Source organism: Microcebus murinus, chromosome 15, assembly GCF_040939455.1.
Source record: "Microcebus murinus isolate Inina chromosome 15, M.murinus_Inina_mat1.0, whole genome shotgun sequence".
In the NCBI taxonomy this organism is placed as follows: domain Eukaryota; kingdom Metazoa; phylum Chordata; class Mammalia; order Primates; family Cheirogaleidae; genus Microcebus; species Microcebus murinus.
In genome coordinates, this window is record NC_134118.1 from 64,726,141 (window position 1) to 64,850,000 (window position 123,860).

At 47.7% G+C, this 123,860-nt stretch overlaps 2 protein-coding genes across 14 annotated transcripts in view; one reads left to right on the top strand and one right to left on the bottom strand.

Annotated features, from left to right (window-relative positions):
- Nucleotides 1-3,617: 3,617 nt before the first annotated feature.
- DCTD (dCMP deaminase) lies at nt 3,618-65,783 on the top strand. Of its 5 annotated transcripts, XM_076010699.1 has the most exons (8): nt 3,627-3,710; nt 4,053-4,101; nt 5,905-6,019; nt 6,423-6,558; nt 25,366-25,482; nt 26,810-26,906; nt 42,996-43,111; nt 48,168-48,594. In XM_076010699.1, the coding sequence occupies exons 3-8, from the start codon at nt 5,912-5,914 to the stop codon at nt 48,188-48,190; spliced, it is 597 nt and encodes a 198-aa protein (XP_075866814.1). In that variant the 5' UTR covers nt 3,627-3,710; nt 4,053-4,101; nt 5,905-5,911; the 3' UTR covers nt 48,191-48,594. The 5 variants fall into 5 exon arrangements, with proteins under 5 accessions (XP_075866813.1, XP_020135861.1, XP_012599169.1 ...); XM_076010698.1 differs by lacking the exon at nt 4,053-4,101 and having other exon boundaries at nt 3,618-3,710; XM_076010700.1 differs by lacking the exons at nt 42,996-43,111; nt 48,168-48,594 and adding an exon at nt 28,540-30,703.
- A 27,364-nt stretch (nt 65,784-93,147) lies between these two features.
- Nucleotides 93,148-123,860, bottom strand: part of TENM3 (teneurin transmembrane protein 3) — a 2,406,934-nt gene continuing 2,376,221 nt past the window's right edge. For all 9 annotated transcript variants that reach the window (XM_076010707.1, XM_076010706.1, XM_076010703.1 and 6 more), the window contains 6 exons: nt 113,379-113,554; nt 111,840-112,075; nt 103,792-104,088; nt 99,148-100,759; nt 96,271-96,401; nt 93,148-93,994 (listed from right to left, as the gene is read on the bottom strand). In XM_076010707.1, coding sequence (XP_075866822.1) covers nt 93,239-93,994; nt 96,271-96,401; nt 99,148-100,759; nt 103,792-104,088; nt 111,840-112,075; nt 113,379-113,554 — 3,208 coding nt within the window. In that variant the 3' untranslated portion in view covers nt 93,148-93,238. The remainder of the gene's footprint in view (nt 93,995-96,270; nt 96,402-99,147; nt 100,760-103,791; nt 104,089-111,839; nt 112,076-113,378; nt 113,555-123,860) is intronic.

Here is a 123,860-nt window from a genome sequence, read left to right on the forward strand (position 1 = left end):
CCATCATATCTCAAAAAAGCAGACAGCCCTCCCAGCTGCCTTTGGTTCTGGTGCTATAGAGGATCATTTTCAGGCCAAGACCAAATCCTAAGACTGAGATCCACAGCTCTTAAAAATGATTCTGTTCACCCTTGGTGCCCTGACCCACCCACCCTGACGTCTCACTTATCAGATGTCTCTCCAAGGACGCAGATTAAGAAGTGCAACTAGCGTTTACAGACCAAGACTTATTTTTATGGGTTGGATGTGCCAAACATTTTGGTATAAAGCAATTATTTTCTACTAATTCATTTATTTAGTCAATAAATATTTACCGATATACAATAGCAAAGCACCCAGGTCTGTGCTTATGCCAAGTTAACATTTCCTTATTGACCTCATTATAATTTTGAAGATGTGCAATGATGAAGATAATTGGCAGCCTCAATGCATAACAAAAATCTTATTCAGGAATCCTGATTTTTTTTCCGATAGGAATATCCTGGCACGTCAATTTGTAGTCTGTATGCCTTTCATTGGACACAAACAACTGACCTCCTGCTCTAACATGCATATAAAAATGTGTATACAGGTTGAAGATCCCTTAACCAAGATGCTTACCAACCAGAAGTGCTCTGGATTTCATATATATATATATTTATTTTGGAACAGTTGTATATACATGATGAGACTTCTTGGGGATGGGACCTAAGTCTAAACATGAAACTCATTTATGTTAAATATATACCTTATACACATAGCCTGAAAATAATTTTATATAAGTTCTTAATAGTTTTGTGCACCTATCACATGAGGTCAGGTGTGGAATTTCCCACTCTTGGCATCACATCAGTGTTCAAAAAATTTCAGATTTTGGAGCATTTTGATTTCAGATTTTTGGATTAGGGATGCTCAACATATACTGTATTAACAAGACCACACATTTAATTTTTTTTCTAGAATTTTTGTTGACATTTTGTGGTTTAACAGATATTGCAGTCATCCCTCGCTAAAGGTTTAAACCATTCTCCCTAGTTTGGACTGCGGCACGGAAACATACACAATTATGCCTTTCAAAAATAGTAAAAGTGGTACTTTGCCTCTAAGTGCAGTTGTTGAGTTATTAAAAGAAGTTTTTGGTTGTGGCAACCACCAAATTAAGAGTAAAGATATTCCAACAGGCAACTTACATTCACTTGTTCACTGGGCCAGCAATGAGGTTCATTTATTCTGCATTTATTTGGAGTAGGGGAGTACAGTGAGGGCAAGAACTGGTTTATCTTGTTCATTATGGTATTGGCAGCACTTAGCACATAGTAGAGTATTAAAAATGATTGAATGAATGAAAGAATGTTGTTGGTTTTACAGAGACTCCAAGAACGTAAGTTTCTTCTGAAGGTCACTTGGCTGGTAAGAAGTGGAACCAGGGTTCTAGTGTGACTCCAAGGCCTGTGTCCTTTCTCTTATGACAAACTCGATATACACATTGGCTACTTTCCAGACTCCCAGTTACCAGTCCCCTCCTTACCTTGGCAGGCAGACGTGGCAGGAGAAGTGGCAAGTGGCATCTTGGTAGGGCAGACATCCACAGATGCCATCAACACCCCTTCTGAGGGAGGCCCAGAAGAATCTTACCAGGACTTCTGTCTTTTCAATCTGGAACCCCCCTTCAACAACCGGAAATATATTCTAGGTTATGCTCTAGGTGAGACACACATGACCCTGAAGTCCTATAAATAGAAGGGCCAAGCCAAAGCCCTTGACAAGAGTCCTTACAAATGTGCTGACTGTGTTGAACCCATGCAAGTGCCCTCTCCTTGCTCAAGGAAATACAACCTAGGGATGGCTGAAAACATAACGCACCTCTGTATCTGTGGTAGGTGGAGAAAGATCCTCGATTATAACCCAAAATACAAGGTATTAACAAGAGATTTAACACCTACAGTCACACTTGGAGTTACAAAGTGTTAATGAGCAGGATATACTGAGGAATGTAATTTTTTTTCCCCATGGGCTGCCTGCTCTCACAGTTGGTACAGAATATTTGAAACCTCCAGTTGTGAAACCATGAATCAGGAGGGTTTCCTGTATTATGAATGAAGTCACCTTTAAGACGAGGGGACTTTCGGTGAAATGCAGGAACATTCAGGGTAATGTGTTTGCAGCAAGCAGGAGCTTGAATTTATTGCAGAGGGGAGTGTGTGAGTTGACCAAAATGGAGAATGATGAGAAGTAACTAAATTATGTATGACAGTCTTTACTGAAGCAGAGGAAGGAAAAAAGCTTAATGATGCTGTGGCTGAAGGACCAGCAGCCACTGGTGATGTATTGGTCATAGGTTGGTAGGAAGAGAAATGGATCTACGAAGACCCAAAGACTATAGATGAGTGTGACAAAGACCAAGCAGTGGATTTGGGAGGGGGAGGGAAATCCGGGGCTCAGGATATAATACATTTTTTAGTGGCAACGAGACAGCCAAGTAAATCCGACTTGACATTAAAAATCATCATCTTAATCTATGTGGCTCTTTCAAGCCTGAGTCTTATCAGGGCAAAAAAAAAAAAAAATCTATAGTTAACGATGAAGTATTTTTCTCTTTTGCTTTCCCGGCATCCACCAAGAGCAGTACATAATTTAATTATTGAATCTACAAGCTGGACCAAGAGATGAAGAATGATGTGTCTGCTGTAGTGAGAAATTAGATAGAACCAACTGTTTATTCTCATCATTCTTCCTCCGTTAGGCTAAATTAATATAGTTAACAAGCTTTTGTTTGGATTAGCAGTTCAGATCTGAGATGTGCGGATAAGAACTCATGATTACGACGGTGGCTATTATTTACGGAGTGCTGACAGTACCCTCCAGCCCCATGTGGAAACAGAATGAGGTTCTTTTGTCATTCTCTGTGCTGGAACCAACATGAGGGGGCCAGACGTCGGAATAGGGTAATGAAGTCCAAGAAAATCTGATTTAGTTTCTTGGGACACGGGACCTCAGAAATGTCACCGATGGTCCTTCCTACTGCTCTGTGCCCTGTTTTTCTGATCGTCTAGCCGATTATGTGCACAATCTCTGTGGACAAACGTTAGCAGGGGCATTCCAAAAGGGGTGCGCGTGCGCTGATAAGGATTGGGGAGGGTTGGCAGGCTTTAGCCAGCACCTCGGGCCCTTCCACACATTTTGGGTCGGAAACTTTCAGCCAGGCAGGAGAAGCGCACATGCAAAGGCAGCTTCTTGGCATCCGAGCCCCGAGGCACAGCGCCCCCGCAGAAGCCCCAAACCGACCCCTCCAGCGTGACCCTGAAGCCGCCAGCGGCCGCCAGCCCTGCCAGGACGCTGCTGCCACACGGCGGGCTCATTCCAGAGACCAGGCCACGTCTCGCTTCCCGCCCCTTTCGCGGAACTGGTTTCTCCGGGTCGTCTTGCAGCCACACACGGCAGCAATTTGTAGCAATAGAGCAAACAGCACCACACAGACGGCCGGGCTCGGACGGCCACGCCGGCCAGTCGCCGGGGCTGCGCGAGGCTGGGGCCCAGGCCCTCACAGTCGCCGGGCTGCGCGCGGGCCCGTGACCCGGCCGGGACGCGCACCGCGCCCGCCTCGCCCTCGCGCCCGCCCGCCGCGGCCCCCTTCCGGCCCCGCCTCCTCCCCGACTTCCTTCCCGCGGCGCGGCGGCGGGAGCGGCGGGGACGGCGGGACGGCACCGGCCTGCAGGCCCGGACGCGTGCGGGTACAACCCGGAGCGCGGGGAGCGGGGCGCCCGGCTCGCGCGTCGGGGCCCGGAGCGAAACCGGCCACGCAGGGCTGGGGCGGGCGCGGGCCCCTCGCGGCCACGCCGGGGCGGACTTCACGCGCGCCGCGGCCTCCGCGAGCCGGGCCCTCGGGGTGGCTGAGGGAGGCGGGGTCGGGAGTCGGGAGATCTCAGGCCCCTCCTGCGTCCGCGTGCGGGTGGGGTGCGGGGTGTAGGCCCGCGGTCAGAGTTGAGGGATTGCGAGGAGCGCGGGCTCCGTCCGGGCCTGTATCCTCCTGGAATGGTTCTGTCCGAGCCCCAGTTCCCTGTCTGTCTCTGCAGCTGGGTTTCAGTCCTCGCCGGGCTCCCGTGGGCGTCAGACCACGCTTAGGTAAAGCGCCCAGTGGACGAATGTGCTCCTTCCCCCTCCTGCCCGTCCCCTACCCCATGCCCCCTCCCTCGCCCTGCTCTTTAGTAGTTGCTTATCTAGCACCTTGCAGGGACCATGGATGCTGACTGTTAAGCCTATGGGAAACTAGCTTCTGTCTCTTCCCATTAAGAGGGTTACAGGTTTCTCAGAATTTGGGCGACAACCACGGTTCCCAGTACCTACCCCTTCACTGCATGCTAGCCTTCCTGAAGCAGAAGTTTTGGGAATTTCTCACTTTCCTATTTTTTTTTTTTTTTTGAGACAGAGTCTCGCTTTTGTTGTCCAGGCTGGAGTGAGTTTCCAGGCGTCAGCCTAGCTCACAGCAACCTCAAACCCCTGGGATCAAGTGATCCTCCTGCCTCAGCCTCCCAAGTAGCTGGGACTACAGGCATGCGCCACCATGCCCGGCTAATTTTTCTATATATATATCAGTTGGCCAATTAATTTCTTTCTATTTATGGTAGAGACAGGGTCTCCCTCTTGCTCGGGCTGGTCTTGAACTCCTGACCTTGAGCAATCTGCCGGCCTCAGCCTCCCAGAGTGCTAGGATTACAGGCGTGAGCCACAGCTCCCCGCCTCTCACCTTCCTTTAGACTGGATGTTCAGCCTTTCTCAGGATTTCTGAGTGATGTCTATCCAGTTCTTGTGTTGGCCTCCTTCCTTCCCTGGTTTTATTCCTTTTGAAAGGATCTCCCTACCTGAAGTTCTAGGGTCCCCTCATGTGGAAAGCTTGCCTTAGTAGTAGCAGCCCTTGGCACTTTTCCTAGTTTTTCCCCATTTAATTCAGTATACAAGAGTTGATAATTTCTGTCCCATCTGGGGAAATGAAGGGGAAAGAGAAGGAACAAATTATCTGGTTAATGTCAGAGTTGGGATGGCTTCAGCTGCTTGCTTTCTTTAGAATCCAACTGGCATGGATAATAAATAATCTTCTGTGATTTAGGACAAGGTCCCTAAGTTTTCTGGGTCTGTAAGATGGGGTGTTATTGTCTGCCTTAGCTAGGGGTGAGGCTCGAATGAGATGATGTGTATGAACTTAAAGTGTCAGCCGGGCGAGGTCTAGCATCCTAGCACTCTGGGAGGCCGAGGTGGGCAGATCGTTTGAGCTCAGGAGTTTGAGACCAGCCTGAGCAAGAGCGAGACCCCGTCTCTACCATAAATAGAAATAAATTAATTGGCCAACTAAAAATATATAGAAAAAATTAGCTGGGTATGGTGGCGCATGCCTGTAGTCCCAGCTACTCGGGAGACTGACGCAGGAGGATCACTTGAGCCCAGGAGTTGGAGGTTGCTGTGAGCTAGGCTGACGACTCTGTCTACAAAAAAAAAAGAAAAAAAAAAACCCAAAACTTAAAGTGTCTATTAGAATCTATTAGAGGTTCAATAAATGTCTCTTTTCCCCTTCTTCCCTCCTTTGCTGACTCTGTATTGTGAGAGCGAGGTAAAGGACAGACCGATTTGTAGGCCAGGTATGTAGAGTTACTTGAAAAACATCCTATACAAAAGCAGTAAATAGATGAAATATTTGGGAACGTGAAGCTATGGGTGCCAAATCGAAACCTCTTAAAGTTTCGTAAACTTCTTAATACTTTTCTTAAGACCAGAGACTGTCTAGGGTCCATGTTTTATGATTTCTGTTTATAAATGTAGCCGAGTTGTCTCCGTGTAGAGTTCCCAAGTTTCGGCATGGTTGGGTCGAACTGGAAAGCAGATTTACCAATATGCTTTTCTCAACTGCTGTTTCGTCGGGTTTTTTTCTTCCAGACCCAACATGAGTGAAGCTTCCTGCAAAAAACGGGATGACTATTTGGAGTGGCCTGAGTATTTCATGGCAGTGGCCTTCTTATCAGCACAGAGAAGCAAAGATCCAAATTCCCAGGTAAATGAATTTCACAGGAGAATGTTTGGATACTCACATATAATGAGATGCACACGAATGAGCAAATTACAGAAAGGGGAGACTCAACCTGTCAACTTGAAAATGCAGAGTAAATCTGCAGCCTTTTGTGCTGCATCCCTCCACCCTTCCATTCTCCTGTGAGACAGTAAATCGTCTCGAGTTTTGTTAACTGCGTCTTATGCCCCTGTGGGGCTGAAGGTACACTTTCTTTGGCTTGTGGGAGCTGCCACAGAAAACAGGCAAGCAGTCAGAGAGCTCTCGGCACCTGCAGCAGTTGTGTGTCTGTTTTGAGCCCTGTAGTCCCTCTGGTTTCATTCACTACCTCCCCAGTGGCAGAGCATCCACTTGCAGTCAGCAGGCCTTTGGAAATGTTTCCCTCTAGGTCGGAGCCTGCATCGTGAATGCAGAAAACAAGATTGTTGGGATCGGGTACAATGGAATGCCAAATGGGTGCAGCGATGACCTGTTGCCGTGGAGGAGGACAGCGGAGAATAAGCTGGATACCAAATACCCGTACGGTAGGGCATGTTTCCTGTTCCCTTCTGCTTGGTGACATAGCCTGCATCGGGCTTAATTAAGGAAGTTGGTCAGAAGACATCCTCTCTGTTTTTCAGTCATCCACAGGCAGAAAGAAAACATGTCCTATTGAACTACCCCAATTTCCTGTCCACTTAAGTTCCAAAGAGAGCCGGGCATGGATGCATGGCAGTGGTCACACAGCCTGGCGCTGAGATCCAGGGCTCTGTTGCCTGTGGTGGGCCTGGCGGGCTTCACTGGCAGCCTGCCGGCCTGTGTGACACCAGAGCATTGATGATGGCCAAGGGACGTGCGTGGTGGCTCTGCAGGTTGTTTCTTCACTACTTGGAAGCAGGATCAACTAAGCAAGTGCAGGTCAGGGCTTTGCTCTAGTGAGAAGCAGGCTTCATTCAGCCCCTGGGCCAGATGAGGGTATCTCACTCCAGCTCCTCTCCGGGAGGCGGAATCAAACTGCAAGTAGAGCTGGACGTCAAGAGAGGGATGAGGCAGGTGCTTCCTCCAGTTTCAGGGACTCTGTAGTCCCACAGTGGGCTGTGGCCAGGCCAGAAGTGTGGCATCAAAAACCTTTGGCTTCGCCATCTCTGGATTTCCTGTTGAAATTAGGAAAGGGTGCTTCCTAGAACGTGTTGCCTGTCTGGGCCCCAGGGAGATTGCCTGGGAGGGACAAGCCACAGCCTCACTCTTCCTTCCTTTCTGTGGAGAATACGCAGCTCATGCCACAGAAGGGGCAAAATGGGCTGCACATACTTGGTTGCTGATTTTTCTTAATGTTAGGCCCTGTATTTTATGTCTAAAAATGAATAGACTGGCTCTGCTGGAAGTAAAGTAAATTAAGGCCATTCAAATGAAAAAGATTGTGCCTTCAGGAAGCCAAGTTCAAGCCATGGTGTAAGACCTTTCTTCTTTGTTGACTGTTTCCTAGCACGTTTTCCTCTGGGTTTTTCTCATGAAGAATTCCAAGTCTACCTTTAGTCTCATTTATATATTTTCACTAATGTTCCTGGACCTTAATCATGTTAAATAAGCTCCATAAATTTCTTTTTAAACGGCTGAGGGGCAGTTCCTCCCCGTTTGAGAGAGTAAGGACAAGGGAGCCTGGGGGAGGGGAGGGACTGGGAAGGGTGGGGAGGCCTGCCCGCTCTCAGGGTCCCCAGGCTGTGGAGGATAGCCGGGTGATTAAGCGGATCGAACAGTCAATTGTCAGTCTAACTTCACCCCTTGCAGGAGTGGGAGAGAGGATCAGAGCTGGGGGAGCCTGTCTCTCAGCCCAGCTGTACAGCTGGTGGTAGTGAGCGACATGAGGTATGTGCCGACATATCCAAGGAACTTTCTGTCATCTCGATTTTGATTCTATAAGCTTTCGATGGTGTGAAAGAAAGGAGATGATTAGTTGTGTTTAGGTCCACACAAGGATAATTTTTCACAGTGCAGTTCAATGTCCATATAAAAATGGTGAAAGTGCGAGTGGGTATGTTGGAGATCTGAATTGAAATGTGATTGCCACAGTCAGTATTTCACCAAGTTACAGCGGTGGAATATATTGGTCTTGGTATTGCACTCCGATATGGAGGCATTGTTAGATGTTAGTCTGTCGTTCTCAGGCTGGTTGCAGAAGACACCAGTGGTTGGACCAGTGTAGAGGGGTCCTCGGTGGTCACTGAGTGACTCTCCTAGCCGGACCTGGGCCTTCTTCAGTCACCGGGAGCCCCAGGCAGATTTGTTTCAGTGAACTAGAAGCCAGAGCTTTGCAGTACATGCGCAACACCCCCCAGCGGCCCCTACCCGGCCTTCTCAGTGCCCCGTAACTTTTCAGGTAGCTGGTTGGTTTGTTATGAGACGCTGCCTTTTGTTCAAGTTGGGGAAAATACCTTTCAGAGCCCCTTTCCAGAAGGAATTAAGGAAAAAAAAAAAACCCTACACGAGCATTTGTCCAACTTCCCTGATTGTTTTTTATTGAACAGTTGCTGAGTTTCTGGGCACTGGGTGACCGTCTGAATTATTTTTTATGATACTTCCAGGTTTGCAAAGCTCCCTGCCCTTATCAATTATTCATTTTATACGTAGCCATGTTAGAATGTAGACAGTTTCCTTTCACGAGAGTACGCTTGTAATTTGATGTACCATAAAAGTTGTAGAAGGTACTAAATGGTTTTTAAAAGGCATTTAGTATTACTGCCACCATAATACTAGTAACGATGGGCTTTAAGTCTAAATAACGATGACTGCGTGTAAACGTACACTCATTCTGGTCTTTTCAGGGCTTTACAGGCTACAGAGAAGTGAATGTTTGGATTGCATGGAATGTAATAGAAATGTTTGGTGATAACTGACTAAAATGCAGAGTCTTTTTTTCTTTTTTGCTTCTGTATTAAGATTTCAGAAATTAATTTTAAAAAATAGAGTGATACTATCTGGAGTTGAGTAGTTTTAACTGTTTCTTTTCTCATCTACATCAGTGGTGACTGAGCTGCTATATCAGGGACGATAGATTCGTAGGTTATGCATTAATCCCTGTAAAGGAGCTTTAGAGATGAGCTAGAGTTCTAGGCTAATGATTTTTAACTCTTTTGAATATATGATACTTTCTTTTAAAAGTCAAAAAAAACTTTCTAGGACCCCTATATAATGCTAAACTCTTAGTATCTTTTGAGTAAGAAACTCCATGATGACAAAACTAACTTCATATCAGTAATACTTCACATTCATCTGAACTTTACTAATCAAAGAGCATATATGTATGTTTGGGAAAAGTTTATATATGTGCTAGACGTGATATTTATCCAACTTCAGACATGCTCAGACACCTTGGAATTCTTCAGTAGCCTCAGGGTTCTATGCTGGTAGGATCTGAGCCTACCCCTTTAAGTGACTTCTGTAATGCCACACATGCAGGGTGATAGCTCCTAATTCCAAGGTCAGTGCTCTTTGTGCTACCCGACTCTGTGTCTCTCCTGTGGGGCGCAGGAGTTCAGCTCTTCTGAAGTGTTGATCGTCTTCTCATTTTGCAGTTGACCAGACTAAGGCTCAAGTTGACCAGACTAAATCACTCAGATGGAGTGACTCAGAAAGCAGGAGCTTGGGGAGTGGTGGCTGTGCCGAATATTAGTCAGAAAGCCACGTGCACATGACTGACTTTAACACTTCTTCCAAGGGGACTGCAGCAGGCTGAATGTTTTTGTCCTCCCAAAATTCATCTGTTGGAACCCTATTCCCAGTGTGATGGCATTTGGAGCTAGGGCCTGTGGGGGGTAATTGAGCCCTGAGGGTGGAGCCCTTATGGATGAGATTAGTGCCCCTGTACAAGGGACCCCCTGCCAGAGCTCCCGATCTCTTCCCACTGTGAGAGGATGCAAGGAGAAGATGGCAGTCTGCAGCCCTGAAGAGGGTGCTCCCCAGAACCTGGCCATGTGGGCACCCTGATGTCCCAAGCTCCAGAGCTGTGAGAGAGAAATTTCTGTTGTTGACAAGCCACCCAGTCTGTGGGACTTAGTTCTAGCAGTCCCAACTGACTAAGACAGGGAGCTTGAGAACTGTGTAAATTTGAATTTACCAATAACGTACAACTTAATTCTCCTTTATTAATTCTGGAAGTTGGAAGTCATTAGTCTTGATTGACACTTTGTGGGGAGGAGGGAACAGACTGCTTGTAAGGTAATGGGAAGACAGAGCTTTTTCTGGGCCGTGTCTCTAGAGAGAGATTTTTAAAGGGTGTTTTTGTTCTTCCAGCTTTGGGATCAAAACTTCATGAAACTATTTGATTATAATGTAGTAATAATATGGAAAATGAAAATTCCCTCTGCTAAAGAAACTGCTTTTTATTTCATCCTTTTCCTGAAAAATCCAAAAGATAGGATGACGTCAGTAACATTAAGTGGCAGGAAAAAGGCAATGTTATTATACCGAGAACCTTTTCAGATGAATGACAATTAAAAAACCAGGAAGCGGCAGATTTACCTAATTTACTATATTAAAAAACTTTGGAAGATTTTTATTTTTATGAGGGCGTGAGTTGCTACACCGGTGATGAAGTATTCAGTTGACATTTTTAGTTCCTTTCTCTTTGTGAAATTCATTACAGTGAAGCACATTTAATCAAAATACCAATTTTATAAAATGGAGGTAAAATACTCTTGGTAATTCAGATATCACTCTTTCCTTGGGTTTTTGTAACCAATTTTGATGATATAGTTTACAGACTAGAGAGTTGGAGAATTAACGTCTTCCCATGGTTACATCTGAGGGTAGTTTTAGTAAAGCCTGCTTCACTCACCGAGCTGCCCCGCGTGGCCTGCCAGCTCCCGTGGCAAGGGGCTTTCTGTGTGAGTGGCTCTGTGCTCGGCCCCCTCCTCCCATCCAGATGCATCAGGGAACCACATTTCTTTGCCTCCTGCATCACGGAAGGGACCACAGAGTCTTGACTCCCCAGGAATGCCCCATGCGTTGGGCAGAAATGGAGACATGGGGCTCTTACCAGAGTCAGTTCCTATTTCTACAGGAGTACCCTAAAAAGGGATATAATATTGAGGAGGAAAATGCCGAACACCCTGAAATGTATTAAGGCAAGAGAGTTTAGCACGGCAGCTTTAAACCCCATTGCCAGCATGGGGCAGTGCTTCTTTAAATTCTCTATTTAAATTTCATCTTTATTTTTCAGACTTAGCATATTGTTAAGCATGCATAGATGTCATTTTTGTGATTACTTAGCCATTTACCTTACCCCCTTGAACACTGACATTTTCCTGACTGCCATGCATGTGATGTATTTCTTTGGCATCCAAAAGGTTAGTCTTGAGAAACTAATTTATCAAGAAGTTAGGAGGCTGATCCTTCTTAAGCTTTGACTTCCTCACAACTTGTAAGAGCTTCTTAGTAATTAAGATCAAATTTGTTCTTTCAGCCAGTTGAAATTGAATGCTTTCTGGTTTTGTTAGGCAGCCCCATGGATTTGATGACTTGCTGTTTCTTTTCCTGCAGAATTTAATTTCACTTATAGCTACCTGCTATTCTTCCCCTGCCTGGCCATCTAGTAGTTGTGGCCTGACAGCAGGTTTAATTAGGGACTTTTGGACAAAACAACTCATATAGTCAATGGAAAACCTTTGAGCAATTGTACAGAAAAGAAATTAAGTAGATTATTTTTATGAATTGAGGGCAAACTCAGGTTTGAATGTGTGGTGTTTTAGATAAACAGAGGAACACAACAGTGTATGTATAAGTCTTTTCCTGCCCCCTAAAATTAACCAGCTTGATATAAGAATATTTTACTTTAAGGCATAATTGTGTATAAACAGTCTTCAGAAAAGAATATATCATGATTTTCTTGTTAATTTATTTGATTTTTATGTGTGTATTTTTATAGATGTAGGGCTAATTATTTTTAAAGCACTAGAAATTACTATTTCAATCTGAATATCTACAAGGGATGTATAGTAACAAAATAACCCCCCAAGAGCAGATGCAGGAAAGGTAACATGCTCATCTATGAGGATCAGACTTACGAAAAACACACATACATCTGCTTTTTATAAAAAGTGATTTTCAAGTTAGTTCACCTCATAGAAGTTTGAAATAAAAACTGAATTTAAGGTGGTGATTCTGCAGTTGGTGATCAGAAGTCTGCTGAAGGTTATCTTTGTACTGTAATGTCTTAAAGGGTTTGTTGAAAAATGAACAGCCTCCATAGAATTTCAGGGTGGAATTCAACCTACGTTAGAAAACAGTTGTGTTAAGTATTTGAGCACATTAATGATCTGAATGCAAATGGACTTTCCTAATGATAAATATAACTTTAATTCTTTGTTTGGTAAGCTCAGTGTGGTTACAGTGAGCACCTGAAAATGATGACTGTCATCGTCTTTATTCTGGTGATCTGCTTTAAGTCAGTTGTGCTGCTTTTTACCATTTTCTCTGAAATTGGTCTGAATCACTACGGTTTTATTTTATTTTGATTTTTTTTCCATCAAGAATTTCCCTCTCATAAACATTATTAGTACTGCTATATTAAAATCGAATATGTATATTGTTTGTTCCCAGAAATATTCGGCAAAACCTGGTTCTTAAGAGATTTTCACAAATGTTTATATTGCTTTTTACTCTTGCTTTCTGAGGACTTCATTGTTTGGATGAGGATGTGCATGTCTGTAGCTTGCATTATTAGCTAAGCAAAGCCCCACAATGCTTAAAACAACAGTGACCACATTACGGGCAGCGTCTGGGTTCCAGGTCTGGTGTGGGGCAGGTAGATACCCAGCGATTGTGGGGCTGGGAGATATGTCACTTTGCATTTATTTCTCAGTGTTTTTATGAAATAAATGATCACTGCGGACTCCTTCAGTTCTTGAATACTGAGTAAAAATATACATAATATAGCTCTGATCGGATTAGATTAGTGTCTATTTCTCTGTGTACGGAGTTCTGAAAGCATCTCCATCAAAGCTACAGAGCCATAAAAGCCGTTGGAGGCAGTGATAGGAGAATGTGTATACGTACATATTGGCAAATTAATAGATAGAAACAGGCTTCGTTCCTTCCCTCCCTTTCAGTGATTAAATCTGCCGCACGTTTAAGCTGAATAGAAACCAGATAGAGACAGTGTGTATAAATGGGAGAGGGTGGTTGAAAACTGTAGGTTATCCCATGAACATGGAGATTAAAAGACAGTGGATGAAAACAGTTGGGATAACAGCAATAAAGAAAAAGATCCTGTGTCCAGGTAAAAGAGACTATATGAATGCATCAGGCACACAAAACTCTTTGGAGGCGAGGTTATTTTAAGACAAATAGAAACAAAGGGCTTTAGAAACCCTTTCTCGAACCAGTCAACGTGACAGTATTTATTGAAACGTAGACACGTGCCTGGTACTGGGAGACCCTGTGATAAACACGGGACGTTGGGAGCTGAATGTGAGCGAATGTGCTCCCTTCTCTGCTGCTGCTTCAGAAGGGCTGGTGCCAGCCAGTTAGCGGAGGTGTGACTTTTATCTCTGTGCTTCTTTCAAATGATAGATGCCATAGCAAATTTAAAATATTGAATATGATAACTGAGCATGAATTTTTTAATTCTGCAATTAGAAGACTTTGTTCAAAATGCCATTAATTTTGAGTTTAGGTGAATAAAGGGAAGCAGAATTCCTCTTTGTCGTTTTTCCTTCTGTGATCAAGTTATCACTTTTTTTTTTTTTTTTTTTTTTTGAGACAGAGTCTCACTTTGTTGTCCAGGCTAGAGTGAGTGCCGTGGCGTCAGCCTAGCTCACAGCAACCTCAAACTCCTGGGCTCGAGTGATCCTTCTGCCTCAGCCTCCCGAGTAGCTGGGACTACAGGCATGCGCCACCATGCCCGGCTCATTTTTTTTTTTATATATATATATCAGTTGGCCAATTAATTTCTTTCTGTTTTTATAGTAGAGACGGGGTCTCGCTCTTGCTCAGGCTGGTTTTGAACTCCTGACCTTGAGCAATCCGCCCGCCTCGGCCTCCCAAGAGCTAGGATTACAGGCGTGAGCCACAGCGCCCGGCCAAGTTATCACTTTTTTAGGAATTGAAATAAATACCAGCGAGTCATCTATTCTTTTACCAGTTTGAGTTGTCTGCTGGGAATGGGGGTGTTCTCTTGAGTAGTCTTGCTTTCTTTTTAAGAATTATAACTATTGGCTGGGCGCAGCGGCTCACGCCTGTAATCCTAGCACTTAGGGAGGCCGAGGCGGGAGGATCACTTGAGCTCAGGAGTTCGAGACCAGCCTGAGCAAGAGAGAGACCCCCGTCTCTTCTAAAAATAGAAAAATTAGCCGGGTGTGGTGGCACGTACCTATAATTCCAGCTACTCAGGAGGCTGAGGCTGGGGAATAGCTTGAGCCCAGGAGTTGGAGGTTGCAGTGAGCTATGATAATGCCACTGCATTTTAGCTGAGGTGATGGAGCAAGACCCTGTCTCAAAAAACAAACAAACAAACAAACAAACAAACAAAAAAAAAATATATATATATATAACTTTATTTTATAAAATGTAGGATTTTTTTCAGAGCACTTTCACACACAGTCATTCCGTAGATTCTTCTAGGGCATCTATTACGTGCCATGCACATGGTCTGGCCTCTGTTTTCAAGGAGTTTGCAGACTAATTGTGGAGAGGGTAGTGAAATAAGCAGATGTTATTGACTATTCCTTTGTGCCTTTTAAGCTGAGATCCAAAGGAGTAGGTGGGTGCCATCAGGTTGGGACGCGTGGGTGGTGTCGGGGTGAGAGGAGCATTCCAGGCAGGGAGGCTGCTTGGGTGAAGGCCCTCAGCTGGGAAAGTGCTTGCAGGCGACTGTCAAGGAAAGACGTCAGTTCAGGCCTGGTGGGTAAAGGGAGGAGTGGCAGGGTGAGGGCCTTGCAGGTTCAGGAGTCTGGATCTAAAAGATTGCTTTTGTTGTGCTATGGACTGAATGTTTGTGTCCTCCCAAATTTCATGCTGAAGTCCTAACCCCACGGTGATGGTATTAGGAGTGGGGCCTGGAGGTTTCTAGGCCTCATGGATGGGACCAGCACCTTCATAAAAGGGGCCGAGGGAGCTGGTCTGCCCCTTGCGCCATGTGATGAGCCCTCGCCATGCACTGGAACCGCCAGCCCCTTGATCCTGGACTTCCCAGCTTCTAGAACTGTAAGAAATAAATTCCTATTATTTAGAAGCTACCGATTTACAGTATTTTGTTAGAGCAGTCCAAAAAGACTAGGGCAGGTTGTGTGTGTGAACTGGGTTGTTCCAGGCAAGAGTGGAAACAGGGACAGCAGCCATGAGGTCTTGAGGTAGGGGGTAGAGGGGCCTCCCAGGGTGGGGGTGCTGGGGTTGGCGAGGCACAGCTGGATATAGGGTATCTTTGGGGCGCTGCATCAGGAGGGCGGGTGGCGTAGGGTGGGAGAGGGAGACTGACTCCCCGGAGCGGTGCTGGCTGCAGCAGCTAGATGGGAGTACTGAGGTGGAGGAGATTAAAGGAGAAGCAAGGTTTGGGGAAGATCGAGGAAGATTTGGACACGTGGAGTTTGAGCTGCCCGTGGGAGTTCCCAGTAAGGGTGTCAGGTGGGCACATGAGTGGGGCGAGATCCAGGCTGGGGACGTCAGTAACAGGCACGTTCGACGTTTGGACGCTGGAATGCCGTGGTCGTGGGTGGAAGGTCGAGGGAGTGAGTGCAGAGGCAGGAGGGAGAGGCCCGGCCTGACCTCTGACGCCTCCAGCGTTTAGAGGCTGGCTCGGGAGGAAGGGCCTGTGAAGAAGGCGTCCCAGCCGGCGCCTGGAGCCTCGTTTGAGGGCGGGGCGTGATCTGTGCGCCTCTGAGAGGTCTCAGGGGCTCGGCAACGTGGAGGTCGTTGCTGGCATTGCAGAGAGCGGCTTTGGGGAGCGGTGGGCTGGGAAGCCAGAGTGGGTGGAGCCAGGTGGAGGAAGAACAGACAGCGGGACGTGGGGACAGCAGCATTTCCATACGGTTTTGAGATGCGTGGCTGTGAAGGGAGCAGCAGGCTGGGGTGGTGGCTAGAATGGAGATGGGGCCAAGACAAGGTTTAGGTTGTTTGTAAGACGGGAGAATCTAGGTTTTGGTTCTTTTCCTTCTTTGTAGTAGACGTTTGCTGATGGGAATAGTCTGCGCGAGGAGCGAGAGGCGAGTCGGGAAGGGAGCGAGCGGGCGTGTGCGGGCCGGCCCCCCGCGCTGGTTAGTAGCAGGAAGGGCTGAGCGGCACTGACAGTGGACTCGGAGCCGGCCTGGCGTGGTGAATTCCCGCATTTCCGTGGAGGGTGCAGCCGGGCCGAGGCCCAGGCGAGAGAGCAGGGAGCAGCCCGGGCTGGGAGGCAGGAGGAGGCTTGCCGTGGGTGGGAGAGGGGCTGCCAGCGAGCAGCGTCCCAGGAATGTAGGGCAGTGGCAGGCTCCCGTCTTATCTGAGAATCCAGGGTTCGCTGGCTAATCCCCGTTTTCTGCATGCTGAAACAGGATCAGCGAGTTGCCTGAGGCGGGCAGTGCGGAGCTGGGATTAATTAGAGCACGCGTGTCCTGACTCCTCCTCCAGTGCTCGGTCCTGGTTCACCCTTTAAAGACTATTAACACAAGGAGGAAGCTTTTAAGCTTTATAGTGTACATTTGCATCATAATACTGTCAACTGATGATTAGTGTTCTGTGTCTATTTGGTGCTTTTTTAAATTCCTTTTAGGCTTCGCACATGTATTTCACATGAACAGTGGGAAAGGAGTGGGGCATGGCTCACCCGTGGTCGAAATGCAGCTGTTTCCCCACCCTCCTCCTCCTGACCTGATTGTGTGCCCTTAGCACATAGGCAGGCAGTGTAATTAGAGTTCTGGGGGCTTTATTATCAATAATGGAAACCCCACAGTCAGAAATCTCTTTAGCCCTGAGCACTACCATTGGGGCTAAGTGGCTCCCCTGGGTGCTCAGAGCTGCTGCCAGCAGTTTGAGCAAGAGGCCGTGAGCAAGGGGGCTGCGATGGGAGACGGGGTGAGAGAGGGAAGGAAAGGGATGTTCTGCAGGCAGGCTCAGCTGGGCCGCCTGGCACCGCATGCTCTCTGGCGGAGGCCGGACGGAGGTCAGGAAGCACCAGCATTTATCAGGTGGCCCCTCTGTGCTGTGCTCTTAACAGACCGCAGTCTTGCAGTGGTTCTGCGTGAGGCGGTTTTCTCTCCATTTCACATGTCAGGAGGCTGAGGCTTAAGAAGAGGCCTAAAGTCATCAAACTAGTGGATTTGGGGGGGCACTGTGTGGAGGTGGCTGAGTGGACATTGTAAGGAAGAAGCGTAGGGGACAGGCAGAGCTGGCAGTAGCCTCAAGAACCAGGGCTGTGTGGTTCCAGGAGTTCACGCTGATGGCCTGGGGATGGGGCATCCTGGAGCCGGTGTCCACCTGGAGCATGGCTTCTATCCTTCTTCCCAGACCTGGCTAGGATTCCTTGTTGCCATTGCTTTCTTCCAGCAGAGACCTTTTCTCTGGGCACAGGGTGGAAACAGTACAGATTCAAGACATTTTCCAGGCGTGGGGCTGGCTTTCTCCGCACACGTGACCTTCACCGTGATGTCTCTTGAGTAGGGCCGTGTGTCCCTCAGTGGCGGAAGGCCTCAGTTCCTTCATCTTCTGCATAGAAAGGCCACTAGCCGCATGTGGGGCAGGGCTGGGGCACGTGTTGTTGATTGGTTGGGGCGCACTCAGGTGAGCCAGAAGTGCCGTCACCTGCCGTCTCCGTGCAGGAGGACCCAGTTCCTGTCATTGTCGTGAGGACCAGCTAGGGTTGAGGCTGTCCGTTCTGACTACTGGTGCAAAGGCTGCGTTTGCACAGGTCTTTCTAGTTCACAGAGCTTTTCCTACTGTGTCCCTCAGTTGCCCCTCATGTGACCCTCTGAGATGGGGAGGGGAGGGTGTCTTTGTGTAGACAAATCCCAGGGTTTAAACCCCTTTGTTCTTTTTTTTTTTTATTTTTTTAATTTTTATTTTAGCGTATTATGGGGGTACAAGTGTTAAGGTTACATATATTGCCCATGCTCTCCCCCTCCTCGAGTAAGAGCTTCAAGCGTGTCCACCCCCCAAACATTGCACATGTTACTCGTTGTGGTTGCATATACTCATCCCCTCCTCCCCCCCTCCCACCCGCCAGACACCTGATAAATGTTATTCCTGTATGTCCACTTAGGTTAAACCCCTTTGTTCTGAAAAGGCATTTGTAATCCAAATACATTTTTGTACAGAAATAACGTTACCTGAAGATTCAATTCCCCTTCTACCTTCGAGCAGCGCATTTAAACCCTCGCTGTCTGAATTTTCTCAGCATTTCTTCGGTAGTCCTTTTCTAGTGCTTGTGGCTGCTCTCGGTCTGGTGGTTTCTATGCTTCTGCCTGGCTGGGACAGGACCCCCTGCTAACGGTGACCCTGGTCATTAACCAGGTTCTTCTTCACAGATCTAGAAACCACGTGTGGGAGAGATAAGGGAGATGAGTGCGTTGTTTGGGACCATGTTTGGGACCACATTCTAGCACTGTTGGCTTTAGATCTGGGGGCGGCCATAGTCGTGGCTGCTTTATAACCTCTTGGGGGTGAGGGGCTTGAATTTAGGGGCTCTTCTATTTAATCATTGACTTGAAGGAGAGGTGCTCTGGAGGCTGGCAGTGACAGATGAGGCTCTGTCAGGACATCTTTCAATAATTAAGAAACAAGTAGTTGAAATTCCATTTTAGTTCCAGAAGCCGTGAGACAGTTCCTTAAATGGATCTGTTAGGGGAGTGAGTCGCACCCCACCCCGAGGCGGAAGTTTCCGTCAGGCCTCTGCTGGCAGCGAATGCCCAGGCCCTGAGAGGTGTGCCCAGGTATAGCGACTCTGCACCTATTGGGCTCCGGAAGTAAGGTCACTTAGGCCCCATTTCAAGAAGTAGTGACAAAAAAGAGCTTTGTCATCAGAGTGGAAATGGAATATCTTGTAAATTAACATTGAGTTATTGTTAAAAAATGCACAGGTTAACCTTGAACTTGGGTACTCCATTTCATGTCAATTGTTAATTGCAGGGTGGAACCCCATAGAAAGAATAGAAGGTGATGCTTCCCACCTTTTCATCCGAGAGGCCAGGAGTCCCCGGGTCCTGACCTTTGTCTTGTCACTGAATGGACTGTCTGTGCTCTGGATGCCTTCGCCCTGGGCGGCGCAGAGGGCCGTGCCGGTCTGCTCGGGGTGGCGGCAGGGGCTCCGTGTGTGGCCTTATGACCCCGACCCCAACAAGAGCTACCGTGTGTCCCGCCTGCCTCTGCAGCTCAGCCGTGGTAGAACACCCCCCTCAGGTCTGAGGAAGTTGTTTTCTTCAAGGAAAATCCCTACCACTGAAAATGGAGATTTTTGAATAATCTGGAGAGTTTCTTTAACTGGAATAGGAACTTCCTTTCCCTGAATCTGAATTTTATCAGGCCCCATATTTCCTGTTCTGTCTTAATAGCAGATGAAGATCAGCTGAGGGTAGAGTAACACTACCACTGCTAAATTGTTTGTATAGCAGTTAGAATTTGTTTAGCATTATTCAGGGAGTTTTTTAAAAAACATATTTGAGTAACCTTAATAACACTGCTGTCGAAAATAGATACTGAATTAGTCTACTATCAAAAGAGATGAAAGTCAAATCTATAAAATGTTGAATCTCTTAAATCTAACCAAGGATGGAATATATCCTGTTAATTTGTCAAACTTCTAGAGAACCGCCTACATGAGACAGTAAGGATTAATCAAGCCCTAGTAAGAGAGAATTTGAAAAATACAGTTTTCTAATTATACAATCTCTTCTCAGTGGTCCAAGGTTAATGCAGTTCTGAATTCTGACAGTTAGTAATAGAAAAGAAAAAAAAAAAAACGCCAAAGCATATGAATTGTCTTATAATTACCTGAAACAGAGGTTCTCTGGCAATCAAGAACTTAATAAGCTTTAATCTGATATTTTCAGCATTTCGATACTTTTCCTTTTAAACTGTGTTGGGAATAATTGTAGGGTTTTGTGTCACTCTCTGTGCTTATCAAATATACTTGTAGTGTTTGAGATTTCTTTTGCTTATTGCTTAGCTGTAGATGTGTAATTTCGGTAGTTAAAAATTGTATCTTTTTTGACAGTTTAACTTATGACTATTTCCTAGCTACTATATGTCTTTGGAATACTTAGTCCTTATTCCTACTGTGAATATAAAAACTGTGCTCAAAACTAACAGCGAACTCCTTGGCTGATTTTCGCAGGTATATTTGTGGCTCTTGGTGCAATTCTTAGGCAGCACAGTAAAAATGTTAACACTAGAGAATGGTAAGTTTATTCTTTAGTTTACTGCTGTCAGACAATCTGTGGAATGTTTATTGTACAGGTTGAGAATCCCAAATCCGGAAATTTGAAATCTAAACTGTTCCAAGATCCAAAACTTTCTCGAATGCTAACGTGACATTCAGAGGAAATACTCCTTGGAGCATTTCGGATTTTGAATTTTTGGATCTGGGATGCTCAACTGTTAAGTATAATGCAAATATTTATAGATCCAAAAAAAAAAAAATCAAATCCAAAACACTTCTGGTCCCAAGGATTTTGGATAAGGGTTTCTCAGCCTGTCATGAGAAAGATGTAGAGAAGCCCCAGACCACTGGAGAGAAGACCTGGGAGAAGACGGGAGATTGGGCTAGGTGTGTAGAGATGCCAGGGTTTTACAGATAGATCTGGTATCTGAGATCTGTGAATAGATGAATTCTTAAAGTTGATGACTAGAGGAGGAAAATCGAAGACTAGGATTGAACCTTGGGGAAAGGCCCAGAAAGGCAGGAGAAAGAAAAGGACCCACAGAAAAGTAGATGGCTAACACCGAGGGTGGTGTGGTCCTGGGGGGCTTAGAGGGGAGAGTAGTCCACTGATCAAGGCCAAGACAGCAGGGGAATCTGAAAGTTGCAGCCCAACAGAGATTTTGGTTTTTGGTAATGATAAGGCCATCCAGTGGCATGTGGGGACCGCTCTTACCAGCCAACTGTGCACTCCTCTTCCCAGCTTTGTGTCACGGTGGGGCTTGAGATCGGTCAAGTGGGAATATTCTACATCACAGAAATTGGCAGATGCTTTAAAAAAAATTAGTTATAGACATTTATCAGCATTATTACAGAGGTCAGTAGGTTTCCATAGGGTAGTGATTCTCAAACTTTATGTGGTGACCCAGCATAGGTTACACCCGAAGCAGCTGTTAGGAACAGTACTTAGCCCCGCATGTGGGAGATGCATTCTAATCTCTACTCCTTCCTTCTTATCTATTTAATTAAAAAAGAAAAACAAAAAAGCTGGTATAATTCACAGAACTGGTTGCACGACTTGCAGTTTGAAGGACATTGTTTTAGAGAAAACTAGAAGATATATACATATGCATTATAATGTCAAGACAATTATTTAAAAAATTAGAATAGCAGTTGTAAACAGGATGATTTCATCTTGAAAGGGAGAAGAAAAGAGACCTGAAAGGCTGAAAGGTTGGCCTTTCCAGAATGGGGACTAAGTGCTTAAAGGAGAAGAAAGTCGGAGCAGAGAGGAGCCGGGGCCTCGGGTGGGGCCCGCGTGGGCCCCTGGCGGGCAGGCGCCTTCTGTCAGTGAGCGCTTGCTTTGGAGAAGGTCAGCTGCTCTGGACCGCCGAGGAATTAAACTGGCAGAAACTCAGATGCACTTGGTCTTTTTTAAATTGCCTTATTTATTTAGTTGGAAGTGTACTTTCTCAGAGCCAGTGTTCTCCCGAGCGCTGAAAGAGCACTCTCGAGCCTTGTCGTGAGCTTCTAAGCGCGCTGGGCCCTGAACCCCGGCACGGCCCCTGTGGCGGAGCTGCTTCTCCGTGCCTGCCCCAGAGGGGCAGGGGGCCGTGGAAGATGCCCGGCCTAGCGGTGGTCTGGCCAGCCAGGTCCTGCGTGCTCTTCGTGGCCCAGAGCGGATTGGGCAGTTAGCTGGTGACCAGCATAGAGGGCCAACCGGGTAAAACAAGTCCCCAAACTCCACCCTGACCAAAAGGGTGGGCGTGAGTTAGTCTGCCCGGTTTCCTCCTTGAGGACAGTCTAGGGCCGAGGCCTGACTGAGGAGCGTCTCTCACATGGAACAAACCCGAGGGACGTGCAGTTCGGCTCTGGCGGGGGGTGGGGGGGTGGCGGGGGGGACGGAGGGCCGGAGCTGCGGGGACTCGAGATCCTGGACCTGTGAGGCAAGTGTCAGGCTGGAAAGGTGAAGCCCCGTGTCAGCACCTGGGAGGTCCAGGCCAAGGTGGCAAGAGCTCCTCTGGGTTGGAATTTCTCCCTTTGGCCCCGGGCAAGCCGTGTTATTCAGGGAGGGTTTGGTGGGCTCAGGGGACTCCGGGGAAGAAAGTTGGAAAGCGGAGGGGAGACCCTTGAAGGTCATATTTGTATTCTAGGTGTTTTGTATGATGTGGACCACGGTCACATAGTCATTCGTTCAATTGTTCAGCAAACATTTATTTCAGCACTTGTGCGCATAGCGTGTGCGTGGCATGTGGGGATACCAGAAGAGCCCAGGGGTGGTGCTTCCTGAACTCGTGTGCATGTTAGAATCACCTGGGGAATCTCTTAAACATTCCCAGTCCTAGGCCATACCCCAGACCATCCCACTTTCTAGGCGTTGGCCGTGAATGCAGCCTGAAAGGGTGCAGGAACCAGCAAGAAAAACTAGAGTGGAGTCCACCCTAATGCTCTGAACACTTGAGTTTTGTTTTCATCATCGTCTAGTTATGAATTTGTGGGATTGTGGATTCTAGACTGTTCTTTCTAAAAATCTCATGTAGACCTGACATTTTGTTCCTATTGCCCGGTAGACCTCATCTTTTTTTTAAGGAGAAGCTTTATATTTTTCATCTTGTGATTTCTTAGGAGAAAAGAAGTCTGTTTATAATCCTATGTGTTATTTCTATAAATCACCCTTTATATACAGGATGCTGCCCAAGAGAATCTATTTCATATGGTAATTTTCACTAATGAATCCAGACCTGTAATGTTAAATTTTGCCCCAAACTGCTTCGGATGAATTAGAGGAAGATGGTTGCAGTCAATGTGACAATTCTTGGAGATGCAAAAGAGGACGCCAGAATAGGGTTTCATACCAGATTCAGAGACTCTGCAGTTCTGAATACTAACACCAACACCATCAAAAAATATTTATTAGATGGGAAAGCATATTTTTGATATTTGAATTTAGGAGGACTTCTAGTATTTTCCAGTGAATGTCACCATCAATAATTGGAAGCTGCATTTCCTCCTTTATTCATCCAATAAATATTTAACACCCCCATTATGTTCATGGCATGGCGGTAGACTCTGGGGGAGTTATAAAGAACCTAGAAGGCTGGGCTCTGCCCTCCAGGGGGAAGTAAAAGGAACAATTGCATCTAATTGTTTTTCACCCTGAGCAGCTGTAATCCCAGCTTCTGAACATCTTGGTCACCAGGGGAGAAGGGGCCAGGGAGCTTCTCCAAGGCCAGTGCCCACATGACATGGCCGGGCGCCCTTGCCCCCTTCTCTTCTCTGCCGTCTTCTGTGCCTTCACAGCGTATTAGACCTGTTCGTCTCAGGGGTGCGGCTAAGGTCCCTCCGTGGCCAGCGAGGAGTATCCTCTGACGGGCTGTGATCTGAGTAAGCACAGCTCATTTGTCTCTTTAGGTTTTCCTGCAGTGCCAGAAGAGACTGCTCATTTTTACACAGGACTAAGACCTCCTAAAACATGGTATTCGTAGACTGAAATTGAGTAGTTACTAACATTTCCTGAGAGAGCGTCTAGTCGGCGTTCTGCCTGCGAAATGGCAGACCTCGTGCAGGTCTGCACGCATGGTTGCATTTCCACCCCCAAATGGGAGGCTGGCCGAGGAAGGCAGGCCAGCGTCTTCATCCGTCTGACCCAGGGTGGGTGCTCAATAAATTTGCATCGACTAAACCAGCGTGTCCAGTCTGAAATGTACGAGAGCCATGACTTTAGGCCACTGTTTATTTAAGGCCTCAGAACTCCTGGAAGAAGGTGTTAACTGCAGAAGGTTGGAGGGTTGGAAAGCGGAGGGGAGACCCTTGAAGATCATATTTGTATTCTAGGTGTTTTGTATGATGTGGACCACGGTCACATAGTCATTCGTTCAATTGTTCAGCAAGCATTTATTTCAGCACTTGTGCGCATAGCGTGTGCGTGGCATGTGGGGATACCAGAAGAGCCCAGGGGTGGTGCTTCCTGAACTCGTGTGCATGTTAGAATCACCTGGGGAATCTCTTAAACATTCCCAGTCCTAGGCCATACCCCAGACCATCCCACTTTCTAGGCACAGGGCACAGATAATCAGTATTAATATTTTGGAAGCTGCAACAGGGTATTCCAATGTCCAGACAAGTTTGAGTCATTGCCATAGGAGTGTAGGATACAGATTTCGATAACACACCCGGAAAATTCAGTAACGATACAAGATGGCCATACGGAAACCCCACAGAGCAGAGTGAGGGGTTCAAACCCAAACCTGTGAGCACTGGAGGAGGAATGAATCCCGCCTGTGGAATTGGGGGCAGGAACATCTACCCAAGGGGCCTGGGAGATGGGTCAGCTTTGACAGGTTCGGGAGAGGGAGGCAGGTGCTCCCTTTGACTGTGAACTCAGGCAAGTCAGGAGATGACCCTGGATCATGGTTTGGGGATCGCTGGTAGAATGGGCCCATATATCAAAAATTTGACTCCTCCTCGCCATTGAGTGGATGAATGTTTTTCTTACCCAGGACAGATTGCTGGCCATCACTGGCGTTCTTTCTTGTGTGTTTGTGGGCCCAGAACGATGATGTGAAGCGGATCCCTCTGGATGGAAATGCTCAGCTGCTTCACTTCTTGATTCTCCTGCTCTTAAAATTGCTCCCTGCCCTCTTAACAGCCCCAGTGAATGTCCCTGTGTGTGCATATCAACACACAAATGAGCCATTTTATGTGGGCAATTCAACACCCCAGGGTCTTGTGGAGCGCTGAGCTATGGCTGGTGCCGGGTGGGTGAAAGCACTTGACCTCGGCCCCTCTGGCTGCTCCAGGTGCTCACGGCCGGGGCTGCTGCGCCGGCGGCGTGGCGGCTAATCGCCAGCCCGGGCAGGCCACGTGGGTCTCCTTTGGTAGTTTCAGTTCTTGCTGTTTCTAATCAATTTTTTTTTTTTATTAAGTCTGTTATATGTTATTTCAGAGAGGGGGAATGAAATGCTTTAACACGTAGTAAATTCTTCATGAGCTGCAGCCTGAGTTTTCCCTTCTTTCTCTTTTAAACCCTCAGTGTGCCACGCCGAGCTAAATGCCATCATGAACAAAAATTCGGCCGACGTGAAAGGCTGTAGTATGTATGTCGCCTTGTTCCCGTGTAACGAGTGTGCTAAGCTCATCATCCAGGCAGGTAGGAACCGGCCTTTGCATGTTTCACGTTTGCGGTGCTGCCTGCTCTTCAGTAGCTTTTCGCAGATGTGTTTGATCTTACATTGCTATTGTTTAGATCTAAATTAATTGCACTATCAACTTTGCAAGATATTTCCCGTGTTTTGTTTTTGAATGGTGCCAGGTATTTTAAGACTAATTGCATCCTCTGTGATTCTTAGCATGTTTTTAATTTACTTTGCAACTTCTTAAACTGCAAGCTGCCAAAAAACAACACAGGCATTGCATATAATTACTGTCAATTTACTGTTCTTTGACATATTGTGCATAGATTAGGGGGGAGGGAGAGAAACGAACTTCTGTCAGAAACAAGGTCAGCTGGGAGTCTGTATATGAAATTTTAATTTGTATCTAATACATGGTAGATATTTGAGGACCTAAACACATCTTTGCATATAAATGTCATACGACTCAAATGGTGTACTGCTTTAAGTTTTTCTTATATTACAGTTACCATAAATCTACACCATTGTATTCTGAATATTTCACCTTTTTCAAACTGTCACATCTAGGATTCAGCTACAGTTTATCTCCATAAAACTCTCGGCTTGAGATTTAAAGACTTAGCATGTTCAGCCAGATGTGTGGTTTAAAGGGGCTGTTTATCACGAGCCCCTGGATCTCAGAGCAGAAGAGGTCTGCTGGTACTGAACCAAAAGCCGGAGTCAGGGGAGAGTGTGGGCTCCCTCCCCGTCATTGCCGCCTCGGCCTCGGGTGTGGAGCAGAGGGTGTGGGCCTCGAGTGGGAAGAACAGTGTGTGCTCCGCACGGCCAGCCTCCCTGTCCCCTCTGAGGCCGGTGGAGCAGCCTTCAGTGCAGGGCCCTGAGACTCCTGGCTCCCAAGTTAGCTCTGCCTGGTAAGATCAGGCGAGGAAAACAGACCTGCTCTCCGTAGCTGCTCTTGGTCGCACAGGGTACTTGCCTCTTGGTTTGCAGACACCCTCCACTCCCTGTTAGCTTCTTGAGTTAAGAGAAGTTGCCTCCTGAATAAAGAGTATTTGATTACCTGTAGCAAAGAAAATTTGTTAATTGGATCAAAGCCCGACTACTTGCTTTCCTTTTGCATTTGTTAAAGATCCATAAAGACCAGAGGGGAGGTTAACTATAATCCACCCTCTCCTGTGTTAGGAAGTGGCAGATATGTATATTTCAGTGACTGGACATTGTCTGCAGGCACGCTTGGAAAAGGTCATTAATCAAAGACGATATGAGGGCTCCGTCTGCTTCTGCATGTCTTTGCAGTGTCTGTATGTGCATGTACTAAGGAGACTTCCCTTGTTACCTTTTAAGGTATTAAAGAAGTTATTTTCATGTCGGATAAATACCATGATAGTGATGAGACAAAAGCCGCGAGGCTGCTGTTTAATATGGCTGGGGTCACGTTCAGGTGAGTAGGGAGAGCTTGGGGAGGGGTGGTGTGATGTGCTGACTAAGAGACTTATTCGACCTTGTCTGATGTTTAGTTTCTCCTCTGGTGCCTGACTTCCGCACTTGGAAGTGTCTTTGGGAAGGTAGGAGCGTAGAGTCTAAAAATCATTTTAAGGGGGATATTTTTAAGAGCAATGACAGGAGTATCTGAAAACAATTTGTTTAATGATCGTACTTAGTCACTTTTCAGGGCTTAGACTAATTATTCAAGTAGCGAGAAATTTAAAAATTCACTTGTTTCATAATAGTAACACCAAACCTTTGTAAACTTTGCAAATGTAACAACTCTGGCGTAGAAAATTTAACCTGAAAGTAACCTGCCAGGTTGAATATTCTTTTTACAGCAACATATTGAGATTTGAAGTCTTTTGGATTTTTATGATTATGTTTGCTAAGCAAAGATTGTGAGGTATGTTTTACTTGCAAGTAAGTTCAACCATCTTTGATTCATGGTGGAAAATTCCTTTGGGACCAGTGCAGGTTTACAAAGCTTTATGGCATCAGTGGTGACCAATAGCGGGACTGTCACGGCAGGTGGCACGGCTGGCCCCTGTGCTAATCATTAGGGAGACAGGTTATGCAGAACCATCTCCTGGACGCCACTGTTGTCCCTTATGAAACTTTAAATCCAGCTTATTTACATACTCTCTTGTTTACTGATTCTTAAAAAAAAAAAAATATATATATATATATATATATTTAGTCCCCAAATATTTTCTTTATAATTGTTGTAGAGGTCATGAGTAAGATGTTAATGAGGGCCAGGCTCAGTGTCTCAATGCCTATAATCCCAGCACTTTGGGAGGCTCAGGCAGGAGGATTGCTTGAGCCCAGGAGTTTTGAGACCAGCCTTGGCAACATAGCAAGACCCTGTCTCTACAAAAATTTTTTTTAAATTAGCCGGTCAGCCAGGCATGATGGTGTGCACCTGTAGTCCCAGCTGCTCCAGAGGCTGAGGCAGGAGGATGGCTTTAGTCCAGAAGTTTTGAAGCTCCCATGAGCTATGATGACTCCATTGCATTCTAGCCTGGGTGACAGTAAGACCCTGTCTCTAAAAAAAACAGGAAAGAAAAAAAAGTTAATAAGTAAAAAACAAAAAATAGTTGGTTTATTTTACGTTTGCATTCTTAGAACATAATTTTAACAATTACTCCTCATTAAAGCAGGTTGTTTTTTGCTATGTATAAGAGGCAAAAGAAAATTTACTGTTTTTTACATTAGAGTAACTCTAAGTTGGCTGCAGAAATTTCCTAGAAAATGAGATAAATCTGATGGGAAACCTAGTAATCGGTATCATGTTGTGCAGCTAACTTGTTAGAAATCCTTTGACTCCCCGATAATTCGTGAAACTCAGATAGCTGAAGAACATACAAACCGCGCCGCCCCATGCATCTCTTTTTGTCTCGTCTCTTCTGCTCTGTGTCTCTCCCGGTGTGGTGCGCCATAATTGGCTTCCATAGAGATAAAATATCAAGCAAATCCCGGGACATTTATCTCTCCACATAGAAAACATAAGTTAAGCCAAAGTAAACAAATTGCTTCAACTACTCACCAGATAATACCTTTCTATATTTTTTGTTTTTTATATTTAGGAAATTCACACCAAAGTGCAGCAAGATTGTCATTGACTTTGATTCAATTAACAGCAGAGCAAGCCAGAAGCTTCAGTGAGTTACATCTCATTAAACCTCCAGAAGATTGGGATTATCCTCTTCTAAGAAGCTGCTAATGCCTTTCATCTTGAAGTTACACATAACTTTTTAATAGCCAGTGCAGCAACAGTAGACATCTAAAGAATATAAAGCCTCAAATCTTCCTTACTGTCTCCCCTGTCACATGGAATCCACATCTGTTTGAACTATTGATTTAGGGTTTAAAATAAGGGAGCCCGTCGGTGGCCTAGAGCAAGGGTGCCTGCCCCCCGTGTCCCGGCGTGCGGGACGCTGGTGGCACTGCAGAGGGGCCCCGGCTGCCTGTCATCCGCCGTATCCCGGCAGCCCCTCCTCGCTGCTGCCTGTGCTGGAAGGACACGTAAAGAATTGTTGTTGTGTTCTTAGCGGGGATGAGCAGACACACTGATCTGAACATCTGGCCCAAGTGAAGCGTGACATGTAGTGCCCTTGGAAAAAAATTAGGACTCAGTGACAGTATTAATGTCTTTGCTGCAGAGAGTCGAGAGAAGCCCCCACCTGCCCACCCTGAACACCGAGACAGTGTGGCACATCCGTAATGACAGGTGATGAGCATCACGGAGCCAGGGCCATTTCCTCCGTCCCTGCTGTCCTGCTGTACACAGGGTGGTGGCACATTAGTCCTCTGGGGATGGGGACCCCTGCTGTTTCGGCGTACTTTTGGTTTGTTGGTCACATGGAAATAGTACGTTGATCTGAATAATGAGTTGTTCCCAGAGCAGACAGCCTGTCTCCCTCGGTGCCCCCAAGACCACGCTCCACTGTGGTGGCAGCGGGGGCTGTGTGGAGGGAGGGATCCGTCACGTGGACCTTGTCGCCTTTCCTCTGAATGCCAGCACGGTTCATTTCCAAGGCAGCTCTGCAACCAAGAATAAATTAATTCCAGCCCTGTAAGTGAATTGTGGGAAATTCGCCCACCTGGAGGCGGTTCATTGTGGAGCTGTTGGTGACTGGAGCTCATGTGTGCTCCTCGTGCCCGTGTGCGCTCCTGGTTCCCCTGTGTGCTCCTGGTGCCCGTGTGTGCTCCTGGTGCCCGTGTGTGCGCTCCTGGTGCCCGTGTGTGCGCTCCTGGTGCCCGTGTGTGCGCTCCTGGTGCCCGTGTGTGCGCTCCTGGTGCCCGTGTGTGCGCTCCTGGTGCCCGTGTGTGCTCCTGGTGCCCGTGTGTGCGCTCCTGGTGCCCGTGTGTGCGCTCCTGGTGCCGTGTGTGCGCTCCTGGTGCCCGTGTGTGCGCTCCTGGTGCCCGTGTGTGTGCTCCTGGTGCCCGTGTGTGCGCTCCTGGTGCCCGTGTGTGCTCCTGGTGCCCGTGTGTGCGCTCCTGGTGCCCGTGTGTGCGCTCCTGGTGCCCGTGTGTGCTCCTGGTGCCCGTGTGTGCGCTCCTGGTGCCGTGTGTGCGCTCCTGGTGCCCGTGTGTGCGCTCCTGGTGCCCGTGTGTGCGCTCCTGGTGCCCGTGTGTGCTCCTGGTGCCCGTGTGTGCGCTCCTGGTGCCGTGTGTGCGCTCCTGGTGCCCGTGTGTGCGCTCCTGGTGCCCGTGTGTGCGCTCCTGGTGCCCGTGTGTGTGCTCCTGGTGCCCGTGTGTGCGCTCCTGGTGCCCGTGTGTGCTCCTGGTGCCCGTGTGTGCGCTCCTGGTGCCCGTGTGTGCGCTCCTGGTGCCCGTGTGTGCTCCTGGTGCCCGTGTGTGCGCTCCTGGTGCCGTGTGTGCGCTCCTGGTGCCCGTGTGTGCGCTCCTGGTGCCCGTGTGTGCGCTCCTGGTGCCCGTGTGTGCGCTCCTGGTGCCCGTGTGTGCGCTCCTGGTGCCCGTGTGTGTGCTCCTGGTGCCGTGCTGTCAGCCACGCGGATAGTGTCGCCTCAGTCGCCGTAGTCAGATTGTGTAGCCCGGCCCTTTGTCTTTAATCTTGTCTGATTGTTATTAAACACGCTCAGTACCTGTGTTGAGAAAGATTATTACCTTTTAAAGTGCTCTTATATTTTCATGATTTTTTATTTTGTCTCCAAGGTTCTGTACTCCACATTCTAGGGCATTTTGTAATTTGGCTCCTTCCTAATATTAAAATCTTATGAAAATCTACCCCACTGAAGCATGTTCATTTTTATGTTGTTATAATTATATGCTTAACTCTTGTGTCCTTTGGTGCTACAGCTGCGTGCTTGCCCCAGGGCCGAGGGGTGGTGCTTCTTCACGGGCCAGAGTGAAGACGTTAAGGAAGGCTCTTATCTCTCTCTGTGTGCCCTGCGTCTGGTGTCGGGGGGCCATCTGGTGGGTCCCGCGCCTCCTCCCTCCCGGAAGGTTTCAGTCCCGAGTTCTGTCCTCCGCCGACCTCTCATTGTGCTGTCTTCCTTCGTTCCTTTTTAGAGACAGTGTCTCGCCATGTTGCCTAGGCTGGATTCGAACTCCTGGGCTCAAGTGATCCTCCTGCCTCGGCCTCACAAGTAGCAGGGACTACAGGTGTGCGCCACCATTCTCCAAAGTCTCTCTTCTCTTCTCTCCTTGATTTCTTTCTCTTTTCTCCTCCAAACCCCTTACCCTCTGGGGTTTTCTTTCCCCAGAAGGTGTGTGGAAGAAAGAAGTCAGGAAAGAGACTTAAAGATAGAAAACAAAAGATTTTTATGTTGCTGCGAGTCATGAGTTGTGAGCCCCTTTAACAAGGAGCATGGAATTTTTTTCACATCTCATTCATAAATATGTCTAGGGGCTAATAAGCCAGTAGAACATCTAATTTTTAAAATTTTGATACTATCTTATATTTTGTCTGGTTGTTACATTGAGTTTTAGTGAAAAAAATTTTTCCCTCCTTTTTCCTCTTTGGGAGGAGGTTGACGGGGAAGTTCCATGCCAGGAGGGAAGGACAGGTCTTGACGGTCTGTGGCTGGGTGGCTTGTGGGGTGACGCCATCGCCGGCGTGGGTGAGGCTTCCACCGGCGAGTGCTGTCGCTGGCCCTGACTTCCTGGCGACTGCAGTGTAAGTAACTGTGTCTTAGTTTCTGGCATCATGGCAAGAGTAGCAGCGTTATCCTGTCCAGAGAATTCTGCAGATGCCAGTGTTCCAGTTAGTAGAGGTTTGCTTTGAACCATTGCCTTTGGGAGAAGCATTCCAGAAGGAAGGAGTTTGCGCGGCGTTTTGCCTGGCGGGCATGACTAGATAATTGTGGCGAAGGGAGACTGTATCTGAGAAAAGCGTTGCTGCCTGTCATGGCTAATAAACGACAATAAGGAAACCATCTTTCACTGAACCTTTGGTAGAAGGGCTACATTTAAAAGGCAGAATTTGTGAGTGAAATGATAGGAATTCCATTTTCTTGAGGCATTTTATGGTTTTCTTCCTGTTTTCTTTTTTAGCATTCTGTCATTAAGGACTTCTCAGGTCCAACAAGACTCAGTAACAAAAGTGATCTAATCATATTAGCCATCGTTTCCTAAATTAAAAATGAAGCAAAATAAGAGAACAAGCATAAAAACTGAGAAGAGCTCATGGATAAAAACGTAGGCTTGTATGCTCAGTGATCTAAAGTTCTTGTGGGCCAGGTATAAGTTTTCCAATATCCATGTCTACCTGAGGATTAAAAATATTTATGTTGAGGAACGGATTGTTGCAAGAAGGCAGTTTTCTTTTGGTGACACTGACAAGAAGTTTCAATATTTATGGGTCACTTTTTTGTTGTTGTTAAAGTAAAGCCACCCTAAAAATGGTAGTTTCCCCAAGTCATTAGCCAGGAGGCCTGCCTTAGGCTCAGTGGAAGGACCAGGGCTCAAGGGGACAGTGGTTTGCAAACTCACCTCTTGCCCGGCAGCTGTGTTGAGGAGCGTTGCTGCATACTAGCTGCAGGAGTGCAGCACAGTCACCTGGGCCCAGCTCACATTTAGACTGAGGGCACCCGAGAATTTTGGAGATCCCTATAACCAGCCTTTTTTTTTTTTTTTTTTTTTTTTCCAGAGCTGTTAGAGGAGTCTAAAGCCATTTCATCATAAGAGTATGTGAATCTCCAAATAGTTACTGATTGCCTACCATGTTTTGGGGTCTCTGATGGCTTCTAGGTTAGGGTTAGAATAGACACAGATAGCCAGATATTAGAAATGTTAGTTAAGGCCAGGTGTGGTGGCACATGCCAGTAATCCTAGCACTCTGGGAGGCTGAGGCGGGAGGATCGCTGGAGCCCAGGAGTTGGAGGCTGCAGTGACGTGTGATCATGCCACTGCACTCCAGCCTGGGTGACAGAATGGGGCCTCATCGAAATATTACCCCCCAAAACCTCCATACCCATTCAACACTAACTCCGTCTCGCCACCTCCCCAGCACCTGCCACCGCTGTTCTACTCTCTGCATGAATTTGAGTGCTCTAAGTATCCCAGATAAGTAGAATCATATAGAATTTTCTCCTTGTGACTGGCTCGTTCACTTGGTGTAACGTCTTTAAGGTGCATCCTTAAGGCATGTGTCAGCATCTCCTTCCCTCTGAAGGCTAAAGGCCATCCCATCATGTGCTCGTACCACATTCTGTCGCTATGCCTCCTCCGACGGACACTGGGCCACCCCCACCTTTGGCCGCCCTTGCTCCCCTGAGTGGGTGATGCTCCTCTCGAGCCCGGCCCCGCCCCCCCACCCCCCCCACCCCCGGCCAGCAGCCTCCCTCCTTTCTCCTAAGCTGGAGCTGCGCCCCTGCCTTCTTGGTGAACTCTCCCAGGCCCAGCCCTTCCTCTGCTCGGAGTGACTTTTTTTCTTTGAAATCCCGCAATGGTTATTGTCAGCAACAGTCTTTCTGGCAGTGAATCGTGCCCTGTTTTATGACGTCTCTTCCACTGTCTAGAACTGTTACTGAAACATTTCATTTAACTTTGCACACTGATGTCTTCCCGCTCTACCCAGGCTGTAAACTCCACAGCAGCGTCTGCGCTGCCTCGTGAGTCCTTGTCCCCAAGCACCTGTCCTCCTCCCATGTTGCACGGCACCTTACGCGAAGGGCTTTAGTACACATTTGTAATGTTTCTGCTTAAAAGTTATGAGCCTGATTGCACTTTAATTCAGTGAAGGAGCCGATCAGGAGCCAACTTCCTAAATTATTTTTCCCATGCTGATTTCCTTGTGAATGGCTTGAAAAAAAAAAAAGTCATATAAAAATGTAAGAGAAAGAAATCTTCCTGTTACCCCCCAGGGTTAATAGGCACATTTATCTTTGAGAGAGAAGGGAGATTACTATTTAAATATCTTATTTTTAACTTATGCATTTCAGTTAAAGCATTCTTATATATGGTTTTGAATTAGGGATTCGGCAATAATGTACGCTCTTGGCAGAACACCCAGAGATGGTGTTTCCACTGAAACCCATCTGATTAAAAGAAACCTTGACCTTTTTAGATCTTAAATCACTGTAGAATGCTGCCGTCGTTCTTTATTTTAGTTTTTGTTCATGAAAATTGTTACATTGTGGTATTGTTAAAAAATGGAAACATGCCATTTGGTCCAGGGTTCAAGTGGGCATTTTGGAGTTGCTTCCTCTGCACAGGTTGTCTGGGGGTGTGGCTTTGTGCTTTTGTATGCGGGCTTTTCCCCCTGTCCTGAATAAGGAGGCATCAGTAATACCTGCAGCTATAAATAACAGACACCTGACTCTCAGTGGCTAAAAAGCATATTTTTTCTCACATAATAATAAATACAGCAGTGAGCATTTCCTGGAGGTGGTTCAGCTGCTCAGTGATGTCTGCAAAGACTTAGGCTTTTTTCTTTATTTTCACTTGGCTGTCTTTTGCTTTATGCCTTCAAGCTTGTTTTGTCAAGCTCTAGGTGTCTCATTCATGTTAAATGCCAGAGGAGATGGGAGGTGGGGTGGGGATAAGACTTCTCCCCTCTTGCCTGTCCCTTTGATCAGGAAAGCAGAAACTCACCTAGAAGCCCCAGCAAGAGAATATTTATTCTCTTCTGTCTCTTTGGCCACAATTGAATCACATAGCCACTCCTAGCTGCAAGGGAGGCTGGCAGGGTACTTGGCATTCCAAGATCTATAGCAGAGGCTGCAAGGGAGATGGAGGTTAGTAACTGCTGTTACTAATGCTATTGGCCACAACACACCCCTTGCTTGGGAAATTATATAATAGTCTAATTATATAATTTCTATTCACTGGGTCTTCACATCGTCAGTGTTAAAGTATTTCTTGAATTGAAAAATGATACTTGCTTCATAGGAATTTTGTCATCTTTGCATTGACTTTCAAACTCTTGTGCAAAAAAATCTTAGTTTCTTAGTTGGTCAGAACTCTCAAAGAGTAATACACACACACACACTCTTCACTTGAGAGTAAGTTACATCATGGCTTTTGGCCTCTAAATACTCAGTGTTTATTTCCTAAGATGGGGATATTTTCATATGTAAGTACAGTTATTGATGTTAGTAAGTTTAACATTGTTAGAATACTTTATGCCATTCATAATCCAATTTTGTCAATTGACCAAATAATTTTCTTCATAGCATTTTCAGTACAGGGCGAAGTCTAGGGTTTAGTGCTTTTTTGTTGTTGTTCTGTCTTGTTAGCCCCTTTAATCTGGACCCATGACAGTGGCACTGCTTCTTAAGAGAGCCTCTGTCTCCTGCTTCCTTATGCTAAGATTCTGTAGAATCAGCAGTTTTCAAACATTTTTGTCTCAGCTCCCCTTATCTTCTTAAAAATTACTGAGGACCCCAAAGGAGCTTTTTTTTTTTGTGGGTTTATATGTATTGATTTTTACCACATTAGAAATTAAAACTGAGAAATTAAAAAAAAATTAATTCATTTAAAATAATAATAAACTCTTCCCATGTTAATATAAATAACATCCTTTTATGAAAAATAATTATTTTCCAGAACAAAAAATATTTGGTAAAAAGAATAGCAACTGTTTTTAATGCCTGGCTTAATAGAAAACAGCTGGATTCTCATTTCTGTGCATTTTCTGTCTGTTGATATAAGTTGTTTTGGCTCTAGTGTGTTTAGAAAATCCAGCCAAACAGATATGTAGTTGGAAAAGGGAGGTGTGTTTCGATAGCATTTTCAGAAAAATGTGGATATTTTTTGATACCACACTACAACTTGATAAGTGAAAGTTTCTTAAAGATTAGTTGCAATGTAAAATATGAAACCATATCAATGAACATTTCATATTATATTACTTTAAAATCTGTTGATCTGTCTTGCATTTTGAATTGTTTTGCCTAAGCCTAATATCATAACAAGTGCTGATCATTTAGAATCTACTGGTTTACTGAGTTACACAGTTTTTCCAAATGTTGACACATTTCATTAGACAATATCCAAAAATCACTTTTGTAAATATCACTACTGATCTCATCAGAAAAATGTTTATAAGTATTGGGAAGCTGTCAAGTTCACAGTGACAGATAACAGATTTTCCAAAATTTCAATTTTATCCTGAAAGCTTGGGTTGTGTCACTTAAACAAAGTAAGCCTATGAGTTCACTTTCCTTGATGTGATACGCTTAATTTGTTCATTTTCCAGAAAATGTCTGTCATATACCCACATCTGAGTGTCCATAGTTTGGCAGTCTTTCTTTCAAGTGAAAATGGCAGGTTGGGCACACTGGCTCACACCTGTAATCCCAGCACTTTGGGAGGCTGAGGCTCGCTTGAGTCCAAGAGTTCAAGGTTACAGTTAGCTACAATCGGGCCACTGCACTCCAGTCTGGGTGACAGAGCAAGACCCTGTCTCTGAGGAATAAAAATGGCCATCCCTGAACAAAGAGGCTAGTTTAGCTTGCAACAAAAACAATTGTGCAGTGCTTTTCCTGCAGACAACCATTGTACACTGGTATGTGGCAACAATGGTTTGCACATACTTCCTATCTCATTCCAGGGAATGTTAAAAAGATGGTCAATGGTCAAGGTTTGGTACAAGTAATACTTTTTTTCAGGCATCATTAAGAACACTCTTATGTGAAACATCTTTTTACTTTTCATTCTTTGTTGTCTCCCCTGGGCGTGTGTGTTGGCGATACCACCTCTGATTCCTGTCTGGCTTCATTCTTCCTCACTTTTACTCACCATTACTTTTTTTGCATCAATGAGAATGTCAATTGACACAGTGAAAAAGGCAGAGAAACATCTTAGTATTCTAATGGAAAGAGTTTTGTCAATGCAGACCCCTCGAAAGAGTCTGCAGGACCATGCTTTGAGATGCCAGTGGCCTTAGATGTCAGTGTGGTTCCAGCACTTTGGAAACTGTCTGTTCACTGTTGACTTTGCCTCCTTCTATTTATGCATTTCTTGGCCTGGATGACATTGCCTAATGGTAAAAGAATTGGATTTTTTTAAAGAGTTGCTCATTTCCTTTTCACCTGTAAAATGATCTCCTATAATATAGTGAATATGCAAGGTATGATTAATATCATTGCTTTAAGAGAAGAAAAAAAATAGACCAACTGCTGATATATACCAGGCTATCTTGGTTTGCTGCAGCTGAACAAATGAAACAGTTTGTTATGGTTTTACAAATTAGAATATCACAGACTCTCTCCTTATTTAAGGCCCCTGTGTTAAAATGTTAATAGGAGACGGCGAATTGAGTCAAGTCACAGCAGCATATTTCAAGAGGATGAAATGTTCCGCCACAGTCCTTCAGCAGCCCGGGCGGACTGCTGGAACTGTGGGCTCTGGGTTCTGATTAAAACTGTGTCCCCATGCCAAGAGCTTCCTGTTTCTTGCATCCTTTTTGTTGAGAGGGGACAATAGATTTTCTTTCTGTGCCCAGCCGAGGCTGATTGGCCATCTTCGTGGTGGAGCTTTTAATTATCTGCGGCAGCCCCGGCTGAGGCAATGAGCAACGGAGCAATCAACGCCTGGGCAGCACATGTTGGCACTGATTAGCTCGGCTGGTTAGAGCCGGGACTAATGAGGCCGAGGTCACGGACTCGGCCCGGCAGCCCAGGTAGCCCGGCCACCCTCCAAACGGCCACCCCGCGCCCCGTCAGCCGCCTCGCAGATGCTCGCCGCCGTCTGGAAAGGGGCCAAGGATGCTCGCGCCAGCAGCCAACTCGGGCTCTTTGTGTTTAAAACCAAACAAAATAAAAACAGGTTCTCCAATGTACCACCCCCTGTGATCCCTCTCTAGGAATATCAGACTCAATGATTTAAATTTAATTTGTTAGCCATTTGGTGGCTAATTTTTTTTTTTAGAAAAACCTAATGATTTATTAGCATTTTTATAATAAGCAACATTTAGTATCTATGCACGAGAATTCAAATGGATCAACTGTTTAATTTCTTAATAAAACGAATCAGAAACATATTACTTAGAAGGAACTCTATACTGTGAGCATGTTCTCTGCGTGTTTCGTGACCGTGGCTGCCTCTCTGCTGTTACTAGAGGAGCCGAATGGAGGGAGACGCAGGGGTTCCAGCCTCGCCCCCAGCGGCTCTGGCTTCCAGGAGGCCGGGGCTGGGAGAGCGCCCAGTGGGGTTTTCATTTAGTTCCCCAAATACCACAAACAGTAACCTCCAGGTCTGCCGCTTCTCCTCGCCTCCCCTTTGCCCCCAGGAGCGGGCCGGCCCGCACCGCGCCCAGGACACACGCGGGCGGATGCTCGCGGGCTGGAGAAAAGTGTGTGGCAACAATATACAGATAAATGAATCCAGCCCTTCGCTGCCTGCTATGGACTTCGGTCCTCACCGGCACATTTTGATTAAGCAGCCACGACTATCTTTAAAAGGGGGCAGGGCAGGGAGGAGAGGGTTCCGAAAGGCGGTCCCCACTCAGGACATCCAGAGAAAGAGGAGGCACGGGGCAGCCCCCTCCCCCCAAAAAACTGAGGGTTCTTTACCAAACAGCAACAGCACTTTGATTAGAAGCAGCGTGGCAGATTCTCACCGAGTGAAGGTAAGCGGGCACAGAAGAGGGGTAAAGTGGCGTGCGCCCTCCCAGGGTTAAACGCTGCGAGTGGGCAGGAGCGAAGTGAATGGCCAGCACACCCGCAGCGGGCCCAGGCCGAGCAGCACGCGAGGGGCCCGGGCATGCGCTCCAAGCTCGCTGGGTTTGCAGCCCTGGGCCTGGGCCTCCAAGCCGGCACGGATCACCGGGGGAAGCCCAGCGGCCCCTCCAGGGAGGAGCAGAACGCTGCCTCGGACACGCATTTTAATTGATTAAAGGATTAGTCGTTTTAGCCACTGGTGGGGTGCGAGTGAGCTTCAGAACACCAGAGGTGCTTTGGCCCAATTAGGAAGTTAGCTGCAGCCTCGGGGCGCGGGCAGCCGCGTCACCTGCTGTCTGAAGTTTTGCCAGCTTGCGTTAGTGCAGTCACTCCACTGCAGCGGGATGATGTTTCAATTTAGACTCCTGCTCCGTCAGGACGCTTAAGAGGCTCATTGTCTGGGAGTGGGCTTCCTGCCTGTTACCTCTCTCCGCCTGCCTCTCCTCTCTTGGACACGGCCGTGACATTGTTCACCGGCCAAGTGAGTTGTTAGTGTCCCTCGGCCGCGGGTTGGCAGGTTTCCACCCTCCGAGGAGCGGCAGCAAGGTTTGCAGGGAAGATCCCAGGCTCTTTCAGTGCAAGCTCGGCGCCGCGGCATTTGGAGTCCCGGAGTGCCTCCTAACGAGGGTCTGGGTGATGCCCCCTTCACTGCTGCCTGGTGTCACACGGCAGGGGCCACGCCGAAGCCCTCCGGGGAACACCAGCCTGCAACCTTCTCTGTGTGTCACGCCCCTGCAGCTGCCGCAGGGAGCAGCCCTCAGAGGCCGTCCCGTCCCAGGGCAGGGCTGGCTGTGGTCAGGGCAGCCGCCCCGCAGGCAGACCTGACGTCCTTGGCCCTGCACTGGGAGCCTGCCCTGGGGCTGGGGCATGTGCTGGGGGACAGGTCCGCTCCAGCTGCTGAGACGGAGCCGGCCCAGGAGCCAGTCCGAGATGTCACTGAGAGGAGACATTATTGGGGGGAGGGTTCGAGAAGGGAAAATGGGAAGTCTCATACTTTCCACTCAGTCGTTCTGTAAACCTCAAACTGCTCTAAAGAATAAATATCAATTTTTTAAAAAAAAATCTTAAGAAAGAACGTAGCCGGTGCTACAAGAACAATTTGAGTGAGAAGCTACTCAGAAAAATGCAAAGGGGTCAGAGAGGAAGAGCACACGCCCTGTTTGCTGACTTTTATCATTAGACACATTTTTAGAATAGACGGTGCTCGGGGGACAGACCCTCCACGTTTGTGCCCGATGGCAGTAGCAATGCCTTGGGAGATTTCTGGGAGTGATCGGTGTACAGACAGATGAACAAGGGAACAAAAAGCACCAAAATGCTTGGCGTGGTCCTTACCAATTGTTGTCTTTTTGTCTGTTGGGATCTGTTTATCCCCGGGTGTGAAACAGAGGAGATTCCAGCAAGTCTGGAATTGCTCATACATTAATTTTTTTTTTATTTCAGCATATTATGAGGGTACAAATTTTAAGGTTTCAAAAAATGCCCTTTCCTCCCCTCCCCCCACAAGTCTGAGTTTCCAGCGTGACCATCCGCAGATGATGCACATCTCACTCATTATCATACATTAATATTTAAAAGAGACGCTTGGAGTGGGGAGAATTTGAAGAAAACTTTGGGAGAGGAAAGGACAGTGCTTGGTGACATTCAGCAGAAGCGCTTGGTGGTGAAACAAGCCGAGGGAGGCAGGTAGTTTCCAGGTGGAGGGAGAAAGGGACAGACACAGGTTTTGTGGCCCGAAGCAGATGAGACGGAGCCAGGAGCCTGGGGGTGGGGGGAGGAAGCCGAGGGCAGCTCGGATCGGGGTGTCGGGAGCTGGGTGCCCAGGACAGGGGAGCTCGTGAGAAAAAGTCAGTCGTCAGCCGTTTCGGGAGGAGCTGGCTGGGCCGAGGGGGCAGACGGGCGATTAAGCACCGCTACGATGCCTGACACGTGTCCTTCGTGAACAGCCGGCCCAGCCCATGTTGCCGCAGCGCTACACGGACGGGCGGATACGCCAGATGTGGTGTGTGCAACGGAGCACTGCTCGGCCTCGAAGGGGGAGGAAATTCCAATGTGAGCTCCAACGTGGGAGAGCCCGGAGGACAATATGCTGAGTGCCATAAGCCAGCCACGGAAGGACAGACGCCGTCTGAGTCCACGCATGTGATGCCCCCAGAGTAACCAAGCTCACAGACACAGAGTAGAATGGTGGTTGCGGGGGCTGGGGGGGAGGGAGAAATGGGAGTTGCTTAATGGACATGGAGTTTGAGATTTGTGCAGTGAAAAAGTTCCAGGGATTGGCTGCGTGCCAATGCGAATATACTTAACACTGCTTAACTTAGACGTGGTTAAGATGGTGAATTTCATGTGATGTGGGGTTTTTTTGGTCACAATTGAAAAAAAAAAAAACGCAGCTGCCCTTCCCTTAGAGCAGTCACCAGGGACCACCCAATGGGTGAATCTTCTCATCAGTTTGGGTCCAGTTTGAACTGCCCCACCTGACTTTAACCCCGACCTTGCTCCATCTCTCTCTACAATCACTCACTCCCCCGTCATCCTGTCCCTGCCTTGTCATCCCGTCTCAGTCTGCTTGGGCTGCCATAACAAAATGCCATGGACTGGGTGGCTTAACAGCAGACCTTTATTTCTGCCAGTCCTGGGGGCTGGGAAGTTGGAGATCGGGGTGCCGGCGTGGTCAGGCTGTGGCGAGAGTCTCTTCCTGGTTTGCAGATGAGACGGCCGCCTTCTTGCCAAGTGCTCACGCGGCAGGCAGTGGGGGCAGGGAGCAGGCTCTCTGCTGTCTTCTTACAAGGACACTAACCCCATTGTGAGGGCCCCATCCTCATGACCTCATCTAAACCTAATTCCCGCAAAGGCCACACCTCCAAACACCATCACACTGGGGGTTAGGGCTTAAACCTGTGACTTTGTCGGGGACACAGTTCAGTCCATAGCACATCCTTTCCCCCAACTCAACAATTCAAAGAAGCACATAGTCATTCAGCTCCCTGCCTTGGAACCTCCGTTCCTCCTCCTCTGTCTGAGCGTCCTGGGCTGTCTTGGGAACCTGTCCTGTTCCAGCCAGCTCCCTCGGACCCGGGGTGCAGACACCGCCTGGGAAGGCCCCCCCAGCTCCTCTGGGCATTTTACCCAGGGCCGGGGCCAGATGGCTGTTCTCTCCGCATAAATACGTGTGCGGAACCTGGGCCCACTCCGGACCCTGGGCTCCAGAGAATCCGAGGCAGAGCAGCGTTTCTATTATCACTTAGTAATTGGAGTTTTGCAGGCTTGGGATTACTGCTAATGGAAAGCAAATGGGCTAAGAATCAAGAAATAAGCACTTGAACAGCCAGCACCACTCAGGAAAGCGAAGAGGCTATTATGGCACTTTATGTGGATAGAGATCATCATTCGTAGAGAGATGTGCACGAGTCTTCCCAGCCCATAGAAATGACGCTCGCCAGGCCTCCTGGTGGCCTTGTCCGCCGTGCCAGGGGCAGCCAGGTGGCCGCCCGGGTAGGAGGCCTCCCCCACGGCACAAGGCCGGGCTGTCCCCCTTGGCAGCAGGGAGATTTGATTTTGCCTTCGCTGCCCACTTTCTCGGTGGTGTGCAGAGCTCAGAGAAGCCCGGGAGCCCAAGGCTGCCCCACATGCCCTCCTGCGACTCCTCTGCCTTCTTGCCAACCACGGCCCAGAGAACAGGCGGTGACAGGCCTGCCGTGGGCCGCCGGGGGTGAGGAGCCCGGAACGGTGGCTCTTGACCCAAGGACAGAGCAGTGGCTGCGCAGAGTGACGTTTCCCAGGCTTTGCTGACCCCTGGTCTGCGGCTGGTCTCGCCCTCTCTCCTCCGCGTGCGGTGGCGTCAGCCACCATACATTTACATGAGGGCCTTTCCTCCACAGATCACGCCACCCGCTTCCCGGAGGCTAAAAGGCGATTGAATATGCAGAAGCTCTGCTGGAACCGCGTTGGGTTATGACATGAGGAAATGGGGAAAAAAACATCGAAGCCCAAACTCTGCCCTTCAGTCGTCCTCCTGCGAGGCCCTGCTGCGGCCGGCCAAGGACAGAGCGGCGCGACGCCGTGGCCCTGGGGCTCAGCAGGAAGGAAAATGGAGGCAGCTTCAGCTGTGTGCGGGCCGCTGCGGAGACGCAGGGAGTTGTTCTCGTGGTCCGGTCGGTCCAGGGCCTCCCAGGGCTCGGGGTTTCCCTGCCTCAATCGGGCAGGTGCTGGGACGCGTCCCGCAAGCTGGGGGACAGAAACTCCGTACCTTGGCCCCTCAGGAAGGAGTCTCCACTCACCGGTGACTCCCTCACTTAGCCACTAAATGTCACTGCGGCCCGTCCACACAGGGGACAGAATCTACACCCAGCAGAAAAAAAGGTGATGAAATGAAAGAAGTTGTGAAGTGACATTTTTTTTTTTTCCAGCAGGCCTGTCATATCTCCTGCATGGAGGAAAATTGCTTTCTGTAAATCTTGGTCCAACAGAACAAAACACCTATTTCTTTCCAGTTGGGGAGACAGCCATTCTCATCGGCATAATGAAGGTATTGTAAGCTGTGACTTTTACAAAGTCTGAGGGAAAGCAATCTGCAATCTTGACAGATATGATCTTTCCGGGATGCACCGTTCGTTTACGGCGGCGAGAGACCTCAATTAATTTATGAGGAGGACAGCAGGATGTGACCCCTTGTGCGCAGTCTAGGTGGAGCTGTCCCTGTCTGAATTTATGTTCTGGTAATTTAAAAAGATTTATATTAAGCTTTTCTTTCATTTTGAGAGTAGATTAAAATTCTAATGGAAACCATTTGTATGCATTTGTTGAATTGAATAGTATTTATGGCTGTGTAAGAAAAAATGCTGCAAAATTCTGGCGATAATAAAGTCAGTGAAGCAGGAATAAGTGTAAAAACAGGAAGGAAATACTCAATAGAAACCATACTGTATTATACAAGTATAATGAGGGAGGGAAGCCAAGCAGAACAGGGCAGGGATTAGGCCCCCGGATGGGATAGTTTTCCTTATTTAGTGTAAGGTTTTAATAGCCCTTTTATGACTTAAAACCGAATTTAAATTTCGAAACGGGCCGGATCAGTTCTCGAGGACCCCACGGCCACATGGCCCTTTCCCCACATCCCCGAACTCCCACCGGGGTCCAGGGCAAACGAGCAGGAAAGGAAAGCAAGCAGCGCCGCGGAGCAGCATGCTGACGGCAGGGAAAGAAGAGGCCAGCGGGCAGCGGGCAAAGCCAGACCTGATTCCGGAGGGGGCGCAGGTGGGCACGGGGAGCTCCGGCCCCTTCTGGACAAGACCAGGGAAGTCGCAGCGCCCGGGTCCCTCCCGTGCGCCCCCGGCACCCACGTTCATTGCTGCGGCCACCAGACTCGTGCCTGTGCCGGAGCCACCCGTCTCCTGCGGTGCAGGGTGGGTGGCGTGCGCCACAGCCCGGGCTGGGAAGGGAGGGACAGTGGCGTGATGATCTGCAGACACAGCTACCCAAGAGGACAGCATCCACGCCACAGGGACCCGAGGAGGTGCTCTCCCTGTCACCTCTGCCGTGGGAGGGCAGAGCAATGTGGCTTTCAGGCAAGATCCGCCTTGGTTGGAGCGGAGAGAGGCTTCACCAGGGCGCTCACATCCTCTCGGCGCCAGCAGCCGGGCCGCGTCCTGCATCAGGCCGCACCGAGCGCCGTGGCTAACGGCGCCGAGTGAGAGAAAATGGAAATTTCCTGAGCGCCCCTGCGCTGCTCCCGTGGTGGTGTTTCCCACCCCAGGTGTGGGCATGTGCCCTACCAGAGCGGCACGGACGCCATCAAATGCCTCACGTACGTTGCATTGCAGCAGATCGTGCAATGGCAAATGTCACGGAGGCAAAGTGGTATTGCCTGCGTGGACAGTGAGGAATAACGGAAGAAAGCACTGCGTTCCGTCAAAATTGCACCGACGCCCGACATGTGCAAGAGTCCTGGCGCTTTCTGAAGCAAATCACGGCACCACGCTGCCCAGGGCACAGGTCCCCTCTGGCCCCATGAGTTTCACCGGCCTCAGAGTCCGGTCACTTCTGCTCTAGTTCAGGTCATGTCTGTGAGGCCAGGAAATGGGTCTGTCTGGTCAACTGTGTGCCCCTGGCATCTAGCACAGTTCCTGGCACATAGTAGGTGCTCAATATGTATTTGTTGAGCTAAACAAACACGTTCTAGACCCTATGGAGGGACACAATACGAGTGAGACGAGGCCCCCGCTGTACGGGGCTGCGGCCTGCGCGGGGGGCGGAGCCTGAGGTGAGCGAGCACTTGGTGACGGGTGCAGATTAGTCTCAGTGACTAGGGACACGTTTTCACAACTTCTTCCTTTTTTTTTTTGAGACAGAGTCTCGCTTTGTTGCCCAGGCTAGAGTGAGTGCCGTGGCATCAGCCTTGCTCACAACAACCTCAAACTCCTGGGCTCAAGCAATCCTCCTGCCTCAGCCTCCCGAGTAGCTGGGACTACAGGCATGCATCACCATGCTCAGCTAATTTATATATATATATATATTAGTTGGCCAATTAATTTCTTTCTATTTATAGTAGAGATGGGGTCTCGCTCTTGCTCAGGCTGGTTTCGAACTCCTGACCTTGAGCGATCCTCCCGCCTCGGCCTCCCAGAGTGCTAGGATTACAGGTGTGAACTACCGAGCCCGGCCCACAACTTCTTTCCTATTAACCGTTCTTCACTCCTGATATTGCAGCACAACTTTATGTAACTTAATCGAATTCCTCCTATAAGCCAAGCGCTAGAAGTTTTACCTATTTTTATGATTGTTGGATTCCCAAATTAAACCTAGAAAGCAAATGACATCATTATTATTATCATCATCATCCCATTCACAGGCGAAGAAAGCGCCGTGGAGGGCTGTGATGACTTGTGGGAGGGTAGAGTGGAATCCGTATTTGATTCCAGTCCAGCTCTCATTCATTTGCTCATCTGCTCAGCAACCACTGACGGGACATCTCCTGGGCCCGGCCCGGTGCCGGGAGGGGGAGGGGTCGCAGCACCTCGCCTCTGCCCCGAAGACACTCATGAACAACTAGGGAAACCCCACACGTAAACAAAACATTGCCACCTAGAACAGCAAGCGTCATGGTGGTGGGGCGGGGTATAGGGACGTATTCTCTGCCACACTAACTCAACAGGGGACATAGCAGGTGGAGCAAGGTTTTCCAGAGGAGGGACACCTGAACCAGTTCTTGGGGAATGAATACTCCGCCAGGACAACCACAGGAATGCCACAGGTGGGAAGGGCTGCGCTCAGTCGCTTTATCACTGAGGCCTTCCTGACTCCCTTGTGTACAGAGGGGACTCACTTGCTCTCGGGCACAGCACAGCACATGGCCACGTGACGGCCATGTGTGGTTGGCAGTGGCCGCCAGCATGTCCACGCTCCAGTCCCTGGAACCCGTGACTCTGTTATCTCAAGTTGCAAAGTAGACTCCGCAGAAATGATCAAGGTAAGGATCTTGAGATTTCAGGAAGATCACTTTGGATTATCCAGGTGGCCATGACACGATCACAGGAGTCCTAGTGAGAGAGGCAGGAGGGCAGAGAGGAGAGAAGATGCCACCCACTGTTTCGAAGTCGGAGGAAGGAGCCATGAGTAGCCACTGGAAGCTGAGAGAGGCGAGGAAATGGATTTACCCCTGCAGCCTGCAGCTCTGCTGACACCTTGATTTCAGTCCCACAAGACTCACTGTGGACCTCTGTCCTCCAGAACCATAAGAGCTCAAACTTGAGATGTTTTTAGCACTAGGTTTGTGGTCATGTGTTACTGCAGGAATAGGAAACGAATGCAGCACGTATCTGCTCCTGTACGTGTCTGTTCTCTGCCCCGCTCTGCTGGAATATGAACCCATGCGGCCGGGGACTGTCCTGCTCGCTGTTGTACCCTTAGAGCCTAGAACAGAGCCTGGCAGGAATGGCGCACAATAAGTACCTGCTGAGTGAACAAAGACAGAGGGGCAGTCACAGGAAGAAGGTCTCCTGTGTGGATAAGGCCTGTGGCACGAAAAGATCTGAAATGCTGGTGAGGTGGTGCTTTGTGATCCTAGCTGGGGACATGACCGAGATGGGGGGGGGGCGGGTGCTGGAGTGTTTTATGTTTTATCCTGCAAGTGAGGAAGACCGTTGATGGGTTTTATGTAACTTAGAGGCATGATCATATTTACTTATTGCTTTTTAGGTAGTTTTAAAAAACGATTTTTCTGTTCATTATTAAAAATTGGAAATACATAGATACATAGACAAAAAACCAAAAATTACTCCATCTCATTCCCTAGAGTTAGCCACTGTTCATATTTTGGTATATGGGCATGCCCATATACCAAACAACATTGGGGTTATACTTTATATACTTTTTTGAAACTGGCTCTTTCTCCTTAATGAGAATTTCCCGATGTCATTAAATATTCTCCTAAAAACATGATATAATATTTAATAACTACAGAGTAGTCTATCATACAACCATAATTAAGTTTATTAACCACTTCCCTCTAACTGGAAAGTTCTTTTATTCCCCAATATTTTGTTATTATAAGTAATAATAATAGCCTATAGTAGGCATTCCATATTTGTTGAATGAGTGAATGAAGGAATGTTTCAGAGACTATTCTCAGATATAAATCTTTGTATGTGTGTCTGATTATTTCTTTAGAAAAAAATTATTGCAAGTGAAAGTGTTGGGTCAAAGTCTGTATGTTTTTTTTTTTTTTATGGCTCTTGATACAAATGGCCAAATTGCCTTTCAAAAAGGTTATAAAAATTATAACCTCACTGGCAATATATGGGTGCATAATTACACTGCACCAATGGTGGTATTATACTTTTCAAAGGCTGTATTTGCATTTCAGAGAAGTTTCCATGGGGATAGGCAGGTAGTAGTTAAGGGGTCTTGTGAAGTCCAGGCAGACAATGGTAGGGGCCTGAACCATAGCAGAGGAGGTGACATCAGAGAAAGATCTGGCAGCTGTGCAGGGCAGAGAATCTGTAGCATTTGAATGGCAGAAAGTTGAGAGAGATGTTGGAATGATACTCGGGTTTCTGCATTAGGTAGAGGATTGGTTAGGATTCTTTGTTACAAGTGACAGAAACCAGGCAGAACTTCATTGTAGGTCATGGGGCAGCTCCTCGAGTCAGAGCTAAGGCACAGGCTCCAGAAACACTGGGGCCCGCATCGTTTTGGGATCCGAGAGGCAGAAAGGAATGGACGGTATCTCCTCAGGACTCTACTGTCAGAGTATCTGTCTGTTCTGGAGCCGTATTGTTTAAGGTTGAGATTCCAGGGAGAAGGGGCAATCTGACCTACTTTGGGTCATGTGTCCATCCTGTGGCCAGGGCAGGGGGCACTTTGATTGACAGTCCTACCCAGAAGCAGGAGAAGTCTAAGCTGTTGCCAGCAGAAGAGCATTTAAATAAATGCCAGGCGTGCAAAATCCAAGGCTGATCCCTCCGCGTGGGGACGTGATCATGGCAGCAGGGGCTACGGAGAAGGAGTGTTTGGGACAGGTGGGGTGCTCCAGTGTGCATGCGTTTGCTGCTTCCTGTATTTAACAGTTCCTACTCATATTTCAGTCTCTCCTTCCACACAAGGATAACTACTTTCCAGGAAGAAGAGGAAATGGGAAGGTGAGAGGCAGAAATCTCCCCTTCTGACCTCGTTGGGATCCTGTGCCCCCTGGCGTCCAACACATGGCCTTCCCTGGCCCCGCTGAGACAGTGGCCAGCGACCACCAACACCGTGTGCTTCCTCTCCCGGCCAGAAAGCGGCTTCTGGGAGCAGCAGCCCGTGCAGAGAGGATGTTACCCAGTCCGGCTTAGGCTGGGTGGGAGCCACGCGATGGGTTCTCACCAGCGGCAGGTCCCAGGCCCCGGTTTTTTTTGAAGCAGCTGTCCCGGGACCCTGAACTGCCACCTGGGGAGGGCTGCATGCCAGCCAGGGGGACCCTCACTGCACTGTTATGCGAGTGGGAAATAAACCTTGAGTGTGTGCACCCCTGAATCGTGGGGGTTTATTTGTTACCACAGCTAATTAATCTCTCCGCAAACCACCTCTAGGTACTTGTTTAATAAAGGCCTGAGGAGAATTAAATGAGCCATGGGTGAAAAGGGCCCCATAGGATTCCAGAGTAACATGATTTCCAAAAACATAGGAAATAACCTTGCAATTCTACTGCTGGGTGTATACCCAAGAGGAATGAAAACATATGGCTACACAAAAAACATGCACATGAATGTTCACAGCAGCATTATAAATAATAGCCAAAAAGTGGATACCGAAATGTCCATCAACTGATGCCTGGATAAGTAAAATATGGTATAATCCTATAAAATTGTTTGGCAATAAAAGGAACACGGTACTGATATGACCATGCTACAGATGAACCTTGAAAACATTACACTAAGGGAAGGAGACCAGTTACAAAAGAACACATGCTGTATGATTCCATTTATATGAAATGTCCAAATTAGGCAAATCTATAGAGACAGAAGTAAGTGACGGTTGCCTGGTGGTGGGGGTGGGGCGTAGCAAGTGCATTGGGAGAAAATCGGGGGTTTCTGCTAATGGGCATGGAGTTTCTTTTGGGGGATGATAAAAATGTTCTGAAATTCATGGTGGTGATGGTTGCACAACTGTGAATTTACTAAAAGTATTGAATTAACTATACGCTTTAAATAGGGGAATTGTATGGCATGTAAGCTATATCTCAATAAAGAGATATACGTTGATCTCTAAAGAGATCCACGTGGGGAAGAACACCAGGGTGTGATTACGAGGAGACACAACGGCACAGGACGGATTATCCCCCACTCGTTCTAGCAACGCAGCCTCCTCCAGGTTCAAAGGAAAAGCAAAGTGACAGCTTCCAAATGAAAACAGAGATGTCGTCCCATCTCTCAACAAATAAACTCAGCATTTGCTTCACAGACAGGGTGAAGACTCTCTGGATTCCACAGGATAACAAAGCTTTACTTCCAAAGAAAGTGTGACCATGAAGGCCAAAAGCTGACCATCCCAAAAGCCCATCCCAAAAGGGTTCAGAGGCCATAGATCTTTGCTGGCGCAAGTATTAAAAATAAAACAACCAAACTGAAGGCACTTCATAAGAAATTAAAATGTAAAGAAAAACGAGCTCCTCGGTAGCAAAAGAACCGAAGAGAGCTCCGTGTTGGCTCCTGGGCATGTGTCACCAGGTCAGGGGCAGTTGGGTTGAGATGAACCCAGACACCCATCAGAGGTGCAGAAGGAAAACCCGTTTTGAAAAAGCATGAAGTGCTCTCCCGTGGGAGGTATGGTTCCGTGTGTGAAATTGTTCATTTGGATGGAAAGAGAGAAGCAAAAACCAGCCAGCAGGCCATTGAAATATTTTACCATGAATGCGTACTTGGAAGGGACAATAAGAAAATGGAATTCATAATGACTAATTGAAAATTTATCATTGTTTGCCAACGGCGATAAAAATCTGGCAAAATGTTGGCACCTTAAATTTGGGGGGACTTTCTCTTGTCCCCAGTCTACAAATCTGGGACCTCTTAATCCCACCAGTATCAAGCGACCGGGCCAGAGCCCCAGCGTAAGACAGGCTTGTTGCACAGATTTTCTGGTTTGCAGTAGGAGCGATTATTTCGATGCTTACCAAGGTCTGACTGATTATAGATAAGAAAACCTGGACGATTTCTGGCAGAAGACAGAGGCAGGCAGCAGTGATAGGGAATTTCGAGTTAGATGAAAGTCAGAAAGGGAAGGAGAAAGACTGGCTTTGATCGTAACAAGCACACAATTTTATTGGTTTTGCAGGTTTTTTTCCTCTCGAGAAGACACTTCTCGCTGCCTTCCTTGGTGCAGGATGCCTGCGTTTTATTGCGAAGGAAGGAAAGAACACAATGCTGTGGCTTTTCTATCCTCGTGCACTCGGGCAGGTCAGGTATTATTTTATAGATGAGGGGATTGGGACTTGGAGATGTTTATTAACTCTCCCAAGGCCCCCATAGCGAGTGAGTGCCGGGGCCTGACTTCCAAGTTCATTGTCTTTCCATTGCTCCCTGCGGCCTCCTGAGAAAAATGATTTCCCCTTCTTCCCCTGCCCCCTCCAAAAATGAGTTTCCCTTGTTTCCTCAAGCGGGGAAATGGTGGGAATAAAATTACTATGACTGTGCTTTAGTAGATAATTCATGCCGCTGGTCACACTGAATTATTTTGATGGACTTTCTGACTTCCAAAGACCTTTGTTTATGGCTTGTTTTCGTGTGCAAGTTGAGGGTGAAGCTGGTGTCAGTTCTCTTCGGTTCTTCCAGATGCTCAGCTGGACGGAAGCCGGGGGAGGCCGTGCAGGGGTGCGGCGTCCTTGCCGGGGTACGACGCCACGGGGTACCCGAGACCTGGGGAGAAACCCCGGGCACGGGGTCTAGTTGTCTCCAGCAGCTTTTCTAGGACTTGACTCTCAGGGTTAGCAGGAGCTAGAGAGTGGCGCACTCGGGTTTGAGGCTGGTGCATTTATTTGCTAATCATGGGAATGGTCGCTCACTTCACAGGAACCCAAACAGTGTGACCAGCAAGTCTCTCTGCCGGTGTTGGCTGTACCCAGCCTACTCACAGGCCATTTCTCTAGTGTGGGTGGTTATTTTTCTCTCCCCTGATCCCCTGCTGCCTGCTGTCACCATAAAGAAAGTGTTTGGGAGTGTGGTTTTAAAAAAAAGATTCTTAAGCTTTTTTTTTTTTTTTTTTTTTGCACAAGGGGCCCCTTTGGCCATCTATGGACCCCTTTTCAGAATAATGTTTTTAAATGCATCAAATATTTTATAATATTAGTGCAGAGGATTACAATGGAAACCAGTTATATTGATATAACAGTTATCAAAATATTTTTAAAGCTCATTTGTGATAGAGTATACATGTGCTTTTATTAATGTGTTAAATAAGATCTCGCACAGGTTTAATAACCACCATAATTTTGAAGTAGTGATAAAGGTAAATAATATTTTAAGATATTTGCAGCAACTGGTAATGGGATATGAAAATATCTGTGATTTCTACTGGGAGCAAGCCACAGGAACTGCTAATACTACTGTGGTTCAGTGCCCACATTTATAATTAAAGGAAATGCTAAGTTTCAGCTAGAGCTTAGTGAAAATAAAACTGTAATTGTTTTCCCAGCCAAGTCTAGGATCCCTCTGAATTCACAGATCTTCTGAATTCCTGCTCAGGGAAAGCCTGGCTTTCTTCTCGCACCATTTTTAAGAGAAACAACTAGTTTATTATTGTTGTTCTTGTTTTGCACGTCTTAGTTCTTTTAATCTCCCGATTACTTTGATTTCTCTTGTTCATCCTCTCTGCAGTCTCAGAGTTCCTCTCTCAATCTTTCTAACACCTCTCCTTTCCTTTTAGAAAGCCTTCCACTTCTCTCAGTGTTGCAAACTCAACAAGAAATCCAAAGAAACACTTTAAAATATCCAACAGGCAGAAAACGGGAGCAGGCAGGGACTGACGTGCATGTTACACGATCTCTCTGTAGCACGGTGCCACCAAGTCCCACCTGGGCACCGCTTGCTTGTTTGTCCTCGTGGGTTTTTCTCTCTGCACCGTCCCCCCCTCATCACACACAACAGAAGTCTGGGGTCCTCCCACCACCCAGCTGCCCCTCACCTGTGAAATCAGGCAGTCGCCCCAACATTTTTGCCTGTACGGCCCCTAAAAGAGCTGCGAAAAACTATGTATCGCTTCACACATTTTTAGGTAAACAGCTCAAATTTTTTATTTTGACTTTAAATCGTTTTAAAAGATTTATTTTCCTGCATGTTATATATTGCCTCCCTCATTTAAATACATATTTTGTTAAAAGCATTGGAGTTGCAGATTTAACTCATCCAATTTATGGGAAATGCCCTTCACGTAACCGAAATGGTGAAACCAGTCCTCTCGGAATCAACTTTTCCCAGCCGTCATCAGAGTCCCCATGATGAGCATCTTGTGTCCGCCTATGAGTCCCAGCACGGCCGGGACATGGTCTCAGACGGAGAGCGGTGGGCAGAGAGGGGTGGACGGCAGGGGGAGGGAGGGACGGTCCTGGAGCGGAGAGGGAGGAGCTGTTCCTTCCAGGAGTCTTTCCAACACTCCCCATGCTTGACCTTTGAGTGTCCTTGAGAACAATGCATTCTGGAGTTGTCTGTTTTTTTTTTTTTTTATTTCGGCATATTATGGGGGTACAGATTTTAAGGTTTCAATAAATGCCCATTTCCCCCCTCCCCCTAAAAGTCTGAGTCTCCATCATGACCATCCCCCAGATGGTGCACATCTCACTCATTATGTATGTATAAACCCGCCCCCTCCCCCCTCCCACCTGCCCAATACCCTATTACTATAGTACCTATGTGTCCACTTAGGTGCTACTCAGTTAATACCAGTTTGCTGGAGAATATATCTGGTGCTTGTTTTTCCATTCTTGGGATACTTCACTTAGTAGTATGGATTCCAGCTCTAACCAGAAAATATAAGATGTGCTATATCACCATTGTTTCTTAGAGCTGAATAGTACTCCACGGTATACATATACCACATTTTATTAATCCATTCTTGGATTGATGGGCACTTGGGCTGTTTCCACAGCCTTGCAATTATGAATTGTGCTGCTACAAACATTCGAGTGCAGGTGTCTTTTTTGTAGAGTGTCATTGGATCATTTGGGTAGATGCCCAGCAATGGGATTGCTGGATCAAATGGTAGATTCACTTGTATCGATTTAAGGTATCTCCATATTGCTTTCCACAGAGGTTGAACTAGTTTGCAGTCCCACCAGCAGTGTAGGAGTGTTCCTCTCTCTCTGCATCCACACCAGCATTTATTGTTTGGAGATTTTTTGATAAAGGCCATTCTCACTGGGGTTAAGTGATATCTCATTGTGGTTTTGATTTGCATTTCCCTGATGATTAGAGATGTTGAGCATTTTTTCATATGTTTGTTGGCCATTCTTCTGTCTTCTTTAGAAAAGTTTCTGTTCAAGTCCTTTGCCCACTTTTTAATGGGGTTATTTGATTTTTTCTTCCTGATTTTCGTGAGTTCTAAGTATATTCTAGTTATCAGTCCCTTATCGGATGCATAGGATGCAAAAATTTTCTCCCATTCTGTAGGTTGTCTGTTTACTTTCATGACTATTTCTTTGGCTGTGCAGAAGCTTTGTAGTTTGATCATGTCCCATTTATTTATTTTTGTTGCTGCTGTGATTGCCTTTGGTGACTTCTTCATAAACTCTTTGCCCAGGCCGATGTCTAGGAGAGTGTTTCCAACTTTTTCCTCTAGAGTTCTAATAGTTTCATATCTTAGGTTTAAGTCTGTTATCCAGCGTGAGTTGGTTTTTGTGAGAGGTGAAAGGTGTGGGTCCTGTTTTAGCCTTCTACAGGTGACTATCCAGTTTTCCCAGCACCATTTATTGAAAAGGGATTCTTTTCCCCAGCGTATGTTTTTGTCTGCTTTGTCAAAGATTAGATGGCTATATGAGGATGGTTTTGTATCAGGATTCTCACATCTGTTCCACTGGTCAATATTCCTATTTTTGTGCCAATACCATATTGATTTAATTACTACAGCTTTGTAGTATAGTTTGATATCTGGCATATTAATGCCTCCCATTTTGTTTTGGAGTTGTCTGTTTTTGGTGTCCTAGAGGTATTTGCATCCCAAGGCAATTCAGGGTGGATGATAGGAAAGTCTTTTGCTCAGGGACAAGACCGTTGTGCAAGAGAGTGGAGAAGCGGAGCAATCCTGCAGAATTTGAGCATGTCCTTGGGCCGGTTAGTTTTAGGAAGTTGAGAACCTAGAAATTGATTATTGGCTCTCTTAAAGCAGCCCATGCCCACTACAAAGCCTTGTGGGCTTTGGTTTCATTGAAGACCCAGGACATCAAGGAAGGAGCTTATTCCCTTGTGGATGGATCTCTTTATATCAATCCTGATCTAAGCATTTTTGTACTTCTTCCATCTCCAGGTATTTATCGAGAACTTACTCACTGTGCCGAACACTCTGCCGGCTGTCGAGGGAAATGCAACAACAGTGTCTGCCCTCTCTGCAGAGCCTGGGAGATAGGGCTGGCGGGGGCAGCAGGGGACAAACTCAGCTCAGGCTGGCGGCAGGGGTGGCCAGGGCACAGGGAGGACTTCTGGGGGAGAGATGTCCTCTCTGAGCCTGTAGGGGAGGCAGAGCAAGCCAGGAGGAGGGAAGTGGTAGTGGCGAGGGGAGGGAGGACTGGGGTACCAGGGCGGGAAGGGCTCTGCACATGCACGGAGGCCCCAGCACGGGCAGAGGCCTGAGCAAGAGACAGCAGAATGTGCCCAAACCCGTCGGTCCAGAGGCAAGAAGCCACAAGGCAGCTCAGTCAATTGCCTGCCTTGCAGAGAAACAGAAAAGTCAAGACCACACACTAAAATGAGTGACTAATCTCGAATTATGATCCTGGCATCTTAGCTGAAAGGCCAGGGCCGTTGATGCCTCTTCACGAGGGGTGCTATTTATTCTAGAATTTTCCATTTCAAGGCATTTAATCACCGTCCATTAATTAGGCTTCTGAAGACACATGAGTGCAAGGTGGAATTATCTCCAGTTCAGAGAGGGGGAAGTTAGGGCTCCGTGATACAGTCTGGCTCAGACCAGCTCCAGCCCCAAGGCGGGAGGCCGTGACTCGGTGGGTGACAGCGTCGTGGGGGTCCGCGGCCCTCTCGGTGCCGCCTGACAGAGCTGCCAGGTGCGAGTGCAGCCGCCTTCGCGGAGAAAGGCACGGGGCCTGGCCGAGGCGCTGCCATCGCTGAGCGGCCACCTGCCGTCAGCGGGACGGCCACGGCCTGGCGCCTTTGTTCTCCCACTTGCTTTTCTTTCCTGAAGTTGGCACAGCAAAGCCAGTCCCAGGAGGAGAACTCTTTCCCAAGAGGAGGTTAAGCTTTTTGGCTTTAGTTTCAAATACAACTTGCTTTACTTTTTTTTTTTTTTCCCCACTTCACAGAGGTAAGTGAAAATCCCACAGGTAGCATTAGATCTTGCCAAGAGGACCAGCCTGCTCAGGCCTTGCAGAGAAGGCGGGGGAGAGCTGGCCGAGGGGCCAGCCACAGCCAGGGAGGCCACCTGAGCCACTGGTTGAGGACACAGCACCCCCCGCCCCCAGAAGGTTGCGTGCTTGGATGGAGGGTCTCCAGCGCGCCAGCAGCGGTGGCTTCTGCCATTTTGTCTGATCAGGCTGTCAGCTGGGGCGCAGCGTGTGTCCGCTTTCATTTCTGGTTTGCTGCAGCAGCTGCCGTTTGGATGCAGGTGAGAACTAAGAGCTACCCAACTCCTGGTGGCTGTGCTAACCCGAGTGTGGCAGTCAGAGCCACGCTCTGCCAGCACTCGGTAGTCGGCATGGGGGCCTGGCGAGGAGGCCTCCTGTTAGCCAGAAAGATGCATTTCTCTCCATTAGGCTTTTGAGCTGCTGCAAAGCTGGCCAGCCTTTTCGAGACCAGCCTGGCGGAGGTGGGCCCTGCAGGCTCTCCTGCCTGTGCTTGCCCCTGGCTAATCGTCACACGGTGTGCTTGCAAACGGGTCTTCACCATTTACCCAGGACACAGGCAGGTCCTGAAATAAAACATGATGCCGAGCTCCCTTCTTCGCCATCCTCCTTGCTACTTTTCTAAGCTTTGACAACATCCCACAGCACCTAATGCAGAGTAGGTGCTCAATAAGCATTCGCTGAACCAGCTAGCAAATTAAAGTAAATAGCATTGGCATGCTGGCCTTGGACTCCACATCCCAGAGAATAAGGGCTGTGTCTTTTGAATTTGCCTTGGGGGTCCCGGCACACTGCTGCGGCGGGAACTTTCTAATATTTTTGATGATGATGATGACGATAGACGCTGGGCCTGTGCTCTCCGATCTACAGAATAATGGAATAGTGACGCTTGAGAAGTAGGAGTTGTGTATATTCATTGGGAAAGTTGAAACAGAAGATTTGAAATCAGAGCCATCCTTGGGGGGAGGCTCGGATGCTCTCCCAGAAACCTGCAGATACCGCAGCCCCTCCGCCCGGGAGGCCCCTAGAGAACACACAGGCTTCCTCCTCGCTGCCAGTTTATCCGTTTGCATCAGAAAAGTGAGAGGAAGCGCGTGTCTCAGCACAGGCATTGTGAGGGGACACGGCTCACCCTGGGACGGAGCATCTCCCGGCTCTGCGGAGGGGAGCGTGAGAGAAGCCTGCACTGCGCGGGGCCGTGGGGGCGGCCGTGGCAGGCAGGAAGGGCACAGAGGCCACAGCCCCAGACAGCGGGGTCTGCTCCAGGGCTGCCTGCCTCCATGTATGCATTCACTCATTCATTCATTCATTCACTCATCACTGAGCCTCTGCTGTTTGCTGGGCACTGTATGGAATGTATCATGCATAACACAACATACAATACATACAAGATACATGATACGGGGCACAGGGGACCCAGGCTCTCAATGAGCTTCTAATTAAGCTGAACAACAAAGAGTATAAAGCACTGGAGTAACACATTCATTCATTCTGCAGAGAGTGCTGAGCGTGTCCTACGGGCCAGATATTGACCCGAGTGGGAGCCCCTAGAGGTCAAGGCCACGTCTCACTCATCTTTGTGTCCTCAGTGAAGCCTGTGGACTGATCGTTAAGGTGGTGGTAGCTGCTTCTAACAGATAGACTGCAAGATCTCAGCGGGTTAACACCGCAGATGCTCATTTCTCTCTCACATGAAGTCCTGGCCACCCACAGGGTGTGGCAGAGGGCGTGTGCTCTGCTCCACGCAGCCGCTCAGGGCCCCAGCCGAGCACAGCCTCTGCCGTCTGCCGTGCGTGGCTTCCCGGTTGCCCTCAGTGTCAGCACGCGGCCGGCAGACGAGGGAAGCATCTAGAGCTACGTTGTTGTCCAAGGCGGTAGCCACCACTCACAGGAGGCTATTCCAATGAACCTGGAAATTAAATAAAATTAAATACTCGGTTCTTCAGTCTCATTAGCCACATCGCAAGCGTGGCCGTGGTCACCACACTGGACGGCGCAGGTGCAGAACACCACCAGATCGCAGGGGGTTCCACCGGGCAGCACCGATCCGGAGGTTTGAACGCAGGAAACTGGGGGGCGGCGGGCACAGGCCTGGAGGAGCGCACAGGGCGCGGGCCCGGGCTAATGTTCGGGGTGTGTAGGTGGAATGTGAGGGAAGGAAGAACGTGCCCAGGAAAAAGGCTTCAGTAGGGTTGAAAGGAAGAGGGAGGGCATGCCAGGCAGGGCCACAGCGCACCGGGGCCAGAGGCGGGAGGGGGCCCGCAGGGGTTAGGGTTCAGGGAGGAAACCGTGCAGCCCGAGGACACTCTGTGATGGGGACAACGGGCTGACGGGGTGGTGATGGGCCAGGTGACCTTGGAGTTTATTGGCCTTCATCGTACGGCGCACTTCCGAGACGCTTGTGTTCTGTCTCCATTATTGCTGGTGCTCTCAAAATGTCCCCAGGACCTCTGGGTTTGGGCACTGAAGATAGGACTAGGAGTCAGCGCAAACCGGTTAAGTTAGACAAATGCTTCGTGCACAACAAGGCGTCTTTCAGCAATAACGTGGACAACAGGCTACATTTTAAGGAGTGAATACGAGCTATTTTATGCAGATCCAGCTGGGAGACAGCCCAGCAGACAAAACCTGGGGGATTATTTGGTCCCTGGGGTTGGATGTGGCAGCCAGTGTTGTCGGGGGGAGCGAGGGGACCGGGGTGCACCGGGAGGATGCGGTATCGCCGGGGAGCATCCCTGGCTGTAACACAACCGCGGAGGTCGGGCTCGGTGACCGGGCGTCGTGCCATGCTTTGTTGCCTGAATTTTAAGAGCAATAAAGTAAAACTGCAGCGAATCACGAGCAGAAATGAGCAAAGGTTACAAAGGAGTTGGGAGCTGTTTCACTTGTACAGGGCGGATGTGAGAACCGTATAAAACCGGCCTATTCTCAGGTGCACGAGAACCTGCGACAAGGAGAGTGGGGCCGCGGCCACTCCACGGCGGACGCAGAGGGGAAGCCAGCCTGAATTCCTGATTGGGAGGATGATTGAACGCCGTGTCCCTGCAGATCGTCGGCATTTTAATTAATAGCCGTCTCCAGTGGAGAGGTTAGGCTGTAGGCTACCCACAGGCAGGAGCCTGCCCTGGCCGGCACGGTGCCTGGCGATAAACACGTGTGAGTCCGAGAATCACCAGACCTTCTCGTGAGATGCTCCCTATTTTCATGACCAGCCTCTCCCGCTGACCCACTGTCACCTGTCACCTGTCACCTGCCTCGGGCAGAATACCTCTCCTCCACTCCTCTGCACCTCCCACAGGGCAGCTCTGTTAGCATAACTCCGCCCCTTCCGCCTTAGGGCTGGAATTGGGAAATTTGGGGATTGTGAACAGGACACATGCAGCTCCACTCTGCGCTTCTGCGTTTTGGGAGCACCGACGCTCCCTGGTGCTCCCTGTGCTCCTCCAAGGCCGCTTCTTCCCCACCACGGGGTTGGGGGACTGCCCAGTCCTGGAGGTCAATATGAGGAAGCTCTGGTTCTTATCCCTGGGTCTTATCCAGCCTTTTCAACACAGAGGATGATATTTCAGCTCCACCGCCACCCCATTGTTTAATTGTTTATTCTCAGAAGATTCCAAACTCAGGCAAGAAAGAGGAGTGCTGTTTGGGGGGGCCTCCAAGAGCCCCCAGGCTGGTTGCAACAATAGCACAAGGAGCTCTCCACTCCTGCACGCCTAGAGTCCATTCTCAGCACCTATGGGAGCTTTATACAAAACGGAAATCAGATCGTGCTGCTTCTTGCTGAGAATCTTCCACCGGTTTCCCATCGCAAGCAACTGGAATCAGACTCAGCTCCTCTGCAGGACCCGGGACCTGGCCTCCTGCTGTCCAGCTGTGCTTGGGTCACCCTTCCCCTTGCACGTGGGGCTCCTGCTTCATGGACACCGAGCTGGGCAGGGCCTTCGGGACCCTGCCTGGAGTGTTCTTAGTTGTCATGCGTGCCTCTGCCTTCTCATCCCCTGCCCCCAGCTGGTCCCTGCCCCACGCCTCCCCACCACCCTTTGTCCTCCAGATAGTGCACATCACCGCCTGACGCTATCTGACACTGTTGTGTGCATTTGCCGGCTTCCTCATTTATCACCTGTCTCCCCTGCTAAAAAGGGAGCCTTCCATGAGCACCAGGGTCCGGCCCGTCCCCATCCCCGTTGCATCTTCTGTGCCGGCACAGAGTCGTCCCTCGATAAAAGCCTCTGCAGTGAAGGAAGGAGGGAAGTGGCCCAGAGAAGCAGCCTGAACTCTGAGCCAAGGGATACAGGACTTCGGACCTTGCTCACCACTAATGAATTGTGTGTCCTGCACTTGTCACTAACCTCTGTTTATTCATTTCCTTCGTCCCTGAGACCAGAGGTCCAGCTGGCTCCTGGCTCCTGGCCTCTGCACTGGGGGAGCCTTGGGAAGACCAGACAGAAGCCACCGGAGGGGTCTTTTGCTACTCCTCCTCTCCGCTGGTTTGCAGCTTCCCAGGAACGCACGCCGTCCTGGCCCCGGGCTCCCGACATCTTTCCTTCTGCCTGCCCCGCTCCAGCATTTAGTGTGGCAGCTGAATTATTTAACTGTGTAAGTGTTTGGGGACTGAATTTGAAGGGCAAATAAGATAACAAATGAAGCAGCACTGTTTGCATCATTTTTTTCCGCTGCCGGGGATTCTTGAGCTTTTATTTTTCTCGGGCATTTTGACTCCACCAGCATAAAGAGTAAAACAAATCGCACACACAAAGCAAACCCCCAGCCCCGCCAGCACGGCTGCGGCCGAACGGGAGCGATTTACAATGAGAAGATTGTATCCGCAGCTAATGGAGCAGGAGCAAGAAGCACTTGTCCTGGGCTGGCAGCGCCAAATGCCCCTTATCACCCTCGAAGAGCGGATTATTTTAATGTTAAACACAGTAAATTGCAAACTAGTAAAGTCACATTCAGACTCGCCTCCCCTCTGGTTGTCTGGTGACAGGCGCGTGCATTAATAAATTCCTTCTCATTGTGAGGTTTCTGTGCAGCCCGTTCTGGAGCCTTTATCTGCTTTGGTACCTTGCGTTGAACCATGCAATAAAGTCTCCTTTTTACAGTACAATACGTTTCCCCAACCCTATTCTTCTGGGGCTTTTATGACTCGAAATTGACAAAGGCCTCACTAATGGAAATGCAAATTTCCTACCTGTCAAAGGCTGAAAATGCTTTCTGAAAACACTGGTGGGGCAGAAAGTACATTAGCATCTGCGTATTAGGGAGAGAAGCTGCTTCCAATAAATATTCAAGACAAAAATGTTTATTGGATGCTAAGATATAAATAAAATGGTACTGATAAGATCTCCCGTGTAGACGGGACAGCGTCTTGGGCATTTTAAACTTTTTTAATCCCTTTGGTTTCAGCACAGGGATTATTCTGATTCTAATAACCGGACACTGCTTTGATAAAGGCTCTGATTTGGGGACCATGGGGCAGGCGGGTTGAGGGCCTCAGATCTCACTGCTTGCTCTGCTGCCCATCTTGCTGAGTAAAACCGATGAAGGTTCAACCCATGTATCGCTACCAGGGGATTTGTCATTTCTGAGCAGACAAATATCTTTCTGTCTCTGGCTCATCCCTGCCTGGTTCTTCACCTTCTGTTATGATCATTATTTAAATGTGTGTGTATGTGTGAAGGACAGGGAGTGACATAGGGTATTTGCGTGGGATTTTGGTGGAGAGCAGGCCCCGGGGACGGGTCTTGGAAAGCCAGGGTGACCTCCTGTGTTGGTTTGCTCGGGCTGCCCTGACAAAATGCCACAGGCTGGGGGGCTCAGACAACAAGAGTTATTGTCAGCTCGGGAGGCTGGAAGTCAGAAGAATCACAGTGTCAACTGCGCTGGTCCCTTCTGAGGGCTGCGAGGCAGGGTCTGCTCCAGGCCTCTCCTCGGCTTGCGATGGCATCTTCCCCCGACAACCCAAACAAGCGACCGAGGCAAAAATCTCCGTCGATGGAGGTTGGTTAAGCCAAAGTTTGAGGATGCACCCAGGAAAAACACAGGCCACAGACACACCTGTGACTGGTTTTTCCAAAGGGGGGTTTGGGAACTTGGTATTTAATGGGAGGGAGTCCACAGAAAGAAGAAAGAAAGGGGGGGGTGGGCAGTGAGGCAAACGGTTACAATCCTGAGAGACTTCAGTTAGTGCCCAGGAAATGTACGTTTTACAGAAGACAAGGCCAATGTTTGAGGAGAAAAGGGGAGAGAGGGAAGAATCCATTCTGTAGGTGTCTCTGGGTGGAGGAATGAGTGATCTCTTCTTGTGTCTGTCCTGCGCCTAGAGCTGCAATGGGCACATCTTTGTTTGTGGGAGGCCAGCCAAGAGAGTCCACGTGAGTGACCTGTGGGGCCGCCCTTGTAGATGCCCGAGGCCTTTTGTCTTTGGCGGGGACCGGGCTGAGGCGTAATGTCAGTAACAGCTGTTCGTTTGGAAGGGGGTGTAGCATGACTCAGCCTCTAGACTTGACCTCCCCTTTTGCACAAGGAGTGTGTTGGGGGGTGCTGAGATTTTTATTTTCCTTTATACTATTCCTGTCTCTGTGTCCAAATTTCCCTCTTTTGAAAGGACACCCATCTTATTGGATTAGGGCCCACCCTAGTGACCTCATTTTCACTTGGTTGCCTCTGCAACCAAGACCTTATTTGGAGACCTTGTCTCCAAATAAGATCACGTTCCGAGGTGCTGGGGGTTGGGACTCCAACATATGAATTTGGGGGCCGGGGAAGGCACAGTTCCACCTGGTGACACTACGGGTCTGGAAATGTGCAGGGCTCAGACCCACGGAGCTCTCCTTCCAGGAGAGGGGGCAGAGGTGAGAGACTGGCAGGCTGTTCCTGCCCTTGGCCCCTGTTTCTTGTCACCGCAGCCTGCCATCAAAGCGACGGACGCTTTCCAAGGACCCAATTACGGGCTTCTCCTCAGTGGCCCAGCACAAGTCCTGATGTTCAACACAACATTTTAATTACTTTTTAAATGCACCCTAATCGCAGTGACACTGCAGCAGGGAGCCGGCGAGAGTGCCTTTCCCCACAGAGGGCCACTCTCTGTGACAGAGGGCCGCTCTCGGGGAAGGCAGAGGGGCCAGGGCACAGGCGTGTTGCGGGACATGAGGGCAGGAGACCCTCCCATCCTCAGCGGGCAGCAGCAGCGTTTCCGTCTCTTCTCCCCGGTCCAGAGGTGGCAGGGGTGCGGGCCATGGCGCCATGGGTGCCACAAACAGATGGGGTAGACACGACGTGTTCTCAGGCAGTGCACGGCGCGGGCCAGGGTGACCGGCTCAAGCCCCTGTGGGTGTCCTCTGAGGCAGAGTGATTTGTCAAAAATGTAGAGCTGACAGAAAAATTAATTGTATCTCATTTACTTGGCCATGGCCTCACAAATGGGAAAGAGAGAGCAAGCCCTCCTTCAGTTCCGGAATATCCCCAGGAAGAGGTATAGGACATTAGTATTAGGATCACTCTGGCTTTGAAACAACAGAAACGTGTTGTCCATAGTTCTGCAGCCTAGAGGTACGAAGTGCAGGTGTCAACAGGGCCCCGCTTGCTCCTGGAATCTCCCAGGGAATCAATCCCTGCTCCTTCCCTGCCTCCTTTGGTTTGTGGCAATCTCCGATGTTCCTTGGCTTGTAGCTGCGTCCCCTGATCTTCTTGCTCCACGTGGTGCTCTCCTCTGTGTCTCTGGCCTCATGTGGCTATCTTTTTTTATAAGGACCCAGGACATTATTTTTAAAGTCTGAGGTCAGAGGCTAGACACTTGTGACCTGCAGGCCAACCTGAGATGTTGCTTTCATTTTGATGAAGTAAAGTCAAATGCTTTTAGGGGATGGATCTGCTCTGGTTTGCCACAGTCACCACCACTCCCTATCGTCACACTTTTGGGATTCGAACCTGTCAAGTTTTGGAGGTGGGCACTGCTGCTTGGGGCTGGAGAGGGGGGTGAAGGAGAGAGTGCAACTTACACCGGGACGTGCACAGGGGTGGGCTATGAGCATGGCAAGGCTCTGTGTCGGCTCCTCCCGGAGCCCAAGGGCAGCAGCATCATTCTGGGGGAAGGAACAGGGGGCCTGAGTGCTGAGTGGCCTCTGGGAAGTCCTGCTGGGTGACTCAGGTGTGGGGAGAGGGTGCAGGAGCCGAGGAACCACATGCCTGGGGCTTGTCAATGAATGAATCGCTGTGGGCTTCAGAACAGAAGTCTTCTCCAAGTTTCCTCCTTCGCATGAACTGGGAGGTGCTTATACCATCCCCAAGAAGGGCCTGGCCAATTCACAATTGCAAAGCTGTGGGAACAACCCAAATGCCCATCAATTCATGAGTGGATTAATAAAATGTGGTGTATGTATACCATGGAGTACTATTCAGCTTTAAGAAACAATGGTGACATAGCACCTCTTGTATTTTCCTGGATAGAGCTGGAGCCCATTCTACTAAGTGAAGTATCCCAAGAATGGAAAAACAAGCACCACATGTACTCACCAGCAAATTGGTATTAATGGATCAACACCTAAGTGGACATATAGGAGTAACATTTATCAGGTGTCAGGCGGGTGGGAGGGGGGAGGAGGGGATGGGTGTATACAAACACAATGAGTGAGGTGTGCAACGTCTGGGGGATGGTCACGCTTGAAGCTCTGACTCGAGGGCGGAGGGGGGCATGGGCAATATACGTAACCTTAACATTTGTACCACCATAATATGCTGAAATAAAAAAAAAAAGAACAAATAAAGAAGGGCCTGGCCCCAGAGACTGAGCTAGGAGGGATGGGCGGGGCCCAGCCATGTCTATTTATATGCATTTTATTGATTTTTACCTTATGCTATTTATCTTATACAGTTTATTATATACAATGTATTTATTATATAATAAAGGATATGTCTATTATAACATTGAATTTCCATATTTAGACTATAATAATGCATTATACAATTAAATATATGAATATAACTAAATGATATATTTATTTTTATGTTATTTCCCACAGGACTTTTGCTTGGGGGAATTTTGAACGGACACACAAGTAGACAAATCGTGTGTTGACGGGTTCTGGGCGCATGGCGGTGACAGCAGTTCCCTTCCGCCGGCTGTCCGCTCTCTGCCGCACTGGACTCTCTAAGCCAGGCGCGGCCAGGCCTCCTGGGCTCCCCACGACCCGCCATTCTATCTGGTGTGCGATGGCTGGAAGAGCCAGAGGGGGCCCTCCTGGGCCCTAGGGGAGGACGACGCCTTCTGCCGCTGCCACCGCCCACACCGCTGAGGGGCAGGAATGACGAATGGCCACACGGTGCCAGGCTTTGCCAGCCTTTGGACCAGTGAGGTCTCCAACAAAGATGAGAGCTTTGGCCAAAAGTAAATGTGTTTTTTTAACATAAATACCTCCAGCTCCCCTTAGACTGAAGGCGTGAGATCAGGCGTGTTCTTCCTTGCGCACCTCTTCAGGGTTGAGCTGTTAGGGACAGACCTGAGCCAGCTCGTCCATGCTCTTTGGAAATCATTGCTAGCCTCCAGCAATGGCAGGGAACTGCGTTTTCCCTCCTGAGCCTCCCTGCCAGGTGGTGTGGATAAGGAAAGCAAGGCTCCAGCTGATGGCCGACCAATGCAGTTATTAGTGGGCCAAATACGAGCACGCCCCTTGCACCTGTGGGCTCGGAAAAGTCCCTGCTCGCTGCCCTTCCGGACAGATTCACTCTGAGACGCAAGTAAGAGCATTCTGAAGGCAGGCTCAAGTGCCCTTCTGGATGAATCGAGCAGCAGACCCTGTTGAAGGTTTTGGGTGGGAGGAGCAGGCGCACCCGGAACCAGTCCAAAGCCCAGCCTAGCTTGTCCCCCACAGGTGGCAATATGGGGGCTCACAGCTTCGTGCCCCATTCATGCGAGTACAGGGGACCTGTCTCCAGGCAACCACAGAGCTCCAGCACCACCAGTGTCACAAGGGGAAAATAACTTCTAACCCCCCCGATGGCAGTAAACGCAGTCTGTGGTCCAGCTCTCACTGGAACAGGGAGCCCCTGCCCTGAGCTGGAGCTCTGGTCCTGGTCTTGCAAATGCTCACCAGCCCCTCCTAGAGAGTGGATTAGAGATAGTTCTGTCTCTCTCTCTCTCTCTCTCTCTCACACACAAGTCTGCACTGTCTTTACTGAACTTTTTGACATGTATGATGTGCACTCTAACAGCAGAACTGTATCTAATAAATATTTGTTGAATGAACCAACGAGTCTTTCATTTATTGGAATCAGGAAACTCTGCCAGAAGGTCACCAAACCTGCGGAGAAGAAACAATGGGCGTCTGCGGAGAGGTGAGGAGGGGGTCTGTGCGGCAGGACAGACGGGCATGCCCATCGTCATGCTCACTGGTGGGAAGGAAGCTAACTGAAGACCCAGAGGACAGATTTGGCCTCTTCTGGAGAATACTTCAGGGAAACCTCTTGAAGTCCCTCCTCACTTCTCACATCTTTCCCTTGGGAGGGCTTTCTTCAGCTCCTGGACAAGGTCTTGTCACCCTGCTGTTTATATAGGTTGAGTGTCCCCTCTCTGAAATGCTTGGGACCAAAACTGTTTAGGATTTTGGAATTTTTCAGATTTTGGAATATTTGCAGTATACTTACTGGTGGAGCGTCTCTAACCTGAAAATCCGAACTCCAAATGGCTCCAATGACCATTTCCCTTGAGCGTCATGTCAAAAACTTTTGAATTTTGGAGCATTTTGGATTTGGGATTCTTGGATTAGGGATACTCGACCTGTATTTGCGAAGGCTGGGTGCTGATAAAATAAGAAGCTGAGGACTACAAAGAGTCCAGGTGTCCAGAGTTTGCAGAGTGGGCGGGTGGAGAAGTGGCAGGCCAGGCTGGGCAGGGGCTAGCAGGCCCAGGGGAAGGATCTGGAAGCTCCCTCTTATGAGCTGAACTGTGTCCCCTCAAAAAGATATGTTGAGGCCTGATTCCTGTTACCTCAGAATGTGACTTTATTAGGAAATAGGGTCTTTGCAGATGTAATCAAGTCAAGATTCGATCAATAGTGTGGACCTTAATCCAATATGATTGGCATCCTTATAAAAGAGGAAATGTGGACTCAGACCCAGAGATCAGAGGGAAGACTAGGCAAAGAGACACAGAGAAGATTGGAGTGATGCTGCCACCAGCAGCGAGAGGTCTGGGGCTACCAGAGGCTGGAAGAGGCAAAGAAGGGTCCTCCTCCTCCTGGTTTCTGAGGGAACGTGGCCCCACCAACTCCTTGACTCAGATTCCTGGCCTCCACGCTGGGGGAGGACAAATTTCTATTGTTTTGAGCCACTCAGTCTGTGGTTCTTTGTTCCAGTGGCCCTAGGAAGTGAATACAGCCCCAGAGGACAGTGGAAAAGCAGGAAAGAATTTTAAGAAGGGCTTTTAAGACTGGCCATCCAGGCTCATGCCTGTAATCCTAGCACTCTGGGAGGCTGAGGCAGGAGGATCGCTTGAGGCCAGGAGTTTGAGACCAGCCTGAGCAAGAGCGAGATCTCATCTCTACAAAATATTGGTGCACACCTGTAGTCCCAGCTGCTTGGGAGGCTGAAGCAGGAGGATCCTTGAGTCCAGGGGTTGGAGTTTGCAGTGAGCTATGACGATGCCACTGCACTCCAGCCTGGGAGACGGAGCAAGACCCTGTCTCAAAACAAACAAACAAAAGACTGGCTGGCTGATCTTGAAATTGTTAGAGAGCTGCTGGGTGTCAAGGTGGTCAATTAATACCACCCGAACTGCAAGTAACTAACATTTTTTTTTATTAATTCACATACTTCGAGAGTGTATGCAAGAGACCGAAAAGAGAAAAGCCCTGCCAGCTTGCCCAGCACTCCATGTCCTTCCCAGATGGTGCCAGGTAGGGGCCGCAGGGAACAGGAGGTTGGATGGGGTGACCCCCTCTCTGCCTAGGGAGCCCCAGCAAAAGGTTCCTGCCATTTTATGGACCTGGGGGCTGAGGCCGGGAAAGAGGGGTGGGGCTAGTGGGGAGTACTGAGTCAGAGTGGGGGAAGTCTCTTGGAGGGCCCTGATGAGGAGGTCTTGGCAGAGATGCCTGAACAGTGTCCCAGCCCGCAACCCACATCTGCAGGTGCCTAGCTGGGACTCACGTGGGGCCTGCTCGAGTTTAGCAGGGGGCACTGAGTCCTTGGCTGCAGTCGCCGCCAGGTACCGCAGCGCTGCTGTGCACCGAATGTGAGGTCGGAGGGTGGCCTGCCAGGTAAAGCCATTGCAGATGCCTCTGGCTGAGCCTGGAAGATCGCACGTGGGATCTTGTCCTGGGGCCAGACTCCTCAAAAACAGAGAAGAGGTTGAGGTGGACATCAAGTAGGTAGTTAGGAGACGTGCCTGTGGTCCAGCCAGGAGGTAAAGATGACTTGGACTCGCTGGTGGCTGTGGGATTCAGAGAGAATGTGAGAGGTAAAACCAGCAGGGCATTGAGACTATCTGAATCCTGGGGTCTGTAATTCAGGGGAGAGATGCTGGGGAGAATTAGAGAAGTCATGAGCATAAAAATGGCGATCAGTACCTCTTCAGAGGCTGAATGTGGACATGGACAGTGGCCAGACCATATATGTGAAAACAGAACTTGGACCCAGCACCTGCGGCAACCCGCCCGGGAACAAACCCGGTACCTGCAATCATCAGTCCGGGAAGCCAGCTCACTTCCAGCCAGGCTCGCAGGAAGTCAGAGTGGGTGCAGTTACCCCAAATGGCCAGAACCTGATCGACAACTGGCAGCTGGCCTCATTTTTGTCCCTGCTTTGGACCAGAGAAAGCCACATATGCACCCTAACTAGCCACCTGGGAAGCTTCCAGTCACTCTCCTGCAGCCCCCATTGGGGCACACCTGAAGCCCCCCTTTTTCCTGCTGTGGAGCTGTCCCACCCTCCGCCTGCCTTCGAGGCTTGGCCAGAGCACAGGTGACGGCGGCTGATTCCCTTGCTGTGGCAAGCTCAGGACAAATAGCTTTCGCCTCTTCCCACTGCGTTGGTCTTCATTTAATCCCCACGCCCTGCGCTCCCCCTTTCCTCTGTGATTCTTGTTTTCTCCCCACGCCTTGACTCACCAAGAGCCGTGAGTGGCTGCAGCTCCCTAGTTGAATCGCGTTCCTTGGCTCACTATTCCCGTTGTCCCTTTCATGTCACTGCCCTTTTCTCCTCTCCCTCCTCTCCTTTCTCAGTCGATACTGGACGAAAGGACTGAGGAACTGGTGCGTGGGTGGCTGACTCCTTGCAGGCGGGGTGGGCGATCAGGACCCAGGGACAGAGAGGCTCTGCCGGGACCGGTCAGCCCGTTGCCGCCGGCATGAACCGGGTGACCCAACTGGCCTTTGGTATCTCCGGTGTCTTTGGTTATGTGGATATTGATTTTAGTTAGCGACTGTCACTTGTGACTAATGCGGGCCTGGTGATGAACACGTTTTGAAGAGAAAAACAAACTGGGGACAATTGACTTGTTACTGAAAATTAATTAAAGCTAGATTCCAACAGAGGAGAAGAGGAGAAAGATGTCAGGATAATTTAGAGGCACGGTAATGGTAAATCACAGAACACTCAATTGCACAGCATGTTCAATCCTTATCATAAACATGTCCTTGTTAGTAATTTGTGGACAGAGCTGACTTGGGCTTCCAGGGCTTGGCAAAGCTTGGACTTGCTATGTTCCTAAGATCTCTGCAAAAGGCCTGGCCACAGGCAGATTCGCTCATTTTACCAGCGGGTATAACTTTCTCCCTCTATTCAAATTTAAAAAAAAAAAAAAAAAAAGAGCATCACTATTCTGTAGGCCCTGGGGCTCCTCCCTGCCCGCTAGTTAATGCAGGTTAGTTTTGCCCAACTTCCCAGATTCCTTAACAAAGTAAAAGCCAGGGAAAGTTGAGACACGAAGTCATCTGAAACAAGATAAACATTTCTAATTTGAACTTGTCCTCTTTAGGTGATCTTCCAGAAGGCTCCAGGGCCCCTGATAAATTAGTTCTCCAGCTCTAATTCCAGGAGTGATTGTGAGAGATTGAGAAAGCCATTGAGAGGAGGGGAATTTGGAGAAACATTTGTGAGTCAAGGCCAAGTTCTGCCACCTTTCCGAATGAGGTGCTGGCTAGCTGAGCCCTGCCCTTTGGGGGTGTGTCTTTGGTACCATGTCAGTGGGCAGGGCAGGGCCAGGCTCTCCTTGGAAAGCATGGGGCTTCACTAGTCAGGTGGCCCTGGGTTCGAATCCTTGCTCTACCACGTCTGTGGTGTCTGCCCTTTCCCCTTGGACCTCGCCTTTGAATCTCAGCTGCTTCATCATAAAATGGGGATCATTGTAGCTTCTGCTTCACAGTCTTATTAAGTGGTTAAATGTGACACCTATATAAACCATTTAGAACAACAATCCTCTTGCAACAAGTGCTGTTGTCGAAACCACAAAGGGGTTTCTACCTAGGTCCTGTTACTTGCCGCACAAAGATCCAGTTATTGAGACAATGAGGATTGACAAAAAACAAAGGAATTTTCAGGAGAACAGGAGAGGCGGCCTCAAACCTGTCTCTCTAGGGGAGATCATGGGCTTTTAAAGGAGGGGCCACATGCCTTGAGGCAGGTCGTGGTGTAATTACCAAGGGGCTTTGTGCACTGGGGGCTGGTGAATCTGGGTGTCAGGAAATCTGCCAAGGGGCTTCAGAGTCTCTGCTCCTTTGTCTGGCAAAAGATCCACCATTTCTGGGAAACAACTCAAACGCTCATGTATTTAGGGGAGAGGATTATACAGGGGCTATTGAGATTTGTTCAATGGGGGGCTAGGTACAACCCTAAATGAAAGGTATTTCCGTTTAGATCCCCTACAAATGGACATATAAACTGAACAGAGCTTCCCCCTTCTGCCTTAGAAGGCAGGATTATACTTCTAACTTATTCTTTTCTTTATTTACACGTTGAAGCAACAGTTTTGAGGCTAACTGCATGGCCGGCGCAGTGTCAGGTGCTAAGGCCGGAGCAGTGAGGGGGGGAGGCCCCTCCGTGGTGGCGTGGATGTGCCGTGGGGGCTGGGCAGAAGGTAAGCGAGCGCAGGGATGAACTCCACTTCCCTGGTGATTGTGTTGGTGTCCTAGGGCTGTCGTCACAAATGGCCCTGAAGTGGTGGCTTCCAACAACAGAAACCCATTCGCTCACGGTTCTGGCGGCCGGAAATCTAAAATCAGGATGCCGGCAGGGCCGGGCCCCCTCTGAAGGCTCGAGGGAAGGGTCCTCCCTTGTCTCCTCCAGCTTCTGCTGTCGCTAGCAGTCCTTGCTGCTTCATGGCTTGTCCATGTGTCACTCCAGCCTCGGCCACCTCTTTCATGTGGACTTCTCCCTGGGTGTCTGTGTCCTCTTCTTACAAGGACAACAGTGACATTAGTATGATGTCCTGCGAACTCAGTTACATCCGCAAAGACCCTATTTCCAAGTAAGGTCGCATTCACAGGTTCTGGATGGACATGAGTCTGGGGGCTCCGTGCGACCCGGTACAGTGAAATATTCTCTGAGGACAAGGAAACTGGAGACGGTGGCAGGGAGTGGGGGTGGGGGCGCAGTTGCTGGGGGCTGAGGTGGGGGTGGGGTGCCCACTGAGTGGGGTGACCTCTGAGCTCACGTGAAGGACAACAGGACATCAGCCCCGGGAAGGGTAGTGTTCACTTCTTAGGGTAAATTTCATTTCAGACAATTGGTTTTCATCCTAAGCCAGGACGTCTCCATGCAGACAACATGCTAGAGTTGACTGGAAAGCTTAAAAAATATATGTCCCAATTCTCAGAGCCCTGACTCAGACCAATTAGACATAAGCTCTGGGGCTTAGATCCCAGCCCAGGTATTTTTTAAAGTTCCTGGGGTGATTAGAAGCACAGACTGAGAACCGCAGTGGACCCGGCTGCGCGAGGAAGCCCATCTTCTCGATGCTCTTACTGTGGTGAGAGGCCACTGGCGCCCAGGTCCCCGGCATCTGATGCATGCGTGGGGTGCAGCCTGGGCACTGGGACTTTCTGAGCTCCCCAGGTGATCCTGACGAGTCCCATTCAGCTCTGGCTGCCTCCTGGAGATGCCTGGGGCTGAGACACGCAGGGTAAGGTCAACATCCAGTTACAAAAGGACCCTCAGAACTCCAGGAGGGTAGTCCCAGGGTCTCAGGCTCCCTGCCCCCAAGCCACTATTGAGAATAGGGGTTGTAAACAAAAGAGTTCAGAAAAGGAGGTGGAAGGCAGTAGGGTGCAGTGGCTCAGAGCAGAGGCCATAATGTTGCATGTCCTGAGTTCAAAGCCCAGCGCATTTGGTGTAGCATTTTCTGTGATGTTGAGCAAGTGGCTTAATCTTTTAAGCCTCAGTTTTCTCATCTGTGAAGAGAACATGGTAACAGTACCTGATCCATAGGATTGTTGTAAAACTGACATTCAGGGACACACAGGAAGCAGTTCGCACAGGCCTGGAGTTGTCAGTACTGAGTCAACTGGGGCTGCTATGTTTCACTAGAGGCACTTGTCACCTGTCCTACGCTGGCCCAGGGCCCTGGAAGCTGCAGAATCTTAGGGGGTCTTAGAGGACCACCAGCTGGCCAGCTCAGCCAAGGCTGCTGATCCTCTGGGTGTGAGATATTGATGGTACTGGCTATGGCATTCTTGACTCTGCCAACACCAGTGAAAGCCCAGCACCTTGACGGGGTGTAAGTTGCTGGGTCCTAGAGAGAACTTGAATCTGGCTTTGCTGCCTGTCTCTGGTTGGGCATCAGGGCAGCCCGGCACACCTGTCCATGTAGGGCCTGGTTGCGGGGCCACCTGGGTGGACAGTCTAGCCTGCGAGAGCACATCAACCCCACTTCATGAGCACAGGTGGCAAGTGGGCTATGGAGACCCCCTATTTAGAGGCCCACAGATGGGCTGCTCCCTGGGACCCCACGGGCCCTGCCTCGGGGCTCCGGGCTGCAGCAGGGGCCAGCCTGCCTCCCGGAGCTGGTTCCCAGTAATGCTAATAAAGTTGAGCTGTCTCTTCCCACAGCAGGCTGCATCTGTCTTCATTGAAGCATGCTCTTGGTAATTTCATTGTGGGGTTTTCCATTAAAAAGTTTGATTAATTCCATAAATATTAAAATAAGACAGATAATTAGAATCCAGGTACTCACTGTTACACAAAAGCAGTAAAGTCGGCACTAAATTATTATTATTAATAATAAGCACTCATATAGCACTGGTAATAAGTGCATGGGGAAAGAGATTCACAGTCATTGTTATTAATAGGCTTCCTCCACGACGGTGCAGGGCAGTGGCTGCTGCTGTCTCTGTGTTCAGGAAGGGAGGCCAAAGCCCAGTGAGGTCAAGTGATTCGCAGGGACAAGTAGGGTCGGAGAATTGTTTTGGGGTTGTGTCCTGGCGCTCCCTGACCTAACAGTCTCCTGCTTACTGTCCCCGAGACGATTTCTCCCATTGGCTCCTGACTCATGTCCTCCTGCCCGGGGGGCTGTCTGCGAGGAGGAGGAAACTGGGTGCTGGAGGGACGGGGAAGAGGTGAAGCGCTTGGTCCCGTGGGTGTTTGCTTGAGAGCCGGAGCTGTGTAATAGGTGTCTCCAAGCCTCCACATAAATCATGTAGACAAGTTTAAACTATGAATCGTTAAGGTAGAAGGGAGGGCGCACCGAATCAATAGATAGCAAAGTAGGGGGAAACTTGTCACACTTCAGCTGCAGCACAGATTTTGTTGTGTTCGGTCATAGCCGTAATTGTCTCGCTAATCACTTCATGGTGGACTCCAAAGTGGCCGCCTCGGAGGATGAGCAGAAGCCCTGATCTTATTTTTAATCAGAGGAACAAGTTGACTATACAGAGCACTTTTTCCATCCCCCCCCCCCCCCCCCAGTTTTAGTACTTGTTATAAGAAAGCCTTCTCAGCAGCTGTCTGAAGAAATGGCCTGGCCTTTGCTCTCTGGGCTTCAGGTGGGCCGTCCCCGCTGCTGCTGGCCGTGGCTGGAGCAGTGCCCAGGGGAGACTGGCCACCTCGACTTTGCAGACAGGTGCCACGGGGTTGACGCAAGAGCACATGCTGTGGCTGGTGTCGCTGCCCCTTCTCAGGAGGTCCCAGCACCAACCAGGGGAGCTGCCCCTCCGAGCCCATGCCTGGCCAATAGGAGAGAGGTGGGCATGCTGGACACTCGGAGAAAACTGGCACCTGGCCTGGGAGGTCCTGGCGGTCAGCGAGAAGAGGGTGCTCAGCTTAAGGAAGGATCTGGAACACAGGAGGGATCCCACGACTGGGCTCTGAGAAGGAAGACGCACAAAAGCAGTGCCAGGGACAGCGGTGATGGGAGCGCACGCCGTGCCGCTGGATCTGTACACTTAGACATGGTTCAAATGGCAAATTTTATGTTATGTGTATTTCACCACAATTCTTTCAAAAAAGCCATGTTGGGCCATATTGGAACCCGAGGCAAAAGGAAAAGTCAGGAATTCTGATTATGTCTGCATTTAAAATCTTGCTATTTTGTGTATCATCTAAAAAGGGGGTTTAGTATAGTGCCTGGCCCAGAGTGAAGTGTGGACTAAATGCCGTTATTATATTAATACTGTTAAATATTTCTCTTGGAGGGAGGCGACTTTAGGAGTTTCATTGGCTGCCACCAGGGGGAGCGCCGGCCCAGCCTCTCCTGGGGTCCCGGATCCGCGCGTGGCGCTGCAGGAGAGCGGCGACAGTGCAGCCCGGTGGAGGAGAAGGTGCTGGTGCCGGGAATATGTGCAGCTGGGTCCCCCTGGATCCAAGGCATTGCAGAACCAGCGGGCAGTGACTGGGGGATTCATGGTGAAGGCATCTTGGGGGCAGCCAGCGGCCTCTGGGAGGAAGCCTGGTCTCTGGGGACAAGCCATTTCCCCGCCCCCTCCACGTTCCTCACACCTGAGTAGTAGAGATGTTAACGGAGACATCTGAAAACCCAGAGCTTTGTAGTGGCCTCGATCTATAGATTTGACTTGAAATACATGTTTCCTATTAAATATCTTTCTGTAGGACTGTGTTTTGCAAGCTTGAGGCAGAAGGAAGCACCTGCTATCTGGTGGGTGGTGACGAATATTGGACGTGGGAGCCCCTGTGAGCAGGTGAGCCGCCAGGCATTTACCTCTCTCACCCGCAAGCCTGTTCTCCTATTCTCGCCTCTGCTGCCCAGGCTGGGACTCCACAAAACACTTTCTCCTTTGTGTACTGATGCTTAGCTCAGCCAACAGGGCACAGTGGGAGCCAGGAGAGGAGGAGGGGAGAGGAGACCCCTGTTTCCTGTTTGTTCACTGCCCCTGTCATTGTTGCTCCAACAGTGCCATTTTGTCCTGCCCTGGGGACAGCAGCATTCCTTCCAGCTGCCAGCTTCTGTCTAAGCTTCCAGGACCAGCCTCACCCATGCCTCCTGCCAGGGACCAGCCAGCAGCTGGCAACACCCCCCAGGGACCCTTCTCCAGAGCGTAGCTCTTGGTAAACCCAGCCCCCCCCCCCATTTCCCCTCACTCTAGGGGTGGAAGCTGCATCCCTATCATCATCATCTTTAGTCTTCCCAGTGACTCTAACCTCCTTTTTTCCTTTCAGCCCTCTATCACCTTTGAGACCAATTCCCTGTGTTAAATTCCTTCTGTTGAAATAACTGTTTCTCTGCTTGGACCCTGCTGGGCTTTGTGATTCTTGTAAATGGACATGGTTGACAGCAGGGCTCCCTGTCTGAAGGTCAGTAGGAGGTACTCGGTGTGTGGAAGATTATGACAATGATTGTAAGAGGCAGATATGCGGTTCAGAGAAAGATAGGGTGCATGTAGACAGTCTTGGCTACATTTTATAATTTTGTCCAGAGGTAGGGTGGGACAGTATTGCAGATGCCCTAGTTAGGGTGCCAGAGCCAGTTTTAAAAATTTACTTCAAAAGTACTCATGTTTTTCACATAAGGAAAAAGATGAGAATGAGAACAAGAAAAGAGAAGAGGAAAAATGGATATGTACCCTTGCAAACTTTCTTTTTTTCAATAGACTGTATTTTTAGAGTGCTCTTAGGTTCACAGTAAAATTGAGAGTAAGTACAGACAGATTAATAGGAATATCCTCCCAGCCCCCCAACATGCACAGCCTCCCCTGTTATCAACATCCCCCACCAGAGTGGGACTTGTTTAACAATCCATTAACCTACACTGACACATCGTCACCCAAAGACAATAGTTTTTACATTAAGGTTCACACTTGGTGTCATACATTCTATGGGTTGGAACAAATGTGCAATGCCATGTAGCCACCATTATAGTATCACACAGGAGAGTTTCAATTCCCTGTGCTCTGCCTGTTCATTCCCCCCTCACCCCTAATCTCTGACAACCACCGATCTTTTCACTGTCTCTACAGTTTTGACTTTTACAGAATGTCATATAGTTGCAATCATACGGTATGTGACTTCTTCAAACTGGCTTCTTTAACTTAGTAATACACACTTAAGTTTCTTCCATGTTTTTTCATGGCTTGATAGCTCATTCTGTTTTAATGCTGAATAATATTCCATTGCCTGGATGTACAACAGTTTATTTATCCATTCACCTACTGAGGGACGACTTGGTTGTTCCCAAGTTTGGGCAATTATGAATAAAGCTGCTGCAAATACCTGCATGTAGGTTTTTGTGTGGATACAAATTTTCAGGTCCTTTGGAAAACTACCAGGGAGAGTGACTGCTGGATCATATGGTAAGAGTAAATGTAGTTTTCTAAGAAACTATCAAACTTCTTCTAAAGTGGCTGTACCATTCTGCATTTGCACAAGCAATGGATGAGAGCCCTTTTGTTCTATATCCTCACCAGCATTTGCTGTTGACAGTGTTCTGGGGGCCATTCTACTAGGTATCTAAATAATAGTGGTATTCATTGTTGTTTTAACTTACAGTTTCCTGATGACATGATTTGGAGCATCTTTTAATACACTTACTTGCTATCTGTATGTCTTCTTTGGTGAGCTTGGCCTTTTTTGTTTGTTTAAACAGAGTCCTGCTCTGTCACCCAAACTGGAGTCAGTGGTATCATCATAGCTCACTGAAACCTCAAACTCCTGGGCTCAAGCGATCTGTCTCAGCCTCCCAAGTAGCTGGGACTACATATGCACACTACTATACCCAGCTAATTTTTCTACTTTTTGTAGAGACAGGGTCTCGCTAAGTTGCTCAGACTCGTCTTGAACTCCTGGCCTAAAGTGATCTTCCCAACTTGGCCTCCCAAAGTGCTGGGATTACTTGCTTGGGAGCCACCACACCTTGCCTTGGCCCAATTTTTAATCAGGATATTTGTTTTGTTATTTTTGAGTTTTAATAGTTCTTTGTATATTTTGGGTAACAGGCCTTTATCAGGTATGTCTTTTGCAAATATTTTTTCCCAGTTTCTTTCCATCCATTTGGTCTTTTCCATTATGACACCTTTCTCCTCTTCTTTCTTTATTATGTACGAAGCCAGGCTGTTGGATCCATGAAGGTTTGCTGAAAAATCACCAACACTAGGCAGGTGGATTAATAGGAGAAAAGGCATACAAATTTATTTAATGTGTATACACAGGGGTCTTCAGAATGAAGACCCAAAGATACAGGGGAATTTGTCCATTTCTATGCTTAGGTTCAACAAAATATGAACAGCTATGTAGAAATATGATTGCACCAAAAGGGATGATCTAATGCTAACAGACCGAGCAGGGAAACCCAGCAAGGCCTGTCTGTCCAGATTCTTCTTGGCCTCTCTGAGCAGCATCCTTCCTTCTGGGTGTGGGCAGGCCCTCTCTGGAATGGGGGTCTTAGGACCTGCAGTCAAACAGGGTGGGTCAGAGAATTTCTTTATGGCCAGTTTTTACATAGAGTAACTAGGTTTTATGGCTGCCTTTTGGGAAAAGAGGTTCTGGTTTCTGTGACCTGCCTTGGGGAAGAAGGATTCTAGTTTCTATGGTCAGCCTCAGGGAAGAATGAGACTGAACAGCAGGGGACAGGAGGAGGTCAGAGAGAAACTTTCTCTTCTGAGGCCTTCACCTTGGGGTACTGATTTCTCAGCTCCTTCAATTGTCACTATAGAAAAGTAAAAGATTGGTGGACCTCCTCGCTCAGGACCACCTTTAGAGGAAAGGGAGAGAAGGGAAAATTATCAGGGGTCATAAGACTCTATGTGGGAGGTCAAGGCCAGGGGGAAGGCGGGAAGGGGGCTCTGGGCTCCTGAGAGGCAGAAGAAAGAAGATGCCAGCAGTTGGAGATGATCTGAATGTTGAAGAGGAGGTGGACTCTAGGAACAACTTGACTTTGAAATTTTGCTCTGGTGTTGGACTCTCTCCTTCGGGGCGTAATAGATTTTAAATAAAATAGATTTTTAAAAGGCAAGATATAAGATAATTTTTTACCACATACTTCTGTGATATGCAATCTAGAATTTTTCCACATTTGTACTAAGAAATAAATGGTTCTGGGGGAGGCCGCACTTGCAGCCATGCTGGCCTCAGCACCGGGTGCTAGGACAGCAGTCTGATCGCATGGGTTTGCCGAAGACAGCGGGGCTGAGATTCCTGCAGACGGCCTCCCTTTAGGCTGCACTTTGGCTTACTATTAAAGGACATCCTGAGAGAGAGACGTAGCAAAGAGGGTTCTTAGTTTTTCATCTTAGTGCTGGGGCATCTTCTACCCAATGCACAGAAAGGTCTAGGGAGAAAGAGCTGTGCCGCAGGGCTGGGTTCCCCTCCGCAGAGCCCGGAGGGGCCAAGCGTGCCCACGGAGAAGGCATGCTAATTGCAGGCATTTAGGTGAATCGATTATCATTTAGGCCTAAGCGCCAACAGCACAGTAATGACTCTGCCTATCATTATATGTGTCAGATGAATTTGACTGTGAGCTTTATTTGATTACAACAATAAATTCTCACTGTCCCCAGCTTTGTAAACTCAAGCTTCGGCTCACACCCAGGAAGGCCCCGTAGAGAAGCCCCAAATTGGGCTTGGGACAAAGCTGCTTTCCGAGCTTCTGCTATTTGGAGACACCAGCCGCCTCTACCACTGCTCTTTCTGGCCCGAGGACCACGGGGAAACCGCAGAATCTCCAGAATTCTTTGTTTTCTTCTGGGCACTTCCCGGACGTCTCCCCTCCCCTGTGCAAGGGTCTGTCTGCACGTGGCCCTCCCTCTGGGGAGGCTGAGTTGTCACTTCCCCATCAGAGGAAGGTAGTCTGTCTCAGAACAAAGTGTCCTGACTGAAGACGGGGCCCCAGGGGAGGTGTGCGTGAGCAGATTACTCAGAAACGAGTTACTCCTCTTCACATTAAAATATTCCGTTAATTGTGTCAAGGCCTGTCATGTTCACATTATGGCACTTTACAAAAGATACACAAATCGTGGCACAGTAGGCTCTGGAGGCCAGAATACACGCGGCACCGGAATGCTTAATGGAACCTGCAAAGATCAGGGCGTCTCACGAGCATCAAAGACCCACCCTCCTGAATCTCTCCACGTGGGACGCGCCATTTGTGGCCGCTGCATAATGGAGGACTCAGCCTTTGAATTTCCGCTTCTCTGAAGAATCTTACGGGTCTGCAAGGGCGGCTGCCTCAGGCTGGGAAGAAGAGAGGAAGGATGTTTTGAGCCTTTATTGAGATAGAAAGAAGCTGCTGTAGGCCTAGAAAATGAAGGGTTCCCCTAAGACGCAGACAATGAGGAGATGGCCTCACGGGATCCCGCTCACCTCGGGAGGTTGCCAGGGGTCCAGGTGGGAATGGGGCCATCTGCCCATGGCAGGGACCGCAGGGTTCCAGAAGGTGCTGCCCACACCAAGGAGATGGAGGCAAGGTGGGCCCCTCACAAAGAGCGGTCCACCGTGTGTGTGTGTGTGTGTGTGTGTGTGTGTGTGTGTGTGTAGGCTGGTTGGTGTTACTGCATTAAGTTGTGGACTGCTCTCTGCTCCCTTCATGTTTATTTTGGCTGCGCAGACAATGGGCTCCATTAATTAACCACTGATTATCAGGCAGCTGAAGGGAAGGCTCCTCCACCCAGACAGGCCGCAATTAACAAGCGAGGGGCCCTGGCCTGCTTGGTAGCTCTGCCGCCTGCTGGATTTTCACAACATAATCTGGCCCCGAGTCCCAGGAGCAGGTCCTGCTGGAGCTGGAGCCCCCCTGGTGCGGGGTGGGGGCAGGAGGCTGGGCTCTGGGAGCTCGGTGGGGTCCCAAGAGGCTCCCCAGGGGAGCAGCTGCTCCTCTCTGATCTGCCCCTCTGGGGCTCCCAGGAGCCAGCTGCTCCAGGCCCATATCTGAATGTTGTCCCTTTCCTCAGCCCGTAGCTCCCCCGCCAGGTCCCTGGCACCTGGGCAGGTGGAGTGTGGGCCTGCGCAGCTGTCCACCAGGCCTGGGTGCGGTCAGCCTCCTCTTCCTCTGCAGGAACGTGGCCTCCCGCAGAACTGCAGCCTCGCCCGGCCTCAGGCACATGCGCACACGCTACTTCCAGAGCTTTCCTGTAGCCGTGCTGGCGGCATTAGGCTTGTTCCTGGGGCCAAGCGGGGTGGGAGCTCTTTGCAGGAAGAGGATAGAGGCAGCTGTGGCCTCCTCGCTCAGGCCTGAGGTGTCACCGAGCACCAGCTCCTGCCCTGGAGTCGCGCCGGTTCTGCTTCACGGACTTTCCAACAGGTATGTGACATTTCTTTTCTGGTCGGTTTCATGGTCATCTGGACCTGAAGGTTTTCAGTGAGATGGATGTGAGTGAACTCACACTTAGTTCTCTGTGCTGGGTTGAAGAACGTCCCCCCGAAAACTTGTGTCTACCCGAAACCTGAGAACGTGATCTTATTTGGAAATGAGGTATTTGCGGATGTAATCAAGTTAAGATGGGATCATGCTGGATTGGGGTAGTGGGCACTCTTCCAATTATGGGTGTCCTTATAAGCAGTGAAAACAGGAGACCCAGGGACACACGGGACAAGGCCACACGACAACTGAGGCAGAGACTGGAGTGATGCTCTACAAGCCCAGGAATGCCAGCCACCATGGGTAGCTAGCGAGAGAGAGGCCAGAAAGGACCCTCCCCTAAAGCCTTGGGCAGGAGCATGGCTCTGTCAGCACCTTGGCCTCAGACTTCTGGCCTCCAGAACTGTGAGACGACACATTGCTGTTGTTTTAAGCCCCCAGTCTGTGGCACTGTGTCCCAGCAACCCTAGGAAACTACTACATCTCCCCACCCATTTCTCTTTCCCGCCCCCATGCGGGGGGCAGGTGTGGATGGGGAAGTGGTGGTGCCAGATTTAGCACACCTGCGAACAAAGCAAAACAGGATGTCCAGTTAAATTTGAATTTCAGATCAACAACAGATATCATTTTCTAGCATAAGTATAGCCCAAATATTGTCTGGGATATACTTATGCTAACAAATGATTCAGAGTTGACTTGAAATTCACCTGGGCCTTGGTGTCCTGCCTTTTATGTGGCAACCTCAGCCCCCTGCTCCTGCCTCCCTCTCTGGCACTTTTCTTCGGCCCGCAGCTCACAGAAGGGCCCGTGGGGGCATGCTCTTATCCTTACCTGTGGCAGAGCAAGGTGGTGGCCAGCCAGGCCAGGTGGCCGCTCTAAATCCATTAGTGCTCCCTGTCCCCCCCCACCCCCAGCTCCCTGCACCCTGCCAGCAGCCTGCAGCCTGAACATCACCTCCACCAGCTGGATGCCAGTCTGGCAGGATTTGAACATATGGAGGAGGGAGAGAGGGGAGCGCAAAGCCTGTCTGGGGGAGGCCTTGCAGCAGGGGGCTCGGAGCCTCCCGCTGCCTCCCGCCGAGCAGCACTTGGCATCAGCCCTGCACTTTGATTTGTTCTATTTTTAACTGTCTGCAATCTCCCTCCTGGGGAAAGGGAGAAGCAGGGGGTACTGAGGAGGTGTGCGGAGGGATCTGAGCACTCGGGAGCGGGTGGGAAGCCAGAAGGCAGCTGGTGGGGCTGTGTTGTTGCCTTCACAGCAACAGGAATTCTACGGCCGAGGCAAGGAGCGTGAGGCCTTGTGAGGAGGAGAGAGTCGGTGGTCAGTCTGGCTCAGCGGGAGAGAGGGCTGGGTCCTTGGCCGAGGAGGGACTGAGGGGCCGGGGCTGGAGTGCTAGACCAAGCCACTTGGAAGCACGGACTAGGTGGCTCTGGGAGCTCAAGCCTGAGTGACAAGCATGACTGTCCCCTAGTCCTTTCCCAAAAACAAGTCCCAGGAGGAGAAGAAAGAACAATTTGAAGTAGAGGCTCCAACCCAGCAGCTTTGTGGAAATGTCCACAGGCCGATAGAAATGCCCAGGAGATGGTCGAGTCCCAGGAGAGCACCGTTGGGCAGCATGTGACACATTCCAGGGAGTCCCCAGGCCTGTGGGAAGGGCAGTCCTTTGCCCCCACAGCTGCTGGTGGGCTTGCCTGCTGGAATGGGCGGGCCTTGGTCTTCAGGGCCGAGGGGGAGCAGAGCTGGTCCCCGTGAGCGCCAGCAGGCGCCGTCAAGAACGGGACACACGAGAAGGACGCTCTGTGAGTGTGAGTGTGAATGGCGGCTAATCCTGGACGCAGAGCTGTTCCACAGCTCCTTGTGGTGTCAGTACCCTGCTGCCTGGGCCGGGGAGGAGCAGGGTTTCCTGGGACGAGGACTTTGGGGTGCTCCTGGGCAGCAGGGCCCGGTGGCTAGACAGCTAGTTCATCATTCATTGCACATCCAAGCATCGAGCTCTGTCACCTGCCCAGCACTATGTCGGAGGCTGAGGGTACAAACCTGAGTGATCCCGAAGGAAGGTTTGGAGTCTGGATGTTGGACCCAAAGGCCAACCAGTAGACCCATCATGTGACAGCAGGAGGCCACAGGAAGGAAAGGCCTCAGGCTTTGAAGCCAGATGTACCTGAATTTGAATTCCCATCCAGCCTCTCGTTAGGGCTTTTCTAGCTTCAGCTTCTATAATCTAGCTTCAGCTTCTATAATCTAGCTTTCAGGGTAGTTGCTATTGGATTAGAGACGCGGAATCTGAATTACCCTGCACAAGTCCCAGCACGCGGAGGCCCTCCGTGGATTGCAGCCACAATGTGCTGAGATATGTGCAGAGCACAGTGGGCACCTACAGAGTGACTTGAGCTGACCCTTGAACATTGGCTGGGTTTCCTAAGGACTTCATTATTACAAATCAGGGCCAGGAGGAGAGGGGTTTAGGTATTTGGTATTGAACCTTGTTATTCATCTGCATATCAAATCTAGGAGGCAATTTAGATTTTGGAGTCAGAGCTGCTTGGGTTCAAATTCTTGCTATGATATCTGTGAGCTATGTGACTTTGGACAAGTTACTTCACCTCTCTGTGGCTCAGATTCTGCAGTTCTAGGAGGAGGCTAATATATCCATCATGGAGGGATTCTTGTGAGGATGAGGTGAAATTACAGATGCAAAGCATTCAGTACACAGTCCAGCACGCAAGAAGCACGATAGCTGTTTCCGTGGTTGCGCTTATCATGCGCATTACACCATGGGGACATAGGCAGGTGTGCACAGTATGGCCGCGGCCCGCAGCAGGGGAGGGCAGAGCTGGGCTCCCCTGGGGGCCGTGTGCTCCGAAGGAATGCCCCCCTTCCTGCTTCAGGGCTGGTGCCGGTCTCAGCTGAGATCCATAGCCGAGCCCGCAGGAAGAGGCAGCATGTGGAAATGGGTGCAAAGGGACCATGTTGTCACCACGTAGCCACTTCCTAAGGGGAGAGGCCACAAATGCAGGGGAGGCTGAGGACAGGTCCCGGGAAAGCCCCACTGGGGCAGCAGCACAAGGGCAGGGCCCTCAGAGACCGAGGGGACCCAGCGAGTGAAGGGCTGTACACCAGCAGAGGGAAGGTTCCTGGGGCTGCTGCCAGGGGGGGTGGCCCTCCAGAGGGGCCAGGATGGAGCAGGGGGCAGGGAGGCCCTGGGCTTGGTGACCAGGACGTTAAGCAACTCGTCAGCAGCAGAAGGAAGGGTTAAATGGCTGAGGAGGGGAGGTGACCATGCGGAGATGCGTGCAGACCACCTCTCCAGGTGTTCTGGCTGAGCCGGGAGCAGTGGGGTGGAGGCAGTGTACAGTTCCTCGCCCCCAGGGACGGCCAGCCTACGAGGCTCATGGTCTTGGTGGCTGGTGCCTTTACTTTCCTTAAAGCAGGGATGGGGAATTTTTTTTCTTTCAAGGATTCCAGTCCCAGGTGGAAGACTAAATCAAAGGCCACACACACAGGAAATAGTTTGATTTGTCTTGCAGGTATGTCCTGGGCACCAGCCTGGGTGGCAGTGTCCCCTGGCAGCTGGTCTCTGTGCCCAAGTGCTGGTCCCAGGGAGTGAGTGGATTTTGTTGGAGAAAAGGCCCATAACTGAACACCACGCACACCACACATCAAAGGGTCTCAAGGACCCTCAGACTCTGGCCCTCTGCAGGGTCCCCCTGGCTTCCTGCCCCCTAGTTATGGTGCCCAGGGGTGGGGATGGGCCGATGGCTTTGCAGGGCTCCAGGGAGCCACCCAGCTCTGTCTTTGGGGGAGGCAGCCCCTTCCTCCCTCTCCCTCCCGACAGGAAGGAACAAGGCAAGGATGTGAGTGAGGCTGGGGATCCGGAGCCCCACTGAGTCCAGCAGGCAGCACTGTGCGCCCTGTTGCCCAGTCGTAGAGATAAAACATTTTTATCTATTGACTTTAAAAAATAAGAAAAGATACTGAGCTATTCCATTTCTGTGGCAACAGTAGAGTCTGCTTCTGCTGCCTGACGAGGCCGGCAGAGGGAGAGTGAGGACAGGGGAGAGTTTGAGCCCACAGGCTCCGCCCCAGCTGGGGTCGGCCCTGGGTCCCCACACGCACCTCGTGCCAACTTGCAGTGGCCCATGGGCCGCACGGTCACCGGTCACCTGCTGTGGCTTCCCTTTGAACTGTTAATTAGCTTGTCAATGATTTAGACCGTTTCTTTCTACACCATAAGTGGCTGACTTTTTAAAATGTAAAGTTTATTTTTGAAATAAGGGCCAATTATCCGGAGGCATTCTGGATGCTTTGCAAAGCGGGTGCTGCTGAGGCTTTTTATAAGGTGCTGGGAACATGGGTGAGGGCGGTGCCTTTCTGACAGGGAACCGTGCTGGGCCACACTGTCAGGGTCCCGGTAGGTGCCAAGGAGCTGGAAGTGCTCGCCAACCAAGGACACTGTGCTGTCGTCCTCAGCCCACTTCCCTGGTCCATTCAGTTTCCTTTTCTGTGACTGCAGTGCCCAGGGCCGCCTGCGGTGGGCAGCACTTGACGGGTGCATTATCCTATATTGTCCTTTGTGTGATGATGAAATTTGTACTCAGTCGTCATCATCTTAATAGGGTGAACGGTGAGAGCTGGGGTGGGTGCAGGGTGGGTCAGGAGTCACTGTGCTGGGCTGTGAGGCCGTGGTCCCCAGCAGCTCGGGGGCTTTCCCAGGAGATGCTGAGAGAAGTCTGGATAAGAGCCTTAAAATCACCAGGAGCTTTTTTTCCTAGCGTTTTCTCCCCCCTCCCACGCACACATGCGCACACACGCACAGCTCAGGGGCGTGGGAGCACCGGAGGACCGGCTGGGGGCAGAGGTTTGCACCCACTTTAAAGACGGAGAAAACTGAGGTGCAGAGCCAGCAAGTGGCCGTGTGTCCCTTCGCTCAGGCACAGCCGGGACTAACAAGTAGGTCTCCGCTGCTTTGGGGCTTTGCCAGCTCCACGGGCTCTCCAGGGGATCGCTAAGTTTGATTAACTGGAGCGCTAATTGGAGGAGGCCGCAGAAAGAGCCCTGAGTTGTGGCGAGGCTGGTCCTGTTTCCCTTTGATTTACAAGAGGCCGGCAAATCTGCGTCCACATGTAGCCAGCGGGGGACTAATCAGGGACTAACTGCCTTCCAAAAGTCCAGGGCCCTGGCACCCACCCCAGCCCTCAGCTTGCAGGGGAGCCCAGCCGCTCTGGTACAGCCGTAGGGTGCTGGGCTGGGAGCCAGGGGCGAGGACTCAGATGGGAGCAGGTTTGTGAACGGGCCTGCTGGGCTGGGGGCTGCCCCTCTGTGCCTGCAAGAACATGTATGTTAGGACTGGCTCCCCAAGCAGCTCCTACAGGTGTCAGAGCAGGAAAGAGGTGCTTGGTGTCACCCACGGAGGTGACAGGGAGAGAAGCAACTTGGCTGATGGCCACAAGCCACTGGTGGCAGAATCAGACAACCTGGGGGCTGATGAAACATTCCCCCTCCTGCATGCCCCTCCCCGTGCCCCTGACCCCCGCCCGAGGGGCGTGTGTGATCTCACTCCTGGCCCCTCTCCCCATCCTTCCAGCCCCCAGTGGGCCATAGGGTGTCTCCCCTCCCTGCTGGGCTGGGAAGAGTGACGGGGTTGCTGGCTGCCCGCTGGCAGAGGCCCGCCTGGACAGGACTGCCAGGGCACCGCGCCGGGCTAATCCTGGCATCCAGGTAGCAGCCCTGGGAGTCCACACCTGCACCCTCCGGCCTGGCCTTTCTCTAAGGTGATGCCTTGGCTCTCACGTGCCACCTTTGCTCTGCTTCCTCTTTTCAGCGAGAGCTTTGGTAGGAAAGGGGGCAGACTTATTGTCCTCCAAAAATGCCCACGGGCTCTAGCCAGGACCGTTTCTGGAGGCAGGACACCAGCACAGGCTGCCATTTAAAATTAGCATCCGCTGGCTCCGCTGGGTGACAACCAGGAGCAAAAAGGTCGAGTCCGGGATTTTTCCTCCAGCCCCCCACCCCCTCCCCATGCAGACGGGAGCAGGGCTGGGAGCTGGGATGTCACCCCCAGGGGCCCAGGCGAGGGGCAGGGGGCCTTCGCTTTTCCAGGCTGTCGCTCTAGCACGTTCTGTGAGCTGCCTGGCTCCTTCGCAAATAAAAACGCCACTCTGAATCTCAATGATCTGTCCTTCTGGGAAATTCTTCCTAGAGCGACAGGACTGTTAACATGAAAAGTAAAAGGGAAACAATGCGACAGTTCAGAAATCACTGTTTTCGGGGGGCTGCGAAACTCAGATAGCCCGCGGACAATTCCTGGGAGGAAGGGCCTTATTTTTGATCTGCCAAGTGAAAGGGACACTGTGTGACAAAGTTGCTGCTTGACGTGCAGGGAAATCTTACGCGAGCGATTTTTGCAAGGACCAGGCCTCGGTGAGGCGGTGCATGAAGCAGAAGGAATTGCTTTGCGCGGGCGGCTCTGCGGGCACAGCTCGGACGGGGAAACCGAGGGTCTCTAGCGCCGGCCTTGCCGCTGGGGGGATGGGGTGGGGGATGGGGTGGGGTGGGGGAGGGGGGGCAGGTTCCTTCGCGGTTTCTGGCCGCGGAGCTGCGGTTTTGGCCCCGGGACGTCCCGCCCCACCCGCGCGCACCGCCAGGGGGCGCCGGAGCCCTTCCCGAAAGCGCCGGGCCGCTGCCACCCGGACGCAAGTCGGTGGCCCATGGCCTCCAGTCCCGCCGCCCTGGGGAGCTCGGACGTGTCCTGAAGGCGCTGCCTATGGGGCCGCCAGACGTTAGGACGGCTTCTCAGTCCCGCAAAGCCACAGTCCGGGAGCTGAACGGGCAGGCGATAGGGAAGCCCCGGGGTGGAGGGCGAGCGTGGGGAACTATGTCCTCTGTTCCCTTTGCACCCGCCCTCGTGCCAGGTCCCTGCCGCGTCTCTCCCTGCGCGTCGCCCCCGCATCATCTTTGTGTTCTGCAGGGTCACTTGTCAGTGCTGGCGACAGAAGCTTAAGCCCCAGGCCTGATTTTTGTTGAGCTTGTAAATAATGTCACAGCTGAAGTGAGGAGATTTTAAAAACGGCTTGTTTTATAACCTTTTGCCAAGTGGTGGGGGACGAGGGACTCTAGTTCCCTTTGATATCCCGAGTAATTAAAGTCCATCTGGTCTACCAAGGGAGCCGTGTGCTTTCCCTGCAAGTCTCGGAAGGGCACGCGGTCAGACACAGCCGGTCCGTGGCAGCCCAGACAGCTCCGCCGGGCGAATGCGGGGGGAGAGAGTAGGGGGCGCCCTGTGGTGTGGAGTCAGGCGTCCCGGGGGCCGTTCTTGTAGGGTGTTATCTAGAGCAGGTGCGCTAGAATCTCCCTAGTGTTAGCTTCTGAGGAAGAGCTGGGCTCGGGCAGCTTCTTCCCTGACATTAATCACGCGCGCGGTAAGAGCCCAGGGTGGAAGGGAGCTTGGGTGCCTCCTCACACACTTCCACGGAGCAGTTCCAGTTTCAGCCTTCCAGTCGTGTCAGAGAACCTGTCCCTTCGACTCCTTGGGCATTCGTGCTCCCCTCACCACACCCCATTGATAAAGTTAGCTTGTAAACATTTTGAAGAATTTCTTTTGACCCAGTGGACCGCTTGTAAGTGCTGTCCGCTGCACGCAGCAAGCCGAGTCACGTGGAAACAGCCATTGTGGGCGGGACGCGGGAATCTCTGCAGGCGCGTGAGAGAGGACGCCGTTTCCCCTCCGCGGCGGGCGCCATGCCTGTGGCCCGGGCGCGCTCAGCTTCCCTCACGATTCGCCCTATAAGCAGGAAGACCGTAACCAAGCCACTCTCCTGCCCTAACAGTCACAGTTTATGCTTCTGATTTTAATTTTCATCAGCTTAGATCCCAGAAGGATTTATTAAATTTGCTTTGAGGAGCCCATTAACTCTAAAGTGAATAACGATGTTACTCTAGGCTTAGACTCAGTTTATAGTAAACTCTCTATACACAGGACTCCAGGAATCCTGTATTCCTCCATGACAGAATTTTAAGCCAGTTCGTAAATGAAAAGGTTTTACTCAATTTACCTAAAAGTTATTAGTAATTAACAGACATCAAGAGACCACTGCTCGCAGAGGTGGTGAATAGCAAATGAGATCTCTGGCAAGAGAGGATATTCATTATGTGGCTTAAATTAGAAAGTAGAAAATTCAAACGGCTTATCAGTACCTCTTTGGTACTCTGGCTTAACTCTGTGGTTAAAATGGGTATTAATGGTGTATAATTCGTTTTTCTTTCTTTCATGGACTTGGTAGGATGTCCAAAGCCAGATAAATGGCTTATGGAAAATCTAGGTAAATAGCCCCACGGTCTTTCTTTTACAAATTATGGATGGTCATTAACACTGCATGGCAGACTTGCTTGTCTACGAGGAGGGCTGCTGAGGAGCTAGAAATATTGGCAGGCAGAGGGGGCCCGCGGCACATGCGTAGTCGGTGGGCGGGGGCATCTTTGTATAATGAAAACACATGTCATGACTGTAAGTGATGGTAGCTTTGGAGAGCGCAGGTGCCCATGGGAAGGGGGTGGTAAGGAGTGTCTGCAGCCCCTCTCTGGGCCCCTCATCAGGGTGCGGCGAGATGCAGTCTCTGCTCACCTAGCTTGAGCCACTTCTGTGGACTTGGACAGTGCACTTGAATTTCTCTAAGTCCTTCCACCTCCAGCTTCTATAATTTGATGCATTTTGTGGACTGGGGGGGCTGGAATCAGATTACTCCTCTGAAGGAAACTGAGAAAGAACTGGGGTATCTCTGGGAGGGGTAAGATCTTGCTTTGTTGACCTTCCAGGCTCACCCCACTCTGCTGGAGCTCAAATGACATCTCACCTTACTGGAGGTGGGTGCTGGCAGTTCTTGGTCCAGGTGGATCTTGTCTTCCTCTGTACTACGGCCAGAGAGCTGCTGTGAGCACTGCCCAGGTGGTTTTGCCACAGACAGAACATGATGTGGATCAGTGCCTTCTGGCTTCCTCTTTTGAATCCTTCATTCCAAGGCACCTGGGACAGCTGATTTGCTGTCAGCAGGTGAGAGAAACAACTGCATTCAGGCATAGGCCGGGACAAAGGGAGAAAAAAGATGGTGCACAGAGTGATCAGTGGGCATGGCTGGGGAGTTCATCAAAGGCAGAATTCTCTTCTCATCTTTTAAAGTGCTTGAGGACTGGTCTTGATTTGAGGCGCTTATATTCAGCTGTTGTGCTTATGTTCAGGTCTGGCAGTTAGAACGCCATGCAACTATCAGGTAATGTTTGATGAATATAAATAGATGCATGCAAATTTCATAGGATGTGGTGGCAGCATATCCTACACCCAGAAAATTATTTTCTAAGATATAATTTTTACCCATACTGTTTTTCTTTGCATTTGTTCAGATGTTGCTTTTAAGGAAAGGAGTGTAGAGAGTGAAAGTAGTAATTCGCCTGCGTTTTTCTAGATTTCCCGTTTTGAGCACGTTAAAGTCTAATTCAAGGAGAAGAAAATAGACCAGTTTGCCAAGTGGAGTGACCTGATTCTTGTTGGATCAACATGTTATCAAGTTGAGGTTGTCACTACAAAGCAAGTGTGATGAAGTCTGCCTTTTCCAACTAAAATCAAAGCCCTGGCCTGCCAGCCCAGAATTGCTGAACTAAGCATCCCCCAATCAGCCGGTCTGTATTTAGGTTTAGACATCTCCAGGAGGCCGTGAGCCGATCAGGCCCAAACTGATTATTCTAATCAAGTGTTTTAATTAAGCACACTTATTGCCAGGATCACAGGAATGAGGCCTGCTCTCGAGTAGTAATGGGTGTTTTTTTTTTTTTTATTCTTTACAGTGAGAGTGATTGGCTTTGTAGGGGTATATTTAACGTTTTTCTAAAGTAGGCCATGGGAGAGTCCCCTGTGAAGTTCACTCTGCTGAGCTGGCAGTCTGGCCAGTGGACAAAAAAAAAGACGATAATACCAGCTGAGTTGCAGATGAATCAATACCCCAACTACTGCATCTACTTGCATCCTCCACATTAAACACAAAGGCAATACTGGCTAGCCCAAGACTTGAAAAAATATATAAACACACACACATTGGGTTGGCTTTTATTGGAATGCCTAGATGCAATCTATAGTCATCAAGTTATGGAAAATTCAGGTCACATATAAAGTTAAGAAGGCAAATGAAAAGAACAATACAAATCAGACAAAATTTACATCTCAAAATATCATGAAAGCATTTTGACTGGCTTTGCCTAAAATACTTTGAATATCAATTTCTTTTTTGTAAGCTAATTCTTTTCATTATACAGTCACCCACCCCCCACCCCCAACTCTTAGAAAAAGGTCTTTTGTTTACATATTCCCCAAGGTCACTATTTCTTGTAAAAGCATGTCCAGATCACAAGTCTTTTTAGAAAGAAATAGGCTCATTATACCTACTAACAAGACACTAATTGGGTTGATTTGACTTCATCTAAAATAAGCACCAGAAGATACTCCAGATCTGTCATTTGTTGGTGCTGGTGTAAAGACCAGTCCGTGTCGAGAAGGGGTTAAGACTATGATTTCACTTCTGTCATGTGGTACAAGCTTTTCATGGTCAATACATCAGAAACATTTCTGAGAATTTAGACTCAGAGCCTATTTCACCCAAAAGTACTTACAGCATGCTAAATACAGTCCTGCAGAAGTTCCATTGAACAGAACTGCAAATACCTAAGTTAACAGTTAAAAAATAAAATGTAAAACAGAGCCATGTTTATGTGGTTTGAAATCTCATAGTTTTCTAAATTTGGGCTTCATAATACTTGCCAAAGGATTTCCAGGATAAAAAAATTAATGCTAATCTGTGCTTTCATTCTAATAAAATATCAGCATTCATTAGAAGATTAATTACTCGGTATGCTCTACCAAATACACAAAGACAGTAATAGCACTGATACTGTAAATTCAGTAGCTATTTTGAAACTTTCCCAGCCAGTCTGTTTAATAAACACGCCTACTGTGCAATTTTGAGTATGTGATACATACAAAGCAGTTAGAAAATTATTTTCAATACATCACTTGAACCTTTATATTTACGACATGTTCACTTGCTATATTTTATCACCATTATACATAGAGGAAAACAGTGTGTACTATAGCTCAATGAACTGAGAGATATTTTCTAAAAATATTTTTGTGGCTGAATTTAGTGCTCACGAAAGAGACTTGTCAGAGCGGCTGAGCCGACACAGAAGTGCAGATGGCGGCTGGGCTCGTTCCCGCAGCACGCACGTGTGCAGCAGGGCACGGCTGTCAGTTCACTTCCAGCTGGATCTGCCACCCGGCTTCCCCGAGACAGAGCAGAGGCTGCCATTCAAACCAGCAACCAAGGTGGTTTGGTCATGTGGGCTTACAAGAAGGAGCTTTTGTCTCCCTTTTTTGCCCCTCTTGGTGACCCGAGGGTCCAAACCCAAGACTAGCAGAGTGACCCGGCTCCTCCTGGCTGCTGCCCACTGCTGGGTTTCGGCTGTCTTTCCTAGACCTTAAGACACGTGCTTACAGTCACGACTTCATCAGAGCCTTCCCTCCTCAGAAATGTTTCCTGGGCCTCTGATGTCGTCTCGCCTCCATCAGGAGATGGAGCTTCAAGAAGGGTAACAGTAATAGTAAAAACCCCAGGGTTAATTCTTTCGACTCCCCACGGACTTTCAGGGTTGAGAGTGGGCCAGGAAACCCCTCCCTCCCTGTTTTTTCATATCTTCCCTTAGATTCCACCAGCTGTAGTTTTCTAAGTTTTCTACTGTGCCCGTAGTTGATAATGCTTGAGGACACTGGTGTGATGAATAAGAGAAGGAAGAGAAAGGAGCAGTTCTCTGATTGGCCACCCACATAGGATTGCACTGACCTATCCATCTAGTGATAGAAAGTTGCACATTTTTTTCAACCTAATACAAAAATATTAACACTTCTGGACATTATAGGCATAAGTTGTTATATCTCTACAATATAATAATTTATACTGTACAGCTATAACAGATAACAAAAGGTGCAATCCTTTTAAAAAAATCACACGGTTCACATGTTTTTATCATTTTATTTTTAAGTATAAACTTTTTAAACACTTTACATAAATTAACTCCTCTGAGACTAATATTTGATGTACAGTAAATTGTAATTCATATAAAAATCCATAAACAACTTGTCTCACATAATTTACAAAAAAAATCAGGATTTCCTTTGCTTATCAGTGACAAGGATTCTAGTTGCCAGTTTTGCCCCATGGCAAACCACGTTAGCGTTGTAAAATCCGTTATTAAATCCCCGCCGAAGCAGAAGTCACTGTGCCAATGTCCTTTTACAAAGCTGCACAGGGAAAGCAGTTGGGTTGTCTATAAACAACAATTTTCCCCCACATTTTAAAATGAACAGAGATACATATCACATCCTATGCAGAGTGACTGCTTCTTGTAAGCAAAGGTCGACAATTCGGTAATATTTGGAAACACTGTGTGCATTTTTTTTTACCTTAAATACAGTGTTTCGAAGGAACAGACGGCCCGGAGCAAAATTTTGAGGCCTTTTTTCCTTTCTTTCATTATTATTATTATTATTTTTTCTTTTACTACTTTCGGTCCAACTGAGTGCAGCGATATGCATATGTAAACATATTCTTTAAAGCCGATCACCTTTAAGGTCATTCAGAAAAAAGTGGTCTTTTGTTTTTTGTTTGTGTGGTTCTGTTTTGTTTTTTTCTAATAGCAAGTATCGTTCTCCCAGAAGGCTCTTCCTCGTCGGAGAGTCCAATTCGGATTGTGCTACAGGACGAGCTGAGCAGAGCGGCGTGTCCGGCCCGGCGAGGCGAGGCGACCGCGGCCGGCCAGTCCGGTGTCCCCGCGGCGAGGACGGCGCGGCCCAGGCGTTACCTCTTGCCGATCTCGCTTTGTCGGAGGAACTGGATGTTGTTGGCGCTGTCGGCCAGCTCGGGGTACTGCTCCACCGAGAGTACGTAGTACCCGTCGTAGCCCTGCACCTTGCCGGCGCTCAGCAGCTGCCGCTTCTCGCCCTCCGTCCAGAGGCGCGCGCCCTCCTCGCCGTCGCGCACGCGCTGCTGCTCGCGCGCCCAGGCCCGGGCGAGCGCGCGCTGCCGCGCCTGCTCCAGGATGCGCGCCTTCTCCTCGTCCAGCGTCATGCCGTAGCGCACGTGCAGCGCCAGCGCGCCGAACTGCATCTCCACGTCGGCGAACCTGCGCGTCCTGCCGTTCACCACCGTGGTGGACTGCGACACCGTCACGTTGATGCCGTTCTCCAGCGCCTTGCGGCCGCTCGTCAGCCGCAGCGTGCCCAGGTCGCTCTCGGGCGTGGTGGTCTTGATGAAGTAGTGCGTGTCCTTGCCCTCGATGGTGAAGTGCAGGTTCTCCAGGTAGAAGGCGTTGTTGAGCACCGCCGCCACCTTGATGCAGTCCTCGTTGGCGATGTTGAGCACGTTGGTCTGCACGCGGCCCTGGCTCACGGCCAGCATGACGCCCTTGCCGATGAGCGACTTGACGGTGGCGAACCACAGCCACGACTGCTCGCCGCCCGCCCTGCGCCGGCTCACCTGCACCTCCGCCATCCGCCCCAGCGACAGGAAGGCCTTGGCTTGCCTCGCCACTTGCTGCTGGACTCCAAAAATGGGCTGGAAGGCAAAACACAACGGGCAACGCGTGAAAGAACGGCTGTAGCCCCAGCCAGGCTTCCTGGCGGCTGACCAGAGAATGGGGGGTGGGGGGGCGGTGGAGACGCCGAGGCAGGGATTAAAGCCTCCACTGGTGCCTCAGAGATGAAAGCCTGCCCAACCCTGGGTGGAGGAATGCACTCAAGATCCCTTCCCCTCAAGGTGATCCAAATGGGTTTGGAAACATAAAAAGGCTGAGCTCTATCACGTATTTCTTAAAAGCTTTCTAAAGTTTCTAATGTGGGCAGAATATTCATGTTTTTAGCTTTTCTTGTACAGTTCCTAGATGCTCTCTTCCCAGGCCTGCTCCACGTGGGGAACGCAGCGTATCGGGTTCCCTGTCCCAGCAGGAGGCCGAGGCGAAAGAACCAAACCCAGAGAAGGATCTGAAAGGCTGGGCTGCTCAGGGCCCATCACTGGGTCCCACTTCATATGCTTTGAAATGCTTGTGCTTTAACTTTAAGTCAACTGCGTCCCTCATCCCTGTGAACAGTTTTCAGCTCAGGATTGGCAGTGTAATGGCAGAACTGAAATGTACAGGGACGAGTATTTATCACTTTAGGAAAACTATTTTTTTGCAGACTTGGGGACAGTGGACAGTCTACATTGGTAAATCTTTTAAATTGAGGGCAGCTTAACGCAGACATTTCTTATACTACCAGATGTTTGGCCAGTGTCTCCCAAATAGAAACATCTGTTTCATGTGCAGCAATGAAAGAAACAGTTGTTTTTCTGCACTTGGGGCAGCCTCAGTGTCTCTGCCAGAGATTCCCTAAGCTGTCTTTATGATGTGCTTCTCTGGACAGAGAACTTGAACCATGTTTAAAGGCTGCCTAGGAAAAAAGTTGGCAAGTCCATTTGTACAGTTAGACTTAAGTGTTTTCAGACATGCTGGAAAGTCATACAGAATTTGGATGTGCACGTTCAAATGCATTGGGAAATGTCAATGTGTCTTCACAGCACTTTATCAGTATGGACATATAGTCACGCGCTGCTTGATGACATGGAGACGTTCTGAGAAATGCATCTTAAAGCCATTTTGTTGTGCAGCCATCACAGAGTGCGCTCACACAAACCTACATGGCACCGCCTGCCACACACCTGGGCTCTATGGTACAGCCTGTTGCTCTTGGGCTACAAACCTGTACAGCATGTGACTGACTACTGTAGGCAGTTATAACACAATGGTGAATATTTGTGTATCTAAACACTTGTGTATCTAAAGGTGCAATAAAAATACGGTATTATAATCTTATGGGATCACCATTGCATATGCACTTGTTGACTAAAACACTGCTATGCAGCACATGGCTGTATTTGCAGCATCTGAAAAAGGAATTGCTTTTATGTTAAGTATGAAACATGTAACAGAAAACAGTGGTATTGGTATTGTATAGGGTGTGTGTGTGTTAATCATGATTTGCCTTTTCTCTTTGTAGTCATTGAAATAACAGGAAATTGCTGGGGGGGGCATTAATTTAAGAAACTCTGCACTCTCTTCTCCTTCTTATCATTATGCGGTAACCCAATTTCTTGACCTCTAATTATTCTTGCTTTAAGTTAGAAATTCTGGTGTTCTGTGGTACATTTCTTTACAATCTCTGAATGGTGGGAATTAAAAGTGCCACTTTCTGAAATGGCAGCTTTGACTTTGCAATTTTCTATTATATTTCTTTTCTTTTATTTCTCATAACAGTTACAGGCCTCTCCATCTGTTATTCTCAGGAAAATTCTATAAACCCCACCTGGTTATAGGTAGAGTCTTACCAGAGAATGTTTATTTTTATTTTTAATCTTTTCCCATCAAACACTGTTAATATTTTAAAGAAGGTGAACTTCATGGCATTGTTTGTGGGCTGCTCATTTGTAATATGAACCCCCTGTCCTCATGTTTATTGCATTTTTGCCTTTGAGTTTCAAGTGCCATAAATGTGCTTTCATGGGATTCTCCGTAGAAACCCAGCACTCAAAAGTGAGCTTCTGCATTTTGTTACTTTTTGATAATGTTTTTCTGTGTTTTTATTAGCATCACTAAAACCACATTTAAGCCTGTTTAACAAGCCCCTGGTTTGTTGAACAGAAATGCAGAGGAAGTGGTATTTTTCTTCCCTAAAAGAGTAAAAAAATTAACAACCATCTTTGGTATAGTTTTCACAAGAGGAGTGTGATTCAATATGGGTAAATAAGACAAGTAAGCCATATATCACCTTTTCATAGCTTTTCTTTTTGTTTCTTACCGGTATATCATCCCACTGCTGACTCTTCACAAGTTCGTAAGAAGGTTCCGTTAAATCAAATTTGGGAACAGGGAATCCAGGAATAGCATTGTGCAGATGGAATCCAAATGTCACCAGCCAGCTGTTAACATCTAGGAGAAGAGTGTTCAGAATGAAAGGTGTTAGAGTTTATTTTGTGCTAATTCATTAATTTAAATTCTTACCTTAAAAAACCCCAATTTCACAAATAATAATCTCAAAAAGAGCACATGTTTGCCTTCATCCTACAATTCAAAACCTACTCTCTATATTTTTAGACCTGAGGACAATAACCTTCATAGCAGAACTATGGCCAGTGCTACAAAAAATGCAAAATACTAGACACACAGACCGGATGAGCTGTCATTCCTGCTAAGTTGCATCCTGTGCTGGTAATAGTGATAAAAGGGGTAATAACACTGCGCAGCGGCATGAAAGAGATGCAGTTGTAGAAAACAAATGGGATGTGTTTTTGTAGTTAGTAAAGGCTGGTCTCAAATAGAAGTTGTGTGTTATTAGCTTTCAAAAGTGATTGCCCAAGGATATGTGGACTTCCACAACCCATTTTCTATTAATAAAAACCCTAAATTGAGAGTATTAAAATCAACGGCTGATTCTTAATCAAAGATGAATGCTGAAAGCTGGCACAACTGGCCAAGGGCACAGAAGTCCTGATTACCATCAGTTGTGACTTCAAAGGCTCACTGTGCACAGGTGGAGACAAACTTTTTGGGGAGCAAACCTGGAAACCTTTAAAATGGTATTTTAAAATATTGCCATGTGACTCCAAAAGCCATTAAGCTCAGAATAAGGCTTTTATTCTATTCTGGAGGTTATAATGTTATAGAACTACTCAGCAGGCTTGCAGCTTTATGAGTACAGTTGGGTGTAGATTATTTTATATATTAAGCACATTGCTGGAAAATTTGAAATTGCATTCCACCTAATATATTTTATGCTGTTCCATCTCTCTTTTGATGTTTTTCAGAAAATGCTGCTATGGCATTCCCTGCAGTCCACGTTGCTAGGAGAGGATGAATTCAGGAGCTGTGGGCTTTCCAGCCTTTCAGTCAGCCCCTGTCAACACCCCTTAAATAACCAGTGGTAAACTGCTTGTCAGGATGATGGAGAGCCACTGGTTTCCCATTTCCTTCTCTAGGGCACAAACTCTCACCTCAATGCCAGGCTGGCAGGTCCTTTGTCCAGGCAGCATATGGCTGTAAAACCAGTGATATTCTCCTTTTAAGTGGGATGGTGGGGAAAGAAAAGTCCCAAGTTGTTCACATAGGATGGAAAGTGACCCATTTTTCTTTGTACGAGTGTAGACAAGATTGTGTGTGTAGGGGCAATCTTATATTTTGGGGTAAAGTATTTCTCCCAAATGTCAGAGTCCCGGGGGCAAAAATTCTCTTACTCTGAACAATGTCTGCATAACAGTGAAAATCAGAGGGCCTTAAGTATTGAAAAGCACTACCAAGATAATGGGATTTGAATGCAGATGTGTACTGAAAAACCCAAAATGACAATACTATAAGGGTATGACTGAATAAGGATGCTGAAAGAAGGGACTTTCAGTTGGTTCACACGGAAGAGAGATATGAAATGCTTTAGGCAGTCTGGAACGATAGGAAGCAGATATGAAATGAAGAGAGGCCACATGTTGAGAGCTGTTTTGAGAACCGAGGGAACAGACATCTCAGTATGCCTCAAATACTGAGCTAGAAAAGAGGCAGCCTGAAGGAGCACCTAACAAGCCAAGAAAAACAAAAACCTTAAGCCAAACCAAACCAACCAACAACAACAAAAAACAGAAAAGAAACTTCCTCCAAGAAACATGAATGCAGCAGAGAGGTTAATTATGGCAGTGTAAATCAGGAATGGAAGGTGGAAGCAGGAGGATTCAGAATTCTTGGGAGTGGAGGTTGGGTAAAGCTCACTAAAGTGCTTGCAAGGACCTTATGTCGGTTTTACATCCAGCTGGTTCTGTGGTGGCAGAAGTGGGATCTGATGTTTTACATCTTGCAAAACTAAAACAACATGCACTAAACTTGGAAAGATCTTAAATCTATACCTTGACAATTATCCTATATTGATGGAAAAATTAGTGTGCCTGTTAGTAGAGTCATTATGCAAAAGTTGCACTAAATGGCAATGAGGACAATGGGATAAGAAGATAGAAGAAGTGAGACCAGACACAGGATCCATTGGCTAAGAAACTGATGGGGAGAAACTGCTCCATATTGTCCTGAGGTGAGGGGTCGTGAAGAGGGAATTAAACACTTGCCAGGGATGAAATGGTGTGTCACACTGTGTTGTGTTTCACACTGATTATCTCCACGAGAACTTTATACATGTATAAAAAAAACCCAACGTTGCACACTTGTAAAGGTAGTTAGTTACTGTTTAATGTAGAATTTCATGTATTCTTATATTTTATGCCATAAGGTTGGCATTATTATCCACATTTTATAGTGTAGGAAACTAAAACTAGTAAGCACTATGTGACTTGCCTATAGAGACACACAGCTTGTAGGAGAGGGGCCGGGATTGGAATTCTAATTTTGGGACTCTGAATTCATGTTTGCTTGCCCATGTCAATTCTCTTCTTTAAATGGTTAGATTTCAAAAACTTGTGGCCTTGGGTATTGGCAGGCAGAATAGGAAGTAACTGTCTCATTTTCCTTTTGTGGTTTCTCTGTGGTTCCATAGAGAAATAAATACACTTAAAAGGTGAGGCGTTTGATTTGATTTTGCATGAGCCAACTATAAAGTTTAACACAAAAGCAATTCCAGATATTTTGTGGATTAATCTAATGATTACAGTAATTAGGCACTTGGAAAGCAAAAACACACACTTACCTGTGATGTAGTCTTTCACATCATGGATTTTGCTTGCAGGGTTGTTATTCCTAAACATATACAGGTTAAAAGGAGCTGGGTCCTTCCCAATTCTTTTCCATATTTCTATGTCAGGCGTTGTCCATCTCCCTGCCAAAATGTCATAATCTCTTTCTCCAAAGTGGATTAATTTGGTGAGTGGGTCATACAGGCCACCATGAAATCCAATTACCAGCTGAAAGTCAATATTGGAGTCAAAATAGATTTCACCATATGCGGTGTACTGAATCTGTTTCAGCATAAGCCCATTGCTACTGAAAACAGCCAGCGGTGTCCCTGTGTTATCTGATGCAATGTAGAACTCATCCCCGCTACTGATTTCCATGGCAAAGAGATGTCCTTGGAGATCGTAATAAAGGGAGGTAATTTCTGAACTCGAATGGTTGTAGACGTGAGTAATCCTGGTGGGATAAGTTAGGTCAGCATAAAAAAACTGCAGGTGCTGTCCCAGGCTGGTTTTGCTAGAAACACGCCTCCCCAGGCCGTCGTAACGGTAGATCACTGTCCAGCCGCTGCCTTTGCTGTAAACCCGAGTCAGAAGCCCCTTGGAGCTATATTCAAAGATCTCTGTGCCTCTTTGACGTAGGAAACCATCTTCATCCAGCCGGTACTGAACATCACCCAGTCGAGTGATTCTGTCTCGCAGATCGTAGCGGAGAGGCGTCAGGCGTGCGCTGTTACTTGGGTTCAGTAAATGGAGGTTTCCATTCAGATCATAGTTGTACCGCCACATGATCTTTTCATTCAGGTAAACTGTTTGGAGCTGCCCATCAACATCGTATTCGTAAGCATATTTGGTGGTGTTGGCAAAAGGCCCTATTTTAATCTCTCTCTTGGTTACGCGACCCATGTTATCATATTGAATTGTAATCCAGTACATGAGCGACCTGAATATCTCATACTGAATTTCCTTGATGCGGCCATGAGCATCAAAGTGCTTCGTGTAAGTCATGACAGCTGTGGAAATGATCTGGTTAATATCATAATATATAACTCCAAATTTTCCAAACTGCTCAACTTTGCCAGAAATGTCATCAAACTGGTAAAGATCAATGGGCAGCGGGGTTTCGTTGATGACACCCTGCATGCTGGTCACTCGGAAGCTGTTGTCATAGCTATAGTCAAATCTCGCATTTACCATCCCATCTTCACTAAAGCGGAAAATCTGTCTGTCAATCAGGGGGCCAATTTGTCTGTATCTAATGGTGCAAATAAAACCATCACTCTGGAGGTTTACTGTTTTTAGGACTCCTGCTGTTTCATCATAGGTAAAACTGACTCTTGTGCTATCATATAAAATTTCTGAGAGCCTGGTCTGCCTTCTATATTTGAATAAGACCCTTCGACTTGTGCCCAAGAAAGCGGTTTGCAGGAGCAGCCCTTCCTCGTTGTAGTCTGTGATGATGGAGGCGTTGCTTTCCGGGGGATTGTATATGTTGCGGTAGTAGCCGATGGATCTGATGGTCTGCATGGTGTGGCGAGCCACGCTGGGCATGGTGATGGCAGACAGGCGGTCCCACATGTCATATTCGAAGATGTACTGCCGCTGGCTATGAAGCAGAAGAACCATGGACTGTAACGAGAGAACATATTTGTTACCCAGTGTTTGTGAATGGGGGAAGCAAAAAGCAGATTTGGTGACCACAAATGTACAGAAACATTCCATTTGAGAAAATGATTTTCATTTTAATTGAGTTATCCCTGACCTTATATGTTGTTAACGATTCCCTGCCTAATTTGCTTAATTGTGAGTGGTTCTGCAATGAGCGGGTCTCGATTCCTAATGTGCTGCCTGTCATGACTGTAGCATTCTGTTCGCAGGCATTCACAGCCAGCCGGCAGACTGTCAATGGCTTTGGATAAGTCGTAATACAAGCATGAACAGAGTTGCTTTAAAGACAATATTTCAAGGAGAAAATAGCATATGGGAAATGTAATCCTATCCATAATTAGCAATTATTTAGTAAGGTGGCTTCCCCCCTCATTTGATTGAAGGGCTATTCAAATCATGTGTAAATTTCCAGTGTATTTGGGGGAGGAGCAAAGCATTCCCAATATAAAGAAGAGACATAAAATCAGCCCAAAATGGGTGATGCATACATAAAGCATCAACGTCAACAAACACTGCTGGGTTAATCATCACATGGGGAATGAGAGCTGTAAATCCCCTTAGTAGAAATATGGATTTGAATTTTTTTTTGGCAAATTGTTTCAAGGCATCTGTACTGACAATAAAATTTACATTCTGATACTTCCTTTTGTGAGTACCAAATCTGATTTGTACCTTACTGACACGCTATAAGAATGGTTTCTGGACTGCACACTGCATTGGAGCTAAATTATGAAATGAATAAATATAGAAATAAAAATAAACACTGCCTGTTTTGTAAACCATTGCAGAAAGAGAAATGACAGTGATTTATTAGGCCAATCAGCATGAGAGAAGGTCGACCCAGGTTGGTTAGGTAAAACTCTACAGTGACACAGGGCATGGGAAGCTCCTCCTCTGAGGACGCTTCCCTCACCTCTGTTACACGAAATGGAATGATGGTGGCACAGGGAGGATGGTTAGGCTGGGAGCCCTCCTGAGACTGACTTCTATGCATGACTTAAGCTTCTGTAGAATCTCTTCTATGGGGATATCTAGGGCAAATTTTGCATTCAGGTTGTGTAGTGAGTGTCTTGAGAGTGGTACCTAATAGTTTGCATCTTCCAAGGAAGGCTTGGACTATTGCTGAATTCACCAAGTTCTAGCACCTAGTTTTGCAATCATTTAATATCATATTTGACGATAGTTAGTAAAATATTACTTGTTCTGCTATGAATAAGTTTTGGGTTAGTGTGTCTATCTTAGCAAGGAAATGGAAATAGTTTGAGTGGATTTTAGGGATTTGGGAAAGACAACGGGAAAGGACTTGCTGGTTTTTCTGATCCTCATTGGTGCATGAAGGTGACCTTGTCGACTGCCTTTGTCATTTTGTCACAACGGCCCTTGTCAGGGATATGCTCCTGGCTCCTTTTAAACATTTTTTCAGTCACATTTTGATCGTTTCAGTCAATTTTTAGGGCATGAGTATGTATATTTCTGTTACTTTCCCCTATAATATATTTAATCTAAATTGGGAAAACTGCTCCAGAATGAAGCAATGACCCTCTCCCACTTGGAGACATTGCCTTGGGCTTGTTAAGTTGGAGGGTGAAATATTTGTTAGGGGTTAGGACTTGTTCCCACAAAGGTATGTTTGTGGGGGCCTCACTCTGTGGTCTCTCAATAAATAACCAGCTCAATGGCCACCCAGAGAGGGGGATGATTAGCATGGAGGGAGCTTGTCACCTAAAAGGCACAGTCCATCGTCTAAAGGGTCAGTCTCTTCCAAGGAGGGCAGAAATGGAGACTGTGTAAGGGGACAGAGTGGCCAGGAGGGTCCGGGCTGCAAGTGTCAGCTGGGAAACAGCCTGAAGAGAAGTCACATCCTACAGTGAGCTTTGGGTCTGAAACAGGTTCTCAGGAAGAGCAGCCTGGGTCTAGGCCTCCTAGCATCAGATGGGATGGCCCAAGTGTGGGGGCTTGGGTTTGGACCCAGGCGTTCCGTAGAGCACCTCTGCTGATGGACAAGACTGTGCGAGGTGAGCACAGCAATGATGTGGATGTGATTTGTTCGGGTGACAGAAGTTACTCTGCGCGGCTTGTGCTGTACGGAGGGTGGGGGCAGCAACTGTTAAGAGTGTGCGTCTGTGTATTGGTGGTGGAGTGCTTTGAGAGGTGGGAGATGTATCAGAACTCAAAACTGAGTCATTTTCTAGTGTGTTTGTCTCAAAGGCAAATGAAAGATCCTATGAATATGCTCTTTGGTGGATTATATTTTTTTAAGAAAGGAATTATAGGGAGATTGACTTTTCTTTCTTCCTTTTCTTTCACGTTCATTCCCTCTGACCCCGGACAATACCCAAAGCTGCACATCGTACAACTTAGCATTTTGCACATGTGGAACTCTTAAGTCTCCATTCTTACAATCGTGCGTAGTTCTTAAGGAAGGGAAAACGCCTAAGCTAGGATGCTTGCTTCTACATGCAGAAGAAAGGAGAGATGCCACAGAGTACCTGAAAGTGTGGCTTTCTAAGAAAATAACCTCTTTTGGTTAATAATGCACAAATAGGATCTACATGCTTTCTAAGATTACGTTGAAGCTCTGCCAGGAGCAACATGAAACTGACAGCTTTAACTGTGCTAATGTAAGGCTCTTTCATAAACGAAAGAGCTAGCACGGAAATTATTTACAAGTGACTTACATGCTCAAGGTCTAATTTGCGAATGTTGTCAATGTATAAGCCTGGCAGGTGGACAGTGTTAGTGCTTGTTTGTTTACAGCATAAATCACTTAAAAGGGCCTTGGATAGTAGAACTTAACTAACGAGAAACTACTTGGCTAATGCAGAAATTCATCACTGCTGTACCAGTGTGACTTCCGTATTGATACTTAGAATAATAAATGGAACTTGGTTGTGTGCCACTATTTTTTCCTCCCATAGTGCTCTGGGTGATTGCTGGAAAATGCTAATCATTCCTTCCTTATTTTTTAACCTCAGTGGGCAGGCATAGCATACCTTTTCCAAGTATGTATAACTCCATGTTTTACCATCAGCAAAGACCCGAGATACGATCCTCCCCTGTCCGTCATAATCTACTTTTTCGCTGGTGGTGCCCCGCTGGATGCTGGCAATTTGGCCTGTGGATGAGTAGGTGACGTTGACGGCCATCAGCTTGCTGCTCGGCAGCCAGAGAGTCGGGTGCCCGGATGTGTCATAGGCGATCCTCAGAAGAAATTTACGGTGGTCATCATAGATCTTTTCTGTCTTTGTTGTTCGATCAAAGTCAACTGAAAGGAGGTTTCTGCCATTAACCTGTTACAACACCAACGAGATGATAAAATAAATCATGCTATTCCAACACTAGTCACTTATTACTCTTCCGAGTCCCCGGTATTGTTTAAACACCATTTATGATGATTGATCTCTTTGTCAGTAAATTAATTTAGCAACTTCTTGGGTACAAGTGCAAGGCAGTAGATTAACTGCTCCTTTAAAAGGTTTTATTAAGCAGAAAGATAGCCTGGCATTTGTTCAAAACCTTTACAATTAAATGTTGTAAACTAAAACAGTTGATAAGAAAATACCAACACGTATTTGCTTTAAAGTTTGTTCCAAAGATCTAAAGGTGATAAACATGTAAATGACTCAAAGCTCCTCCCCCAATAAGACACTAGAAAATAACTGCTTAGTAAATTAATCATGGCTACATTAAATAAAACACAGTGGTAAATGTGACTCTAACCCTTTGAAGAGCAGTTAAGAGGAAGTTGGAACCCACATTACTGTAAATTATTAATGAGTTTAAATAGCAGCAGGTTACAAACAGGATCATTGCTTTTAGCTCAGTGCTGAAATGCCGCAATTTTTTAGAATGTCTTTTTCTCTTGATAAGATCTGGTTAGCTGGCAGGGACTTTAGTGTCCTTTATCACCACATATACCTAGTCTGAACATTGTAGTTAATTTACAAATCCAGTGCCATGCTGTTGTACTAAGGTCTCTGTGTGGCTAGGTGCCGTGTCCGGAATCTTTGAGGAAATCTGGCTGTTCATCTGTGACCCAAGGCACACGCAAACCAGCATCCGTTATTGCGGTGGAAATGTGGCCCCCGTTAGATTCTATTTTCCAAACAGTCTACAGTGTTTGCAGACTGTGAACCTCTGACGGGCACAGAGCATGACCTGTTCATTCTTTGGTCTTCCGTAGCACCTTGGAAGGGGTGGTGGCTTGTACATTCTAAAATGCTCATTAACTCTTTGGATTGTTAAAAATTAAATGGGAAGATCTTAATTTTACATAACCATGTCCTTGCCAGAACCTTCAGAATCGACAGTTCAAGCTGATCAAGTATATATATATCCCACTCACATCTGTTTATGTATGTAAATATATGTATATATACATACATAATATGCATGTATATCTGCGTAAAATGTGAGATAAAGCTAACTTTTTTGCATTCTATCATTAAATACATCCCGTGCAAAAATACTCCTTAAGCTTAAACTTCTCCAATTAGCTGTTCAAAAAGGGTGCTGTGACGTCCACAGAAAGGTAACACTCTAAGATAAAAAGAAGTGATACTGAAGGTGTAACACCCAGAAATCACTTACAGAAAATGAGAAGGGCAGAGCCCTGGGTATAAATCAGGAGATCTTCATTTTTCAGTCCTGTCCTTTCAGACCCAGCTGATGTGGAAACCCCACAGCACTTACGGCAGCAGATGCAGCGGGCCAGGGCGCGTGTTGGGAAGGACCGTGGGAGTCAAAAAGCCTGAACTTCACACCGGATAGGGCCGCGGGGCAGCATGACTTCCGGTTTTCCACCTCTCTGATGCTGTTTTGCCCGGCTGTAAATACAGAGGCTGGACTGGGTCCCTCAGGCTCTGTCTCTCCGTGGCTGTCATGTGATGCTGACCGGCCAGCTGCCGGCTTTCGGAGCTTCCATTTTCCCGTGCGGAAGTGTCTGCGCAGTACTTGCTCCCCGCCTCATGTGAATTTTGTGAAACTTCACGGCGAGTTTAGCTTTGCAGAATGCTTGGTTCGTGTTCCCTGGAAGGAAGCTACTAGCTAACGTTACACATCTATTTTTTAAAGTCTGTAGAAAGACTTGATATCAAATTCACTTGATAACTGGCAGAAGAACTTGATTCTTCAGCTTATATTTGCACTTCATTTTTTGACGCCTGAAGAAGAGGTTTTTGCACAATTTAAATGGTTTTCTTAGGTCTTGGGTTTCTCCAATTGTATTTTAAAAGGAAAAAAAAAACAACCCTGAATGTTTAGCTTTGCCTTTCTTTTTTCTTCCTTAGGTTATTCCAGGTTTCAAATAACCTTGAAAGACGACTGTGTAGTTTCCATGGACAAAGCTGCCCACATCATTGCCCCATCTGTCTTTCGCTTTGCATTCATTCCAATTTGCATTTCAATTCTTCACTGCTTTCCTTTATCTCAGCCATATTTCCTCTGGTTAGAGTGTAAGAAATCTGCACTGCGGGCCGGGCACTATCTGTTGCTGTGGGCAGAAGGGCAGGGAGACAGGTCCGGAGCCCAGCCTCGTTGCTGCCGACACCTTGCTACTGCTGGCTTCTGATTCGCCTCTTTGCTCTGTGAGTGTGGCTGCACAACACGGGAACATCCGGACGAAAGTCAAATGCAGTCATTACTGTTGCCACTGTGTGAGTCGCACACCAACATGCCACCCTGTGGAAGCATCTAGAAGCACTCTGTGGCCAAACATCTGGGTAGAAGTTTCAATTTTTCTTTTTATTCAGACAAACACTGTATACAGTGCCTTTCTTACAGGCTCAAACTGAAGGGAGAAGGAAAGACGTAGAACGTGGCCATGTTCTCCCCCAAATTCCCAACCCAAGCCAAGGCTTTAACCATTCCTATCATTTCCAGGCACCAGCCACTGTTATTCAATATATAAAATTTCAAAGGCCACTGACAGCAAGTAATTTTTTCTCCTTTCCACACATACCTGGGCCCTGTCCTGTGGGTATGGTAAAGAGAGCACCGCAGTCAGGGAATGCCTGTTGCAGGACGTGGTCCCGATTCACTACACCGTTATGAAGTCAGGGTGACTTGTCAATCTTTTTTGTTGTTGTTTTTAACGGCCATAAAGCACCAGCATTATTCTATGCCCCAGTGGGCTTTTAATAAATCTTTTAATCATTATAAAAATATCAAGTTAAATCGAACAGTTAATGTAAAGATGAAAAAGTTTGTGTCTTATCATTACTATACCTCCAGCTATATAAAAATGAATCCAGGCCGGGCGCGGTGGCTCACGCCTGTAATCCTAGCTCTCTGGGAGGCCGAGCCGGGCGGATCGTTTGAGTTCAGGAGTTCGAAACCAACCTGAGCAAGAGCGAGACCCCGTCTCTACTATAAATAGAAAAATTAATTGGCCAACTAATATATATAGAAAAAATTAGCCGGGCATGGTGGCGCATGCCTGTAGTCCCAGCTACTCGGGAGGCTGAGGCAGGAGGATCGCTTGAGCCCAGGAGTTTGAGGTTGCTGTGAGCTAGGCTGATGCCATGGCACTCACTCTAGCCTGGGCAACAAAGCGAGACTCTGTCTCAAAAAAAAAAAAAAAAAAAAAAAATGAATCCAAATGTTGTATACGGATAAGAGATCACCACGAATTCTTTTGTGATACACAGTATTTCTTTTAAGTAAGTACAGAAAATCTCCATTTTCTAAGATCCTGTCCAGCATGATTGTAATTAATCCCACCAGCCCTTTGATGCTGGAAGGGGGGCAGCTATAACTTTCCCTCTGCAATGCTTGGAAAACTGTGGCATAGTGACATGCAACAGTCTTCCCCGTGGAGAGGAGCCGGCACGTCTGCTTATGCCTCACTTACTCGAGATGTCATGGAGGGAAGTGATGGAGGAAGGACCAGCTTGCTGCCCAGCATACAGTACTGGGACTCCTTTGCGTCCCCGTTAGAGCACCAGCTCACTACAGGTTGTGTTGTATCTCCGCCCCCGTCCGCGAGTGCCAGCTGCCTTGTGCCATCCCACTCTAGGCCGTGCCGCTCCGCCGAAAGTGAGAAATAGGCCATCACGCAAATGTGACTGGCATAATGAGATGGAAATATGCTATCGTGTTTATGTATGCCTTTAAACACACGTTTGGCTTTCAAATTTTGAGAATTTCTTTTTTAAATGATTTACTACAGTTTTTCCTTTAAGCCTCTGAATTCTAGGCAGCGCTAGGAGATGAGTTTTATTGTTAGAACACCATGACAATCTTTTGTAACTGATTGAAGGCTGGTTCTAAAGTCCAGCCCTGATAAAAAAAAATAATAACTGGCAATATTTACCAGATATTATAAGACAAAGACAAGCAACTGCTATGTATGTAGATCCTTTTTTTTTTTTTTTTTTTTAAATGTAGCTGCAAACCGGTAAGTTATGGAATTGTCTCGTCTTTACCCTGCTGTGCTGCCCCTCATCTCTGCGACACTTTCATGTGCTTGTCACCTCCTGCTGCATCCAGGCCCTTCTCTGCCAATGCACCGCTTCACAAAAATGCTTTTCACGCTGCTAGTTTCATATATAATTTTTCCTTTTCTACTCCCTGCCTTTTTAACTTTTTACTCTATTTTATGTACACATAATAGTGTTATCTCTGTTATCTCTGTTTATTGTTATATCTAATGTTAGGTTTGTTTACAGCAGTGACACATTTGCAAGGGCGTGCTATTCATAGAGCCCCTGTCTTCGGAAGATCCAGGTGCAGTGAAATAGAGAGAATCCATATTGTAAGCTTGGCTTTCCTCATTCTTTCATTTATTGGATAAATATTTGAGTGTCCACCGTGTGACAGGCTCACAGCTAAATCTAGGTCAATAACTTAAAAATGAAGAGAAGTTTCTGCTAGGAAACAATGCATGGTAGGAGAGCAGACGTCCTCTGTCTCCAGAAAGGGTGGAGCGGGCGTGGGGGGCTCTCCGGGCTGACCCTGCCGGCCTCGGTGGGCCCAGGTCTCCCTCCCCTCCTGCCGCTCCCGTTTTGGCAGACTCCAGGCTCAGTCCTTAAACCAGATTTTCCTATCATCACTTTCTTCCCAGAATTTCTCTTAGAATCCACAGAGGAATGAAATTAGCAGTCAGAGCTGGCACATCCAATCTTATCTTGAAAGGAAGAAACCCTCCCTTGCGATCTTGGCATTGTCTCTGTGAGAGCAATCAAACATATCAGCTGGAAATCTCCTTTCAGGGGGACTGCACAGGCCATTTTAAATAGTTTATTTTCTGAAATGTCTTGCTGAGGCATTGTGGTTCTGCCATTTAGAAAGAAACTAACACCTGTGCCTGTGTGTCCTGGTCTCCTTCTCCCTTAAGAGTGAGGTATTTTCTTCATTTAGGATCAGGCCAAGAACCAGAGACTTAAGATTGGGTTTCCTCTCTTCTTCTCTACCCTACCTAACTGACTTTTATGTCTTGAAAGGCAGTGTTACAAGGAAAAACAGGATATGCTTAAATATAACTTTTCTCAAAGAACAGCAGCCCATAAGTTACGTGGTCAGTTTCTGGACCAAGCATTTCCCACTCAAGCCTCTCTCCACTGATGTTCTCCTACCCAGCAAGCTAAACAGCTCTCTCCTTACTGTCAGCTGTGTGAGTGGAAATGCCCAGTGTTTGCAAGGATCTGGGTTGGGGTTAGGGAATGTATAACCACGCCTTGGATTTCCAAACTACTTCCACATTGTCTCACTCGATTCTTGTAACAGTTGTGTGAAACAGAGAGGCAGGATAGGGTAAATTTCATTGATCTGTGATATAGCTATATATATCATATCTATATCATAATGTGACATTATCTAGATATTATATTATCTATGTCATAATATAGATATCATGATATAGATAAGGGAACTGATATTCAGACATGTTAGGATTTTCCCATAAGGTTTACTATTGGTAAAAAGTGGAGCCTGATCTAGAACACATAGTATGTTTTTTTTTTGAGACAGAGTCTTACTTTGTTGCCCAGGCTAGAGTGAGTGCCATGGCGTCAGCCTGGCTCACAGCAACCTCAAACTCCTGGGCTCAAGCAATCCTACTGCTTCAGCCTCCCGAGTAGCTGGGACTACAGGCATGCGCCACCATGCCTGGCTAATTTTTTCTCTATATATTAATTGGCCGATTAATTTCTTTCTATTTATAGTAGAGACGGCGTCTCGCTCTTGCTCAGGCTGGTTTTGAACTCTTGACCTTGAGCAATCTGCTCTCCTAGGCCTCCTAGAGTGCTAGGATTACAGGTGTGAGCCACCGCGCCCGGCCTGTAACACGTAGTTTTAAAAATTCGAGTTAAGTGCTGTGTGTTCTTTGGTATGCAGAGTGAGGAGCACAAATGTGAGCAGTGTCGTTGTGTCTTTTGATGAAGTCCCATGTCTGAGAAGAAGTGTGACACAGAGTGTGTGTGTGCGTGTGCACACACTGCTTCAGGGATCAGCCTGTGAACCGCTTTCTGTGTGCGATGGCCCCCGCAGCTGGGGCCCTGGGAAGCAGCTGCAAGTAGAGGCAGCAAACATGGCTTCAGGCGGTGGCAGCCTCCTAGGTTCAGCAGAGGAAAAGGGAGGAGCTGGAGTTCACTTTGGCGATAGACCATGACCATGACCATCACCATGACCCCACGAAAGTGACCTGGAAGATGTTGGGAGCGAGTTTTCTTGTCCATCGCTTTATTCACCCCAATCTCATTCTCCCGCTGGTGCCCTGCTGCCTTTTCTTCTCAGCCCTCTTGCAAGCTGACCTCCCCCCCCGGCCTCCCCGGCTGCAGCCTGCCGGACGGACCCGCGTGGGACTGGAACCAGGGTGTCTTGCTCCCATAGCCTGCAATGGGGTGAGGGGGAGCACATGGCATTGGCCCCAGAAGACCATATATTTAGAGTCCCAAACACCTGTTTTGTAATTGAACCAGAATCAGAATATAACCTGTAAGTTAGACAGAGTCTATACTGGATCCACTGATTGTTTTTTTAACTTCATCTCTCTAGCCAGAGACATTATTTAGTAGCTGTTTTCTTATCCTGAAGGATTGCCAAGGTTAATAATGTTGGCCAGTTAGGGTAATAATTTAATCATTTTGGGTGCAGAAAAATGGACACTGTCAGTGAGCCCCATGTTTTGTTCTTTCTCCTTCATTTTCAGTAATTTTTTTTAAAATGGCAAGGAAAGTAATGTTGGGAAGAATTAATCTATATTTATCTGATAAACTAAAATTTGCTTACTAATAGAAAGAATGAATCAGGTTCAGTTTATAGTGGCCAAAGGTGGTTTTTTGCAATTTGTTTCAGTATTTAATCTATGTTGTCTTTACCAAATAGCTATCATAAATCACAGCTTGCCTCACATGCCTCGATATATCTGGCCCATAATGTGAGATGGATTTAAAAAAATATATAACAAGGAATCGCAGAGAACATTTTGCAAAGCTCAATTACACTAGCATAATCAGAAATATTGCATTTCTCATAAAAGTAATATAAATTGGAGTTTTCCATCAATAGAGAAGAGGCAGCAGTTAGGTGCTGAAGTTCATACTCTTCTATGTACCCAAACTGTAGTTTTAAAATACTGAGAAGGTAGAGAATGAATTCACCTTTCAATGGCCAGCCTATCTCTTTCAATACACATATTTATGCTTCTGGAAAATTTTCTGTATTTAAACCAATTCTTATCCCATCTTCACATTAAGAAGCCATCAATCCTAACTGAATAGGCAAAGGAAAAGCATAAGATTATTAAGATAATATGAGTAAAATAGGAATCCTGGCTACTTAGGATTATGCTATATGCAATTTTCTAATTTCCCAGGAGAATTGATTTTTAATCATAGATGCACTGAGGAAAACATGCTCTCAAATGAGTGGCTTTTATCCCAAGCAATCTTAATGGCGCGATAACTGGCTGCCACTCAGGCTCTGCGGTAGGACGCTGACCCCTCCGGAGTGTGGCCCTCACAGTGCAGGCAGGGGAGGGTGCAGGGGCCACCTGCAGACACAGGGGGCTGCGGCCATCTGCTGCTCTCCCGCACGCACTTACCCGGAGCTTTCGACCGAAGACATTCACTTTCCCCTGGGCTTGCTCTTTTCGGAATCTCCATTCCACCAGATTTTGACCGTTCTCACCAGGAAGAGTCATGTTTCTTTTGGCAACTGTTGGATTAGCTGTGCCAGCCAAGACATGTGGCTCCGTCTGGTAATGTGAGTCCAGACCACTGGCGTAGATGATCCGAAGGGAGCCGTCGTAGCCGATCTGGTAGCTGTTTCTCAACTGATCTAAAAAAACAAGAAGCATAAAACATGAACTCCTAGGTATGGATTAAACACTTGGCTGGTTGTACAGTGAAAGACGATATAAACTTCTAAAATGCTGATTAGACATAAGGAGTACGTAATTAATGATGTTCTTTTAGAAAATAACGAAACAATTTTGATTTCTGGCATTTCATGCCGTCAGAGGTTTGGGTTAATATTAAAGGCAAACTTTAAGGGAATTTAAAGTCCTTCTCTAATTTAATAGATTTCTTTTTCCCATTTGCCTGATGACATGAGGGCTCAGGCTCCGTGGGATGTGCATTCGATAAATACTTTGTAAAGAGTCAAATATGGTGTTTTAGGAGGCTGGTGTGCCCACCTCCAGGGGCTTAGAAGACTTCCCTCCCCTACATCTGTCCCTAGATCTTTTGTCAAAGTTCCTTTGAAAGGATTAGTATCTATATCTTGAATATCAAAAATATAAAGTGATATTCCCCCTGAAACTGACTTTAAAAAAGAAAGCCATTTTATATTTTGTACAACAAACCCTCTTGTATTGTAGACTACTATCTTGATTTCGAGTTTTGGAATAATACAGGACCATTAGGGGAACAAACGAATTCAAACACTATCAGTTTTAGATGATTATAGAGATGACTTGATGGAACTGGTAAAAAAAAAAAAAAAAAGAACACAGATTTAGTCATTCATTATTCTTAGAGTTGTGACCTCACAATTGTAAACGTCATTGCAAACAGGCCTTTTCAAGATTAGTTTAAGAAGGAATATGGCAGGAAGTTTCATTATGGTGGCATTGGATACATATGCCTATAGATGGAATGAGAAAACAGTCCAGATATCCCCTATATGAGTACTTGGAAATTGGACTAAAATGTCCATCATGTGAAGACACAAATCTTGCATCATACACCCAGATTCAGGAAGTTCTGTGTCTCAAACTACTGTACGTGGAGGGCAGTACAAGGACACGCTCTGGAATCCGTGTTAGATGGCTCAGCAATGGTCAGGTGATGCGTGTGAAGAGTTGGAATTAACTTGCTTTATTAAATGGGAATGGAAACAGACACTATCCCTATTGGCTGACAGATTATCTTATACATTATGCTATTTTGAAAAAAAAATCTATAACTAAATAAATGTTACATGTACATTGTACATTCTAGATTCCTTCACCAATATCTCCAGAGATTTGTTTTCACCTCCCCTTTTCTGGTTCATCTTAGGGAATGGGGGTTGCCACATTGTATCTGGGCACTAGTGGTATTTTAAAACTATCAGTTTAAAATTGTGCTTTTGCGTGTACCTTGAACCATGGTGTAGAAAGAATCGATTGAGGACAGATTCGAAGTGATGCTGACATCTTCTTCTCGGCTGGATGACTCGATGTCCACTGTGATGGCCTTGTCCATGTCCCCGTGCAGGTTCGTGACCACTCCGGTGGGAAACGTAACATTTGTCAGACGACCTTCACTGTCGTAGCTAAAGCAAAGCGGCATTAACTCAGTATTAAATAGGAGACTGCAGGTTCTTCTTATAACTATAACGTGCAGCAATATTCGTTGCACAAATTTGGAAGAATATTTGTCTTTGTGCATGAGCTACACAGAGTGAGGACTTCAAACATACTTTGAAGTAATCAAAAACCTGTTTAACATGGAGAAGCCTCACCGGTGAGAGCAAGAGTAAACAGAATAGCTCTCCATCTCCGCACATTATTCTTTGAAGTGTGACCAAAATCCTCCTGCACATCTAATTTGCTGTTTCAAAGGGAACATGTTTGCTGATATTAAATTCCTTAGTATTCCTCCATATTTTCTACAAAGTAGATTTAATTCGCTGTTATATCAGTTTTTAAAGTTTTACTAACTTATCCCCTCTATGGTGGTACAATATGCATATATATAAAACTTTGTAAAACAGTAGGTATACATGCCTATATGTATTTGCACATGTAAAATACTCCTTTAATATCTTGAGACATCCTCAACAAATCAATATAATAAACGCCTTCGAAAGACTTTCTTATTTCTCAGTGATTGACACATTTTATAATGGTAAATTGGAACTTAAATGTTGGCAATGGCGATGATGAGCTAGCTTGTCTATACTGATGATAACCTAGCTTGTCTACACCATTGTAAGAATGGGTGATATCTTAAAGGATGATTTATTATGTTTAGTGAAATGAGATGCAGTATTTCCTGATATTTAATGATCATTTGCCCTTTTATTATACATGTAATCTTTTTAGCATATAAACATAAGAGAAACTTATAATTTAAGTGTTAGGATGTATTTTAAAAGCTGTCCTGTGCTTCTAAATATGTGTGATAGATATGGCATCTGACTAAAGAACTGATTTTTCCATCTGTAGTGGTACCAGAGAAAATTTCAAATATGATAGAGCTGACTGAAGAAAGGGGAAAAAATGCAAAATTCTGAACGAGAAATAGAGGTTTCCTTGGGATAACAATATACTTAAGGTTGGCTTTCAGACTGATACTAAGGTCACTTCATTAATAAGAGGTTCTACGATGTAAGGTGGAGACTTGAACCATGTCCTGGTTAAAGTAAGTCCAGACGCAGAACTAATAGAGAAAGGATGCTATTTGAGAAAGGCAAGAGTCACCAGGGAAGGAAAAAAGTGGAAGATCATAATAATACGTGAAAATAGGGGGTAAGGAGTGTAAAAGAAGCACTTAAATGATATTTTGGAATAAAAGGATAGAGAGTTTTTAGAGTGCAAAAATTCATTTTGAAAACTGTGGGTAGTAATCGTAAGATTCTATGATAGTTGCTAGAGATGGAGAAGACAGAGCAAGGGCAATGTTATGGTGGGAGAGGAAAGGAAGGAAGAGCAAGGTGGACAGGGACCTGCTCAGTGCCTGGAGATGAGCTGATCCCATAAATTCAGTGGAGACAGCATCAGTCAGAGGATGGGCTTGACAGACATGATCCGACAACCTGCCACGCTGCCTAGCCAGCGGCGGGAGCGCGCACTCGGGAGGGAGAAGCCGGAGATGGGGAAACAGAAAGCAAATGCACCATTAAGTATAATCATTGTTTGGACTCACAAAAGGCAGAGCTGAAGGAACAAAGCTGACATCGTCCCCCTCCCCGCCAACCCAAAAGCCCCTGGCAGATTAAGGTATAGATGAAAGAAATCCAACATAGTTTATTGCTGTCGTCGCTTTTTTGAAGAAATTATCACTCTGGAAGAAACAAACATGCATGGGTTTATGCAGCAGGTTTATTTATGCAGCTAAATTCTGTAATTTAGCAGAGTTACAGAATTACTGACAAAACTGGCCTAAAGTTCAGTCATGAGTTTGGTGCAATTCTTTCATCACGTTACACGTCTCACAGTACGATGCACAGAAACTTCTATTGGGTTTTAAAAAATTAACACCTCTTTGAATGCTTCTATATCAAGATAGACTTCCGTATCACACTGTTTACTCCCTGCCCCCCATCGCAGAGATGGAAAAATAAAAATACGATGTGGTTAGGTGACTCGATCGGCTCTCGCTGTGTCTCATGGCTGGGCTGCACCTGGGACTGCTGTGCAGCTGACCCCAGGCCCATTCGCCCTCCGGTAAACGCCCGCGCCTGGTTTAGAGTTGAGAACTCTGGTTTTAGATACACGATACCCCCTGCAGGCAGCTTGCTGATTCATCCTCGCTGCTGTCACCGGCCTGCCCTTTTCCCACCCTTTTGCTGGCTTATATTTTCTAGCCCCATTCAATCCAAAGCAGAAACTTCACCTTTCTCCTGCAGAAAGCATTCCTCCACCTTTGACTTTGCTCTTTCACTGGCTCACCGCACATCCCACTTCCTGCTGGGCAGGCGTTTAGTATCGCAGGATGCTGAGCACACGGAGATACGGCCTGGGATGCTGAGCGTTCAGACTGTCACCTATTAGCCTCCCGTGCTTTGGGAAGTAAAAATACAAGTAACCTTTGTAGGGAGTACAGTTGGAAGGACACAGGGTTAAGCTGGGATCTTAGTGGCCCAGCTTAACAGTTTGGCCGCGGAGGGTCTGGATTTGTGCCTTCCAAGGCGCAGGCGAACCTGCATGGAGGCACTGGCGGGGCGGGAGCGCTGCACGAGGCGGGCCGGGAAAGCTACCCCAGGGTCTGGCTGGGGAGAGAAGTCACCATGTGAAAATGGAAGGATTAAACTCAAGTGCCCCGGGAGGGATGGAATCCTCCAGAGCGACCGGCATGCAGAAAGGGAGACTTGTGCAGGAGGAGCTCGGGAAGAGCCACAGCACGGTGGGGACCAAGCTGGCCTTGGAATAGACAGGACGCAGCCAGGCGGCTCAGGCAGGGGAGGACCCTGCAGGCAGGAAACAGCTGGGCGGGGGGACGCTCTGGCAGGGCCGTGAGGGACGATGGTGGCAGTGGAGGCGCCTGGCTGAGGCCTGGGGCCCAGCAGGGGAATCACATGGCAGGGGGGCCTTGGGCAGGCCCCTCTCGCTGGAGAGTCTGGGGTACGGAAGAAGATTTTAAAGAAAAGCAAGGTTTTAATGAGGAGTCCAAAGTTAGGGTGACATGCCAGGCAGGGAGCAGCTCCCAGACTTACAGGTTTTACAAACCAGGAGAAAAAAAGTCAGGGACTGGCACAGGATTTTTGCATTAAACTACCATCTGTTACTCTCTTCATTTCATAAAGAAAGGCCACTTAAACACACCAAAGGTAGAGAGGACCTAATAGCAGGGTGAGTTCTTTAAAAGGGACAGTTCTTTAAAAGGAATAGATAAAGCTTTATCAAAAAATTCTCCATAAGATCATTATTTCTTTTTTTCCTTTCAGTGTGGATGAGTGAAAACGTTTTCACAGATTAGCACCTATGTCAACAGAAATGAAAACAAGATGAATGAGAGACATTAAAATGACCGGGGGGCTCTGGATGAGGGAATGAGGGGAAGGAAGTCATCAAAGGCGACCCTTAGGTACTTGCAGAAATGCCAGGCTCCCTCTTCTTCACCCCACAACAGGGGAAAAATGATGCACCAGCAAATGGCCAGCTGTCCTCTGAAATACTTTGACCCTGGGTCCCAAAAGGGACCTTTCCATCAAACAGACATGCCTCGGGACACATTCTCTGCTCACGTGCAGCTCTGTGGCTCCACTTAATGCTGCTTGGCCTTAGTGGTGAACCGGCCCTGCCTAGCCTATATATCTGAGATATAGTTTTCCTTTATTAGCCTTTTGAATTTACAACGCAATAGGCTCTAGGGAATTTGAATAGAACATCAACTCCGTGCCCTCCGCTGCACTCCTCCAGTCTCAGCCTCATAGCTTCAAATTCATAACACAGCACATTCCTGTCTGCTCCTGAGTGACCCCTCTTTACACGGGACTCTCGCTGGAAAAGACAGACTCCCTCGGGCTCTTACTGACTTACTGCTCTTGCGCTGAGGGGATGCCCTTATTTGATGTTTATCTATTTGCTCGTCTTTAATTTTGATTGTATTTTTGCCTAGACCTGCTGTTTTAGCCTTTGTAGTATATTTTTAAATCTCTTTTTAAGTTCCCTAAGCAGTGGGATTATCAACAAATGCCTCAGACGGCCGCAGCCTCAGTCATTCTCAGTTGAAAATGCTGTATTCTTCCTGACATGAAATTTTCTTTCTCTGTTCCTCTCACAGACATGGATTTCCCAACTTTTCATTTTTCCTTGGTAATGTCTCTCAGATACTGATCTGTCCATTCCCAGAGCTGCCCTGGACTTTTAAAACTGGTCTATTCTGCCTCTTCTCCTACACACTGATACTAAATGAATCTTCTGAAACACCACTATTAGAGGGGGTAGTGAGAGCTGCTAAATGCCTCACCCTGGCTGCCTTCTTCTGTCAAAATGAAGCCTGTTCTGAGGAGGTAAGATAGCAGATGTTGGTTTGGGTACTTTCTGAATGTCTCGAAATGGGATAAATGTTCAAGTTCAGTCATGACTGACCATTCTTCATCTATCCCAGAAGCATCCCAGAATTAGCCCACTCCGAGAGCTGATTACTGGGCTACACCGCTAGCCCATAAGGACTCCCGTGAAAGTCTATCTTTCTCTCACTATGTATACACATGGCACACACATACACTATACAGAGGTAAAATCTTTTCTTCTATCTAATAGACTACCTTAGATTCGAATTTTCTTCCATAGTTTAACAGCCAACAAAAACAAAAACAAAACTCCCCCCAATGTGGTCATCGGTTATGGCAACGCTTTTTCTACAATGCTAATTTGTAACAGCCTCTTACCTGTCATTGTGGTAAAGGAGAACAAAGTTACTAACCCTATCAAAACTAAAAATGTGGGCATACCTCCTTCTTTGATCCTCATTCCTGAGGAAGGATGGGTATACAAACAGCAGAACAGAGCAGGGCCTGATAAAAACTTCTCACGGTGGACTGACTTGGAATCCTAATAGCAATAATGTGATTTGTAACACTCATCTCAAAAGATGTTACGTTTAAGTATTCTGGGAACAAACCTGAGGTTTACATATTTTAACATTATCTCACAAACAAATTATACTTCCCTTGAATTTAGTAGCAATGTTGGCAGTAAGAAATCCTTAAAAATCAGGTTCTGGATAGAAAATGCAAAATGCTTCCATCCTCAGGGTAAGTAGAGCAATCAACCTACTCCCAAATCATGGAATCATCTAATACTCAGTTGACTGCTATCTGTATATTACCAAAAACAACAGGGAAAATGCAAAACAGGAAAGACAAAACAAAGTATTATTTTACATGATTGTTGTCTCAAGTGCTAAGAGGACCTTCAGGAGAAAGGGGAGAGAACTGTATGGGGTTGGGGTGGGTAACACCAATTTAAATTTCTTTGCTGCTGTTGCATTTAATTAGAAGGTCTTGCTGATGGGGCAAATTCTGACCTGCGCTTTGCTCCATAAAGCCAGAAAGGGTAGCAGTCTGCATTCAAGCTGCTATTCTGTTTTTTTTTTCAAGCAGCCCAGATAACAGGAGTTCAGAGGCGCATAGACAAGGGCAGATCTTTCCTCCCTCATCTCTGGTCCAGCCCTGTTGCACGCTAAGCATAGCGATAAGATGGTCACAGAAATGACATTTTTTTCCCCCCAAGGATCGAATTTAAAAAAAGTTACCCAATGCCGCTTTCCTTACAGAGTCATTACCACATCAGGGAGAACTGACAAAGTGATAATGCCCAGCTCTGAAATTCATAGGCCCTGGGACATTCAAGTCAGGGCATTCCAGAGTTAGCTCCCTCAGGGGTTTGAAGGATTCTGGGTTAGCCATCATTAAGAGAAGGATTGTGTTGAGGCCAGACTTTTTTAAAAATTGTTTATTGGCTGAGGAAGGCTGATATGCGTGGGACACATCTCATTTGTTTAGAGATCCAATCGTGAAGCACAGACTTGCTAGACAGTTGATGACAAGGGAAATTTTTGCTCCCAACAGTTTGTAAAAAAAAAATAAATCTGTGCGTGCCCTCATCCTCCTGGGTTTATTCTACAGGGTCTGGAGGTGCTCAGAGGACAAACTCTTTCTCTTCTGTTCTCCCTGTAATCTGGTGCTCATTGTGCCACACAGACCCACACCCAGGAAGACTTCGGGGAGTGAGGGCAGGGAGGGCTGGGGAATACTTAGAGTAAGTCGGAAAGGTCTTTTAAAAAGTAGGTAGCCCATTTGGAAAGAGGAATTTTATTTATGATTATAAATTGCTATTTCTACCACCAACATAACACCTAAGGTGCTAGGTTTGACCGAAATGCAGTATGCATTTCAGCAAAGGGAATTTGGTCACTTTCGTTAAGTGTTGTTTCTTTTTGGCATAAACCATTCACAGGGGCCTATGAGAAGTTGGGAAGAAATGGCAGATCACAGGTTTCTTAAAGTGGGAAGGGATTTTTAATTACCAGCGAGCTTTTCATTTTATAGGTGAGGGCACAAAATCCAGGGAGGTGCTGTGACTTGCCCAGAGTCACACGGTTAGGAGTGAGGGACAAAATCAGGACTGGAAGCCAGGTTTGCAGTCTAGTGCCTTTTGCAGTCGACCTGTGCTGCTTCTCAGAAAGAAGAGCAGACAGAGAACAGAAAAAAGCAGCAGCAAGAAGCTCATGAAATGTGATGACGTGGAAAATGGAAGTAAGAAAGAATACGAAGGAAAAACAAGAGTAGCACGGGATGGATTCAGAATATAAGATGAGAGAACACTGAGACTAAAACGTCTATTCACAAGCTTTAAGAGAGAAAACGAATATTCTGCAAAGTGCAGGAAATAAGGAAAGGCAGAAGAAGGGTCAAATTTGGGCAGTTAAGGAACAAAAGGGAGCAAGAAAGGAGAACAAATACACAAAGTGATGGAATGTACTAGGGGAGGCACAGATTGAAAGATTTCAAAAATTAGGGACGTGGTGTCCAGTAGCAGAAAATGGACGCTTAAGCACTAACACAGCCAGTCTGTAAATTCATATATTCACACTTTTGTCCCCCACTCCTAACCAGATCTCCTACGTTCCTTTTCAACGTGACTTAATTCACACCCATAGCTTACGTTCTCTCAATAGCGCTCACATCTACATCTCTAGAACCGGCTTCTTCTAGGTCCTAAGCAGACATTTCTGACCGCGTGCTAGACTGTGGTAGGGCGGCCTCAACTGTATAATTTCTAAATCTGAACTTATCTTTGTCATCCAGCCTGCAGTTCTTCCCCGTGTCTCCCTATCCGCTTGGTCATCTAAGCTGGGAAAACAGGGACTCACCCTAGATCCTCTTTCTCCCCGGCCTCTTACACTCATTCAGACGCCAATTATACTTCACCTCCTGCTGACGAATCCACCTCTTTCTCTGTGACTGCAGCGCCCAGCCCTGGCTGAGGCCTTCATTCCTTAACTAGGTTTACCGTCTCCTATCTTACCTTCTTCCCCTAACCTTCTACTTTTCTACATTAAGCCCACCCGTATAGCGTCACCAGATCGTCCATACTGCTTCCCTGCTAAATGCCTTTGAAGGACAGAGGACCCACCAGCTGTTTCTTTCAGCTGGGCAGCACAGGCCCTGCCCGAGCGGAGCCACCGTCTCCCTCCTCGGTTTCCTCTCCCGACTTCCCCACACGCAGCCCGTGTTCCTGTCGCCTGAGCTGCACGCTCTTTCCGAAACCTGCCACGCTCTGCCTCCCGTGCAAACGCTTTCCTCTGGCCTACAACACTCACAAACCACCTCTCCTGGGAGGTTTTCCTCGCCTCCTCCCTGCCCCATGCCAGGTCGGATTCAGACGCTCCTCCCTCCGCACCTCCACAGCCCCCAACGCCTCTCTACCCCGGCCCTTAGCGTCCTTATCGTCATTTACTCATCCGCCTCCCCCAGCGGACTCTGAGCTCCTTGAAAGAGGGAACCTGTCTTTTAGCTCCGCACTTTCCAGCACCTAAGGCCAGCACCTGGCACATAATACATTCCTACTGAATGAATGAATGAATGAATGAATGAATGAATGAATGCAGGAGTGAATCAATGACTGCCAGGAACAGGAAATGAGTGGATAAATAGGAAATGCTTGACGACTAAAAGGCACAGGCAAAATTCCAGCCTCACTGAAGGCTGAGAGGTTTGAAATGATTTAATAATCTGCCAATCAGTTTGCCTTTGCAACGTAGCACTTAAAAGACTTTCATTGTCTCTTAGATGGCATGCCGCCCAGAGGGCTGTGTCGCCCAGACCAGTGCCACTGGGGACTAACCATGCTTGTGGTTAGTGTTAACCTTTGTGTTAAGGAGAATGAGGTCCACTTTAAAAATTAAGTTAAAAAAAAAATAGAACTCTTAATTAAATTAAGAAGGAGTAAATGAAGTAATCTTTCGTGGAATATGCACACAGAGATATGAACATGAAGACAAACTGCTGGGTGTAGCCTTTCTCACTGGCTCTAAATTATAAATATCCATTGCATAAACTCATTCTGACCTTCCTCTAGGGTTTAAAGGTTGAAGGTTTAGTCATCCTGAATGTTTCTTGGCATCTGTAGGAACAGTCTGATGCATTTAGAGATTTAGCCATTTCGTTGCTCCAGATTGTAACATCTTTCTTTCATTATTCTTTCTCTAACTGATCTGGGCTTTAAAACATCATCTGTAAACGACTTCTTTCTTTTAATTTCAGGCCAGGCCTGTTCTTGTCTTTATTAGAACTTGGTTTCTTCTTTTCTGGAGTTTGAAATAGAATGAAGTCTTTCTTCTAGCTGATACTTGATTTATCTTCATCAAATGCTTACATTGATTGATTGACTACTTCCTTTAAATAAACTACAAGTTTTTCAGACTTTGCTTTTTATCCATTTTTTTATTAGAAGGCCCAGTGATGGGAAAATTTTGATTTATATCAGATGTACACTCTTAAAATACACTTAAATAGAACAAAAACTTGTTTTTAGACAGATCTGCAAGTGGCATTTCTTTATTTAAATATTTCCCAGCAGTTTTGGGGGTGTCACTTGAAGAATCACAGTGGATCGCCAAACTCTGGGATGAACCTGAAGTCCAGGCGGTCTGTTTTGAGGTGTGTGGCGTGTGTGCTTATGAGATGCGGCAGTGTGACGGAGGGCAGGGGTGCTAAGTTAGGACTCAGACGCGTCGTCTCTCAGACTGATTGGAAGCATGTGGCTAGGATCCCCAGCCATCCTACCTCTTTCATAGACAGCCTTCCCAAACCCTGGAGAGAGTTCAGAAGCACAGTGTCCACACGAGTTCTGCACTTGCAGTCTCAAGACATCCTGACCATTCCAGGATCTTGGAGTATAGGCAAGGTGCTTTCTCCCTGTCGAACCCCTCCCTGGGAGGCTAAGAAGTTAGGGCAGCCAGGAGTGAGGGCTGCTGATGTTGCTTTTATTTTGATATCATAGGAATGAGCCAGAGATGCTGGAAAGTCTCTAGAAAATACCCAATTGTCAACCTACAGTTCTGTGATTGTAAAAAATAAAAAGTCCTCTGATACTGGTTATCAAATGTGTAGATTTCTTGTCTTACTATCAAAGAATCATTTGAAATGGCGAGTGCTATATATAACTGAGTCTAAGGATAAACCACTTGATAATCACTGTGTAAGGGGAGAAATGAGGCAATAAGATCATCTGTCTACTCCAGATAGTTATGTAGTGATTTTAAAGAGGAAATTTGACACTCTTGGAAGCTGCATTTACTCTTGAACCATCATGGAACAAGTTAGCACATCGAGAACATTAATTTGCTAAAAGGAACACCCTGAAAGAGTTAGTGTAGTCTGCAACTATTGATATACTCCAAGGACAAAGCGGATATACCGAGATAATCTGGCTAATCTGTTTGGATTTTTTTCTGTTTTTTTCTTTTTTCGTAATCTGAATAACATATGATTTCCCCATTTCCCTTTCTCCTTTGGAACCTGGATAGAACGAATTATTTTTTAAATGTAGACAGCAGAAGGGAATTGGAACAAATCAAGTATTACCAAAAGCGTTGCCTTAATAGTGTTTGGGTTAATGTTTGAAATGTACAGCAGCCACTTTATCCAACTGCCTACAATTTTTTTTTTTTTTTTTTTTTTTTTTACTGATGTCCCTGGAAATACACATCCTGGTTAAAAATTTAAAGCCAGATTATTAAACAAAATAGCAAAAATGGAAAGCAACCTTAGAATTTCCCAACGATAAGTCATCTATTGATAAAATCTCTTATAAATCATTTGTAATTTCCTAAATGTTTTCTTCCATGAAGAAAAAAGAAAAAGGAAAATAAAGGAGGGGCTGAGCATCATTTTTAGATATGTC

Bases quoted from the DNA above. Each gene is read 5' to 3' on its own strand.
- DCTD (XM_076010698.1), top strand. From the start codon at position 5,912: ATGAGTGAAGCTTCCTGCAAAAAACGGGATGACTATTTGGAGTGGCCT. The intron at 6,020-6,422 runs GTAAATGAATTT...GTTTCCCTCTAG, and splicing joins GCAAAGATCCAAATTCCCAG to GTCGGAGCCTGCATCGTGAA. The intron at 43,112-48,167 runs GTATTGTAAGCT...CTCATATTTCAG, and splicing joins TTCTCATCGGCATAATGAAG to TCTCTCCTTCCACACAAGGA.